This window comes from Dama dama, chromosome X (assembly GCF_033118175.1).
Source record: "Dama dama isolate Ldn47 chromosome X, ASM3311817v1, whole genome shotgun sequence".
Taxonomy (NCBI): Eukaryota; Metazoa; Chordata; class Mammalia; order Artiodactyla; family Cervidae; genus Dama; species Dama dama.
Genome location: NC_083714.1, coordinates 82,861,722 through 83,005,900, shown reverse-complemented (window position 1 = coordinate 83,005,900; position 144,179 = coordinate 82,861,722). Strand labels below are relative to the sequence as shown.

The 144,179-nt window shown below is 37.3% G+C and overlaps 1 protein-coding gene and 1 pseudogene across 1 annotated transcript; both read left to right on the top strand.

Annotated features, from left to right (window-relative positions):
• Positions 1–68,297: 68,297 nt before the first annotated feature.
• On the top strand, positions 68,298–126,291 carry LOC133052736 (tigger transposable element-derived protein 1-like; annotated as a pseudogene).
• Positions 126,292–132,064: 5,773 nt separating this feature from the next.
• TENT5D (terminal nucleotidyltransferase 5D) lies at positions 132,065–133,228 on the top strand. The gene has a single exon (XM_061136068.1). It carries the CDS (start codon positions 132,065–132,067, stop codon positions 133,226–133,228), a length of 1,164 nt encoding a protein of 387 aa, XP_060992051.1.
• Positions 133,229–144,179: the final 10,951 nt, after the last annotated feature.

Here is a 144,179-nt window from a genome sequence, read left to right as displayed (position 1 = left end):
CTGGCAAAGAGACGGGGAAGTCCCAGAGAATCTGACTTTGAAATCATCTAGAGATTTTAAATACTACCCAAGTATGCCCACTGACTTGATAATTTCTTTACAGCACATTTACCATGCATATCCTCTGGGCCTCAAAGTCCCCATCTGTTCCTTGAAGGGGTAAGAGGTCCAGACATTCATAGATAGCACAGCTTTCTGGGAATTCATAGGGAGGAAAGAAACCCTAGATGAAGAAGCCTGCCAATACAGCCTCCCTTTCTGTCCAGAAAGGGTAGCCTGAGGGCCACAGAAGAAATAATGACCCTCTGTAGGGGCCTGTATGGCAACCCACTCCAGTGTTCTTGTCTGGAAAATCCCATGGATGGAGGAGCCTGGTAGGCTGCATTCCATGGGGTCGTAAAGATTCAGACACGAATCTTCTTTCACTTTTCACTTTCATGCATTGGAGAAGGAAATGGCAGCCCACTCCAGTGTTCTTGCCTGGATAATCCCAGGGACAGGGGAGCCTGGTGGGCTCCCGTATATGAGGTCACACAGAGTGGGACACAACTGAAGCGACTTAGCAGCAGCAGCAGTACTCTGGAGAGAGGCCACATGGAGAATCCTGGGTGGCTCGCTGTGGCCTCCTACCAGTGAGCTGATTTCAGTGGAAGATTCACAAGTTCTAGACATTCCAGGGCAGTGAAACAGGTTCACACTGGCTCATGGCTCCAGGCAGTAAGTATGAAATGATTTCTCAATTAAAAGCAAATATTGCAAGGAATTGAAATTATCCAGAAACACTTTTCTTTGAATCATCCACTGGGTAAAAGAAGCAGCTCATTTACAGGACAGCCCTGCTGTATTTGCCCTGGTATCTACAGCCCTCAGCCTCCATGTCCTAGTACTGAATTAACTGAGTAGAGACTGTTTATACAAAATGTAAGAAAACAAAACTCTGTGTTCAACCTCAAAGGTCCTTACAGCTTACCATCGTCAGAAAAGCAGTGAGTCCTAGCTGGTCAGTTTCCATGGTTATCTAGCACAAATTGCTCCAGGTGAAAAAACAAAGTGCTGCCAAGAATAGATGATCATATCTGCATAAGGTGGGCATCAAGAGTAGTTCCACTGTTGAAACAGAGGTTAATTTAGGGAATGAGACTAGGCAAGTGGGCAACAGAGAACAGGTGCATGTATGCTCAGTCATTCCTGATTCTCTGTGATCCCATGGACTGTAGCCTGCCAGGCTCCTCAGTCCCTAGGATTCTCAAGGCAAGAATACTGGAGTAGGTTGCTGTTTCCTCCTCCAGGGGATCTTCTCCACCCAGGGACTGAACCAGCATCTTCTGTATTGGCAGACAGATTCTTTTACCACTGAGCCACCTGGGAAACCTGTAACAGAGAACCTGTTTCTAAAATGTTTATCTCCACCTAAGTAAGAGGAGGGATATTTCAGACAGTGATACCCTTAAAAACAGATGCATTCTATCTCCCACTGAAAAATATCTTCTTGTAAGCCTTGCAATCATACCTCAAATTCAATTGGCAGTACCTGAGTTAATCATTTCCCTCTTCCTAAGTCTGTAAAGGAGAAGGAAATGGCAAGCCACTCAAGTGTTCTTGCCTGGAAGATCGCATGGACAGAGGAACCTGGCAGGCTACAATCCATAGGGTCACAAAGAGTCAGACATGACTGAAGCGACTTAGCAAGGTCTTAAAATGGAAAGCAGTAATTAACAGTCAAGTTTCTAATTGGGACACAGCTATTTACAAAGTCTTCATCCTAGGCAAGTTGCTTAATTTCTCTAAAATTTAGTTTCCTCATGTTAAGAAAGAGTAAAGATTAGTACCTTCCTCAGAGGGCTGTTATGATGATTAAAGGATAACATTATTTTTTCACTGTTTCTAAAATTTAAATTTATTTATTTTTAATTGAAGGATAATTGCCTTACAATATTGTGCTGGTTTCTGCCAAATATCATCATGAATGAGCCATAGGTATACCTATGTACCATCCCTCTTGGGTCTCCCTCCCACAACAGATAACATTCTTAAGTACTTAGTAGAGTTCTTGGAACATATAAAGTGTTTCCTTTTAATGGCAGCTGTTATTATTACCTAAAATCCAAACTCTCTTGAAGGATATTTCCCAAAGTCTTCATGAGTGAGGTTGGCTGATGCCTCTTTTTCAGAGACAGTTTAGTAGAGTGTAAATTTTGGATTCAGATATTGGGTTATATCTGGGCTCTCTAGTTCCAGCTCCGAGACTCCTACTAAATTATTTACCTGTCTGAACCTCAGGTCCAACCTATTGTAAAATGAGGGTTAACATCTCATTTTATGGGACTGTTGTGAGAATTACAAGATATGTGTGACATGCCTGGTAAACAGTAAGTGCTTAACATATTAATTCCTTCTCAGGAAAGTAATGGTCTCTGACACATGATGAGAAGATGTGTGCTGAAAGTAGGGCAACATGTGTTAAAATGAAAGGCAGGAAACTGGAGACAAACTTATGCCTTCTGGGCCTGACCTAAGATTTTAGTACTCTACTATCAAGGTAATGGAAAAGATGTAAGGACCCAGTGACATAAAAATGTTATTACACTGTAATAAAAAAAAAAAATAGTTGCACGATATACATGCTATATCTATATATGGGTTTAGGGATCATTGTACAGGATAGGGCATTTAAAGTGTTTCCCATTCTCATTTCATCATTCTTGTCTTAAAACCCCCATAAACAGTATGAAAAATGCAAAAAGATATGACACTGGAAGATGAACTCCCCAGGTCGGTAGGTGCCAAATATGCCACTGGAGAAGAGTGGAGAAATAGCTCCAAAAGGACTGACAAGGATGAGCCAAAGTGGAAACAATGACCAGTTCTGGATTTGTCTGATGGTGAAAGTAAAATCAGATGCTGTAAGTAACAATATTGTATAGGAACACAGAATGTTAGGTCCATGAATCAAGGTAAATTGGAAGTGATCAAACAGGAGATGGCAAGAGTGAATAGTGACATTTTAAGAATCAGCAAGCTAAAATGGACTGGAATGGGTAAATTTTATGCAGATAACCATTATATCTACTACTGTGGGCAAGAATCCCTTAGAATAAATGGAGTAGAACTCATAATCAACAAAAGAATCCAAAATACATTACTTGTATACAATCTCAAAAACAACAGAATGATCTCTGTTCATTTCCAAGGTAAACCATTCAATACCAGAGTAATCCAAGTCTATGCCCCAACCAATAATGCCAAAGAAGCTGAAGTTGAACAGCTCTATGAAGACCTCTAACACATTCTAGAACTAACACCAAAAAAAAAAGTCATTTTCATTATAGGGGACTGGAATGCAACAATAGGAAATCAAGAAATACCTGGAGTAACAAGAAATCATGGCCTTGGAATAAAAAATGAAGTGGGGCAAAAGCTAAAAGTTTTGCTAAGAAAACACAATGGTCACAGAAAAAAAGAAAAAAAAAAACCTTCTTCCAACAACAAAAGACTCTACACGTGGACATCACCAGATGGTCAATACCAAAATGAGATTGTTTATGTTCTTTACAGCCAAAGATGGAGGAGCTCTATATAGTCAGCAAAAACAAGGCTGGGAATTGACTGTGGCTCAGATCATGAACCCCTTATTTCCATATTCATATTTAAATTGAAGAAAATAGGGAAAACCACTAGGCCATTCAGGTATGACCTGAATCAAATCCCTTATGATTACACAGTGGAGGCGATGAATAGATTCAAGGGATTAGATCTGATAGACTGAGGGCCTGAACAACTGTGGACAGAGGTTGATAACATTCTACAGGAGACAGCAATCAAAACCATCTCCAAGAAACAGAAATGTAAAAGGCAAGCATGTTTTCTGAGGAGGCCTTACAAATAGCTGAGGAAAGAAGAGAAGGAAAAGGAGGAAATGAAATGTATATCCATATGAATGCAGAGTTCCAAAGAACAGCAGGGAGAGACAAGAAAGCCTTCCTAAGTGACCAATGCAAAGAAATAGAGGAAAACAATAGAATGGGAAAGACTAGAGATCTTTTCAAGAAAATTGGACATACCAAGGGAACAATTGATGAAAAAATGAGCACAATAAAGGACAGAAACGGTATGGACCTAATAGAAGCAGGAGATATTAAGAAGAGGTGGCAAGAATGCACAGAAGAGCTATACAAAAAGGGTTTTAATGACCAAGATAACCACTATGATGTGATCACTCACCTAGAGCCAGACATCCTGAAGTGTGAAGACAAGTGAATCTTAGGGTGTATCACTACAAACAAAGCTAGTGGAGGTAATGGAATCCCAGCTGAGCCATTTCAAATCCTAAAAGATGATGCTGTGAAAGTGTTGCACTTGATATGCCAGCAAACTTGGAAAACTCAGCAGTGACCACAGGACTGGAAAAAGTCAGTTTTCATTCAAATCCCAAAGGAAGGCAATGCAAAGAATATTCAAACTAATGCATAATTGAACTCATTTCACATGCTAGCAAAGTAATGCTCAAAGTTCTCCAAGCCAGGCCTCAACAGTGCATGAACTGAGAACTTCCAGATGTTCAAGCTGAATTTAGAAAAGGCAGAGAACCAGAGATCAAATTGCCAACATCCGTTCTATCATAGAAAAAGCAATAGAATTCCAGAAATACATCTACTTCTACTTCATTGACCAGGCAAAACCTTTACCTGTGTGGATCACAACAAACTGGAAAATTCTTAAAGAGGTAGGAATACCAGACCACCTGACCTACCTGCTGAGAAACCTGTATGCAAATCAAGAAGCAACAGTTAGAACCTAATATGGAACAAAGGACTGATTTAAAATTTGGAAAGGAGTACATCAAGGCTGTATATTGTCTCCTCGCTTATTTAATTTATATGAAAAATACATCATGCGAAATGCCCACCTGGATGAAGCACAAGCTGAAATCAAGATTGCTGTGAGAAATATCAATAACGTCAGATATGCAGATGATACCACCCTTATGACAGAAAGAGAAGGGGAACTAAAGAGCCTCTTGATGAAGGTGAAAGAGGAGAGTGGAAAAGCTGACTTAAAACTCAATATTCACAAAACTAAGATCATGGCATCTGGTTCCATCACTTTATGGCACATAGATGGGGAAACAATGGAAACAATGACAAATTGTATTTTCTTGGGCTCCAAAATCACTGAAGATGGTGACTGCAGCCATGAAATTAAAAGACACTTGCTCCTTGGATGAAAAGATATGGCAAAACTAGGCAGCATATTAAAAAGCATAGACATTACTTTGCCAACAAACGTCCATATAGTCAAAGCTATGATTTTTCCAGTAGTCATTTATGGATGTGAGAGTTGGACCATAAGAAGGTCGCACCCCAAAGAGTTGATACTTTGAACTGTGATATTATAGAAGACTTTTGAGTGTCCCTTGGACTGCAGATCAAGCCAGTAAATCCTAAAGGAAATCAATCCTGAATATTCAATAGAGGGACTGATGCTAAGGCTGAAGCTCCAATATTTTGGCCAACTGACGGGAAGAGCCAACTCATTAACAAAGACCCTGATGCTGGGAAATTTTGAAGGCTGGTGGAAAACAGGTGACAGAGCTTGATATGGTTGGATGACATCACCAACTCAATGGACATGATTTTGAGCAAGCTCTGGGAGATGGGGAAGGACAGAGAAGCCTGTTGTACTGCTGTCCATGGGGTGACAAAGAGTCAGACACTACTGAGCAAATGAATAGCAAATTTCTCACTGTATCCTTCTCAGGGCTTCCTTATCCTTTGGTGACCATTCCATTCAGCAGCATATAAAGAGCTTTTTAATTTGAATGAGAACTTTGTTTGTTAGGGTGCCTAGTGAAATGATAACTGTCTGAGTCCATCATATCCTCTCTTAAATTTGGTAGCGATGGAGGAGGATTTGTTGTTTTCTAGTCACTAAGTCGTGTCTGACTCTTTGTAACCCCAAGGACTATAGCTGGCTCCTCTGTCCATGCAATTTCCCAGACAAGAATACTGGAGGGGATTGCTATTTCCTCTTCCAGGGTATCTTTCTGACCCCATGGTCAAAGTGGCATCTACTGCATTAACCGGTTAATTGTTTACCCCTAAGCCACCTTGGAAGTCTAGGAGGAGGATTAGGGACATGGAAAATATAAAGAAGATTGGTTATGGCAATAATGTGTCCTGATTGAAGCAGTAGAAACACATAAAATAAGCTGACAATGGTGATCATTACATCACCAAAGTGCTGTAACATTAGGGGGAGGAGAAACAAAACAGTTCTGAGGGGAACTTTTATTAGAGGCATTGATAATCCATTTTTCTTGTTAGATTGCTAGAGCTATATTGAAGATGTAAAGATTAAAGTTATATATGAGGCCTGGTTTACAGTCATCAAAATCATGTACTGACTTCTATCTCTGTACATATTTTTCAAAATAAATCCTCTTTAGTAGTCATGATCTAAGCTCATCTAGATTCTGAGAGAGTTAATTCTTAGGTAGGTTTATAAGGAGTCTGAGGTCCTTGAGGAAGAGAAATGGGTCTGGGGCCCTCGAGGCAGAGGGAGGGACAACGTTTTTTTCTGACATTTCTTTGCGTTAGTCACATAACACGTTTTTTTTTTTTTTTTTCCCTTAAACTCTGAGTTGTTATAGCAAATCTATTTTGCCTAAGACTAAATTTCTTCAAGCCCAGAACTAATGATTACACAACAAAATAACTCATCTTGCTCAAGGGTGTTTTTCCTTAAGCTCTGTACTAATGATTATATAACAACAATGTATCTTGTTTGAGGACAAGATTTCCTTGTTTGAGGACTTGTTTCTCCTTCTTAATAGGAACCTTCGGACTAATCTTGTTATTGTAAGATGTATGTTTTAGGAGTGGGTCTGATAAGACCTTTCTATTGTTAGTAACCAACTGTAAAAACATATAAGACTAGTGAGTGGGGCATTCTCTACCCTCTTCTGATGTTTATATCAGAAGCTTTCTCTATCCCTTTTTCACTGTAATAAAACTTTTCCCACAGAAAGCTCTGAGTGTTTGAAGCCTCATCTCTGCTTTAGAAGCTAAATTCTCTTCTTCAGAGATCAAGAATCCTGCACTGTTCACCATAAGCTATCAATTCCTTGCAGACTAAAAGAATTTAAGTATTTTGGTATGAATTCCAGCCCTGCCACTTACTAATTTCTTCATCTATAAAATGGAAGTGACTATTAAAAGTTGTTTCACAAACATTTAGAATAGCAAATGTTCAAAATGTATTAATTACTATCATCATTACTTTGGACAAGAACTAAATTTGTTTTCTTATCTGTAAAATTGGATTACATTCACCTCATGAGGATGTTTAGGGGATTAAATGAAGTAACAGTAAAATAATAATAGTTATATACCTGGAACTTAATACATATTGGTTATCATCTCCTTCCCCTCAAAAACAAAATCTCTAAATATTTTGAACCATCAAACATCTGTCTATGCAGTATAAGTGAAGACGGGTTTGACCCTTTTGCAGAGTCAGTGCTGAAAAAATAGTTATTTGCTGTGGAATTTTCCTATTTCATTGAGTGTTGCCATTTTGAACCTTAATCTCTAATCTATCACACAACATCAGAACTGTGGTGTCTCAGATATGGTTCTACTTGGAGATTTATAGCAACAGGAAGGCTTTTCCATAGGGTCCAGGCCTTCTTGGTCAGTTAAAAAGAAGCAAGATAGTTTCAAGTCCTTTACAAGTGGAGTGGTGTTGCTGTCTTCACCTGAGCTAATAATGCCTCCTCTTTATGAAGATTACAATGAGTGTAACATGAATGGGAATCATAAATTTGACTTTGAATTTAATTTTCTTTCTTCAGTAAATAGGCAATTCCACCTGGAGGGCCTCAAAAAGTCATATTGAGCTGGTAAATCTCTATAGATTTTGGTAATTGAAAATGTTTCTTTTCTTCTCATTATCTGGAAAAATATCCTCTATCATATCTTTCATTTAACCTCAGGATGGCTTAATGATTTAATCTAAAGAATTAACAAAATGCTATATAATTATTGTTACTTCAAAGTCAAATCCTTTTATGGAAATTAAAAAAAAATCACTGTGCAATATTTTCCAAAATTGTTAATATTTTTTCGCCCAATGATTTCATGTCATTTTGATAAAGCAAAAGTTAAACGTACTGTTGTTGTTGTTCAGTCCCTAAGTCATGTCTTACTCTTCGAGAACCCATGGAGTGTAGCACACCAGGCTTCGCTGTCCTTCACTATCTCCCAGAGTTTCCTCAAATCCATATCCATCTCATCCTCTGCTGCCCTCTTCTCCTTTTCTCTTCAATCTTCCCCAGCATCAGAGTCTTTTCCAATGAGTCAGATGTTCGCAGCAGACGGTCAAAGTATTGGAGCTTCAGTTTCAGCATCAAACCTTCCAATGAATATTCAGGGTTGATTTCCTTTAGGATTGACTGGTTTGATCTCCTTGCTGTTCAAGGGACCCTCAAGATTATTCTCCAGCACCACAATTGGAGACATCAATTCTTTGGTGCTCAGCCTTCTTTGTGGTCCAACTTGCACATACATACATGACTACTGGAAAAACCATACCTTTGACAATACGGACCTTTGTTGGCAAAATGATCTCTTTGCTTTTTAATACACTGTCTAGGCAAGTAGTACAGCTGGTCATTAAATATTCTTTGCCAAGGACCCTGGCCTTCCAGAGTAGATTCTTCTTTACAATCTTATGGCATTGCTGTCTGTCTACGCCATGATATGATCCTAACCTCCACTGAGCTAAAAGTTATTTGCATGGCTGGGCAAAATATTTTATTCTAATTTGTTTGTTTTCCACTTCATTTCTTTCAGTTTCACGAGTGGTTTAAGATAAAACAATGAACACATTCAACCAAGACTTAGAGTACAGTTGACATCTGAATAACACAGTTTTGAACTGTTTGGGTATAATTATAGAGATTATTTTCAATAAATATGGCAGTAATATACAACCCATTTGGTTGAATATGTGAATGTGGAAATGCAAATACAGAGGGTCACCCATGAAGTTTGAACTGTGGTGTTGGAGAAGACTCTTGAGAGTAACTTAGACCACAAAGAGATCCAAACAGTAAATCCTAAAGGAAATTAGGCCTGAATATTCATTGGAAGGACTGATGCTAAAGCTGAAGCTCCAATGTGGCCAACTGATACAAAGAACTGACTCATTTGAAAAGACCCTGATGCCAGGATTTTATTTAGGTCATACCTGAATAGTCTAGTGGTTTTCTCCACTTTCTTCAATTTCAGTCTGAATTTGGCAATAAGGAGTTCATGATCTGAGCCACAGTCAGCTCCTGGTTTTTGTTTTTGCTGACTGTATAGAGGTTCTCCATCTTTGGCTGCAAAGAACATAATCAACCTGACTTCAGTGTTGACCATCTGGTGATGTCCATGTGTAGAGTCTTCTCTTGTGTTGTTGAAAGAGGGTATTTGCTATGACCAGTGTGTTATCTTGGCAAAACTCTATTAGCCTTTGCCCTGCTTCATTCTGTAACGAGAGGCCAAATTTGCCTGTTACTCCAGGTGTTTCTTGACTTCCTACTTTTGCATTTCAGTCCCCTATAATGAAAAGAACATCTTTTTTGGGTGTTAGTTCTAGCAGGTCTTGTAGGTCTTCATAGAACTGTTCAACTTCAGCTTCTTCAGTGTTACTGGTCAGAGCATAGACTTGGATTACCGTGATATTGAATGGTTTGCCTTGGAAACGAACAGAGATCTTTCTGTAGTTTTTGAGATTGCATCCAAGTACTGCATTTCAGATTCTTTTGTTGACTATGATGGCTACTCCATTTCTTCTAAGGGATTCCTACCCACAGTAGTAGATATAATGGTCATCTGAGTTAAATTCTCCCATTCCAGTCCATCTTAGTTTGCTGACTCCTAGAATGTTGATGTACACTCTTGTCATCTCCTATTTGACCACTTCCAATTTGCCTTGATTCATGGACCAAACATTCAAGGTTCCTATGCAACATTGCTCTTTATAGCATCAAAACTTGCTTCTATCACCAGTCCCATCCACAACTGGGTGTTGTTTTTGCTTTGGCTCTATCCCTTCAATCTTTCCTGAGTTATTTCTCCACTGATCTCCAGTAGCATATTGAGCACCTACTGACCTGGGGAGCTCATCTTTCAGCATCCTATCTTTTTGCCTTTTCATACTGTTCATGGGGTTTTAAGGCAAGAATACTGAAGTGGTTTGCCATTCCCTTCTCCAGTGGACCACATTCTGTCAGACCTCTCCGCCATGACCCGTCCATCTTGGGTGGCCCCACAGGGCATGGCTTAGTTTCATTGAGTTAGACAGGGCTGTGGTCGATGTGATCAGATTGGCTAGTTGTCTGTGATTGTGGTTTCAGTCTATCTGCCCTCTGATGACCTCTCTCACTGCCTACCATCTTACTTGGGTTTCTCTCATCTTGGATGTGGGGTATCTCTTCAAGGCTGCTCCAGCAAAGTGCAGCCGCTACTCCTTACCTTGGAGGTGTGGTAGCTCCTCTCGGCCGCCGCCCCTGACCTTGGATGTGGGGTAGCTCCTCTTGACTGTGCTTCTCCGCTCCCGTCACAGGTGCTGCCATCAAATGCTTTGTGACTATACAGTGGAAGTGAGAATTAGATTTAAGGGACTAGATCTGATAGACAGAGTGCCTGATGAACTATGGGCGGAGGTTCGTGATACTGTACAGGAGACAGGGATTAAGACCATCCCCAAGAAAAAGAAATGCAAAAAAGCAAAATGGCTGTCTGAGGAGGCATTACAAATAGCTGTGAAAAGAAGGGAAGCGAAAAGCAAAGGATAAAAGAAAAAAAAAATACCCTTTTGAATGCAGAGTCCCAAAGAATACCAAGGAGAGATAAGAAAGCCTTCCTCAGTGATCAATGCAAATAAATAGAGGAAAACAATAGAATGGGAAAGACTAGAGATATCTTCAAGAAAATTAGAAATACCAAGGGAATATTTCATGCAAATGTGGGCTCAATAAAGGACAGAAATGGTAGGGACCTAATGGAAGCAGAAGATATTAAGAAGAGGTGGCAAGAATACAGAGAAAAACTCTACAAAAAAGATCTTTATGACCCAGATAATCACGATGGTGTGATCACTTACTTAGAGCCAGACATCCTGGAATGTAAAGTCAAATGGGCCTTAGGAAACATGACTAGGAACAAAGCTAATGGAGGTGATGGAATTCCAGTTGAGTTATTTCAAATCCTGAAAGATGATGCTGTGAATGTGCTGCACTCAATATGCCAGCAAATTTGGAAAACTCAGCAGTGTCCACAGGACTGGAAAAGGTCCGTTTTCATTCCAGTCCCAAAAGAAAGGCAGTGCCAAAGAATGCTCAAACTACTGCACAATTGCACTCATCTCACACGTTAGTAAAGTGATGATTTAAATTCTCCAAGCCAGGCTTCAGCAGTATATGAACCATGATCTTCCAGATGTTCAACCTGGTTTTAGAAAAGGCAGAGGAACCAGAGATCAAATTGCCAATATCTGCTGGATCATTGAAAAAGCAAGAGAGTTCCAGAAAAACATCTATTTCTGCTTTATTGACTATGCCAAAGCCTTTGACTGTGTGGATCACAATAAACTGTGGAAAATTCTGAAAGAGATGGGAATACCAGACCACCTGAACTGCCTCTTGAGAAACCTGTATGCAGGTCAGGAAGCAACAGTTAGAACTGGACATGGAACAACAGACTGGTTCCATATAGGAAAAGGAGTGCATCAAGGCTGTATATTGTCAACCTGCCAATTTAACTTATATGCAGAGTACATCATGAGAAATGCTGGGCTGGAAGAAGCTCAAGCTGGAATCAAGATTGCTGGGAGAAATATCAATAACCTCAGATATGCAGATGACACCACCCTTATGGCAGAAAGTGAAGAACTAAAGAGTCTCTTGATGAAAGTGAAAGACAGAGTGAAAATTTTGGCTTAAAGCTCAACATTCAGGAAACTAAGATCATGGCATCCGGTCCCATCACTTCATGGCCAATAAATGGGGATACAGTGGAAAGAGTGGCTGACTTTATTTTTTATTTTGGGGGGGGGGGGTCCAAAATCACTGCTGATGGTGATTGCCACCATAAAATTAAAAGACACTTATTCCTTGGAGTGAAAGTTATGACCAACCTAGACATTACATTGAAAAGCAGAGACGTTACTTTGTCAACAAAAGTCAGTCTAGTCAAGGCTATAGTTTTTCCAGTGGTCATGTATGGATGTGAGAGTTGGAATATAAAGAAAGCTGAGCACCAAAGAATTGATGCTTTTGAACTGTGGTGTTGGAGAAGACTCTTGAGAGTCCCTTGGACTGCAAGGAGATCCAACCAGTCCATCCTAAAGGAAATCAGTCCTGAATATTCATTGGAAGGACTGATGCTGAAGCCGAAACTCCAATGCTTTGGTCACCTGATGTGATGAACTGACTCATTTGAAAAGACCCTGATGCTGGGAAAGATTGAGGGCAGGAAAAGAAGGGGACAACAGAGGATGAGATGGCTGGATCACATCACCGACTCAATGGACATGGGTTTGCATGAACTCCGGGAGTTGGTGATGGACAGGGAGGCCTGGTGTGCTGCAGTTCATGAGGTCACAAAGAGTGGGACACAACCTAGCGACTGAACTGAACTGAACTGATGCTGGGAAAGATTGAAGGTGGAAGGAGAAGAGGACAATGGGTGATGAGATGGCTGGTTGGCATCACGAACTTGACGGACATGAGTTTGAGTAAGCTCTGGGAGTTGGTGATGGACAGGGAAACCTGGCGTGCTGAAGTCCATGGGGTCACAAAGAGTGTGACACGACTGAGCAACTGAACTGAACTGAACCTGTAAAGTTATATGCGGATTTTCAGTTGCATAGAAGGTTTGAAACCCAAAACTTCTGTGTTGTTCAAAGATCAGCTATAGTTGTAACTTGAGTTGGTTCAATTTTGTTTTGTTATTTTTTGTTAGTAGAGTTAAAAGCAGATACCAAGAATTTCAAACACCAATCAACAATTCTGTGAGAAATGTAAATGATACTATGGCCATGCAAATTAACCTATTTTTAAAATACAACCAAACAAAGGTTGATTGCAAACTGTAGAATCATTAAAAATCTGTTTCAATTTCACTTGGAAGCAAGAAAGAGTGAATTTCTCAAAGAGTATTAACAGTGATATTTAACAAAAAGCAAAATTTTTAGAACAACTTTTAATTTCTTTGATTTAATTTTGCAGGTTTTTTTTTAAATCAATGAGCAGTTATTTGTTTTAAGGAATTCAGTTAATAGTCATTAAATTATTAGGTAAAATTTTTTTATAGCAATCTAAATTTAAAAATGATGAACACAGATTAGAAGTCAACTGAATTTCTGCTTGAACAGCAAAAACAAACACAAACATAAAACACAAAAAAAATATAGCATTTTATAACACTAAATTAAGTGTTTTTGGTTATGTAAACATATTATGTAAACATGTTTTTGCTGCTTTAATTTTTATGTATCACATGTGAGTGAAGACAGATTTAAAACTACTTTGAATTAAAAAGAAGCCAAAACCTTTATTCTATACTTTATTCTATATAAAGTACTTTATTCTGTAGTACTTTGGTGCTAGATTTATTAAATGTAAATTTTGAAGCAAATGTTTCATATATTGGATTGGCCAAAAAGTTTCTGTAACATTTTGTGGAAAAACCCAAATGAAGTTTTTGGCCAACCCAGTATGACAAACTAATGCTAGCTCACTCAAAGACACTTACAAAAAAAAAAAAAGAAGAAGAAGATGTTTCTTATGCTTTTCAACATAATATACAAAACTGTAAAGCCTGTCAATGAAGAAACACTCTTGGACTTTCTTAAAGTACTGGAAAGTACAACAAGGCAAAAGAAAGCATTATACACAAATAGTGTTTAAGCATTCTTATCAGGAAGATCCCCTGGAGCAAGAAACGGCAACCCACTCCAGTATTCTTGCCTGGAAAATTCCATGGACAGAGGACCCTGATGGGCTACAGTCCATGGGGTTGCAAACAGCTGGACACAAATGAGTATACAAACACACAAGGAGTTAAAGGCTAATCATATATTGCTAATTTATGATAATGTCATATCATTAAAGAAAAAAAGTAGAATGTAAAAGATAAAAGGAGAATATAAAAGATAAAAGGAGAATATATTTACTTATATATAAATATACATATATTTAATTCATTCAGCAAGTTCATACAAATCAAGATAAAAACTAACTGCTACCTGTTTCATGGATGTAACACTTGTGCCAGCAGAACCTGTCTGACATTTTGGTAGCACCATATTGAGATCAAGGCCACAGTTTTAAAATAATTACGTAAGTAAATGTTAATATAAGCATTTTCTCATTATCTAATTATAATAACAAATAAAATATGCTTATTGTAAATTTCAGGGAAGCCTGTCATGCTGTAGTCCATGGGGTCGCAAAGAGTCGGACACGACTGAGTGACTGAACTGAACTAATTGCAAGTTTGAATATTCTACATAGCATTTACCATAATTTAAATAAACATAATATTGGTTCAGTTTTAAAAATGTAAATAGAACTTAAACATCTTCTGAATGTCCACCTTAGGATAAGTGACTTACTAATTTTAAAGAGTTTTTGTTGAGACATAGTGGCGACACATGTGTATGATAATCTTATGATAGAAACGTGAATACAATATAGGAAATGCTCTGGTCATCTTAACAAAAACAAAAGACCTAAACAACGGTTATCCAAGGTACTGAATTTCCTAGAGATTACTATATGACACCTACTGCAAAGAAAATTAATGTGCAAAAAAAAAAAAAAAAAAAGAACAGGCTAGATATAAGTAGCCTTAGGATCAATACCCATATCTAAGATTTGAGCTAACTTCAAGTTCAGTGGATAGCTCCTGATTTACCCTTGGTAGAAATCATTACTTGCATCTACCCATATAACTGAAGTTTAGAAAAGATAAGTACACTTGCCCAAGGACATTCTAGTGACAGAGTTCAAATCCAGGTCTGTCTCTCTCTAACGCCACAATTTAGATCTCCATTATAAATACTCCTCTAGAATATAAACCAGTTTTTCTGCCTGTCTCTGGATGAGTGTATGACAACTCCAGTTTGAAAACACTAGAGTAAATAAGTAATTTTGTCATTAGGAGAGTCTATATACAGATTTGTTATTTATAAGTCAAAAAATATATGCAACACAAAAATTTTACTATGCTAAAACAGAATTTTACTATGTTAAACACCTTTAAGAATGGGAATTTTTACATCAGTGGTGCTACCTATTTCTACTGTTCCAGTGACAAAATGCGGCCCAGTGGAGAAGGGAATGGCAGACCACCTCAACATACTTGCCTGGAATACAGCATGAAAAGGCAGAATGATATGACACTGAAAAATGAACTCCCCAGGTCAGTAGGCATCCAACATGCTACTAGAGAAGAGTGGAGGAATAGATCCAAAAAGAATAAAGAGGCTGAGCCAAAGTGGAAAAAAATGACCAGTTCTGGATGTGTCTGATGGTGAAAGTAAAGTCTGATGCTGTAAAGAACAATATTGCATAGAAACCTGGAATGTTAGGTCCATGAATCAAGGTAAATTGGAAGTGGTCAAACAAGAGATGGCAAGAGTAAACATTGACATTTTAGGAATAAGTGAATTAAAATGGACAGGAATGGGTAAACTTAATTCAGGTGACCATCATATCTTCTACTGTGAGCAAGAATCCCTTAGAAGAAATGGAGTAGCCCTCATAGTCAACAAAAGAGTCTGAAATGCAGTACTTGGATCAATCTCAAAAATGACAGAATGACCTCTGTTTGCTTCCAAGGCAAATCATTCAATATCACAGTAGCTCAATCCATGCACAATCACTAATGCTGGGAAAATGAAGTTGCATGGTTCTATAAATACCTACAAGACCTTTTAGAGATAACACCAAAAAAAGTCCTTTTCATCATAGGATGTTGGATTAGGAAGTCAAGAGATACCTGGAGAAACAGGTAAGTTTGGCCTTGGAGTACAAAATGAAGCAGGGCAAAGGCCAACAGAGTAGGCTAACAGAGTTTTGCCAAGAGAATGCACTGGTCATAGCAAACACTCTCTTCCAACAACACAAGAGATGAGACTACACATGGATGTCACTAGATGTTCAGTATTGAAATCAGACTGGTCATATTCTTTGCAGCTGAAGATGGAGAAGCTGTATACAGGCACAAAAAAAAAAAAAAAAAAAAACTGGGAACTGTCTGTGGCTCAGATCATGAACTTCTTATTGAAAAATTCATATTTAAATTGAAGAAAGCAGGGAAAACAACTAGACCATTCAGGTATGACCCACATCAAATCCCTATGATTATACAGTGAAGGGGACAAATAGATTTGAGGGATTGGATCTGATAGACTGAGGGCCTGAAGAACTATGGATGGAGGTTGGTAACATTGTATGTGAGGTGGTGATCAAAGCCATCCCCAAGAAACAGAAATGCAAAAAAGCAAAATGGTTGTCTGAGGATGCCTTACTAATAGATGAGAAAAGAAGAGAAGTGAAAGGTCAAGGAGCAAAGGAAAAATACACCCACTTGAATACAGAGTTCCAAAGATCAGCGAGGAGAGATAAGAAAGCCTTCTTAAGTGATCAATGCAAAGAAACAGAGGAAAACAGTACAATGGAAAACACTAAAAATCTTTTCAAGAAAATTTGAGATACCAAGGGAACATTTCATGCAAAGATGGGCACAATAAAGGACAGAAATGTTATGGACCTAACAGAAACAGAAGATACTAAGAGGGGGTGTCAAGAATACACAGAAAAACTGTACAAAAAAGATCTTAATGATCTGAATAAGTACGGTGGTGTGATCACAGACCTAAAGCCAGACATCCTGGAATGTGAAGTAAAGTGGGCCTTAGGAAGCATTACTACAAACAAAGCTAGTGGAACTTATGGAATTCTAGCTCAGCTATTTAAAATCCTGATGATGCCGTTAAAGAGCTGCACTCAATATGGCAGCAGATTTGGAAAACTCAGCAGTGACCACAGGACTGAAAAAGGTCAGTTTTCATTCCAATCTCAAAGAAGGAAAATGCAAAAAATGTTCAAACTAATGCACAATTGTGCTCATTTCACATGCTAGCAATGTAATGCTTAAAATCCTTCAATCTACACTTCAACAGTATGCTAACCAAGAAATTCCAGGTGTGCAAGCTGGTTGTAGAAAAGGCAGAGGAACCAGAGATCAAATTGCCAACATCCATTGGATCATAGAAAAAGCAAGGAAATTCTAGAAAAATATGTACCTCTGCTTCATTGACTACCCTAAACCCTGTGACTGTGTGGATCACAACAAACTGTGGAAAATTCTTAAAGAGATTGGAATACCAGAACACTTTACCTGCCTCCTGAGAAACATGTATGAAGGTCAGGAAGAAACATTCAGAACCAGACAAAACAACAGACTGATTCAAACTTGGGAAAGGAGTGTGTCAAGGCTGTACATTGTCATCCTGCTTATTTAACCTGTATGCCGAGTATAACATGCAAAGTGGTAGGCTGAGTGAAGCACAAGCTGGAATCAAGATTGCTGGGAGAAATATCAATAACATAAGATATGTAGATGACACCATCCTAATGGCAGAAAGCAAAGAGGAACTAAAGAGCCTCTTGATGAAAATAAAAGAGGAGAATGAAAAAGCTGGTTTAAAATCCAACATCCAAAAGATGAAGATCGTGGCATCCAGCCCCATCCCTTCATGGCAAATAAATGGTGAAAGAATGAGAACAGTGACAGACTTTACTTTCTTGTGCTCCAAAATCAGTGGGGACAATGACTACAGTCATGAAATTAAGAGACACTACCTCCATGGAAGAAAAGCTGTGACAAACCTAGACAGTGTATTAAACACAGAGACATCACTTTGCCGACAAAGGTCTATCTAAGTAAAGCTATGATTTTTCCAGTAGTCACGTATAAATGTGACAGTTGGACCATAAAGAGTGCTGAACACTGAAGAATTTATGCTTTCTGTGGTGCTGGAGAATACTCTTGAGAATCCAAACAAATTATCCTAAAGAAATCAGCCCTGAATATTCATTGGAAGGATTGATACTAAAGCTGAAGCTCCAATTCTTTGGCCACCTGATTCAAAGAGCCAACTCACTGGAAAAGACACTGATGCTGGGATGGATTGAGGGCAGGAGGAGAAGTGGGCAACAGGGGATGAGATGGTTGGATGGCATCACCGACTCAATGGACATGCATTTGAGCAAACTCTGGGAGAAGGGGAAGGACAGGGAATCCTGTCATGCTGCAGTCCATGGGGTTGCAAACAGTCAAACTGAATGACAAATCACCATCCATTATTGACAGAAGTAATAATCTCTCGATTTTGACTCCCTACTCCCAAAGAACAATTGGTATTGTCTGTAAGCATTTTTGGGTGTCACACGTTGGGGGGAAAGTTGATACTACTTTTGGGTATACACAAGGGATGCTACTAAACTTCCTGTGTGCTGTGCTGTGATTAGTTGCTCAGTCATTTCAGACTCTTTGCGACCCCATGGACTACAGCCTGTCATGCTCCTCTGTCCATGGTGATTCTCCAGGCATGAATACTGAAGTTGGTTGCCATGCCCTCCTCCATAGGATCTTTCCAACCCAGGGATCAAACTCAGGTTCTCACATATTGCAGGCAGATTCTTTAATGTCTGAGCCTTCAAAGAAACCCAAGAATACTGGAGTGGGTAGCCTATCCTTTCTCCAGGGTATCTTCCTGACCCAAGAATTGAATTTAGGTCTCCTGCATTGCAGGTGGATACTTTACCAGTTGAGCTACCAGGGAAGTCTACTTAACTTCATATATATATATATATATATATAAATTTTATATACTATATATTATTGCAATTATATACTGTGTATATATATTATTACATATATTATATATATATACATATATATTGTATATTTATATACAATAGGATTATTAAGCCAAAATGTCAACGGTGTTAAGGTTGAGAAATCCCACTTTAATATCAAATTTTAAAAATTATCTACTGAACTCGATTTCCACTGAGAGTCAATAAGGCTCTAATACGGCAGTATTTGTTTTTCAAGAACTCCCCTGCTATGTTTTCAAGAGCAATCTTATTCCACCTTTGGTATAAATAGAAACAAATCCTTACCTTCACATTATTCAAATAGAGTATTTTTATACGTAGCTTGGTCTCTTCTAGAATACTTAAATATCACCCTTCTTAACTACCTCCCTGTTGGTATATGGGCCATATTAGAATAGTAGCAAAGCCAAATAGTATACTACCTATTCTCCAGCCCTGTTCTCAAATATTGCAAACCTGATTTATTAACCTAGGTTTTAATTCAATAATGAGAGATACATTAGTGAATTTAAAGAGCTGATAAACTTTGAGTTCATTCTTTGACACTAGGATAATATTCATCAATTCTATTTTCCAGGTGTATTCAAGAACTCCTTTCAATCTTTTACTCTACCATTGAAGATAAAGCATAAAGTTTCAGTATTGCCCAGTTGTAACCTTTACCTTTGAAAAAAATATTTTTATTCTTTACTACAACCTTCTCTTGAAATAGGCAATATATGAGTGAATATTGATATAACTTCTGTATCATTGGAGAAGGGAACGGCTACCCATTCCAGTATTCTGGCCTGGAGAATTCCATGGACTGTATAGTCCATGGGGTTGCAAAGAGTCGGACACAACTGAAAGACTTTCACTTGCTGTATCAAAGATAATATTATGGTCAAGTCATTCCCTTCAAACATTAAGGGCCTAAAATAAATAGCCCATTAACAGATTGTCTGTTTCTAACAACTGTACCACAAAGGAAACTTAAAAAAAAAAAAAATAACCATCTGCAATTATGAAATGTTGCCATGTTATGAACTCCTTGGACATTTTGCACATATTTCTCCATTTGCAGGACTCAAACTGGGCTTAATACTTAATGGCCTGATCATTGTAGAATTCTTTTGGAAGGTCCTATTAAAAAATTAAACATTTGATTTATACTGAACACAGACGGTATTGAGGAAATTTTTAAAATACTCTTGTCTTTCTCAATCACTTTCCTTCATTTCTTTTGTTGTTGTTTTTGTTTGGTTTTTTTAATATAAAGTTATTGCTTTTAATTGGAGACTAATTACTTTACAGTACTGTAGTGGTTTTGCCATACATTGACATGAATCTCCCAAGGGTGTGCATGTGTTCCCCATCCTGAATCCCCCTCCCACCTCCCTCCCCATCCTATCCCTTTGGGTCATCCCAGTGCACCAGCCCCGAGCACCCTGTCTCATGCATTGAACCTGGACTGGCGATCCATTTCACATATGATAATATACATGTTTCAATGCCATTCTCCCAAATCATCCCACCCTCGCCCTCTCCCACAGAGTCCAAAAGACAGTTCTACACATCTGTGTCTCTTTTGCTATCTCACATAAACGGTTATCCTTACCATCTTTCTAAATTCCATATATATGCATTAGTATACTGTATTGGTGTTTTTCTTTCTGGCTTACTTCACTCTGTATAATAGGCTCCAGTTTCATCCACCTCATTAGAACTGATTCAAATGAATTATTTTTAATGGCTGAGTAAAGTTCCGTTGTGTTTCTGTACCACAGCTTTCTTATCCATTTGTCTGCTGATGGACATCTAGGTTGCTTCCATGTCCTGGCTATTATAAACAGTGCTGTGATGAATATTGAGGTACACATGTCTCTTTCAATTCTGTTTTCCTCAGTGTGTATGCTCAGCAGTGGGATTGCTGGGTCATATGGCAGTTCTATTTCCAGTTTTTCTTTTTTTTTTTTTTTTTTTTTTAAGGAATCTCCACACTGTTCTCCATAGTGGCTGTACTAGTTTGCATTCCCACCAACAATATAAGAGGGTTCCTTTTTCTCCACACCCTCTCCAGCATTTATTGCTTGTAGACTTTTTCATAGCAGCCATTCTGACTGGCGTGAAATAGTACCTCATTGTGGTTTTGGTTTGCATTTCCTTTCTTTCTTATCACACACTAGCTGAATCTATGTCCAGAAGTTTTTAAGAAAATACTAGGATGATTTGAACAAAGTCGCATTTTTATGAGTATGACTGAGCTGGATGTTCCAAAGGTTCTTGAAGCACTAAATTATAGGATCAAAACCCTAATTTTGGTGGTAAAGACAAATATTTTTATTTGCATTACATAATTGTAGGACTTATAGATATAAAGTCAAGATTATCCAAAAGCTCTGACTAAATTCTTACCCAGCTTCATCTGCCACTTCTTAAAGCAGCATATCCATGTGGTTCCAGAATTTTTTTTAATGACAATTTGTATTTAAATAGTATTTGAGTTTGGAGTAGTTTTTTTTTTTTTTTTTTTCTGATCTAGCTTTAAAAAAGGGAAACTGGTCAACAGTTGTTGTTTTTTTTGGGGGGGGGGTCTTTATTAAGGGTCAATTATTTTTTTCTTTTTTCCCATTTATTTTTATTAGTTGGAGGCTAATTACTTTACAATATTGTAGTCGTTTTGTCATACATTGACATGAATTAGCCATGGATTTACATGTGTTCCCCATCCCAATCCCCCCTCCCGCCTCCCTCCCCATCCCATCCCTCTGGGTCTTCCCAGTGCACCAGCCCTGAGCACTTGTCTCATGCATCCAACCTGGGCTGGTGATCTGTTTCACCCTTGATAGTATACTTGTTTCAATGCTATTCTCTTAGAACATCCCACCCTCGCCTTTTACCACAGAGTCCAAAATCTGTTCTGTACATCTGTGTCTCTTTTTCTGTTTTGCATATAAGGTTATCGTTATTACTCAGCCATTAAAAAGAATTCATTTGAATCAGTTCTAATGAGATGGATGAAACTGGAACCCATTATACAGAGTGAAGTAAGCCAGAAAGATAAAGACCAGTACAGTATACTAACACATATATATGGAATTTTAAAAGATGGTAATGAACCTATGATTCTTATCCTTCATTTTGTCAGTGTAGTGTGTCACCCTGATTTGTGGACATTGAACCACTCCTGGAATAAATTACATCTAATCAAGGTGTACTCAAAGGCCAAATTTGCCTGTCACTCCAGGTATCTCTTGATTTCCTACTTTTGCATTCCAGTCTAATATGATGAAAGAGGCATCTTTTGGGGGGTACTTCTAGAAAGTCTTGTAGGTCTTCATAGAACTGTTCAGCTTATTCAGCATTACTGGCAGGGGCATAGACTTGTATTACTGTGATATTGAATGGTTTGCCTTGGAAATGAACAGAGTACATTCTGTGACTTTTGAGATTGCACCCAACTACTGCATTTCAGACTCTTTTGTTGGCTATGAGGGATACTCCATTTCTTCTAAGGGATTCTTGCTCACAGTAGTAGATATAATGGTCATCTGAATTAAATTTGCCTGTTCCAGCCCATTTTAGTTCACTGATTCCTAAAATATCAATGTTCGTGCTTGCCATCTCCTGTTTGACCACTTCCCATTTACCTTGATTCATGGACCTAACATTCAAGGTTCCTGTGCAATATTGTTCTTTACAGCATCGAACTATATTTCCACCACCAGTCACATCTACAACTGAGTGTTGTTTTCCCTTTGGCTCCTTCTCTTCATTCTTTCTGGAGTTATTTCTCCAGTAGTATATTGGGCACCCACCGACCTGGGGAGTTCATCTTTCAGTGTCATATCTTTTTGCTCTTTCATACTGTTCATGGGGTTTTCAAGGCAAGAATACTGAGGTTATTTGCCATTCCCTTCTCCAGTGGACCATGTTTTGTCAGAACTCTCCACCATGACCCATCCATCTTGGGTTTCATTGAGTTAGACAAGGCTGTGGTCCAAGTGATCAGTTTGATTAGTTTTCTGTGATTGTGGTTTTCATTCTGTCTTCTCTATTATGCATAAGGATAAGAGGCTTATGGAAGCTTCCTGATGGGAGAGGCTGACTGTGGAAACTGGGTCTTGCTCTGATTGGTGGGGCCATGCTCAATAAATCTGTAATCCAATTTTCTGTTGATGGGCAGGGCTCTGTTCCCTCCCTGCTGTTTGACCTGAAATTAAACTATGGTGGGGGTAATGAAGATAATAGTGACCTCCTTCAAAAGGTCCCAGCAGGCACTTTCGCACTCAGTGACCCCGACCATGCAGCAGGCTACTGAGGATCCATGCCTCCACTGGAGATGCCTGGACACTCATAGGCAAGACTAGTCAGCCTCTTGTGGGGTTGCCGCTCCTATCTTCTGGGTCCTGGTGTGCACAAGGTTTTTTTTGTGCCCTACAAGAGACTGTTTACCCAGTCCTGTGTAAGTTCTGTAATGAAATCCCATTGGGCTCCAAAGTCAAATTCCCTGGGGGTTCTCAGTCCCTTTGCCAGATCCCCAGGTTGGGAAATCTGTTGGGGGTCCTAAATTTTTCTTAAAAGTGCAAGAATTTATTTGGTATAAATGTTCTGTAGTTTGTGGATCATCTGCTCAGTGGATCTATAGCAAACACTCTCTTCCAATGACACAAGAGAAGACTCTATACACAGATAGTCAATATCAAAATCAGATTGATTATATTTTGCAGCCAAAGTAGAGAAGCTCTATATATTCAACAAAAACAAGCCTGGGAGCAGGCTGTAGCTCAGATCATGAACTCCTTATTCCAAAATTCACACTTTAATTGAAGAAAGGAGGGAAAACCACTAGACCATTCAGGTATGACCTAAATCAAATCCCTTACAATTATACTGTTGGAGTGACAAATAGATTGAAGGGATAAGATCTAATAAACAGAATACCTTAAGAACTATGGATGGAGGTTCGCGACATTGTACAGGAGACAGGGATCAAGACCATCCCCTAGAAAAAGAAAGGCAAAAGGCAAAATGGTTGTCTGAGGAGGCCTTACAAATAGCTGATAAAAGAGGAGAAGCTAAAGGCAAAGGAGAAAAAGACAGATACACCCAATTGAATAGAGTTTGAAAGAAGAGCACGGAGACATAAGAAAGAATTCCTCGGTGATCAATGCAAAGAAATAGAGGAAAACAATAGAATGGGAAAGACTAGAGATCTCTTCAAGGAAATTGGAGATACCAAGGGAATATTTCATGCAAAGATGGACACAACAAAGGACAGAAACAGGATGAAACTAACAGAAGCAGAAGATATTGAGAAGAGGTGGCAAGAATATACAGAAGAATTGTACAAAAAAGATCTCCATGACCCAGATAATCATGATGGTGTGATCACTCACCTAGAACCAGACATCCTGGAATGTGAAGTCAAGTGGGCCATAGGAAGCATCACTATGAACAAAGCTAGTGGAGGTGATGGAATTCCAGTTCAGCTATTTCAAATCCTAAAAGATGATGCTGTGAAAGTGTTGCACTCAATATTCGAGCAAATTTGGAAACTCAGCAGTGGGTACAAAACTGGAAAAGTTCAGTTTTCATTCCAATCCCAAAGAAAAGCTATTCCAAAGAACCTTCAAGATACTGCCCAGTTGTAATCATCTCACATGCTAGCAAAGCAATGCTCAAAATTCTCCAAGCCAGGCTTCAACAGTATGGTAACCATGAACTTCCAAATGTTCAAGCTGGATTTAGAAAAGGCAGAGGAACCAGAGATCAAATTGCCAATATCTATTGGATCATCAAAAAAGCAAGCGAGTTCCAGAAAAATATCTACTTCTGCTGTACTGACCATGCTAAAGCCTTTGACTGTGTGGATCACAACAAACTGGAAAATTCTTAAAGAGATGTGAATGCTAAACCACCTGACCTGCCTCCTGAGAAATCTGTATGCAGGCCAAGAAGGAGCAGTTAGAACCAGACATGGAACAACAGACTGGTTCCAAATAGGGAAAGGAATACGTCAAGGGTGTATATTGTCACCCTGGTTATTTAACTTGAATTTAGTGTGCATCATGTGAAATGCCAGGCTGGGTAAAGCACAAGCTGGAATCAAGATTTTTGGGGGAAATATCAATATTTTCAGATATGCAGATGACACCACCCTTATGTCAGAAAGCAAAAAAAGAACTAAAGAGTGTCTTGAATGAAAGTGAAAGAGGAGAGTGAAAAAGCTGCCTTAAAACTTAACATTGAAGAAACTAAGATCATGGCAACTGGTCGATCACTTCATGGCAAATAAATGGGTAAACAATGGAAACAGTGGCAGACTTTTTTTTTTTCTTGGACTCCAAAATCACTGCAGATAGTGACTGCAGTCATGAAATTATACGACATCCTCCTTGGAAGAAACGCTATGACCAACCTAGACAGCATATTAAAAAGTAAAGGCATTACTTTTCAGACAAAGGTCCCTCTAGTCAAAGCTATGGTTTTTCCAATAGTCAGGTATGGATGTGAGAGATAGACCGTAAAGAAGACTAAGTGCCAAAGATTTTAACAATAAAGAATGCTGAGCTCCTAAGAATTGATGCTTTTCAACTGCGGTGTTGAAGGAGACTCTTGAGAGTCCCTGGGACTGTAAGGAGATGAAACAAGTCAATTCTAAAGGAAATCAGTCCGAATATTTATTGGAAGGACTGATGCTGAAGCTGAAGCTCCAGTGCTTTAGCCACCTGATGCAAAGAACTGACTCATTGATAAAGAACCTGATGCTGGGAAAGATTGAAAGCAGAAGGAGAAGTTGATGACAGAGGACGAGATGGCTGGATGGCATCACTGACTCAATGCACATGAGTTTGAGAAAGCTCTGGGAGTTGGTGATCGACAGGGAAGCCTGGCATGCTGACATCCATGGGGATGCAAAGAGTCAGACACAACTGAGAGACTGAACTGAACTGATTCAAGGTGTATGACCCTTTTAATGCATTCGCTTCCTACTTCTTTGTAGAGGATTTTTACATCTGTGTTTATCAGGGATATTGGCCTCTAATATTATTTTCTTACAGTGTCCTTTTCTGGGTTCTTTATGAGGGTTATGCTGACTTCATAAAGTGAATTTGGATGTATTCTCTCCTTTCATTTTTTGGATAAGTGAGTTTGAGGTTGATTGGTATTACAGTTGGCCCTTGAACAACACAGGTTTAGGGACACTAATCCCCTATATAGTCAAAAATCCATGTATAACTTTACAGGTGGCCTTCTGTATCTGCGAATTAAACCTACCAAAAGTACTGCAGTACTATAGTACATATATAGTATATATTTACTTACAAAATTTGTAGATAAGTGAACTTTCAAAGTTCAAATTTGTGTTGTTCAAAGATCAACTGTAATTCTTTACATTTGGTATAATTCACCTATAAAATCCTTTGATGCTGGACTTTGTTGGAAACTTAGACATTTTAATACTGCTTTGCCTGATTGAGATTTGAAAATGGAAAAGTTAATTTTAGATTATTTCTAATTTCCTCAAAATATAAAAATGTTAGACTCAAATATATTTTATGCATTCTCTTTCCTTGAACTAGTTAGGCTTATACTTTAAAAAATTACTAATACACCAGTTGCAAGTTTTTTTCTTCTAACTCAGCCTATTTCTATCTCCTTTTCTGAAAGGCTTTCCCTTAAATTTTTCTCTGTTAAGATTACAGACAAAATACCCAAAGTGATACAATTTGGGTAGAGTGTACACTATTACCAAAGATTCAATTTAATAAAATATTAAAAATAGAATATGTGAATACACATGGGCAGAAAAGAGTTAAAAGAGCAAGCCTGAACCTGCTGTCCTTAGAAAGGATACTTGGAAGTTTGGCATATGATTAGTCCATTGCAACTTGGATTTGTGGCAGGTTTTCATCTTTCCCAGAATTAAGAGAGGCTCACTGTACCTAAACTATTTATACAAAAAAATGTGGTTTATGTGAAACACTGAATTTCATTTTGGAAGACTGGAATTTTGGTGTGTGCTAAGCTACCACAAATAGATGGAGAAATATACCGTGTTCATGGATTGGAAGAACCAATACTGTGAAAATGAGTATACTACCCAAAGCAATCTATAGACCCAATGCAATCCCCATCAAGCTACCAACGATATTTTTCACAGAACTAGAACAAATAATTTCACAATTTGTATGGAAATACAAAAAACCTCGAATAGCCAAAGCAATCTTGAGAAAGAAGAATGGAACTGGAAGAATCAATCTGCCTGACTTCAGGCTCTACTACAAAGCCACAGTCATCAAGACAGTATGGTACTGGCACAAAGACAGAAATATAGATCAATGGAACAAAATAGAAAGTCCAGAGATAAATCCACATACCTACAGACACCTTATCTTTCACAAAGGAGGCAAGAATACACAATGGAAAAAAGACAACCTCTTTAACAAGTGGTGCTGGGAAAACTGGTCAGCCACGTGTAAAAGAATGAAATTAGAACACTTTCTAACACCATACACAAAAATAAACTCAAAATGGATTAAAGATCTAAATGTAAGACCAGAAACTATAAAACTCCTAGAGGAGAACATAGGCAAAACACTCTCCGACACACATAACAGCAAGATCCTCTATGACCCACCTTCCAGAATATTGGAAATAAAAGCAAAAATAAATGAATGGGACCTAATTAAACTTAAAAGCTTTTGCACAACAAAGGAAATTATATGCAACGTGAAAAGACAGCCTTCAGAATTGGAGAAATAACAGCAAATGAAGAAACAGACAAAGGATTAATCTCAAAAATATACAAGCAACTCCTGCAGCTCAATTCCAGAAAAATAAATGACCCAATCAAAAAATGGGCCAAAGAACTACACAGACACTTCTCCAAAGAAGACATATAGATGGCTAACAAACAAATGAAAAGATGCTCAAGATCACTCATTATCAGAGAAATGCAAATCAAAACCACAATGAGGTACCACTACATGCCAGTAGAATGGCTGCTATCCAAAATACTACAAGCAATAAATGCTGGAGAGGGTGTGGAGAATGCTGGTGGGAATGCAAACTAGTACAGCCGCTATGGAAAACAGTGTGGTGATTCCTTAAAAAACTGGAAATAGAACTGCCATATGACCCAACAATCCCATACCTGGGCATACGCACTGAGGAAACCAGAACTGAAAGTTATATGTGTACCCCAAAGTTCATCGCAGCACTGTTTATAATAGCCAGGACATGTAAGCAACCTAGATGTCCATCAGCAGATGAATGGATAAGAAGGCTATGGTACATATACACAATGGAATATTACTCAGTCATTAAAAAGAATATATTTGAATCAGTTCTAATGAGATGGATGAAACTGGAGCCCATTATACAGAGTGAAGTAAGCCAGAAAGATAAACACCAATACAGTATACTAACGCATATATATGGAATTTAGAAAGATGGTAATGATAACCCTATATGCAAGACAGAAAAAGAAACACAGATGTATAGAACAGACTTTTGGGCTTTATGGGAGAAGGCGAGGGTGGGATGATCTGAGAGAACAGCATCGAAACATGTATATTATCAAGTGTGAAACAGATCTCCAGTCCAGGTTGGGTGCACTGGGATGACCCAGAGGGAGGTGGGAGGGGTTTCAGGATGGGGAACACATGTAAATCCATGGCTGTTTCATGTCAATGTATGGCAAAAACCACTACAATATTGTAAAGTAATTAGCCTCCAACTAATAAAAGTAAATGAAAAAAAAAGAAAAGGCTTGGACTCCTAGTTACAGGAGAACTTCCTGAGTAGACAACATTTTACACATGTTGTCACAATTTGTTGCCGGAGGAATTAGGTTTGTCCTGTGTGAGTTCACTGAGAAAGAACTCTTGGAAGCTTAAGCCTGAATTCCACGACTTCACCCATGTGTTTTCCCTTTGTATACTTTAGTGTAATACATCCATGTATTATAAAGTTCATTATACTTTTAGAAAAGGATGATACTAATACATCAATTGCAAGTTTATTTGTTCTAACTCAGCCTATTTCTCTCTCCATTTTTGGAAGTTTTTCCCTTAAATTTTTCTCTATTAATATTACAGACAAAATACCCAATTTAAGGGTATACAATATTACCAAAGATAGTTGGACTTTAGCCATAAAGCTATTATTATGTCAGATAATAAATAGTTTAATTAGATATATATTTGGCTTAGAATACTAAAGCCAGTAATATTTCTTCATGAGTTCTTTAAAAAGGATGAAAATTTCCTTATTTTTTAAATCTTGGCCTTTTCAGATTTCTCCTCCTTATCACATTTCTTGGCATTCTTATTAAGTTCTTTTAGAGCAAATTTCAACATAAATAGGTGTTCTAAATATATATGGTAAGGGTTTTTTTTTTTCAGTCATTTCCCAACCTGACTACTTGAAAACAAAATTTTAAAATGATAATATTTTTCAGATAAGTTTATGCCATTTAAGCCAAATATTCACAAAGCTTTAGAGGAAACAGAACAATTTTTATTTCTTCTACATTTTTTCTATTAAAATTAACTTAATTTTTTAAAGAAATAAATCTATTAGAAAATAAATAAGAAAAAAGAAATAAAAAACAAAAATGGTACCTCATTGTTGTTTAGATTTGCATTTCTCTGATAATGAGTGATCTTGAGCATCTTTTCATTTGTTTGTTAGCCATCTATATGTCACTTTGGAGCAGTGTCTGTGTAGTTCTTTGGCCCACTTTTTGGGGGCCACTTTTTTTTCATTTATTTTTCTGGAATTCAGCTGCAGGAGTTGCTTGTATATTTTTGAGATTAATCCTTTGTCTGTTTCTTCATTTGCTATTATTTCTCCAATTCTGAAGGCTGTCTTTTCACGTTGCATATAATTTCCTTTGTTGTGCACTTTTTTTTCATTTATTTTTCTGGAATTCAGCTGCAGGAGTTGCTTGTATATTTTTGAGATTAATCCTTTGTCTGTTTCTTCATTTGCTATTATTTCTCCAATTCTGAAGGCTGTCTTTTCACGTTGCATATAATTTCCTTTGTTGTGCAAAAGCTCTTAAGTTTAATTAGGTCCCATTTGTTTATTTTTGCTTTTATTTCCAATATTCTGGAAGGTGGGTCATAGAGGATCTTGCTGTTATGTGTGTCGGAGAGTGTTTTGCCTATGTTCTCCTCTAGGAGTTTTATAGTTTCTGGTCTTACATTTAGATCTTTAATCCATTTTGAGTTTATTTTTGTGTATGGTGTTAGAAAGTGTTCTAGTTTCATTCTTTTACACATGGCTGACCAGTTTTCCCAGCACCACTTGTTAAAGAGGTTGTCTTTTTTCCATTGTGTATTCTTGCCTCCTTTGTGAAAGATAAGGTGTCTGTAGGTATGTGGATTTATCTCTGGACTTTCTATTTTGTTCCATTGATCTATATTTCTGTCTTTGTGCCAGTACCATGCTGTCTTGATGACTGTGGCTTTGTAGTAGAGCCTGAAGTCAGGCAGATTGATTCTTCCAGTTCCATTCTTCTTTCTCAAGATTGCTTTGGCTATGCGAGGTTTTTTGTATTTCCATACAAATTGTGAAATTATTTTTTCTAGTTCTGTGAAGAATACCGTTGGTAGCTTGATGGGGATTGCATTGGGTCTATAGATTGCTTCGGGTTGTATACTGATTTTCACTGTATTGATTCATCTGATCCATGAACATGGTATATTTCTCCATGTATTTGTGTCCTATTTGATTTCTTTCATCAACGTTTTATAGTTTTCTGTATATTGGTCTTTTGTTTATTTAGGTAGATATATTCCTAAGTATTTTATTCTTTCTGTTGCAATGGTGAATGATACTGTTTCCTTAATTTCTCTTTCTGTTTTCTCATTGTTAGTGTATAGGAATGCAAGGGATTTCTGTGTGTTAATTTTATATCCTGCAAATTTACTATACTCATTGATTAGCTCTAGTAGTTTTCTGGTAGTCTTTATTTAGGGTTTTCTATGTAGAGGATCATGACATCTGCAAACAGTGAGAGTTTTACTCTTCTTTTCCTATCTGGATTCGTTTTATTTCTTTTTCTGATCTGATTTCTGTGGCCAAAACTTCCAAAACTATGTTGAATAGTAGTGGTGAGAGTGGGCACCTTTGTCTTGTTCCTGACTTTAGGGGAAATGCTTTCAATTTTTCACCATTGAGGATAATGTTTACTGTGGATTTGTCACATATAGCTTTTATTATGTTGAGGTATGTTCCTTCTATTCCTGCTTTCTGTAGAGTTTTTATCATAAATGAATGTTGAATTTTGTCAAAGGCTTTTTCTGCATCTATTAAGATAATCATATATTTTTATCTTTGAATTTGTTAATGTGGTGTAACACATTGACTGATTTGCGGCTATTAAGGAATCCTTGCATTCCTGGGATAAAGCTCACTTGGTCATGATGCATGACCTTTTTCATATGTTGTTGGATTCTATTAGCTAGAATTTTGTTAAGGTTTTTTTGCCTCAATGTTCATCAGTGATATCGGCATATAGTTTTCATATTTTGTGGCATCTTTCTCTGGTTTTGGTATTAGGGTGATGGTGGCCTCATAAAATGTATTTGGAAGTTTACTTTCTTTTGCAATTTTCTGGAAGAGTTTGAGTAAGATAGGTGTTAGCTCTTCTCTAAATTTTTGGTAGAATTCAGCTATGAAGCCATATGGTTCTGGGTTTTTGTTTGCTGGAAGATTCCTGATGACAGTTTCGATTTTCGTGCTTGTGATGGGTCTGTTAAAATCTTCTATTTCTTCCTGGTTCAGTTTTGGAAAGTTATACTTTTCTAAGAATTTGTCCATTTCTTCCAAGTTGTCCATTTTATTGGCATAGAGCTGTTTGTAGTAGTCTCTTATGACCCTTTGTATTTCAGTGTTTTCTGTTTTGATCTCTCCATTTTCATTTCTAATTTTGTTAATTTGGTTCTTCTCCCTTTGTTTCTTGATGTGTCTGGCTAATAGTTTGTCAGTTTTATTTACCTTTTCAAAAAAACAGCTTTTAGCTTTGTTGATTTTTGCTAGGTCTCTTTTGTTTCTTTTGCATTTATTTCTGCCCTAATTTCTAAGATTTATTTTCTTCTACTAACCCTGGGGTTCTTCATTTTTTCCTTCTCTAGTTGCTTTAGGTGTAGAGTTAGGTTATTTATTTGACTTTTTCTTGTTTCTTGAGGTAAGCCTCTAAAGCTATGAACCTTCCCCTTAGCACTAATTTTACAGTGTCTCATAGGTTTTGGGTTCTTGTGTTTTCATTTTTATTCGTTTCTATTTATATTTTGATTTCTTTTTTGATTTCTTCTATGATTTGTTGGTTATTCAGAAGTGTGTTATTTAGCCTCCATATGTTTGAATTTTTAATAGTTTTTTTTTTCCCTGTAATTGAGATCTAATCTTACTGCACTGTGGTCAGAAAAGATGACTGGAATGATTTCTTTCTTTTTTTTTTTTTTTAATTTCCCAAGGCTAAATTTATGGCCCAGGATGTGATCTATTCTGGAGAAGATTCCCTGTGCACTTGAGAAAAAGGTGAAATTGATTGTTTTGGGGTGAAATATCCTATAGATATCAATTAGGTCCAGCTGGTCCATTGTGTCATTCAAAGTTTGTGTTTCCTTGTTAATTTTCTGTTTAGTTGATCTATCCATAGGTGTGAGTGGGATATTAAAGACTCCCACTATTATTGTGTTATTGTTTATTTTCCCTTTCATACTTGTTAGCAATTGCCTTATGTATTGTGGTGCTCCTATGTTGGGTGCATATATATTTATAATTGTTATATCTTCTTCTTGGATTGAACCTTTGATCATTATGTACTGTCCTTCTTTGTCTCTTTTCACAGCCTTTATTTTAAAGACTATTTTATCTGATATGAGTATTGTGATTCCTGCTTTCTTTTGGTCTCCGTTTGTGTGAAATATATTTTTCCAGCCCTTCACTTTCAGTCTGAATGTGTCCCTTGTTTTGAGGTGAGTCTCTTGTAGACAGTATATATAGGGGTCTTGCTTGTGTATCTGTTCCGCCAGTCTTTGTCTTTTGATTGGGGCATTCAACCTATTTACATTTAAAGTAGTTATTTATAAGTATGGTCCCATTGCCATTTGCTTTGTTGCTTTGGGTTCACATTCATACAACCTTTCTGTGTTTCCTATCTAGAGAAGATCCTTTAGCATTTGTTGGAGAGCTGGTTTGGTGGTGCTGCATTCTCTCAGCTTTTGCTTGTCTGTAAAGCTTTTGAATTCTCCTTCATATTTGAATGAGATCCTTGCTGGGTACAGTAATCTGAGTCGTAGGTTATTCTCTTTCATTACTTTAAGTATGTCCTGCCATTCCCTTCTGGCCTGAAGAGTTTCTATTGAAAGATCAGCTCTTACCCCTATGGGTATCCCCTTGTGTGTTATATGTTGTTTCTCCCTTGCTGCTTTTAATATTTGTTCTTTGTGTTTGATTTTTGTTAATTTGATTAATATGTGTCTTGGAGTGTTTCACCTTGGGTTAATCCTGTTTGGGACACTCTGGGTTTCTTGGACTTGTGTGACTATTTCCTTCTCCATTTTAGGGAAGTTTTCAGCTATTATCTCCTCGAGTATTTTCTCATGGCCTTTCTTTTTGTCTTCTTCTTCTGGGACTCCTATGATTTGAATGTTGGGGCCTTTCACATTGTCCCAGAGGTCCCTGAGGTTGTCCTCATTTCTTTTTATTCTTTTTTCTTTTTTCCTCTCTGCTTCATTTATTTCCACCATTTTATCTTCTACCTCACTTATCCTATCTTCTGCCTCCGTTATTCTACTCTTGGTTCCCTCCAGAGTGTTTTTGATCTCATTTATTGCATTATTCATTTTTCATTGACTCTTTTTTTATTTCTTCTATGTCCTTGTTAAACATTTCTTGCATCTTCTCAGTCCTTGTCTCCAGGCTATTTATCTGTAACTCGATTTTGTTTTCAAGATTTTGGATCATTTTCACTATCATTATTCTCAATTCTTTTTCACATAGATTCCCTATCTCCTCCTCTTTTGTTTGGCTTGGTAGGCATTTTTCATGTTCCTTTACTTGTTGGTTATTTCTCTACAATTTCATCTTATTTAGATTGCTGTGTTTGGGGTAGCCTTTCTGTATTCTGATAGTCTGTGGTTCCTTTTTATTGTGGAGGTTTCTCCCAGTGGGTGTGTTTGGACCATTGGCTTGTCAAGGTTTCCTGGCTAGGGAAGTTTGCGTCGGTGTTCTGGTGGGTGGAGCTGGATTTCTTCTCTCTGAAGTGCAATGGAGTGTCCAGTAGTGAGTTTTGAGATGGGGCTATGGGTTTGGTGTGACTTTGGGCAGCCTGTATATTGACATCAGGGCTATGTTCCTGCATTGCTAGAGAATTTGCGTGGTATGTCTTGCTCTGGAACTTATTGGCTCTTGGGTGGTGGTTGGTTTCAGTGTAGGTATGGAGGCTTTTGTATGATCTCTTATTAATTAATGTTTCCAGTAGTCAGGAATTCTTTGGTGTTCTCAGGTTTTGGGCTTAAGCCTCTTGTCTCTGGATTTCAGTCTTATTCTTCCAGTAGTCTCAAGACTTCTCCATCCATACAGCACTGATAATAAAACTTCTAGATTAATGGTGAAAAGATTCTCCACAGTGAGGGACACCCAGAGAGGTTCACAGAGTTACATGAAGCAGAGGAGAGGGAGGAAGGAGATAGAGGTGAGCAGGAGAAGAAAAGAAGGGATTCAAGAGAAGGGAGACAGACCTAGGCTGTACTCTGTACCCTAAGTGTTCTCCGCAGCCCAGAACACCCACAAAGATTCACAGAATTGGGTTGAAAAGAGAGGGGGGAGGGAGGAAATAGAGGTGATCTGGGGGAGAAAAAGGAGAGTCAAAAGGGAGAGAGAGTAATCAAACCAGTAATCACACTCCTGAGTAAAAATGGGTACTGAAGATTGGATTTTTAAATGTCCAAAATTGATATCAAATACTGAAAAACAACAATTAAAAATCTAGAGTAGAGGTTAGACTCTTAAAATTACAATATTAAAAAAATTAGGAAATATATACAAAGTTTGCTTTAAAAATAGGGTCTCCTTTTCTTTTTTTCTTTGCAAGGTTATAGTAGGTTATAAAAATGAAAATTAAGGAGTAATAGAGAAGTAATAGAGGACTTTAAAAAAAAGAAAGGGAAAAAAATTTTAATAAAAAATAATAATAATAGTAAAAAGATATCTAGGAATTTCTCTGGAGCTGTTGTGGGCAGTGTAAGTTCAGTTCAGTTTCAGATAGGTCCTTGTTCGAGCTTACACTTCTCAATATCTATAGGCCCCTTCCAGTGTAGTCGGTGTTAACTACAAGGATTTAATCTGTTGTGCCTGTCACTTCTAAAGCAGTTCCCTTCGTTTATTTGTCTTCTGTTTGCAGGTCTCTACAGTGTCTAATTTCCACCCTGACGCAAGTGGGTGGAGGTGGTCTCTTGTTTAGGTTCACTTGTTCAGTCGTGCTGTGGGGAGGGAGGGGCGCTTCAAACAAATGTCACTGGTGTGTGTGGGGAGTACTCGCAGTGTTCTGGTCATACTGGGTTTGCCCCCACTCACAGTGTGTGTCCTTTCCCCATCTATACTCCTCAGGATCCAGGCTGCTCTACAGGGAGCGGTCCCTGAGTTGCGTGTACTTCCCAGGCCCAAGCCTCTCAGGTTCAGGTTTTCGGGTACTCCACAAAGGCGCAGACTTGGTTGGGCCTGCATTTTGTGCCTTCCCCGGTCAGAGCAGCTCCGGGAATCAGGAGCTTGACGAGTGAACTCTCCCCAGGTGCAGCGCGACTTCTCCCCTCCCAGTCCCGACCTCAGTTTCCGGGTGTGCTGGGCCAGTGTGCCTTGTGTCTCTTTTGGGGAGCTGATCTCTGGCTGCGACCCTCCTGGGGGATGTCAACCATCCAGAATCTCAGGAAGTCTTTGGTTAGAAACTGGAAGCTTGTTTGCAGTTTGGTAGCGGATGCCGTCTCTGGGGCCGAGTTTGCCCCTTTCCCCTCATCCCTGCTTCCTGCCTCTGGAGGGAGATAGTCTGGTCCGCAGCCGGCTAGCTCTTCTCTGGAATTGCTCTGTCCTTCCTTTGTTCTGCAAACGGTCAGCAGTGCCTTCGGTTAGGGCCTGTTGCAGGTTAATTCTCTCTCTCTCTCTTGCACAGTTTAAGTTCTACCTCACATTAGCTCCCTCCAAGTACCCTCAGGGCATTCAGGCCCGGTCCTTACCCTAAGCAATGCCGCCCACTCTTCTCCGTTCAGGCCCCACTTGCTGGTGGTGGATGAGAGCATCTGGGGTACTTTTCTGCTGGGAGTTGCTTTTAGGCATGTAATCTGTGGGTTTTATTTTTCTTCCTGGTTAGGTTGCCCTCCAAGATTCAAAAACTTCCCCCAGACCCGTCCAGTGAGAGGGTTTGCTGGTGTTTGGAAACTTCCTCTATTACAACACCCTTCCTGGGATGGATCTCCATCCTTAACTCTTTTCTCTCTCTTTTCATCTTTTATATTTTGTCCTACCTCCTTTCAAAGACGATGGGCTGCTTTTCTGGGTGCCTGATGTCCTCTGCTAGCAATCAGAAGTTGTTTTGTGAAGCTTGCTCAGTGTTCAAATGATCTTTCGATGAATTTGTGGGCCAGAAAGTGGTCTCCCTGTCCTATTCCTCTGCCATCTTTGGGCCTTTTCCAATGAGTAGGCTCTCCACATCAGTTGGGCAAAGTATTGGAGTTTCAGCTTCAGCATCAGGCTTTCTGATGAGTATTCAGGAATGATTTTGGGGCGATCCTAAAATGGCGGAAGAATAAGATGGGGAGAGCACTTTCTCCCCCAGAAATTCATTGAAAGAACATTTGAACACTGAGCAAATTCCAGAAAACAACTTCTGAATGCTGACAGATGACATCAGGCACCCAGAAAGGCAGTCCATTGTCTTTGAAAGGAGGTAGGACAAAATATAAAAGATAAAAAGAGAGACAAATGAGGTAGGGACAGAGATCCATCCCGGGAAGGGAGTCTTAAAAAAGAGAGAAATTTCCAAACAACAGAAAACACTCTCATCAGCGGGTCTGTGGGGAGTCTTGGAATCTCAGAGGGCAACATAACTGGGAGGAAAAATAAAGAAAGAAAGAAAACCCACAGATTAAGTGTCTAACGGCAACTCCCAGCACTCATAGCTGCCACCAGCAAGTGGGGGCTGAACAGGGAGGTATGGGCGGCATTGCTTAGGGTAAGGACCATGACCCGAATGACCTGAGGGCGATCTGAGGGAACTAACATGACATAGCTACCAGACTGTGGGATAGCCAGAGAGAGAGAAAAAAATTAAAAAGAGAGGGAAAGAGAACTATCCTGCAAAAAGCCCTAACCTAAGACACTGCCAGGCCTGCTCACAGAACAAAGGACCCAGCAAATACCAGAGGAGAGCTAGCCGGCTGCAGACTGGCCCATCCCCTGCTGGAGACAAGCAGGCGGTGGGCAGCCAGAGCTGGAAAGGGGCAATTGTGGCCCCAGAGAGGCATCATCTACCAAAATGCAAGCAGGCTTCATTGCTAACCAAGACTTCCTGGGATTTCGGATGGTTGACATCTGCCGGGAGGGTCGCAGCCAGAGATCAGCTCCCCAGAGGAGACACAAGGCATATCTGAGAGGGCGCATCCATTGTACACCCAGAAAACCGAGCGGTTGGGATGGGGGAGGCAATAAGATACACACATACACCTGGGGGTGACTGCACTCACCAAGCACCTAGTCACCTGAGCTGCTTGGACCTGGGAAGGGCACAAAATGCAGACCCAACCGAGTCTGTGCCTTTGTGGAGTACCCAAGAACCTGAACCTGAGTGGCTTAGACCTGGAAAGTGCATGCAACCCAGGGCCCACCTCAGACAGTTCCCAGCAGAGCAACCTAGAGCCTGAGAAGTGTAGGCCATGAAAGCACACATGCTGTGAGCAGGGGCAAACCCAATGCAGCTGAAACACTGCAAACACTCCCCCGCCCACACCAGTGATATTTGTTTGCAGTGTTCCTCCTTCCCTGCAGAACAACTGAACAAGTGACCCTAAAACAGTGACCACCATCGCCCCCTTGTGTTAGGGTGGAAATTAGACACTAAAGAGACCAGCAAACAGAAGAGGCTAAGGTAAACAGAGGGAACCACTTTGGAAGTGTCAGGTGCAACAGATTAAAACACTGTAGTTAGCACGAACTACATTGGAAGGAGCCTATAGATCTTGAGAAGTATAGGTTGGATCAAGGAACTATCTGAAAATGAACTGACCCCACACTGTCCGCAACACCTCCAGAGAAATTCCTAGATATATTTTTAATAATATCATTTTTTATTAAAAAATAATATTTTAAGTCCTCTATTACTCCTATAATCTTCATTTTTATAACCTATGATTACCTTGCAAAAAAAAAAGACCCTATTTTTAAGCAAACTTCATATATATACTTTATAATTTGGGGGACTTGGTTCTGTTTTTTTAATATTGTATTTTTTTACAAATTTTTTAAAAATCTACTCTAGATTTTTAATCTTTGCTTTTTGGTATTTGTTATCAATTTTGTACCTTTAAGAACCCTATCTTCAGTACCCATTTTTACTTGGGAGTGTGATTACTGGCTTGATTGCTCTCTCCCCCTTTTGACTCTCCTTTTTCTCCACCAGGTCACCTCTATCTCCTCCCTCCCCCTTCTCTTCTCTACCCAACTCTCTGAATCTCTTTGTGTGTTCCAGGGTGTGGAGAACACTTAGGGAACTGATTACTGGCTGGATCTGTCTCTCTCCTTTTGATTCCCCCTTTTCTCCTCCTGGCCACCTCTGTCTCCTTCCTCCCTCTTCTCTTTTCTTTGTAAATCCATGAACAACTATGATGGGTCCAGACTGTGGACAGCACACAGGGAAGTGATTACTGGCTAGCTTGGCCTCTCCCCTTTTGATTCACTCTCTTCTCCTCCTGGTCACTTGTATCTCCCTCCTCCCTCTTCTCTTCTCCATGTGACTTTGTGAATGCTTCCGGGTGTCCCTCACTGTGGAGAAATTTTTCATCATTAACCTGGATGTTTTACCATCGGTGCTGCATAGATGGAGAAGTCTTGAGGCTACTGTAAGAATAAGACTGAAAAGCAGAGGAAGGAGGCTTAAGTCCAAAACCTGAGAACACCAGATAACTCCTGACTCCAGGGAACATTAATCAATAAGAGCTCATTCAAAAGCCTCCATACCTACACTGAAACCAATCACCACCCAAGAGCTAACAAGTTCCAGAGCAAGACATACCATGCAAATTCTCCAGCAACACAGGAAGATAGCCCTGAGCTTCAATATACAGGCTGTGCAAAGTTGGGCCAAACCCACTGACATCTCAAAACTCACTACTGAACACTTCATTGCACTCCAGAAAGAAGAAATCCAGCTCCACCCACCAGAACACTGACACAAGCTTCCCTAACCAGGAAACCTTGACAAGCCACCCATCCAACACCACCCACAGTGAGGAACCTCCACAAACTGTTTATACAGTTTGTTTATACAGGAACGACAAACTGCCAGAATACAGAAAAGTATATACACCCCAAACACAGCAATATAAACAACATGAAAAGGCAGAAAAATACTCAGCAGGTAAAGGAACAGGATAAATGTCCACCAAACCAAACAAAAGAGGAAGAGATAGGGAATCTACCTGATAAAGAATTGAGAATAATGATAGTGAAAATGATCCAAAATCTTGAAAACAAAATGGAGTTACAGATAAATAGCCTGGAGACAAGGATTGAGAAGACGCAAGAACTGTTTAACAAGGACTTAAAAGAAATTTTTTAAAAAGTCAATCATTAATTAATAATGCAATAAATGAGATCAAAAACACTCTGGAGGGAACCAGCAGTAGAATAATGGAGGCAGAAGATAGGATAAGTAAGGAAGAAGATAGAATGGTAGAAATAAATGAAGCAGAGAGGAAAACAGAAAAAAGAATTAAAAGAAATGAGGAAAACCTCAGAGACGTCTGGGACAATGTTAAATGCCCCCACATTCAAATCATAGGAGTCCTGGAAGAAGAGGACAAAAATAAAGACCATGAGAAAATATTTGAGGAGATAATAGTTGAAAACTTCCCTAAAATAGGGAAGGAAATAGTCACCCAAGTCCAAGAAAACCAGAGAGTCCCAAACAGGATAAACCCAAGGTGAAACACCCCAAAACACATATTAATCAAATTAACAAAGATCAAACACAAAGAACAAACATTAAAAGCAGCAAGGGAGAAACAATATATAACAAACAAGGGGATTCTCATAAGGATAAGAGCTGATCTTTCAATAGAAACTCTTCAGGACAGAAGGGAATGGCAGGACATAGTTAAAGTGATGAAAGAAAAACCGACAGCCCAGATTACTGTACCCAGCAAGGATCTCATTCAAATATGAAGGAGAAATCAAAACCTTTACAGACAAGCAAAAGCTGAGAGAATTCAGCACCAACAAACCAGCTTTTCATCAAATGCTAAAAGATCTTCTTTAGAAAGGAAACATACAAAGAGTTTATAACCTTGAACCCAAAACAACAAAGTAAATGGTAACGGGATCATATTTATCAATAATAACCTTAAATGTAAATGGGTTGAATGCCCCAACCAAAAGACAAAGACTGGATAAATGGATACAAAAACAAGACCCTTATATGTTCTCTACAAGAGACCCACCTCAAAACAAGGGACACATACAGACTGAAAGTGAAGGGCTGGAAAAAGTTATTCCATGTAAATAGAGACCAAAAAGAAAAAAGAAAAAAAGCAGGAGTAGCAATACTCATATCAGATAAAATAGACTTTAAAATAAAGGCTGTGAAAAGAGACAAAGAAGGACACTACCTAATGATCAAAGGATCAATCCAAGAAGAAGATATAAAAATTATAAATATACATGCATCCAACATAGGAGCACCTCAACATGTAAGGCAAATGCCAACAAGTATGAACGGGGAAATTAACAAAAAGACAATAATAGTGTGAGACTTTAATATGCCACTCAAACTGATGGATTGATCAACTAAACAGAAAATTAACAAGGAAACACAAACTTTAAATGATACAATAGACCAGTTCAACTGAAAAAAAAAAAAAAAACTGAAATAATTCCAAGCATCTTTTCTGACCACAATACAGTAAGATTAGATCTCAATTACATGAGAAAAGCTATTAAAAATTCCAGCATATGGAGGCTGAACAACATGCTGCTGAATAATCAACAAATCACAGAAGAAATCAAAAAAGAAATCAAAATATACATAGAAATGAATGAAAATGAAAACAAAGCAACTGAAAACCTATGGGACACTGCAAAAGCAGTGCTAAGTGGAAAGCTCATAGCAATACAGGCTTACCTCAAGAAACAAGAAAAAAGTCAAATAAATAACCTAACTCTATACCTAAAGCAACAAGAAAAGGAAGAAATTAAGAATCCCAGGGTTAGTAGAGGGAAAGAAATTATAAAAATTAGGGCAGAAATAAATTCTAAATAAACAACAGAGACCATAGCAAAAATCAACAAAGCTAAAAGCTGATATCTTGAAAGGATGAAAAAAATTGACAAACTATTAGCCAGACTCATCAAGAAACAAAGGGAGAAGAATCAAATCAACAAAATTAGAAATGACAATGGAGAAATTACAACAGACAGCACAGAAATACAAAGGATCATAAGAGACTACTATCAGCAACTATATGCCAATAAAATTGACAACTTGGAAGAAATTGACAAATTCTTAGAAAAGTATAACTTTCCAAAACTGAACCAGGAAGAAGTGGAAAATCTTAACAAATGCATCACAAGCATGGAAATTAAAACTGTAATCAGAAATCTCCCAGCAAACAAAAGCCCAGGACTAGACGGCTTCACAGGTGAATTCTATCAAAAATTTAGAGGAAAGCTAACATCTATCCTACTCAAACTCTTCCAGAAAACTGCAGAGGAAGACAAACATCCAAACTCATTCTATGAGGCCACCATCACCCTAATACCAAAACCAGACAAAGATGCCACAAAAGAAAACTACAGGCCAATAACACTGATGAACATAGATGCAGAAATCCTTAACAAAATTCTAGCAAACAGAATCTAAGAACATATTAAGAAGATTATACATCATGACCAAGTGGGCTTTATCCCTGGGATCCAAGGATTCTTCAATACCCACAATTCAGACAATGTAATACATCATATTAACAAATTTAAGAATAAAAACCATATGATTATCTCAATATATGCAGAGAAAGCCTTTGACAAAACTCAACATCCATTTATGATTAAAACCCTCCAGAAAGCAGGCATAGAAGGAACATATCTCAACACAATAAAAGCCATATGTGACAAACCCACAGCAAACATTACCCTCAATGGTGAAAAATTGAAAGCATTTCTCCTAAAATCAGGAACAAGGCAAAGGTGCCCACTCTCACCACTACTATTCAACACAGTTTTGTAAGTGTTGGCCACAGCAATCAGAGCAGAAAAAGAAATAAAAGGAATCCAGACTGGAAAAGAAGACATAAAACTCTCACTGTTTGCAGATGACATAATCCTCTACATAGAAAACCATAAAGACTCTACGAGAAAATTACTAGAGCTAGTCAATGTATAGAGTATGTTGCAGGATATAAAATTAACACACAGAAATCCCTTGCATTCCTATACACTAACAATGAGAAAACAGAAAGATAAATTAAGGAAACAATTCCATTCACCATTGCAATGAAAAGAATAAAATACTTAGGAATATATCTACCTACATAAACAAAAGATCAATATATAGAAAACTATAAAACACTGATGAAAAAAATCAAAGAGGACACAAATACATGGAGAAATATACCATGTTCATGGATCAGATGAAGCATTAGAGTGAAAATGAGTGCACAACCCGAAGCAATCTATAGATTCAATGCAATCCCTATCAAGCTACCAACGGTATTCGTCACAGAACTAGAACAAATAATTTCACAATCTGTATTGAAATACAAAAAACCTCGAATAGCCAAAGCAATCTTAAGAAAGAAGAATGGAACTGGAGGAATCAATCTGCCTGACTTCAGACTCTACTACAAAGCTACCATCATCAAGACAGTATGGTACTGTCACAAAGACAGAAATATAGATCAATGGAACAAAACAGAAAGCCCAGAGATAAATCCACACACCTAAAGACATCTTATCTTTGAAAAAGGAGGCAAGAATATACAATGGAGAGAAGACAATCTCTTTAACAAATGTTGCTGGGAAAACTGGTCAACCACTTTAAAAGAGTAAAACTAGAGTACTTTCTAACACCATACACAAAAATAAACTCAAAATGGATTAAAGGTCTAAATGTAAGACCAGAAACTATAAATCTCCTAGAGGAAAACATAGGCAAAACACTCTCCAACATAAATCACAGCAGAATCTTCTATGACCTACCTCCCAGAGAAATGGAAATAAAAGCAAAGATAAACAAATGGGAAGTAATTGAACTTAAAAGCTTTTGCACAATGAAGGAAACTATAAGCAAGGTGAAAAGACAGCCATCAGAATGGGAGAAAGTAATAGAAAATGAAGCAACTGACAAAGAATCAATATCAAAAATATACAAGCAACTCCTGAAGCTCAATTCCAGAAAAATAAATGACCCAATCAAAAAAATGGGCCAAAGAACTAAACAGGCATTTCTCCAAAGAAGACATACAGATGGCTAACAAACACATGAAAAGAAGCATAGCATCACACATTATCAGAGAAATACAAATCAAAACCACAATGAGCTACCATTTCATGCCAGTCAGAATGGCTGCTATCCAAAAGTCTACATCAATAAATGCTGGAGAGAGTGTGGAGTAAAGGGAACCCTCTTACACTGTTGGTGGGAATGTGCGGGGAGCCGGCCTGACTGCTCAGGCCCCTTCTCGGCCCTGAGAGAGATCAAAAGGTCCCTCTCTGTCCCGCCACCCCTGATATGTTAAAGTGCAAATTGGCCTTTCTCACCTCCCTCAAGGAAATCGCTGCAGCCACCATTTGCCCATTTTCCTGACTCTGATAAGATTATCGGGCTCCTGTGAATGGCTTATGTCTAGGTAGTCTTTACCTGATTGTAAGACACTGGTGCCATGCTCTGCTGGAGTTAAGATAAAACTCCTGAGCTAAAACTAGTGTCTGCAGTCCTGCACGTATGCAAGTCTTTGATCTAAAATTTGGTGAATCCTGTTAGTATATATATGTATGTTACCCCTCAATAAAGTCGTCGGAATCAGTCACAAGCTGACTCCGTCCCTCTCAACCCCATTTTTCCTAGTCTTTTATTTCTCAGGTGCTGTGGTGATTGTGTCCTCGACCTGTTCATCTAGCCGGCAGGCCCGGCAGGAATGCAAACCATTACAGCTATTATGGAGAACAGTGTGGAGTTTCCTTAAAAAAACTGGAAATAGAACTACCATACGACTCAGCAATCCCACTGCTGAGCATACACACCGACAAAACCAGAACTGAAAGAGACACGTGTATCCCAACATTCATCACAGCACTGTTTATAATAGCCAGGAAATGGAAAAAACCTAGATGTCCATCAGCAGACAAATGGATAAGAAAGCTGTGGTACATATAGACAATGGCACTTTACTTAGCCATTAAAAAGAATTCACTTGAATCAGTTCTAATGAGGTGGATGAAACTGGAGCCTATTATACAGAGTGAAGTAAGCAAGAAAGAAAAACACCAATACAGTATACTAACACATACATATGGAATTTAGAAAGATGGTAATGATAAATCCATATGCAAGACAGCAAAAGAGACACAGATATATAGAACAGTTTTTTGGACTCTGTGGGAGAGGGCGAGGGTGGGATGATATGGGAGAATGGCATTGAAACATGTATATTATCATATGTGAAATGGATTGCCAGTCCAGGTACAATGCATGAGACAGGGTGCTCAGGGCTGGTGCACCGGGATGACCCAGAGGGATAGGGTGGGGAGGGAGGTGGGAGGGGGATTCAGGATGGGGAACACATGTACACCCTTGGTGTATTCATGTCAATGTATGGCAAAACCACTACTATATTGTAAAGTAATTAGCCTCCAATTAAAATAAATAAATTTATTTTTTAAAAGGAATGGTTTCTTTAACATTGACTGGATTGATCTCCTTGTAGTCACAGGACTGTGAAAAGAAGCTCAAGAGCCTTATCCGAGACAATAGCTCAAAAGCATCAGTTCTTTGCCATTCAGCCCTCTTTATGGTCCAGCTCATTGAGTATGGCAAACCATTCAATATCATGGTAATCCAAGTCTATGCCCCAACCAATAATGCTGAAAAAGCTTATGATGAATGGTTCTATGAAGACCTACAAGACCTTCTAGAACTAACACCCCAAAAATATGTCCTTTTCTTTATAGGGGATGGGAATGCAAAAGTAGGAAGTCAGGAGACACCTAGAGTAACAGGCAAATTTGGCCTTGCAGTACAGAGTGAAGCAGGGCAAAGACTAATAGAGTTTTTGCAAGAGAACACACTGATCCTAGCAAACACCCTCTTCCAACAACACAAGAGAAGACTCTACACATGGACATCACCAGATGGTCAACAACAAAATCAGATTGATTGTATTCTTTACAGCCAAAGATGGAGAAGCTCTATACAGTCAGCAAAAACAAGAAGTGGTCTGTCTGTGGCTGAGATCATGAACTGCTTATTGTCAAATTCAGACTTAAATTGAAGAAATTAGGGAAAATCAGTAGGCATTCAGGTATGACCTAAATCAAATCCTTAATACAGTAGAAATGAGAAATAGATTTAAGGGACTAGATCTGGTACACAGAGTGCCTCATGAAATATAGACAGAGGTTCATGACATTGTATAGGAGACAGGGAGGAAGACCATCCCCAAGAAAAAGAAATGCAAAAAAGCAAAATGACTGTCTGAGGATGCCTTACAAATAGCTGTGAAAAGAAGAGAAGCAAAAAGTAAAGGAGAAAAGGAAAGATATACCCATTTGAATGCAGAGTTCCAAAGAATAACAAGGAGAGATAAGAAAGCCTTCCTCAGTGATTAATGCAAAGAAATAGAGGAAAACAATACAATGGGAAAGACTAGCGATCTCTTCAAGAAACTTAGAGATAGCAAGGGAACATTTCATGCAAAGATGGGCTCAATAAAGGACAGAAATGATATGGAGCTAACAGAAGCAGAAGATATTAAGAAGGGGTGGCAAGAATACACAGAAGAACTGTACAAAAAAGATCTTCACGACCCAGATAATCACAATGGTGTGATCACTCACCTAGAGCCAGACATCCTGGAATGTGAAGTCAAATGGGCCTTAGGAAGTATTACTATGAACAAAGCTAGTGGAGGTGATGGAATTCCAGTTGAGCTATTTCAAATCCTAAAAGATGATGGTTAAAGAGTTTCACTCAATATGCCAGCAAATTTGGAAAACTCAGTAGTGGCCATGGGACTGGAAAATGTAAGTTGTCATTCCAGTCCCAAAGAAAGGCAGTGCCAAAAACTGTTCAAACAACCTCACAATTGCACTCATCTCACACGATAGTAAAGTAATTCTCAAAATTCTCCAAGCCAGGCTTCAACAATGCATGAACCGTGATCTTCCAGATGTTGAAGCTTGTTTTAGAAAAGGCAGAGGAACTGGAGATCAAATTGCCAACATCCACTAGATCATCAAAAAAGCAAGAGAGTTCCAAAAAAAAAATCTATTTCTGCTTTATTGACTATACCAAAGCTTTTGACTCTGTGGATCATAGCAAACTGTGGAACATTCTTAGAGGTTGGAATACCATGCCACCTGACCTGCCCCTTGAGAAACCTGTATGCAGGTCAGGAAGCAATAGTTAGAACTGGACATGGAACAACAGACTGGTTCCAAATAGGAAAAGGAGTGTATCAAGGCTGTATATTGTCACCCTGCTTATTTAACTTATATGAAGAGTACATCATGAGAAACACTGGGCTGAATGAAGCACAAGCTGGAATCAAGATTGCTGGGAGAAATATCAGTAACCTCAGATATGCAGAGGACACCACTCTTATGGCAGAAAGCAAAGAAGAACTAAAGAGCCTCTTGATGAAAGTGAAAAAGAGAGTGAAAAAGTTGGCTTAAAGCTCAACATTCAGAAAACAAATATCATGGCATCTGGTCTCATCACTTCATGGTAAATAGATTGAGAAACAGTGGAAACAGTGGAAGACTTTATTTTTTTCGGCTCCAAAATCACTGCAGATGGTGACTGCAGTCATGAATTAAAAGATGGTTACTCCTTAGAAGGAAAGTTATGACCAACCTAGACTGCATGTTCAAAAGCAGAGACATTACATTGTCAACAAAGGTCCGTCTAGTCAAGGCCATGGTTTTTCCAGTAGTCACTTATGGATGTGAGAGCTGGACTATAAAGAAAACTGAGTGGCAGAGAATTGATGCTTTTGAACTGTGGTGTTGGAGAAGACTCTTGGCTGTCCCTTGGACTGTAAGGAGATCCAAACAGCCCATCATAAAGGAAGTCAGTCCTGAGTATTCACTGGAAGGACTGGTGTTGAAGCTGAAACTCCAATACTTTAGGCACCTGATGGGAAGAGCTGACTCATTGGAAAAGACCCTGATGCTGGGAAAGATTGAAGGTGGGAGGAGAAGAGAACAACAGAGGATGAGATGGTTGGATGACATCACCGACTCAATGGAAATGAGTTTGCGTAAACTCTAGGAGTTGGTGATGGACAAGGAAGCCTGGCATGCTGCAGTCCATGGGGTTGCAGAGAGTCGGACAGAATTAAGCAATTGAACTGAACTGAACTGATGGTCCAATTTTCATATCCATACATGACTACTGGAAAACTGTAACAGACTACACAGACCTTTCTTGGAAAAGCAGTGCTTTTTAATATACTATCTAGGTTTGTCCTAGCTTTTCTTCCAAGGAGCTAACTTCTTTTACTTTTGTTGCTGCAGTCAACATCTGCAGTGATTTGGGAGCCCAAGAAAACTGTCTGTCATGGTTTCCATTGTTTCTCCATCTATTTGACATGAAGTGATGGGACCAGATGCCATGATCTTAGTTTTTTGAATGTTGAGGTTTAAGCCAGTTTTTTCACTCTCCTCTTTCATCTTCATCAAGAGGCTCTTTAGTTCCTGTATGCTTTCTGCAATTAAGGTGTCATCATCTGCATGTCTGAGGTTATTGATATTTCTCCCAGAGATCTTGATTTCAGCTTATGCTTCATCCAGCCTGGTATTTCACATGACTTGCTCTGCATACAAGTTAAATAAGCACTTGTGGCTGATTCTTGTTAATGTATGGCAAAAAAAAAAAAAAAAAAAAAAAACCCACAATATTTTTAAGTAATTAGCCTTCAACTAAAATAAGTTAATTAGTTAAAAAATAAGCAGTGTGACAATATATGACCTTGATATACTCCTTTCCCAATTTGGAACCAGCCCGTTGTTCAATGTTCAATTCTAACTATTGCTTCCTGACCTGCATATAGGTTCCTTATGGGGCAGGTAAGGTAGTCTGGTATTCCTATTTCATTAAGAATTTTCCAAATAAGAAAAAAAAAGAATTTTCTGTAGTTCGTTGTGATTTACACAGTCAAAGGCTTTATTGTAGTCAATGAAACAATAGATGTTTTTCTGAATTTCCCTTGCTTTTTCTATGATCAAACGGATTTGGCAATTTCATCTCTGCCTCAAATCCAGCTTGAACATCTGGAAGTTCTAGGTTCACTTAGTGTTGAAGCCTGACTTGGAGAATTTTGAGCATTACTTTGCTTGCATGTGAAATGAGAGCAATTGTGAAGTAGCTTGAATATTTTTTGGCAGGGCCTTTCTTTGGGATTGGAATGAAAAGTGACATTTTCTAGTTCTGTGGCCACTGCTGAGTTTTCCAAATTTGCTGGCATATTGAGTGAAACTCTTTAATACCATCATCTCTTAGGATTTGAAATAGCTCAACTGGAATTCCATCACCTCCACTAGCATTGTTTGTAGTGATGCTTCCTAAGATCCACTTGACTTCCCACTCCAAGATATCTGGCTCTAGGTGAGTGATCACACCATCTTGGTTATCTGGGTCATTAAGATCTTTTTTTGTATAGTTCTTTTGTGTGTATTCTTGCCACCTCTTCTTAATAACCTCTGTTTCTGTTAGGTCCATACTGTTTCTGTCCTTTATCATGCCCATCTTTGCTTGGAATGTTTCCTTTGTATCTCTAATTTTTTTTTTTTTTTTTTTTTTTTTAGATCTCTAGTCTTTAGAATTTTATCGTTTCCCTCTACTTTGCATTATTCACTTGGGAAGGCTTTCTTATCTCTTCTTGCTATTCTTTGGGATTCTGCATTCAAATGGGTGTATTTTTCCTTTTCTCCTTTGCCTTTAGCTTCTCTTCTTTTCTCAGCTAAATAGCTAAGCCCTCCTCAGACAACCATTTTGCCTTTTGGCACATCTTGTTCTTGGGGATGCTTTTGATCACTGCCTCCTGTACAATGTCACGAACCTCCATCCATAGTTCTTCAGGCACTCTATCATGTCTAATCTCTTGAATGTTTTTGTCACTTCCACTGTATAATCATAAGGGATTTGATTTAGGTCATATCTGAATGGTCTGGTGGTTTTCTCTACTTTCTTCAATTTAAGCCTGAATTTTGCCATAAGGAGTTCATGATGTGAGCCACAGTCAGCACCAGGTCTTGTTTTTGCTGATTGTATAGAGCTTCTCCATCTTCAGCTGCAAAGAATATCATCAATCTGATTTCAGTATCGACCATCTGGTGATGTCCATGTGTAGAGTTTTCTCTTGTGTTCTACCGTTTAGTAAAAGGTAAAATATACTGTAAGAAAAAGATCCTCAATTTTAAATTTATATTTTTTTAAAAAGGTGTGTTTGTGTGTGTTTGCAGTGGTGGGGTGGGGTGGGGGGGACTTCCCTAGAGGCTCAATGGTAAAGAATCCACCCGCCAGTGCAGGAGACGTGGGTACAATTCCTGGTCCAGAGAGACCCCACATACCAGGGAGCAACTAAGTTTGTGAGCCGTGACTATTGAGCCTGTGCTCCAGAGCCTGAGAGCCACAACCACTGAGGGCCGTGTGCCCTAGCGCCAGGGCTCCACAATAAGAAAAGCCACCACAAAGAGAAGCCCATGCACTGCAACTGGAGAACAGACTCCGCTCACTGTAACTTGAGAAAAGCCTATGTATCCGTGAAGGCTCAGAACAGCCAAAAATAAATAAAATTATTTTTTTTAATATGTAGGGTTTTTTAGAAAAATATACATACACTATACAGTTTAAAGGGCTGATTTTTGGCTTGATTATATCATTATAAGAAAGTAAGAATTTTTTGATTATTTACCAAAGCTAAACCATAAATTTAATCTTGTTCGTCTCTCAGTAGCTTCAGGATTTTAACACCTTACATTTATAGATAATAAGAGGAATGGCTTTGCTACATTGAGTATTTTTCGCAACAACAGATGTGCCTAGAATTGCTAACAAAATAAGTTTATGTGAGTGAAATCTCAGTAGTTGTAATGTATCATATACTTTATGTTTTAAAATAAGATTTATCAAATTTAGCTAGATGACTGATGAAATTATAGCTCCCTTTATGAATAGGGTTTTTCAACCTAAGCACTATTGATATTTTGGGCTAGGTCATACTTTTTTGTGGGGGATGTCCTGTATATTCCAGGAAGTTTATCAGCATTCTCTGCCTTTACCCACTAGAGAACACAAGCAATCCCCTCCCCATCCCTTGAATTGCAACAAATAAAAATGTCTTCAGACATTGTCAAATGTCACCTGAGGTGGGGGGGGGGGTAGGCAAAATCAAACCCTGCTGAGAATCTGAATCACTGATATAGATGAAAATAAAGAAAGAAAATGAAATGAGTTTCACATTTCTCAAATCATCTCCCAAATAGAATTGCTGTCTCTGTAGAAAAAGTCACTATAGTTAAAAGCTGAATTAAGAAGCCAAATATTTCAGATGAATCCACATAATTCATATATTCATTGCTGTTTCTAAAGAATGATTTAATTTTCCCTTTAAACTGAAATTTACTATAAACTGCAAATACTAAGAACTGACTTTGTTGCTATTATTCAGTCACTAAGTCATGTCTGACTCTTTGCAATGTACTGCAGCACACCAGGCTTCCCTGTCCTTCACTATCTCCAGGAGTTTGCTCAAACTCATGTCCATTGAGTCAGTGATGTTAATCTAAACATATCATCCTCTGCTGCCCTCTTCTCTTGCCCTTAATCTTTCCCAGCATCAAGGTCGTTTCCGGTGAGTTGGCTCTTGGCATCAGGTGGACAAAGTGTTCGAGTTTCAGCTTCAGCATTAGTCATTCCAATGAATACTCAGGGTTGATTTCTTTTAGGATTGATTGGTGTGATCTCTAGGCAGTCCAAGGGACTCACAAGAATCTTCTGCAACACCACAGTTCAAACGCATTATTTCTTTTGCACTCAGCCTTCTTTATGGGCCAACTCTCACATCCATACACGACTACTGAATAAACCATAGCTTTGACTGTATGGACTTTGTGGGCAAAATGATATCTCTGCTTTTTAATATGCTGTCTAGGTTTTGTTATAGCTTTACTTCCAAGGAGCAAGTGTCTTTTAATTTTGTGGCTGCAGTTGAGAGGGTTAACAGGTAGGAAGGCCAGAGATCCCCAAGTTGCAGGAGGAAATAAACTGCAAGTGGAAGATTTTGTTGTTCCTTTTCTATACAAAATTAAAAGAGGCTTGCTTCTTTTAATTTTTTGTTGAGGAAGCCTTGTTCAGCCTGAACTTTTCTCAAACCTTGGGCTAATCAATGCGTTTTTTCCTTATGGAAATGTTTTCTTAAGCTATGCTAACAAAACTATTTATTTGTTTTGGAATCTGCCTTTCTCCAAATCTGTTCTGCCTAAGACTAATTTTTTTTTTTCTTTTCTCAAACCTTGGGCTGATAATCACTCAACAAAACAGTATTCATGCCAATTGTTTTATGATCCTGGATGACACATCTTGTGCCCTTCTATCTCAAAAATGCATATTGTGGGAGAAAGGACCTCGTGAAACTCCCTCAGCCTTGAGGTGTCTCTCTTATTATTGATTATCATATTTGCTTGCTCCTTGGAAGAAGAGCTATGACCAACCAAAACAGCATATAAAAAGCAGAGATATTACTTTACTGACAAAGGTCCATCTAGTCAAAGCTATGGCTTTCCAGTAGTCATGTATGAACGTGAGATTTGGACCATAAAGAAAGCTGAGTGCCAAAGAATTGATGGTTTTGAACTGTGGTGTTGGAGAAGACTCTTGAGAGTCCCTTGGACTGCAAGGAGACCCAACCAGTCCATCCTAAAGGAAATCAGTCCTGAATATTCACTGGAAGGACTGATGCTGAAGCTGAAACTTCAACACTCTGGCCACCTAATGCGAAGAGCTGACCCATTGGAAAAGACCATGATGCTGGGAAAGATTAAGGGCAAGAGAAGAGGGCAGCAGGGGATGATATGGTTAGATTAGCATCACTGACTCAATGGACATGAGTTTGAGCAAGCTCCGGGAGTTGGTGATGGACAGGGAAGCCTGGCATACTGCAGTCCATGGTGTCAAAAAGAGTTAAGACAAGACTGAGCAACTCAACTGAACAGACATAAAATGCCTTCCTAAAAACTAACAAGGAAAAAAAAAATTAAAAAAAAAAAAAACTAACAAGGGGGCATTCTTTCTGTGCCCTTCTGATGCCTATGTCAGAAGCTTTCTCTCTTTTATAATTTAATAAAATTCTCATACACAAAAAGGTCCACATGATCAAGTCTTGTCTCTGGCCCTGGATCAAAATCCTCTCCTCCAGAAGTCACGAATCCTGGCATAGCACATGGCTCACAGCTGGAACCTTTCACAGTCACATCCACAGTGATTTTGGAGTTCAGGAAAATAAAATCTCACTGTGTCCACTTTTTGACCATCTATTTGCCATGAAATGATGGGACGGGATACCACGATCATAGTTTTTTGAACATTGAGTTTTAAGCCAGCTTTTTCACTCTCCTCTTTCACCCCCCTCAAGAGGCTCTTTAGTTTCTTTTCACATTCTGCCATTAGAGTGGTATCATGTGCATATCTGAGGTTGCTGATATTTCTGCCAGCAGTCTTGATTCTAGCCTGTAATTCATCCAGCCCAGCATTTCACATGATGTACTCTGCATAAAGTTAAGGGTGACAATATACAGCCTTGACGTACTCCTGTCTCAATTTCGAAACAGTCAGCTGTTCCATGTAAGGTTCTAACTGTTTCTTCTTGACCAGCATAGAGGTTTATTAGGAGACAGGTAAGGTAGTCTGGTATCCCCATGTCTTTTAAGAGTTTTCTACAGTTTGTTGTGATCCAAGAAGTCAAAAGCTTTAGTGTAGTCAGTGAAGCAGAAGTAGATGTATCTCTGGAATTCCCTTGCTTTCTCTATGATTCAACAGATGTTGGCAATTTGATCTCTGGTTCCTCTGACTTTTCTAAATCCAGTTCATGTATCTGGAAGTTCTCAGTTCACATACTGCTAAAGCATAGCATGAAGGGTTTTGAGCATTACCTTCCTAGTGTGTGAAATTAACACAATTGTACAGTACTCTGAACATTCTTTGGCATTACCTTTCTTTGGGATTGGAATAAAAACTGACCTTTTCCAGTCCTGTGGCCACTGCTGAGTTTTCCAAATTTGCTAACATATTGAGTGCAACACTTTAACAGCATCATAGTTTAGGATTTGAAATAGCTCAGCTGGAATTCCATCACTTCCACTAGCTTTGCTTGCAGTACTGCTTCTTAAAGCTCACTTGTTTTCACACTCCAGGATGTCTGGCTCTAGGTGAGTGACCACACCATCGTTAGCCAGGTGATTAAGATATTTTTTGTATTGTCCTTCTCTATGTTCTTTCTATTTCTTCGTCTCTTCTGTTTCTGTTAGGTTCTTATTGTTTCTATCCTTTATTGTGCCCATCCTTAAGTGTTGTTTCCACTTTGGCCCAGACATTTCAGTCTTTTTGGAGCTAGTAGTAATTGCCCTCTGCTCTTTCCCAGTAGCATATTGGACACCTTCCTATCGGGGGGTGGAGGGGTGCTCATTTCTGGTGTCTTTTTGTCTTTCCATAGTGTTCATGGGGTTCTTGCAGTAGGAATGTTGGAGTAGTTTGCCATTCCCTCCTCTAGTGGACAATGGTTTGTCAGAACACCTCACTATGAACCACCCATGCCATGGTTCATAGCTTCACTGAGTTACACAAATCCCTTCACCACAACAAGGCTGTGACCCATGAAGGAGGAGGACTGACTACTGAATGCCTATTACAGTTATCAACTAAGAAAAAAAAAAAATCACAACCTAATAGTTGAGTTATGTTTTATTTGGCATGAATTTTTAGGACTCAAAGCCTGGGGGATAGCACCTCAAGTAACCATGAGAGAACCATTCCAAGGAAGTGAGGGGGATCCAGGATATACAGAAGTTTTACAACAAAGGGCAGGTAGTCAGAACATTAAAACATTGCTGTTAATTAAAGAAAACCAGATATCCCAAGATAATGAATTTGACACTTTTCTATGTATGGGAAGATGCAAGAGTCTGGCTCACTGAAATCATTCCTTTGATACACACCTCAATTATCGGGGGCCAGTATCCCATGTTTTTATCTTGAGTTTCCTCACAGCTAACCTTGGGAATGGATATAGTCTTATGTCTGCCAGATGTCAGATATTATTTTCTTCCTGAGTTCTCTTAGGGCTTATCAGCTTACAATTGGCAATGGCTGTAATCGCTGATGACTGTGACATCCTTTGTTTCCTGATATGGCAGGCAATATTCCATTTATGAAAATCAACTCTAATTTAATATTAATAGTTGAGATTGATCATGGTATAAAATATTAGTCAAAAAATTAATAGGAGATCCATTACAAAAGTCCATTTAATACCATCAAGCTTTCCCTCCCTTTATCCTAAAAAGTCTTGAACCACTTCCATTATAACGGAGGCCTAGACATTTATAAAAACACATTGAAATACTGAATAAACTACAACAAATGCCCTTTTAAACACAGGGCTTAGATGGCAAAAGTGAAAGGAAGATCCTCAGGAGACAAAAAGAAAGAGGAGAAGTAAATATCAGTAGTAGGTAAGCAATGAAGCCACTGAAGACAAAGCCCCTATGGAGCTCAAACAAGATGAGATGCTGGAACTGAATTTTCTTAATAAGGCTAGAAGGCTAAAATATATTAGCATAAGGGTACAACAGAAAAATAAAAGTCTTATCAGCTGGTAAAGAAAGATGAGTTGACATGGTTAACTGTCATTTTGGGCCTTGGTTCACACCTAGAGGTGGAGCAAACTAAATAAAAAGAAAATTAGACAAAGCTGATGAGAAAATTAGCAAACTGACTATCAGTTCAGTTCAGTCGCTCAGTCATGTCTGACTCTTTGCGACCCCATGAATCACAGCACGCCAGGCCTCCCTGACCATCACCAACTCCTAGAGTTTACTCAAACTCATGTCCATCAAGTCAGTGATGCCATCCAGCCATCTCATCCTCTGTTGTCCCCTTCTCCTCCTGCCCCCAATCCCTCCCAGCATCAGGGTCTTTTCCAATGAGCCAACTCTTCGCATGAGGTGGCCAAAGTATTGGAATTTCAGCTTCAGCATCCGTCCTTCCAATGAACACCCAGGACTGATAGCCTTTAGGATGGACTGGTTGGATCACTCTGCAATCCAAGGGACTCTCAAGAGTCTTCTCCAACACCGCAGTTCAAAAGCATCAATTCTTCGGCACTCAGCTTTCTTCACAGTCCAACTCTCACATCCATACATGACCACTTGGAAAACCATAGCCTTGACTAGACGGACTTTTGTAGGCAAAGTAATGTCTCTGCTTTTTAATATGCTATCTAGGTTGGTCATAACTTTCCTTCCAAGGAGTAAGCGTCTTTTAATTTCATGGCTCCAATCACCATCTGCAGTGATTTTGGAGCCCAAAAAAATAAAGTCAGGCACTGTTTCCCCATCTATTTCACAGGAAGTGATGGGACCAGATGCCATGATATTTGTTTTCTGAATGTTGAGCTTTCAGCCAACTTTTTCACTGTCCTCTTTCACTTTCATCAAGAGGCTTTTTAATTTCTCTTCACTTTCTGCCCTAAGGGTGGTGTCATCTGCATATGTGAGGTTATTGATATTTCCCCCGGCAATCTTGATTCCAGCTTGTGCTTCCTTGAGCCCAGCATTTCTCATGATGTATTCTGCATATAAGTTAAATAAGCAGGGTGACAATATACAGCCTTGACGTACTCCTTTTCCTCTTTGGAACCAGTCTGTTGTTCCATGTCCAGTTCCAACTGTTGCTTCCTGACCTGCATACAGGTTTTTCAAGAGGCAGGTCAGGTGGTCTGATATGCCCATCTCTTTCAGAATTTTCCACAGTTTATTGTGATCCACACAGTCAAAGGCTTTGGCATAGTCAAAAAAGCAGAAATAGATGTTTTTCTGGAACTCTCTTGCTTTCTCGATGATCCAGTGGATGTTGGCAATTTGATCTCTGGTTCCTCTGCCTTTTCTAAAACCAGCTTATACATATGCATAAAGATTAGAGTGGAAAAAGGTTAATATGGAAGAGAAGATAAGAAAAAAGAAAATAGAATAAAAAGGTCTAATGTCTGGAAATTGTATGTTAGTTGCTCAGTTGTGACTGACTCTGTGATTCCATGATAGGCCAACAGGTTCCTCTGTCCATGGAATTCTCCAGGCAAGAATACTGGAGTGGTTGTCATTTCCTACTCCAGGGAGTCTTCCTGACTCAGGGATTGAACCCAGGTCTCCTGCATTGCAGGCAGATTCTTTACTATCTAAGCCACCTGCGGAGAATGTCTGGAATACCACAGACATAATAACAGAATGTATATAATGATACATTCAAAGAGATAATACTTGAGAGTCTGCCTTAACTGATGAGAGGAAGGAAATCTTTAGATTGAAGAAGCTGCCAACTTAAAAATCCGCACAACATGAGAGTTGTGAGTTAAGTTTCATTTGGGACAAAGTGAAGACTATAGTCCAGGAGACAGCATCTCAATACTCCTGAGAAACTGCTCCAAAGAGGTGGGGGAGGGGAGATCGTTATATATGTCATTTTGGTAAAGGGGGAGTGCATGCAATCATGCACATTTTTTTTTTCAGAAGGTTTCTGCTAGTTTCATGAAGGTTACTTCTAGTCACAAGGAGCAGACATCACCATGAAGGACTTTAGTGCTTTTCTAGATAGGAGAAGATACAAGAATCAGGCTTATAAAATCATCCACTGAAGATAACTAGCTACCTGAGGACCTGTTCTGCCAGTTTTTTTCTGAGCATAGAAGGCCTCATTTCTGATCTCCACCCTGAACTCATTTCAGGGGCTGTTGGAAGGGCATCAGCTGCAGCAGTTCATGATTTAATCGTTATAGAGATAGATGGCAAGTGTCAATGGCAAGTGCCAATTTATAGTCGACAAAGCACAAAAAACAAACAAACAAACAAAAAACAATCTCAAGCAGGAAATATAAAAATCAATCTATACTTAAATACATAACAGTACACCTCAGAATATCAAATACTAAATATCTAAGACAGCCATAATGAAAATTCAGATTATTTATAAGAGTTAAAGATCAGACTGAGCAGAATTTCAAATGAAATGCTAATGTAACTTTCAAAGAATGTATAGTAGGTTCACAATATTCATAGTAGTTATGTTACATAAAATCACTGCAAACAGGGAATTAATGAGACCAGAAACACTGCTCCTAAGGAAAATACAGGGTTAAGTTCCTGTGAGTCTCTGGTGAAAACACTTCTGTCAACCTATGAATACATAACTTTGTTTTCTTGTATTTTTCTTTTAACACATCTTACATAATATATATTGCTGACCCATTAACACTGAATTCATGGCAAACAGCATTGTAACTCATGCATGAAAGAAGTAACAAACTAACAAACATATACTCTCCATTAAGCACATCATAGCCCTGCACTTCAGAACATTACACAGCTCTTCAACATTACACTTGTAGATTCCTTATTGTTCAGTCACTCAGCTGTGTTGGACTCTGTGACCCCATGGACTGAAACACACCAGGCTCCCTTGCCCTTCACTATCTCTCATAGTTTGCTCAAACTCATGTACATTGAGTCGGTAATGCCATCCAACCATCTCATCCTCTGTTGTCCCCATCCTCCTGCCTTCAATCTTTCTGAGCATCAGGGTCTTTTCCAATGAGTCACTTCTCCCGATCAGGTGGCCAAAGTATTAGAGTTTCAGCTTCAGTATCAGTCCTTCCAATGAATATTCAGGGTTGATTTCCTTTAAGATCAACTGGTATGATCTTGCTGTCCAATAGGACTCTCAAGAGTCTTCTCCAGCATTACAGTTTGAAAGCATCAATTCTCTGGTGCTCAGCCTTCTTCACAGTCTAATTCTCACAGCTTCCCATGACTACTGGAAAAACCATACCTTTAACTCAGTGGATTTTTGTTGACAAAGGGCTGTCTCTGCTTTTTAATAATCTGTCTAGGTTTGTCATAGTGTTTCTTCCAAGGAGCAAACTTCTTTTAATTTCATGACTGCAGTCACTGTCCACAGTGATTTTGGAGCCCCCCAAAATAAAGTCTGTCACTGCCGGCATCTTTTCCCATCTATTTGCCATGAAGTGATAGAACAAGATGCCATGATCTACCTTTCTGAATGTTGAGTTTTAAGCCAGCTTTCTCACTCTCCTATTTCACTTTCATCATGAGGATCTTTAGTTCCTCTTCGTTTTCTGCCATAAGGGTGGTGTCATCTGTGTATCTGAGGTTATTGGTATTTCTCCCTGCAATCTTGATTCCAGCTTGTGCATCATCCAACCTGGCATTTCACATGATATGTGCTCTGCACATAAGTTAAATAAGCAGAGTGACAATATACAGCCTTGACATACTCCTTTCCCAAATGTGAACCAGTCCGTTGTTCCATGTCTGGTTCTAGATGTTGTTTCTTGACCTGCATACAGGTTTCTCAGGAGGCAGCTAAAGTGGTCTGGTATTCCCATTACTTTAAGAATACTCCACAGTTTGTTTTGATCCACACAGTCAAAGGCTTTAGCATAGTCAGTGAAGTAGATTTTTAATTCTCTTGCTTTTTCTATGATCCAGCAGATTTTGGCAATTTGATCTCTGCTTCCTCTATCTTTTCTAAATCTAGAAGTCTCAGTCCACATACTATTCAAGACTAGCTTGAATGATTTTGAGCATTACCTTGCTAGCAGGTGAAATGAGCACAATTGTGCAGTAGCTTAAACATTCTTTTTCATTGCCCTTCTTTGTGATTGGAATGAAAACTGACCTTTTCCAGTCCTGTGGCCACTGCTGAGTCTTCCAAATTTGTTGGCATATTGAGTGAAGCACTTTAACAGCATCTTCTTTAGGATTTGAAATAGTTCAGCTAGAATTCCATCACCTCCACTAGCTTTGTTTGTAGTAGTGCTTTCTAAGGCCCACTTGACTTCACACTCCAGGATGTCTGGCTCTAGCTGAGTGATCACACCATCGCTGTTGTTTGGGTCATTAAGACCTTTTTCATAGTTTTTCTGTGCATTCTTGCCCTCTCTTCTTAATATTTTCTGTTTCTGTTAGGTCCATACCATTTCTGTCCCTTGTTGTGCCCAACATTGAATGAAATGTTCCCTTGGTATTTATAATTTTCTTCAATAGAACTAGTCTTTCCCATTCTATTGCTTTCCTGTTTCTTTGCATTGTTCACTTAAGACAGCTTCCTTATCTCTCCTTTCTATTTTTGGAACTCTGCATTCAGATGGGTATCTTTTTTGCTTCTCTTCTTTTCTTAGTTATTTTTAAGGCATTCTCGGACTACCATTTTGCCTTTTTGCAGTTATTTTTCTTTGGGATGGTTTTGATCACTCCCTCCTGTACAACACAAACCTCTGTCCATAGTTCTTTAGGCCCTCTATCAGATCTAATCCCTTGAATCTATTTGTCATTTCCACCATATAATCCTAACGGATTTGATTTAGGCCATATTTTAATGGCCTAACGGTGTTCTCTACTTTATTCCATTTAAATTTGAATTTTGTAATAAGGAGTTCATGATCTGAGCCACAGTCAGCACCCACTATTGTTTTTGCTGACTGAGTAGAGCTTCCCCATCTTCAGCTGCAAAGAATATAATCAATCTTATTTCTTTATTGGAGATTAGTGAAATCACCAACAAAAAGCACAAAAAATATGCAAAAAAAAAAGCGGCACTTGATGAAGTGAAAATAAAGTTTGTTTACATTACTAGAGCTAAAATAAGAAGGAAGAGCATCACACTGTTTACCCTCAATTGTGAACATGCTCCTTTGACCATACAAATTTTTCACTGCCAGAGCATGTCCATGAATAACATTGAAAACACAGCAAGGACTAATTTAAGGCTAAAAACAGATTTCAGTATGTGAATTTGTAAATACATAGTCTGTGAATAATGATGACCAAATGTACCTCGTAAGAAACAAAATTAGGTCTCACATAATGAAAGACTTAGTGAGCACAGAGGCTGGTAAACACAGGCAAATTCAGAGAAGTGCTGAGTATAAGATAATCATAAGGTCTAATTTTGGAGGTGAAAAAGGGAGAACAAATAAAATTTATACAATAAACATCATACAAGATAGAGGATGGGGTGGCAAGTTATATGTTTAAAAATCTAAGAAAAGATTTTCTATTTAGACATTAAATTAACTATGCATGTAAAAATGTGAAGGATACTACTAAGGAAATAGTATGTATCTTCTAAAATAATAAAGGAAAAAATGGGGTAAACCACTTAATAAATCCAAAGAAGTTAGCAAAATTGAATCACTGAGAAAACAGGATAAACAGAAATCATAAAATAAAAATAAACATCCCCCAAATATCAGGATATATTAAAAAATAATGAAACAAATTAAAAATATGTACTTTAGACAGGATTTTAAATCGTTAACAACTGGTTGGATGTTAAAAGTCAGAAAAAGTGATACCAGCCAAATTGTTGTTGTTTACTTGGTAGGTCTTGTCCAACTCTTTTTGTGAACCCATGGACTGTAGCCTGCCAGGCTTCTCTGTCCATAAAACACGAACCTAAGAAAAGAGTTGTAGATTTATCAGTCAAAGCATACTATCTAAAAGCATTAGAAAATCTTCAAAAGTGTGGGTCAGCATAAAATGATAGAAAGTAAATTCACAAACTGAAATAATTCTAAACTTCCATGTTCCTCTGTGCTGTACTTAGTTGCTCAGTCATATATGACTCTTTATGAACCTATGGACTGTAACCTACCAGGCTCCTCTGTCTATGGGGATTCTCCAGGCAAGAATACTGGAGTGGGTTGCCATGCCCTCCTCTAGGGGATCTTCCCAACCCAGGAGTCAAACTGGGGTCTCCTGCATTGGAGGTGATTCCTTACCAGCTGAGCTACCAGGGACACACTCATGTTTCTCCATATAGCCTTAAAGTGTGTTTGTATGGATATATATAAAACTGACAGAGGAAATGATTAACCTTGGTGGTTTTCATAAAATTCTCTCAGTACCTGACAAAACTAAAACTAAAGTCACAAAAGACCTGATTAAGAATCTTAATTTAAAAATTAACATATAGACAATTACAGTGAAACCTGTGCCCATTAATTTGTAAATACACATCATTTATAAGCACACGACACATTAAAACTGATCATACTCAGCGCCATAAAGCAGATATAACACATATCAGACAAACCTACTACTTAACCACACTTCAATAATGAATTACTATGAGAATTTGCTTCAGATTTTTTTTAAGAATCTAAAACTGTTCTAAGAGTTAAAGTTTATTTAAAATACATATATAGGCATACATATATTTGGAAAAGACTATGTGTATGAACTTAAGATACTTTTTTTTAAATTTAAAAACAGTTACAACTGAAAGACAAAGAAATAAGTGGAATGTGGCTTGTGGGATGTAAAGCTAATGTCATACTTTGAATTTTCTACCCTTAAAAACTCACTTTAAAAGGAAGGTAAGCTAATAATTAACTCAATAAGCATTCATCTCATAAAGTCAGGAAAAACAGAGAATAAATCTGAAGGAGGTATAAGAAAATAAACTCAGAGGTAAAACAATAGAAATAGACAGGATCAAAAAGTTTGAAGTTGAGTTCTCTGTAAAGACTAATAACATACCTCTACAGAAAGCGATAAGGGAAAAAGACAAGGCATAAACAAAGTGCAGAAATAAAACTAGAAAAATAGCTGCAGATGAAATTACTTTAAAATGATAAATTATGAACAGTATGACAATAAATTGGAATTAGAAAAAAATGGACATATCATAGGACAATATTTCTGAAATAAACTAAAAACAGTTAAATAGTATTCTAAATTTTGATTAAATATGTTAAAACATATAAACAAATTAATTAACAACAGATACAGTACCAAATGGTTTTACTGGTATATTACTTCAATCATTTGAGAAAAGACCAATTCCTATCTTAAACAAACTCTTTCAAAGAATAGAAAATATAAAGAACACTCCCCAAATTTTGATACCCAAAACACAAAAAGAATATTACTATAAATGAATGGATAATTATAGACTAAACTCACTTAAAAACAGAGAGGCAAAAATATTATACAAAAGATTAGCAATGAAGCAATAGTCCTCCTATTGCCCTGTGGAATTTTTTCATACATTATTAATGAATGAACATAAGCCTGATCAATTAATTACTCCAGTAGCTGCCAAGACTCTAAAAACATCATGGAACAATACCTTAAAAACAGTTTCTTTCATCATTCAGAATCATAGTGTGGGGAATGAGAAAAAAATTATTCAAGCAATGTATCAAAAATACTTCATGATGGGTTTAGCCTAGAAATGTAAGCATAGTTTAATATTTGAAAAATGGATATATGCATTTTAACCATATTGCTAGGTTAAAAAAAAAAAACACAAATGATAATCTCAACATAAAGAGAAAAAACATTAGATAAAATCCAAAACTTGGTGCATTCAACAAACCAACTTTCAGATGAATGGTTCATGACCTAACATCTAGTAAACTAGGAACGGGAAAACAAAACATCCATGAAAACTGAGGGTCAACTAACAGATTTGCATATTCACAGATATAGATAGATATATAGATGTGACATTGTACAGGAGACACGGACCAAGACCATCCCCATGGAAAATAAATGCAAAAAGGCAAAATGGTTGTCTAACGAGGCCTTACAAATAGCTGTGAAAAGAAGAGAAGTGAAAAGTAAAGAACAAAAGGAAAGATATTCCCATTTGAATGCAGAGTTCCAAAGAATAGCAAGAAGAGATAAGAAAGCCTTCCTCATCGATCAATGCAAAGAAATAGAGGAAAACAACAGAATGGGAAAGACTAGAGATCTCTTAAAGAAAATTACAGATACCAAGGGAATATTTCATGCAAAGATGGGTTCGATAAAGGACAGAAATGGTATGGACCTAACAGAAGCAGAAGATATTAAGAAGAGGTGGCAAGAATACACAGAAGAACTGTACAAAAAAGATCTTCACGATCCAGATAATCACAGTGGTGTGCTCACTCACCTAGAGTCAGACATCCTGGAATGTGAAGTCAAGTGGGCCTTAGAAAGCATCACTACAAACAAAGCAAGTGGAGGTGATGGAATTCCAGTTGAACTATTTCAAATCCTGAAAGTTGATGCTGTGAAAGTGCTGCACTCAATATGCCAGCAAATTTGGAAAACTCAGCAGTGGCCACAGGACTGGAAAAGATCAGTTTTCATTCCAATCCCTAAGAAAGCCAATCCCAAAGAATGCTCAAACTACTGCACAATTGCACTCATCTCACATGCTAGTAAAGTAATGCTCAAAATTCTCCAAGCTAGGCTTCAGCAATATGTGAACCATGAACTTCCAGATGTTCAAGCTGGTTTTGGAAAAGGCAGAAGAACCAGAGATCAAATTGCCAACATCCACTGGATCATTGAAAAAGCAAGAGAGTTCCAGAAAAACATCTATTTCTGCTTTATTGACTACGTCAAAGCCTTCAACTGTGTGGATCACAATAAACTGTGGAAAATACTGAAAGAGATGGGAATACAAGACCACCTGACCTGCCTCTTGAAAAACCTGTATGCAGGTCAGGAAGCAACAGTTGGAACTGGACATGGAAAAACAGACTGGTTCCAAATAGGAAAAGGAGAGTACGTCAAGGCTGTATATTGTCACCCTGCTTATTTAACTTATATGCAGAGTACATCATGAGGAACGCTGGGCTGGAAGAAGCACAAGCTGGTATCAAGATTTCCAGGAGAAATATCAATAACCTCAGATATGCAGATGTTACCACCCTTATGGCAGAAAATGAAGAGGAACTAAAGAGCCTCTTGATGAAAATGAAAGATGAGAGTGAAAATGTTGGCTTAAAGCTTAACATTCAGAAAACTAAGATCATGGCATCTGGTCCCATCACCTTATGGGTAATAGATGGGAAGACAGTGGAAACAGTGTCAGAGTTTATTTTTTCGGGCTCCAAAATCACTGCAGATGGTGATTGCAGTCATGAAATTAAAAGACACTTACTCCTTGGAAGGAAAGTTATGACCAACCTAGATAGCATATTAAAAAGCAGAGACATTGCTTTGCCAACAAAGGTCCATCTGGCCAAGGCTATGGTTTTACCAGTGGTCATGTATGGATGTGAGAGTTGGACTGTGAAGAAAGCTGAGTGCCAAAAAATTGATGCTTCTGAACTGTGGTGTTGGAGAAGACTCTTGAGAGTCCCTTGGACTGCAAGGGGTTCCAACCAGTCCATCCTAAGGGGAGATCAGTCCTGGGTGTTCCCTGGAAGGACTGATGCTGAAGCTGAAACTCCAATACTTTGGCCACCTCATGTGAACAGTTGACTCATTGGAAAGGACCCTGGTGCTGGGAGGGATTGGGGGCAGGAGGAGAAGGGGACGACAGAGGATGAGATGGCTGGATGGCATCACCTACTCGATGGACATGAGTTTGAGTAAACTCCAGGACTTGGTGATGGACAGGGAGGCCTGGCGTGCTGCAATTCATGGGGTCGCAGAGTCGGACATGACTAAGCGACTGAACTGAACTGAACTGATAGATATAGATATGAAATTAAGCATTGTTCTGGATTCCTAGTAAATGTAAGAAAAATAAAAGGTATATAGATAGATTACAATGGAAATCAACATAGACTCATTACTTGAAAATACCTATAGTCTCTAACCTAGCAACCCCACTCAGGTATATTCTCTAGAGAAACTGTCCGCATCTGTCAGGAAATATATACAAGAATGACCATAGAACTATTGTTTCTAATGACAGAAAACTATGGAAATAGCATAAATTTACATCAATAAATAGAATGGATAAATTGTGTGATATTTCTATAATACAAAACTATACTGAGGTGAAAGTGAAAATGACACAATGGCTCAGAAGAGTCATCTTAAATAAAAAAGAAAGCAACATGATACCATACATATAAAATTGGAAAATATACAACATAATTGTACCTTTTTTAACTTATATTTAACTGGAGGATAATTGCTTTACAATGTTGTGTTGGTTTCTGCCACACATCAACATGAATTAGTCATAGGTATACATATTTCCTCTCCCTCTTGAACCTCTCTTCCACCTCTCACCCCATCCCATCCCTCTAGGTCATCACAAAGCACCAGGCTGAGCTCCCTGTGTTATACAACAATTTCCCACTAGCCGACAGTTTTACACATGGTAATGTATGTATTTCAATGCTACTCCCAATTCATTCTACCTTCTCCTTCCCCTGCTATGTCCACAAATCCCCCCTCTCTGTCTGTGTTTTTATGCCTTCCCTGCAAATAAGTTAATCGGTACCATTTTTCTTTCTTTCATATATATGCATTAACATACTATATTTTTCTTTTTCTGACTTACTTCACTCTGTATAATAGGCTCTAGGTTCGTCCATCTCAGTTCAACTGACTCACATTAGCTCCTTTTTATGGCTGAGTAATATTCCCCAGCAAAGAGTTAACTCATGGTTTCTTCACTCAAAAAGTTCTGAGTTTTAGTGTGGAGAGCTGGGAAGAAAAACAAGACAACCAAATAATAACAACAACAAAAATAACAACAACAATTGTCATAAAAAATTAAAGGATGAATGAATTGGTTTTAGGTAAGCACACCACACATGGTATGAAGTGATATGGGGTGGGAGGATCATTGGTTCTGATTCATCTTCACCTAGAGAAAATAAAACCTCATTTTGAAACTGGTTCACACATCCTTAATATAGTTAAAGATCTTATATACCTCAACCTTTCTCCTTTCATATGCAAAGATATTGCTTTTCATCAAGAACGCATAGCTTCCTTTGAAGACTGGGCAGGTGGATTTTGGCCACCAGAATTTGGTGAGGAAGTGGAGGGGGTAGGGGGTTCATGTTGTGGGCACAAATCTACAGACAGAGGAGTCCTGAGTCCCAGGAGGTCTAAGGCACTGAGGTTGTGGAGTCCTGGGGTCTGACTGGAGGACAGGCCGCTGAGCACAGTCCAGCTATAGTATGACCAGTTTCTTGTCACTGCTGGCAGCTAAAGTGAGGGGTGTCTACTGACTGCATACAATGCTCAAGAAAGAAAATCCACCTCTGTGTGCCCACCCCAACTCTATGCTGGGGCGAGATGTAGCAGGAACCAGCCCAGCAATGCATCCGAGGCTGCCACTCGCAATAATCACTGTTGATTTAGGCTTTATTTAGGCTTCATCTGTACCCTTGTAGTTCATAAGGTTTTGCCACATTTTATTAGTGAGGTTGAGAGATGTATCATTTGTTTGTTGTTCTGTCCCCTCTCCCAATATTAAACTATAAAATTTGTGATTTGTTTAAACTCAGTGAATCATAGCTTAGTTTGCATGCCCAGTGAAGTGAAGTGAAGTCGCTCAGTCATGTCTGACTCTTTGTGACCCCACAGACTGTAGCCTACCAGGCTCCTCTGTCCATGGAATTTCCCAGGCAACAGTACTGGAGTGGGTTGCCATTTCCTTCTCCATGCATGCCCAGGGGCTCAGGCAATTCAGAAACTAGAGATAAGGTGTTTATCTTCAAGCACCAAATCCAGATTACAGGATGGTAAACACACACTATTTTTCCTCTTCAGTCTCACATTACCAGTAGTAGAATTTCCTCACTCTGCAAAGGACAGGAGTGCAGGTAGGTGAGGCCAGGGCTGGGTTTGGCAGGAAGACTTGGTGAGCGACAGGTATTGCTGCCTGGGTTTCTCAGAAACCCCAGCACCCACCTAGCCTCCTCTAACCTCCCAGCTGCCCCCAGGCCCCTGAGTGGGTGGAGGACCACATGACCCCTGCTGGGTTCTTCAGTCACAGAAGAGAGGCTTGTCTAAGTACAGCAGAAGAGCTGCCATCTGAGGGAGACAAGGAAAATCTGTGGGCAGACACTCCAAAGGAGACCCCGGTGGGGGTGGCTCAGATCTCCCAGGACAAATATTGCCCATTTGTTTCTGCTGACTGCAGAGACCATCAAATTGAAGACCTACAAATAATAATAATGTATAAACCAAAAAGGGGGTGGGATCAGATATATGACATCTATGCATGTTTTCCATCTGTTCAGTTGCCAAGGGATTCTTCTCTGTCTGGAAACTGCAACAGTAATGGCATGTCTAACACTGAGAGAGTGGAAACACTTAAAAGGTCAAAGCTAGAGTCTTTCCTGGTTCTGGCTTGAACCAAATTAGAAACCTTCATCAACCACATCCTACAATACACTGAGGACTGACCAAATTACAGCTCCACCATGTAGCAAACAGAATAAGACAGAAAAGTGTATTTGAGAAATGATCATCTTTTCCACATATCCTCTGGGAATTTACATGAAATTCACATCACTTTGTTCCAGTTATTGGCCATAGGTATCCAAGGGCATTTTTTTTTCCTCTTGTTTCCAGCTCAAGAACAAACACTACTATCACAGATTCGCAAAAGCAAGCTCACACACACCAAGATAGAAGGTAAGGTTAATTCTTAAATGAAAAGGTCCTCTCCAAATAATTTATTAAAATATATCTTTTGTTTTTCAAAAAGTCATTTTGAGAACACACAACATCCAGGACAACTCCAACGGGCTGGTAAGTAATTAAGGCACTCGAATCGCATGTGCACCACCTCCACACAGTCGGTAAGGCTATGGCACAGAGGAGGCGGCTGCCTTTCCAGGCCATCATTCCAGGCCCAGGAGAAAGGTGCCGTAGGCAGCAGCCAGGAAAGGGTGGGCGGGCCTCTGGCTGGACAGCTCTAGCACATCCTGCATAAGGGGAGCTGGGCTCTCCTGGCCAGGGTCACCCTGACATGCCAGCTCCTAGGGGCTGCCCACAGTGGTGGCCCTGGGAGCACTTCTGCCAGCCTTGGCCTGGCCAGTGATGGCTGTCCAATTCCCTGCCCTCTCCTCATGGTGGCCATCCTCTCCTGGCTCTGGGTGACCACCATGTGGTTGCTGGCAAGCAGGCCCAAGTCCATCTTGCTCTCTGACATGTGGGTGATGCCACTGTGGTTAAACTCATTCTTGCCGTCCTCCCTGGCCTCCCTTTCACTGTCCTTGTTGTGGTGCTCGGTGTGCTGGGCCTTCTGGTGGACCCCTGGTGGCGCACCATGCTGTGCTTCAAGGAAAAGGTCCACTTGCAGGTCTGGGACTTGTGCAGCCTCTCTCCTGTGTGCAACCTCATGTACCACGTCAGGTCCTGCAGGGAATAGAACCTCTTGCAACACACGCTGCACATCTTCTTCCTCTTGTCCGCCTTGCTGGCTGTGCTCCTGGGGGAGCCTGTCTTTGGTTTCTTCTTGTTGTCACTCTTCTCCAGGACTTCTCTGCAGCGCCCCCTACTCCACTCCTCCCCCCACATGGTCAGAGGGCCCTTTGACCTCCTCGCTCTGCTTATCTTCCAGGGCTTCAGGTCTGGCCTCCACCTTGGCCAGGGGCTCCAGGGTCTGGGGCTCAGCTAGCCTGGGCAGTGGCTCAGTGGTAGTCCCTTGGGCCCCCAGGAGACAGTGCTCTTGCCCCAGGTTCCTTGGGGCCCTGGACCTTACAGAGGTGGCTGAGGGTCCCAAGGAACTTGAAGCTCTTCCCACACATGTGGTAGGCAGGCTTGTGGTCCTGTGCACCTGCTCCCACCTTGTCCTTGGCCAGCTTGAAGCCCATCAGCTTGTTGGCAAGGTTGAGGTCCAGGCTCTTGTTGCTGACTGTGCCCTCCTCAGAGCCATCAGCATCCTCATCCCACTACTCCCCAGTGTGGTCCTCCTCTTCCTCAGCCACCACTTGCTTCACCATGTCCTGTGCTGCCACTTGGGGTTCCTCCAGGAAGGGGATGGGGACCAGGCTGGGCTTGGCAGCTCCTGCTCCCCGGCGATGAGGTCCAGCACTTCGCTGCTGGCCAATGAGGCCTCCATGTCCAACTGGCTGTCAGTGTGGGTCAGCATGTGCCTCTGTAGTAGCTCCCAGCATCTTAATCATCCTTTGTATATGTATGGATGGTAGAGTTTGGAAACACAGAAACTCAAGATCTTCAGAATTGAAAGAAAACTTACAGATCACTTGTCAACTTCCCTCATTCTACAAATGTGAAAACTGAAGCTCAGAGATGGATAATCGAGTGATGAATAGAAGAACAGGAGGAAGGAAGAATTCAAAGCCAGCTCAACTATTATTTCTCTCTTTGCATTCTAACTTTCATAGTGACTTTGAGTTGAGCTGGCATTGAATTCCTCCTTCCTCCTTGTTCTTCTATTCAGCAGTTAATTATCCATCTCTAGGCTTCAGTTTTCACATCTGTAAAATGAAAGAAATTGATAAGTTCATCAAATGATGAACCATAAGCAATCCTTACATGCAATACTTCTTATAAGATACATCTTCTACTAGTTAGCTAAGACATAAATCATAAGACTACTTTCAGGTGATATTGAAAAACAAAATTTGAAATATTAATAATATTGTAGTCAAAAAATGCATCTGTCAATAATAGCAAAGCCTCAGAGACAATAATAGCAAAGCCGAAGAGACTCTGATATGTAATTCTGCTTTAGCATGTAAAGCCATTCACAATGGAGAGCATTTGTAAGGTAGCTGGCAACGTTTGCCTATAACACAGTCTCATCTTTTTAGGTGGCTACAAAAGGAGACAATGATACCAGTCCAGTTCACAACATCCCTTTCTTTAGTCTTATGTCTACAGTACCTATTATCTACTTCATTGATTCTCAGCCTTTTCCAGAGTCCCTTGGAGAAACAGATGTCAACAATAGACATTTTCCCCAGGAAAAGGCACATACCAATATACAAAATTTTACATACAATTTCAAGCTTAGTAAGTCCACACATAGGATTAAGAATTGCTGCACATTCATTTTCTTATGTGTCCTGGTTCAGTTAAATCAAAAGTTGCTTGAAATTGGGACTGGGTCCTATAAACCTCTGTACTGACATCCTAGATGCACTGCTAAGCCCACAGTAGAGACTCAATAAGTGTTAATTCTTAGCTGAAGGTCATCTGCTCATTTTTTTTTTGCTCACTCTGGGCCAAGTGCTGTGTCAGAAAATGAAGATTCAAAAAAAAGGTAAGAACCCCATCCTCAAGGAACTCAGTCTAATGAAAGAGAGAGATAAGTAAACATATGATTATAAAGGTTAAAAAAAGGGTGGGGCTCTAAAATGGAGAGGAAATAGATGGGGAAAGGAGGAAAGAATAGGGATTTGTGGGAAATTGTGCTTTAAGATTTGGTTTGTTGGGATAATGGGTTAGGAGATTAGGTAAATAACCTGGAAGGCTTCCTGGAAACGAATATGTTTTAAGTAAGTCCAACAACAACAACAACAACAAAATGTCAGAACATTTTCCTAACCTCAACCTCATTGCTTAAGGGATAACACAGTAGAGGGGTAGAAACTGAGAGAAGCAAGAAAGGAAAAAAAAAAAAAGAGCATTGGGGTAGGGAAGTATCCTTCAATTCTTTCCTTGTTTTATCAAGTACTACTCTACAAACAATGTTCATATTGCACACATATTGCTATTAACTGTATACTTGTAAAACATCTGCATGAACACATTACAAAAAATAAATCTGGCTATTCCATCAAACTATTTAAAATGAGACTGGATCTAATCTAACATAATTATTTCAGTGTATTTAACTGCCTAAAGACAGAATTCACAATTACCATGCTAATTCAATTGTGGTAGCACATTTGTTCTTTTTGCATACTACAACAATGAGATTTCTGCATTTTATATAGGTGACAAATAAATGTTACTCAAGTTTCAGTTCAAGTTATTTATTTATGAAAGATAGGTCTGAGTCCACGTCATTTTCTTCTTCCTCTACTCAAAGGAAAAGCTCCATTTCTAAAAAAAAAAAAAAAAATCAAGAGAACTAATCACTATCAGATGGTATGATTCAAGTTAAACCTCTTCACTTCCTTTGATGGATTGAAGAGTTGTTTAGCAGTTCATTTTTGTTAGGTAATAAACTACTGATAAATTAATGACACTGAATTATTTAAACCATTAATTTTTACTTCACAGTGAAAGAAAATTAGTAAACTATCTTATTAATGGAAGTCACATAGCGTAGGCTTTTAGGTAGAGCAAAACTAACCTGTACTAGTAAAGTAGAAAACAAAAGCAGTGTTAGAGCTATTACCTTAAATTCTTCCAAAAGATCTGGGGAAAGAGACAGCAATTTGTACTCTACTTCTTAATGCTTAACATGTTTCAAAACTTTACAATTTAGTGAGCCCTTATATTTCATCTTCACAAAAGCTTTAAAAGGTTGGCAGGTCAAAATGTTTACAGATGAGTAAACATTACATGACAAAGACTATATGACATGTCTCAACACATGTTTCTTAAAAGGCAGAAATGAGATTGGAAATTGACTTTCTGACCCATAGTCCAGCACTTTCTTTTATGATGGTACTTTAAAAAAATTATCTAACACAACTACACTTCTATAAATTATATCCTTTAAACTGAGCCTTTCAGTTATCTACTCTGTTCATGAAATGACCTATTTCTGCACCTCCACAAAGGTTCACATTTTATTCTTGGTTTATCTTGACCAGTTCAGCACAAAACGTTACTAATATTCTCAGTATGGTTTACATTATTTAATCCTCTCACCAAATGTCTTTCTATATTTCAGATTTACAAATTAATAAATGCAAAATAATTTTAATATGAGCTATCAAAGAATTACTATGATCTATATTTTGTTATTTCGCCAAGTTTCATTCAATAGCAAGATACCAAACTACTCTATTTCTGTAATAGTAATTTCTGGAAGAAGAACAGCCACATGGAAATTCTGTGATGGCATTTCAGTTGTGAAAAACAATCTCATACTTCTTCAATTCAGGGCTCCCCACAGGCTCATTCCTAATCTCAACCTCATTGCTTAAAAGGTAACACAGGTGGCACTGATGAATTTTTGTAGCTTTAGGAACTGTGAGTTTCTTCATGTGTTAAATCAGGTTATTAAAAAGCAAGCACTCAACTTAGTTCAGAGGACTGGTGTTAAGAACTTTAACTCATTACCAGTCACCTCCATCCAGAAAAAGGAAGAAGTTCTACAAAAACTAAGTTCAGTTCACTCAATCGTGTTTGACTCTTTGTGACCCCATGGGCTGCAACACGCCAGGCTACACTGTCCACAAAAACTATTTGCCCTCATTATCCATTCAAAACCTATACCTTTGCCCCAAACCTCTGGCAAACTTCGGTCACCTGTTTCCACACCACCCTACTTCGATTTCTCAGGAGTGGATAAATTCACAGAAAAAACAGGTAACAGTAGTCCTCAAAAAGCGAGGGTTCACGTTCAGGAAGCTTCTCAAACCAGTCCCGCAACTCCTGACTCTTGCCAAAGCAGTCCCATGTCTCCTGATTCTAGGATGGATGCAGCTAACAGGAAAACAATAACAAACAAAACAAACTGCCAGCACTGTCAGAGCCCTCACACCCCCTTAACTAGACCTGAAAAGGTCTCCGCTAGCCACTTTCAGGGCTCCCAGCCCTCCCCTTCCCCGCTTCCTTAAGCCATAGCAGCAGCTTTTCAAACAGGAAAGAATACTCTCCATATTCAATACGGGCCCATGACTTTCATGGACTGTGACAGCCAGTGGCAGCAGCAAGGATTTGAAGGCGCTCAGAGAGCACGGTTCTAGTCCAGAGCTGCTACTCGCCCTGCTCCAAGGTTCGCAATTCGACTGTTTCTGCGCAGGTTGGGGGAGGAGCCGTCTGCGTCGGAGGGGCGTGGCTAGGGCAAAGTCAAAATGGTTGCCGTTCGGAGAAGCCGTTAGAGTGTGCTGCAGTCGCTTGGGGGCGTTATGGGGCTCGAGTGCAAGAGGTCACGCCCCTCCGCCTCGTGTCTTTAGCGTGCCCAGCGCCTAACGGTGTATCTCACCCAGCGGACATAGTTCTTTCTCTCGTCCTACTCCGTACTCTCTTTAACCGTCCGCCACACTTCTTTCTTCAGATTTGATACGATCCTTGACGCCTCACTTCTGTTCTCAGAGCTTAAGTCTTACGGATGACGGAAAAAGGTATAGGGATTTTAAAGTACTTTTAAAAAATTATACTTGTATGAAATAAGGACCCGAGGGATTCGGGGCTGGTGATTTTCATTTGTTGGGTTAGACGGGGAGGACAAAAACGTAAGCCTAGGAGTTTAAGAGATGAAGTTACTGTGAAATATATCTTAGGAATAGATTGTTTTTTATAATGGTGTAAAATATGAAAGCTACTACGAAATCTATAGTGAGCGGGAGGTTAGTAGAAATGCTAAATAATGATTAGCATTTATATGTGATTTATTAATATGCCCAGAGGTAATTTACTAGACGCTAAATCTCTAGATTTATGAGAAGAATCTTTGGCATTGGCGTCGTGTTTCAATTCAAAACTTAGAAATTCCAGGAAAGCGCTAATATATATTACTTTAGGGGAAAAAGTAGCCATAATAATATTTTTAGTGGGGAATTTTATGTGTGATGTTAACGTTTTTCTTATCTTTAACTATGTGGGGAAAATAACAAATAATTTGGTAAGCCTGTTTTTATCTTAAGGATCATTTCCTATTGAACCAAAATGGTTCAAAACGATACTGTTTATTCTTTTGTGTTGATGATTATTAGGCTTCAGACTGTTAACTAATTATAAACCCATAATGCTGGAAAAAAAATCCTTTTTGTGTATAGTTCTGAGGAAGAATAATCTGTAAACCACTTCCCTAGGTGAAACTGTATAAATATTTTTATTTATATCTCTCCACATGTATGTATTTGGGATGCAAGATTTACCTCTCTGGAGACAAAACTTGGCAGATTTCATTATTGTTGTATCACTTTACTTGTTAGATAAACAATTGTATTTCACAGTTTGAGTACTTTTTTGGTGAAAAGGTAAAAAGAATGTTTCTAAAAATTCTTCCCTATGTGTTTAATATGTATTTATACACTTCTTAAAGTAATCCACATGTAGACCAGAACAATGCACCAAAGCTTAAGCATTTCTAAATTTTATGTAAAGTACTTTAGTTATGGGGCTTCCCTTGTGGCTCAGCTAGTAAAGAAAATGCCTGCAATGCAGGAGACATGGATTTGATCCCTGGGTTGGGATGATCCCCTGGAAAAGGGAAAGGCTACCCACTCCAATATTTTGGCTTGGAGAATTCCATGAACTGTATAGTCCATGGGGTTGCAGAGTTGGACACGAGTGACTTTCACTTTCACTTTAGTTATGTTCTTCTGAAAAAGAGCAAGTCTTTTTAAAAAAGTATTTTAAAAGTGTTTTTGTATATTGTGGATCTTATTAAGAGAGAGATATTAGGATAGGATCGGGTTTTTGGTAAAATTAAGATCTGAAGATATTTGTCCAGTTAGTAAATTTGTTACTGTTGTCCATCTTAAGTTAAAACAGAGTTCTAAACTAATTTTTATTCCAAAATTTGCCCTCCTATTATCCTTGAACTTCTTTTTTTTCTTAAAGTTAGATATAGTATTTTTTTTTAATCTTAGGCACAGTAATAGAACTATTAAATAGTAAAAATACTATACCTAACTGGATGCATGAGACAGGTGCTCAGGCCAGGTGCACTGGGAGGACCCAGGGGAATCGGGTGGGGGGGGAGGTGGTAGGGGGGATCGGGATGGGGAATACATGTAACTCCATGGCTGATTCATGTCAATGTATGACAAAATCCACTGCAATATTGCGAAGTAATTAGCCTCTAACTAATAAAAATAATTGAAAAAAAAATAAAGTAAATGCATGTGTTAGTCACTCAGTCATTTCTGACTCTGTGACTCCATGGATTGTAAGCTGCCAGGCTCCTTTGTCCATGGAACTCTCCATGCAAGAATACTGGAGTGTGTAGCCATTCCCTTCTCCAGGGGATCTTCCTGACCAAGGGATTGGACCCAGGTCTCCTGCATTGATGGCAGATTCTTTACCATCTGAGCCACCAGCATATTTAGTTATAACTGCTGCTGTTGAAAACAAAGAACTGAAATCTGTTAATCATATACTTGTTTTATGGCAGAGTAGATATATTACAGAGAAAAGAAATACATGAAATTTTAATTGTTTTTAAACATCGACTGCCTGTAAAATAATATTTGTAAAACATGAGTACTGAACAACAAACTCCTGTGACTGAGTATCCATTATGAGAAAAGAAAATTACCATTCCCCATAAATTCTCTTGTGTAATCCTTTCCTAATCACATTCCTTTCCTTCCTTCTTTAGAGACAACTATTGTCTCAACTTTATATATAATTTCCCTGTTTTTTTAAAATAGTTTTACCATAGTATTTGCATTCCTAAGCAGTATGTTCTTTAGTGTTATGTGTGTTTGAACTTTATGTTGATGAAATCATAACTACTTTTCCTTCTTCTTTGACTTGCTTTTGTAACTCATCATAATGTTCCTTATTTATGTTACTACATGTAACCCTAGTTCATTCATTTTCACTGCAATAGGGTATTCTTCTGTATAAATATATCATGATTTATTCATGTACTGTCCTGAGGATGTTTATTTAGGTTGTTTCCAAATTAATATAGTCTCTAAAAATATATTAATATTATATTAACACATAATCCAATTAAACACTTAAGATCACTGAACTTACTGTATTCTCTTAAACATGTTAGTAGGAAATGTTTAGTTTATCAACGTTAGTGTTTTTTAAAAGCTAGATGTAGTCTTCAAAAGTATAATTTTACACTCTAGGCACACTCTAGGCACAATTATTCATTTATTATTCATTGTATTTAGTAATATTTCTTTTTGTTTTGGGTTATCTTAGATATTGCTTTTGTTTCTTCCACTCTACCAGATTTAGTAATACCTCCTACCTTGTCTAACCTAAATAGGCAACTGTGTTTTTCTTTTTTCACCCTTAGAACATGGCTAAAGTGATAAAGGTGATATGTATAATGCCTCCCAAACTGTTCTTTTGGGACTTTAAATAAGAAGGTTTAACTGAAACAACATAAGTCACATATTGATAAACTCAGATATGGCAAATTTCACCTACGAAACTTAGATGTGTTTTGAGATCTTGAATTTTTACTGGAGTAATTGAGATGTAAAGAACCAATATAGTCTCTTAACTCAGGAACTGTTGAATGTGTTAAACTCTGGCATGAATAAAGCTAATGTGGTAATTATAATTCCCCCAGGATATTATTTTCATAATTCTTCATTTTTAGTTCTCTATTTTTCAATCCATTGTAATACAAAGAACAAGCTTTCCTTTTTAAAGTTAAAAGCATTTATCAGACAATTTCAGTTGAAATCTAAGTTACTTAATTTTTAAAATTTAATTGAGATTTTTTTTTGTGACAACACAACAGCATTTTTGTTGTATTTTGGCAAACAACTTAAAGATGATAAGAAAATTGAGTGGTACATAACAGTTAAACTTTCCTTGAAGTAGAAAGAAAGGAGTATGCCAGAAAAGAGAATGATGTACTATTATATGTGTGTTAGTAGCTCAACCGTGACTGACTCCTTGCGACCTCATTGACTGTAGCTTGCCAGGCTCCTCTGTCCATGTGATTTGCCAGGCAAGAATACTGGAGTGGGTAGTACCTCTCAAATGTTAGAGTTCTTGCTAAAAATACAGATGGTTGGGACTTGCCTCTATTGATTCTGATAGAATAAGTTTGGAGCAGGCCTCAGAAGTCTGTATTTTGCCTCTGGTGTGTAATGAAAGTGAAAGTTCTAATATAGAGGAATATAAATCTCTTTATACTGCCTAAAATAACTGAATTTGGATGGAAGTTTATAGTTTACAAAGTGCTGCTTGTATATCATTTTGTTTGATACTTAGTAATCTGAGGCAAACTGGCAGGTATTATCATCCTCTTTTTACCAATTAAAAATAAAGAAAAACAATCTCAGAAAGATTATATGATTTGCCCACAAGTTTTGAGCAAATGGAGGACTCTGATGCAACTCAGGATTCTGATTCCTCATTCAGTACTTTCAAATGCACATAGCAGTTTGTCAAGGAGGAATCATAAATAAGACCACTTCTGCTTCTTGTTTCTGTAGTTCAGTTACCCATTTATCAGGTTAAAATGAAGAATTATTCCAGCTTGCACGCAGTCTTTCTAATTTCTATAAGAAGAATATTTGGTTTCCTGGAAATTGTAGTATGGTATAAATGAGGGTCTTTCCTGTTTGTAATGGAAAAATATTTTCCCTAGGCAGACAGAGAACACCTTGCTGGTTTCATTGTTCTGCTGTTTTTTGTTTGATTTTCAAAAATTTGTACAAGTGACAGGTGATAGAGATTAGAGCCACAGATGAGGTAAAGCTCTTTTAGCTGAGGCAGATAGAAGATTAAGTGGGATTAGAAGTTTAAAGACAAAAAGAATGGGTTTAAGTGGCTGCAATAGGTGACTGAAAAATTTATCCAATTTATACTGATAATTAGAAAGTGAGAGATGAGTAAAAGGAGACAAGATGAGAATCTGGATGCGAGATTTAAGTGAAACCAAAAAATAATGAAAAAATAGTCTTGAATAGTTAGGAAAAATACATCTACATATTTACCATTTCTATATGTGATGTTTCTAATATTTCATTATTACTTTCATAAGAAGTGGTAATATTTGGTGATTAAAATATATAGTTATCCAAAAGACCATTTCTCTAGAAACCTTTACTATGACAGAGCACTCAACACTTTAAAATTTCTCTTTGCCAGGAAACCTTTTTAAAACTTGAATAATCAGGTGAGTTGATTGAGTCTTAAAGGATGACATTGTGAGAAAGAACAAAGCATTTGCTACTGTTAGAAATACTTCCACTTCAGATGATACCAAGTTTTGAGAGTTGTATGAGTCAAAAATTCTTTAATATAAGTGTAAGTATTCATACAGAAACTTTTCAGTTTTCTTTTTTATTGAAGTTTAGGTGATAGTTTCAGAAGTACAACATAAGTGATTAAACATCTTTATATATTGTACTTTATTTAAAGTTATAAAATATTAGCTATATTCCATGTTCCATACATTACACCCTTGTAGCTTATTTTATACATAGTAGTTTTACATCTTAATCCGCTACCCCATCCCTCTCCCCAGTGATAACCAATGCTTTGTTCTGCATATCTGTGAGACTTTTTATGTTTTGAAGATTCCATTCATTCATTGATGGATACTTAGTCTGCCTCCATATCATGGCTGTTGTAAATAATGTCTCTATGAACATTGGTGTACATATGTCTTTTTTGAATTGGTGTTCCTTTTTTTTTTTCAAATATTTACTCTGGACTGAAATAGATGGATCATGTGGTAGTTCTATTTTTAGTTTTTTGTGCATCCTTCATATCATTTTCCATAGTGGCTGTAAGCAATTTACATTCCTATCAACAGTGTTATCAGTAGTCCCTTTTCTCTATATCCTCTTGAACATTTGTTATTTGTTGTCTTTTTTATGACAGTCATTCTGACAGATGTGAGGTCATATTTCATTGTTGTTTTGATTTGCATTTCCCTGATGATTAGAGATGTGGAATATCTTTTCTTGTGCCTATTGGACATTTGTATGAGTTTTTAAAAATATCTATTTAGGTGTTCTCACTTTAATTTTTGATATTAAGTTGTATGAGCTGTTTATATATTTTGGATATAAATAATTTATTAGACATTATCATTTACAAGTATTTTCTCCCAATTCAGTAAGTTGTATTTTCTTTTTGTTCATGGTTTCCTTTGCTGTGTAAAAGCTTTTAAGTTTGATTAGGTCTTATTTGTTTCTTTTTGTTTCTGTGTCCCTTGCTTTAGGAGACAGATTGCTAAGACTTTTGTCAAAGAGTGTACTGCCTGGTTTCTTCTAGGAGTTTTATGGTTTCCAGCCTTACATTTAAACCTTAAATCTATTTTGAGTTTATTTTTATATGATATGAGAAAAATTTCTAATTCCATTCTTTTACATACAGCTATCTAGTTCTCCCGGCACCACTTACTGAAGAGATTGTCTTTTCTCCAGTGTGTTCTCCAACATATTCTTGCCTCCTTGGTTGTTAATAATTGACCAAAATGGATGAGTTTACTTCTAGATATTCTATTTTGTTCCATTGATCTATATGTTTGCTTTTGTGCTAGTTTCATGCTGTTTTGACTACTGTAGTTTTGTTGTATAGAGTGAATGCAGGAGCATTATCCTTCTAGCTTTATTCATTTTTTTCCCTCAAGATTGCTTTGGCAGTTCAGGTTCTTTGTGGTTCTTTGTGAATTTTAGGATTACCTGTTCTAGTTCTGTGAAAAATACCATGGGTGTTTTGATAGGAATTACTTAAATCTGTAGATTGATTTGAGTAGTATGGACATTTTAATAATAACAATTCTTCCAATCATGAACACAGGATATCTTTCCATTTCTTCTTATATCCATATCATCTTCAATTTCCTTCAGTGTCTTATAGTTTTTAGAGTGTAGGTCTCTCACCTTCTTGGTTAAGTTTATTCCTAGGTGTATATATATATATTTCTTTTTCCAATGCAATTTTAGATGGGATTATTTTATTGCTTTCTCTTTCTTATAGTTCATTATTATTGTACATAAAAGCAATGGATTTCTGTATAAAAATCATGTATCCTGCATCTTTACTGAATGCATTTATTAGTTCTACTATATTTTTGGAGACTTCAGTTTTTCTGTGTATATTATATCATCTGCAAAAAGTGACAGGTTTACTTATTCCCTTCTGTTTTGGATGCCCTTTATTTATTTTTCTTTTCTGATTGCTATAACTAGGACTTCCAGTACTATGTTAAATAGATATGTTGAGACTGGACATCCTTGTCTTATTCATGATTTTAGAGGAAAACCTAAGAAGCTAATTTTTAATAAACCATTTCCTTATCTCTCTTATTTTAGCATATAGGAGCTATTTGAAGAAAACCCTTAAAAGAAGGAAAAGCAAAAAGAAAATAAGAGACTTATCATAAAAACAGATGAATGCGAGGCAAAAAGCAAACAAACAAAATACTTGCTCTCTTAAAACAAAAACAAAAACAAAACTATCCTCTACTCCTATTCCCTATTTTACTGGCCACAGAACCTATACACTTAGCTCCAGATACTGCTTATTTAGTATTACTTTCTTACTACTCTTCATCCCACATCAATTTTGGAATCTCAAGTCAAAATTCTGTCAAAGTCCTTCCCCTGGTTTTAGAAATTTCAGTAAGTTCAGTAGCTCAGTCGTGTCCAACTCTTTGTGAACCCTTGGACTACAGCACACCAGGCTCCCCTGTCCATCACCAACTCCTGGAGCTTGCTCAACCTTGTGTCCATCAAGTCAGTGATGTCATCCAACCATCTCATCCTCTGTTATCCCCTTCTTCTACTGCCTTCAGTCTTTCCCAGCATCAGGGTCTTTTCCAATGAGTCAGTTTTTCACATCAGGTGGCCAAGTTATTGGAGTTTCAGCTTCAGTATCAGTCCTTCCAATGAATATTCAGGACTCATTTATTTTAGGATGGACTGGTTGGATCTCCTTGCAGTCCAAGGGACTCTCAAGAGTCTTCTCCAACACCACAGTTCAAAAGCATCAATTCTTCAGCTCTCAGCTTTCTTTATGGTCCATCTCTCACATCCATAAATGACTACTGGAAAAACCATAGCTTTGACTAGACACACCTTTGTTGGCAAAGTAATATCTCTGCTTTTTAATATGCTGTCTAGGTTTCTCATAGCTTTTCTTCCAAAGATCAAATTAATTTCATGGCTGCAGTCACAATCTTCAGTGATTTTGGAGCCCCCCAAAATAAAGTCTGTCACTGTTTCCATTGTTTCCCCATCTATTTGCCATGAAGTGTTGGAACTGGATGCCATGATCTTAGTTTTTTGAATGTTGAGTTTGAATGTAAAGTTTAGAACTTTAGTGATTTGTTAAAACTGAAATAGCATGCTTTGTAAATTTTTTCAAGTCCTCTATATTTTAATACATATATTCTTTGTTTTTTTTAATATTGTTTTCTTCAAATTCAGCTATAATTGTGGTATGCATTTCTTACCTCTAGATCAGGGTTTCTCAACCAGCATTGTAGACATTTTGGGATGCTCAATTATTTGAATTGGACACTGTTCTATAAGTTATAGGATGTTTAGTGGTATCCTTGACCTCTCTACTCTGGATACCTGTAACCCTCCTGCAACTTGTGATAACCACAAATATCTCCAGAGATTGCTAAATATCCTGTAGAGGCTAAGATCACCTCCAGTTACAAACTACCACTGTAGCTCTAGAATTATCTAACACTACCTTTATATTAAACTGATAAAGACACAACAGTAGCAACAAAAATAAGCTTACTCTTTTTCAGGAACAACCATAGTAAGATAAAAACAACAATATCTCTTAAGTTTTGAACCATTTTACTCTTAATATAATTAGTAAAAATTAATGCCCAGTCAAGGGTTTTGAAATTATTGCAACATTTTCACTTTGCAGGCAGTGGAAAGGGCAAGGCATTTGGAATCATTCAGAGCTAGGTTCAACTTTCAGATTCTTATACTGAATGGCTGCTTTTCTTGGACAAGTTATTTAACTTCTTTACATGTCAGTTTCCTCATTTGCAAAAACAGATAATAGCGTTGATTTCCTAAGTTTATTGTGAGATTATCTCAAAAGTTATAATAGTTAAAATAGAGGCACTGAGACAATCAGACATAGTAGTTAAGTAATGTCTTCTCTCGCCAAAAAAAGATACCCTCCAAAAAACCCCAAAGACAGAAATGAAAACAAAACAAACAAAAAATACTTCAATGAAAAGGTAAATATCATCTAGAAATGTACTTGGAACAAAAGAGAAAACTACAGTGTTGAGGTAATAACATGCCCTTGATACTTGGAAAAATTGGGGCATTTATGATAACTACTCCTTGAGAAAGAATTAATGTCAAAATAGAGGTTAGAGAAGACAGTTACAAATACCAGAGGGACTTTTATAAGAATATATTGTTTAATATTCTTCTGTATAGAAAGAATGGGTAAATGTTGATTTAATCAGTTTGTAAAATCAAAGAGTGTATAGGTAGAGTAGAGCTTCCAAGGAGGTGCTGTGCTGTGCTTAGTTGCTCAGTCCTGTCTGACTCTTTGCGACCCCATGGGCTATAGCCCACCAGGCTCCTCTCCATGGGGATTCTTCAGGGTCAAGAATACTGAAGTAGGTTGCCATGCGCTCCTCCAGGGGAATCTTCTCAACCCAGGGGTTGAACTGAGGTCTCCCACATTGCAAGTGGATTCTTTACCATCTGAGCGACCAGGGAAGCCCAAGAGTACTGGAATGGGTAGCCTATCCGTTCTCCAGGGAATCTTCCTAATCCAGGAGTTGAACTGGAGTCTCCTGCATTGCAAGTGGATTCTTTACAAGCTGAGCTACCTGTTTGTAAAATCACAGAGTATATAGGTAGAGTAGGGCTTCCCAGGTGGCACTAGTGGTAAAGAATCCACCTGCCAATGTAGGAGATACAAAAGATACGGGTTTGATCTCTGGGTTGGGAAGATTCCCTAGAGTAGAAAATGGCATCCTAATCCAGTATTCTTGCCTGGAAAATTCCATAGACAGAGGAAACTAGCAGTCTACATTCCATGGGACCATAGAAATTTGGACATGTTTGAGCACATGCGTGCACACACACACGTAGAGTAAATGTAAATTTGCTTCTAGAATCTTTTTTTACTTAATCTTTTAAAATTGGAGAATACTTTGCAATATTGTGATAGTTTTTGGTATACATCAACATGAATCAGCCACAGGTGTATGCGTCCCCCCATCCTAAAACCCTCCCTCCTCCTTCCCCACACTATTCTTCTGGGTTGTCCCAGAGCACTGGATTTGAGGTGCCCTGATTCATGCATCAAACTTGCGCTGGTCATCTGTTTTACATATGGTAATATACATGCTTCAATGCTATTTTCTCAAATCATCCCACCCTTGCCTCCTCCCAGTTAGTCCAAAAGGCTGTTCTTTACATCTATGTCTCCTTCGTTGCCCTGCATGTATGATCATTGGTACTGTCTTTCTAAATTACATATATATGCATTAATATACAGTATTTGTCTTTCTCTTTCTGACTTATTTCACTCTGTATAATAGGTTCCAGGTTCATCCACCTCATTAAAACTGATTCAAATGTGTTCCTTTTTATACCTGAGTAATATTCCATTGTGCATATGTATCACAACTTCTTATTCCATTCATATGCTGATGGAAATCTGGGTTGCTTCCATGTCCTATCTGTTGTAAATAGTTCTGCAATGAACATCAGGGTACATGTGTCTCTTTCAATTCTGATTTCTGCAGGGTGTACACCCAGCAGTAGGATTTCTGGGTCATATAGCAGTATCAGATGATACCTCATTGTAGTTTTGATTTCCATTTCTCTAATAATGAGTAATATTGAGCATCTTTTCATATGTTTAGTAGACATGTGTATGTCTTCTTTGGAGAAATATCTGTTTAGGTATTTTGCCCATTTTGTGATTGGGTTGTTCATTTTCCTGGTATTGAGCTTCATGAGCTGCTTGTATATTTTGGTGATTAATTCTTTGTCAGTTGTTTCATTTGCTATTATTTTCCCATTCTGAGGGCTTTCTTTTCACATTGCTTATAGTTTCCTTCATTGCATAAAACTTTTAAGTTTAATTAGGTCCCATTTGTTTATTTTTGTCTTTATTTCCATTACTCTGGGAGGTGGGTCATAGAGGATCTTGCTGTGATTAATGTCAGAGTGTTCTGCCTATGTTTTCCTCTAAGGGTTTTATAGTTTCTCATTTTATATTTAGGTCTTTAATCCATTTTGAGTTTATTTTAGTGTGTGGTGTTACAAAGTTATTCTAGTTTCATTCTCTTAAACGTGGTTGACCAGTTTTCCCAGCATTTGTTGAGGAGACTGTCATTTCTCCATTGTATATTTTTGCTTCTTTTGTTGAAATAAATTGTTTATAGTTGCATGGATTTATCTCTGGGCTTTCTATTTTGTTTCACTGATCTATGTTTCTGCCTTTGTGCCATTACCATACTGTCTTGATGACTTTATCTTTGTGGTATAGTCTAAAGTCAGAAAGATTATAATTACTTCAGTTCCATTCTTCTTTCTCAAGATTGCTTTGACTATTCAGGTCTTTTGTGTTTCCACAGAAATTGTTAAATTATTTCTTCTAGTTCTGTGAAAAATACCATAGGTAGTTTGATAGGGATTGCATTGCATATAGACTACTTTGGGTAGTATACTCATTTTCACTATATTGGTTATTCCAATACAATAACATGATGTATTTCTCCATCTATTTGTGTCATCTCTGATTTCTTTCATCAGTGTTTTATAGTTTTCTGTATACAGATCTTTTTTCTTTAGGTAAATTTGTTCCTAAGTATTTTATTCTTTTTGTGGTAATGGTAAATGGGATTGTTTGCTTAATTTCTCTTTCTTATTTTTCATTGTCAGTGTATATAAATGCAAGGGATTTATGTGTATTGATTTTATATCTTGCAGTTTTACTATATTCATTGATTAACTCTAGTAATTTTCCAGTGGCATCTTTAGGGTTTTCTATGTAGAGGATATAGAAGAAGTTGAGGTATCCCTTGACCGCACTAATCTTATTCTTTATACTCCCTCCTGAAAACAACTACTTTCATGAGGTACTGTGTATCCTTTTACATGCATAAATATACATTCATGGGTAATATACAATATTTTGTATGTATTCTTAATTTATATAAATAGTACACCTAGTATATGTCCAAGTTCTATTCTTTTTCCTCAACTTTGTTTTTGAGACCTGTCTGTGCTGACATATCTACATTAGTATATATAATAACCCACCTTATCAATATGCCACATTTTATTTATCTATTCCCATCTTGATGCACATTTATAAACTGCTTTCATTTTTTCAGTTATAGGCAGTGCTACTGTGACTCATTGTGTCTCACTGTACACATTTGCAAGAGTTCTCTAAGATATATACTGGAAGTGGAACTACTGGGACATTAGGGTAGAAATAGCTATTTTGAAATAAATAAGGGAAGTACCATTTTATATGTTAAAAGGTTTTATATACTGAAAAAATGAAGATTCAGAAAGGAGTTAACTTTGAATGCATTTTATGGAAGAGCTAGCTTTTCTTTGGGAATTGGTGCCTTAGAAATCACATGTGCCTGCTTATTTCAAGAACAGTACAATGAAATAAGTTTGCCTACTGTGTGCTCAGTACTATAAAACTGACATTATCAGTAACAGATTACTGAGCTGGATGGACTCGAAATCTGATCCAGAGTGGCTTTTATTATGCTTTATTCAATTAGAAGGAAAAATTATCTACAGAACAAGATCAGTGTATCAGAGTGTATCAGGCAAAAGTCTACAAAGAGTAAATATATCAGGTTAATTGCATATTTGATTTGCAAAGCTCTGGTGTAGAATGTTTGTCAGGCACTTCCATCCTCTCTGAACTTCATGATTTTAAAGACTATTGTTAGTTGTAGTTGAGCTATACTAAAAATTAATGTTTCCATGTATATATTAATAACTCCTTCCTAAAATGGGGTATTGGGTAAGGCATGTGAAGATATATAGGAAAATATATGTCACTTGATTCACAATAAAATTAGAATAAAAGAGGCAGCCAGTTAAAAAAAAATTCTCATAAGAATGTAAAAAAAAAAATAAGAATTTATGAAAAAACAATGTCAAACTATAAAAAAGCCAATCCTATGGACACTCAAGACAGTAACTTGTTCAAATGGTATTAATCAGACTTTTCATAGAACTTTTCATTGAGATAACCACTCTGGTTAAAATAAGTTTCAAATTTTGTATTAGGTTAAAAAAGAAGAAAATCCAAACAAAAAAACTCTTATTATTCCAGACTTTGCGTATCTCAGTTGCCTGAAAACAAAACAGTGACTTTCAATGGCAACCAAATTCATCTGACCCACTTCCATGTCAGGTGCTATGCCAGAGTTTAATCAGAACTGGCAGTTGTCCAGATTACACAAAAATTAATTACTGTCTGTTTCTGTTTTTCAGATTTAATTCTTTGTGAAAAAGAGATCATCTGATATTTGACATCTATCTAACTGAAGTTTCACTAACTGAAGGTAAGATAGAAAGTTTAGAGAGATGCAAGTTTATAAATTAGAGGAAAAAAGAGGGGTTATATATAACTTTATAAAGACTGTATATCAGTTTGGTATGAATTAAGCATTTCATTCTTTATTTTGCCCTTCAGATCACACATCATTTAAGATCCTTTTATGAACAGGGTAGAGGATCATCTTGAAAATTCCCTTTGATAATAATAGTAAATAAAGTATGATTTTCATAAATAGTTGTTCAACTTTGGATAGAAGAAAGATTATAGATATACACTTGACAAGCATATGCTCCATTATGTTATTCTTTTGCATTTCTTTTTTGTTTAAACTTATATTTTTGTATTAGTATCCCTTTCTCCTTTGTTATTAACTTTCTCTATTTTTTTTTTGCTAATTTTCATATTCACCCACAGTACAACTCTTTTTGATAATTAAAAAATTATGCTTGACCAAGGAATCTCAAGCTCAACCTAGCTTTTTATGCTTTAGCCCCGAAGGAATTTACTGGAACTCATAGGATGCAGTGCACTTAAAGATTTAGTTCATAGTCTAATGCCAAATGCATGAGTGTATAAGTGTTCTAGAAGCCTATCAACTTCTGGAAAGATGTCATTAAAATTTAATATAAAACATTCAGAGTGATGTGGATTTCCCAGGTGGTGCTAGTGATAAAGAACGTGCCTGCCATTGCAGAAGACAAGAGAAACACAGTTCAATCCCTAGGTCAAGAAGATCCCCTGGAGGAGGACATGGCAACCTACACCAGTATTCTTGCCTGGAGAATCCCCGTGGACAGAGGAGCCTGGCAGGCTACAGTCCATAGGGTCGCAAAAAATAAGACATGACTGAAGCAACTTAACACACATGCATTCACAGTGATATAATTACGGTTGTAATCACACTGGTAAACAAGTTGTGTTACTACCTAATTTTTTATTATTATTATCATTTGTGTGTGTGCCTTTTTATTGTTTTTTTTGTCGCTAAGTTATGTGCGATTGTTTTGCAAACCCATGGATTGTAGCCTTCCAGGCTCTTCTGTCCATGGGATTTCCCAGGCAAGAATACTGGAGTGGGTTGCCATTTCCTTCTCCAGGGAATCTTCCCAACCCATGGATCAAACCTGCACCTCTTGCATTGGCAGGCATATTCTTTACCACTGAACCACTTGGGAAGACCTATGTGTGCATTACCTCTTCAATTAATTTATAATCTTCCTTAGGACCAGGTCATTTTATTCCTTATGTGACTTTGACTACTGGAACCAACTGATTTACTTGCACATAGTTGAAATTTAGTACACTTTTAATGTTGATGAAGTTTTATTATAACTTTTAAAAATAGAATTGTTTTATTCAGAGAGCTATCTTCATATCCCATTGCATTTCTTTTATTGAAAGAAATATGCAGATGTTTGAGAAATAAGATATTTATAACAGATTGACTGCTGAAAAGAAAAGAGAAACTCTTAGGCTATTTTCAATAGCTAAAAATGTCTGTTAAAATCATCTTTCTCCTTAAGTGAACAGTATATCTAGAGTTGAGAACTGCTTGTTTAATACAAATAGCAGATTCTTCATATCTTAACATATTAGTTACTTTTGATACCAGTCAGTAACTGAGCATGAATCAAATTTCCACAGAATTAGCAGTGGAAAATACTCTCTTAACAAACCTTGGATGTCTTTGGGCTGATAGTGATAAAACAACATAATTTTGGTGCTAGCAAAGCTGATCATGATTTTATGAATGATACAATTATAACTTAATTGACTGATGATCCTGCAACTTTATAGTTATTAAGTTCAGTCACTCAGTCATGTACAACTCTTGGCAACTCCATGGGCTGCAGCATGCCAGGCCTCCCTGTCCATCACCAACTCCTGGAGTTTACTCAAACTTATGTCCATTGAGTCAGTGATACCATCAAACCATCTCATCCTCTGTCGCCCCCTTCTCCTCCCACCTTCAATCTTTTCCAGCATTAGGGTTTTTTTTCAAATAAGTCAGCTCTTCGCATCAGGTGGCCAAAGTATTGGAGTTTCAGCTTTAACATCAGTCCTTCAAATGAATATTCAGGACTAATTTCCTTTAGGATGGACTGGTTGGATCTCCTTGCAGTCCAAGGGGCTCTTGAGAGTCTTCTCCAACACCACAGTTCAAAAGCATCAGTTCTTCAGTGCTCAGCTTTCTTTATAGTCCAACTCTCACATCCATACATGACTACTGGAAAAACCATATTCCATTATATTCCATATTCCATAAACCATATTCCAAATAAACAATATTCCAAAACCATTATAGTTATTAAATATCATATATTAAAATGTCCTTCTGGTTACAATTCCTTTCAAGAGAAATGTGTCCTCCCCCATCACAAAAGACAATATTCATTATGAGTAGCTAAAAAAGAAGACCCTTTCAAAATACCATGTAGTTACGTGTTACAGCAAGCAAGCCAGCAAGTCCTGTTTTATTATTATCTTAAACTGTATATGAAGCATTTTACTGATATTTAATAGAAAGAAATGTAGTAAGAACTTTTAAATACTGTCCCTTTCTAAAATGAAATAGATAAAGAGCTGTCTTCCAGCTTGTAATCATAAGAAAAATTGAGATCACAGACTTCACAGAGAACACACCGATTTTATCAGAACCAATAGTTTTCTCCATGAAGAAGACTATGGTTTTAATTACTTTTAGGAATTTTTTCTTGGTAGATAGGCTTTCCCTATAAAGTCTTTATACTAATGACATAATAGGGAATGTCTTTGCTGAATCTAATTAATCAATTAGTACACATTGATGGATACCTTCTATTTCTCCATACTCTGGATGAAAAAGAAATGTAAGACATGAATTATGTCCTCAGGGAAGTTACAACTCAGTTGTAGGGATCAAGCCAGCATATATTACACAGTTAGATAGTATCAAATGTCAGCTTCACAGCTCTGGCATAGAAGGGATCAATGATCAAGGCTTTATGCAAGACCTTATACTTAAAGCTTTATTAGGATAGGCCAAGGGGAAAAGGAAAGTAATTCCAGATTGGTAGAATGACAATAATAAAAACAGAGAGGTAAGAATTAATACCTGTTTCCACTCCAGGGGTATGCCTGTGTTGGTTTGGTCAGTAACTCCACCTTATATCCTAACTGGGAGACTATGAAACTCTAAGTTTTGTATAATATCTTAGTAACATTTCCTCAGTTAATTATGTTCTAAGTAGTAGAGGTTAAAGATGGAAATCTTTAAAATATAGCTCAGAGCTGTATATTAAAATAGTTTTACAGGTTTCAGAACCAGATGGGTGAGACTGAGAAATCAGTTGTCCCTTTTTTATCAGTTGATATTTATGACATCATTACACTTGTATGCTTAGTCACTCAGTTATGTCTGACTATTTGCTACCCATTGGATTGTAACTCAACAGGCTCTTCTGCCCATGGGATTTCCCAGGCAAGAATACTGGAATGGGTTGCTATTTCTTTCTCCAGGGAATGTTCCCAACCCATGGATCAAACCCATGTCTCCTGCATTGGCAGGCAGAGTCTTTACTACTGAGCCACCATAGAAGTCCATTTTACAGATCAACAAACACAAATTGTTAGAGATTTTACTGTATTACCTATAGTTACATTAACTTTTTTTTTTTTTACTTTGCAGTTAATATAACAGAAAACAGTGATACCACAGTAAGGTCCCATTATTACTAAAGAACTCAATGGTGTAAAAATAATGAGACAGGTTACTAGTTGTGAATAAAACAACAAACACAAATTGTTAGAGATTTTACTGTATTACCTATAGTTACATCAACTTTTTTTTTTTTACTTTGCAGTTAATATAACAGAAAACAGTGATACCACAGTAAGGTCCCATTATTACTAAATAACTCAATGGTGTAAAAATAATGAGACAGGTTACTAGTTGTGAATAAAACTGAGGTTGTTAGTATTGAGAGATGCATTCTTTTTATCTGTTCTCTTGAATAAATTTCAAATTAATACTACCTTACTAGATGGGATATCAACTACCACACAGTTCTAATAGAAGAATAAAGATGAACCCAATTTCGGCATTTGAAGCAAAAGAAGTACCATTTGGTTCAGGTATATTTGGAAAATATTTTGATAGTTTGAATCATTTATTTTAAAAATTGATAGCCTTGGTTCCTGTTCAGACTGATTAACTGTACAGATTTAAAGCAGAATTTTGGTGTAAACAAAATTAATTTTAGATTTGGTAAACTGGAACTAAAAACTGGTTTTAGTAAATCATGATCTTTCCCCCTTAAGTACAGAATAAAGTTCAACACAATTTCTTGGTCTTTGGAGGTCTAGGAGGATTGCAGATTGTTGGTTGCACGTGATAATTGGAGAAGAGTGGTGTGTGACATTTGATAGCTTGTGATCAGAGAGGTTACAGAGCAGTAGCTCAACTTCTCGGATTTTTGAGATAAAGGTATGTATATTAGAAGAACCACTGATAATACTACATATTGAAGTATAATTGAACATTTTAATAGCTCCAAGTCAAGCAAAGTAGTTTTGTAGAGTGTCCTTCTTATTGCTGACCTGTATATGTAGAATATGCTGTGTTTAGTCACTCAGTCATGTCCCAACTCTTTGTGACCCCATGGGCTGTAGCCCACCAGGCTGCTCTGTTCATGGGGATTCTCCAGGCAAGAATACTGGAGTGGGTTGCCATGCCCTCCTCCAGGGGATCTTCCTAACCCAGGGATCGGACCCGGGTCTCCCACATTGCAGGTGGATTCTTTATCATCTGAGCCACCAGGGAAGCCCAAGAATACTGGCGTGGGTAGCCTATCTCTTCTCCAGGGGAACTTCCCAACCTAGGAATCAAACCAGGGTCTCCTGCATTGCAAGCAGATTCTTTACTAACTGAGCTACTTGGGAAGCCCATATGTAGAATAGAACTATATAAAGTTTAAGATGCTAAGGCTTTTAATGATCTAGTTCAACCCTTTCATTTTACGGAGGAGGAGACTGAGGTGCAAAGTGATGAGGTGATTACTAAGTCTCACACACAGTTTTAGGGTCAATATTAAAATATAGATATCCTCCCTTCCAATCTAGTCTTTTTTGTTTGTTCTATAACATATTACGTATATGAAATACAGTATGATTGAAAGGTTGTTGTTAAAGATACTAACCTCAGTAAATCCCATCATTGTTCTTCTCATACACCAGAAAATTTCAGTATCAGTAATCCTGTTTTAATATTCCCTAAAGAAAATAACTCTTCCCTGGTAGGTCAGATGGAAAAAAACATCTGCCTGTAATGCAGGAGATCCAAATTCAGTCCCTGGGTTGGGAAGCTCCCCTGGAGAGGGATGTGTCTACTCACTCCTGTATTCGTGGATGGAGAGTTTCATAGGCAGAGAAGCCGGGCAGGCTATAATCCATCAAGTCTCAAAGAGTAGGACACGACTGAGTGACTAGCATACTTTTCAGAGAATAACATATAGCTAGCAACCACTGATCAAAGACTTTTAGGAATCAAATCCTTTTTTCCCCCTAGGAATAATGATTCATTACTTGCTAATTCAGTGTTTAGGAAATGAAACATAATTAATGCAAATAATGAGAATCAACTGTATGTATTCTTAACTGTGTTTGTAGTGCTTTCAAATTCTGACAGGAAATGGGTCTTCTTTTCTGTACGGTTTTAAATTATTTCTTCCTGGCCGATTGATAACATATACTTTCTCTGAATCTTTAGTACATCTGTTGAGTTATTTCTCCATTTTTTATTTTATATTCTCATTTAACAAATTTTTGATGATCACTTTATTCAGTATGTGTTTATTGTGGAATTAAATATAAATTGTCCAAAAATATTTTAATTTATAATGTTATGTGACCATGTAAGTGAGCTGAGTTGTGTCAGACGTTTTTATTATTTCAGTGTCATATAATGTAAATATAACCTTTGAGCATGTGTCTAAAGCAGTAACAAAGCTCAGTCATATTTTTAAAGTAAGCATTCTAGTTCTCTTCTACTCTCTTCCTAGTAGCAGGCTTCCAGCATTCCAAGAGTTTTGTCTTGGCCTTCTTGATTCCCACACATTAGCTCTCTTTTGACAGTTTTCTACATCTAACTAGCTCTTTGTCAACTGAGCCTATCCCTCCTAGCTCTGCCTTAGAAGAAAAAAAATAATAATATAGCTCTTTTTGGTCCAGGAGCTCCTTATTTCTTTCATTCAATCAAGAAATTCAAGCAGCATTTGTTAAGGGATTATGAAATAAAACATAAATCAGCCAAATGCCTTAAACAATCCTTACTTGCAGTTAATAAGTGTCAGTGTCCTCTTGTATTCATTGTCAGAAAAAAGATAGCACTTCTAGATAAAGGTAATTATAAAAAGATAAACCTGAATGAAAATTTCAAACCTGTCTCAAGATGGATAGCATATGGATAAATACCATATATTGTTATGTGAGCCAGTCTAGTCATGCAGTGAGATTTTCATTTTGCTTAAGCTGTTATTTAATAGAAGACATGTAATTTTGATCAGGAATTTTAGAGGTGTTAATAGTACTAAATCAATGGTAATATGGAGGAAAATATGGGTCTTTAAGATTCTTGTTTTAATTTTTTTAAATTTTATCGGAGTATGGTTGATTGGCAATTTTGTGTTAGTTTCAGGTGAATAGCATAGTAATTCAGTTATACCTACATATATGTATTCATCCTTTTTCAGATTCTTTTCCCATATATGTTATCATAGAATATTGAGTAGAGTTCCTTGTGCTACAGACTAGGTCCTTCTTGGTTATCAGACTTAAATTGAAGAAAGTGGGGAAAACCAGTAGACCATTTAAGCATGACTTAAATCAAATCCCTTATGACTATACAGTGGAAGTGAGAAATAGATTTAAGGGACTAGATCTGAGAGACAGAGTACCTGATGAACTATGGACGGAGGTTCGTGACATTGTACAGCAGACAGGAATCAAGACAATCCCCAAGAAAAAGAAATGCAAAAAACCAAAATGGCTGTCTGATAAGGACTTACAAATAGCCGTGAAAAGAAGAGAAGCAAAAAGCAAAGGAGAAAAGGAAAGATATACTCATTTGAATGCAGAGTTCCAAAGAATAGCAAGGAGAGATAAGAAAGCCTTCCTCAGCGATCAATGCAAAAAAAAATAGAGGAAAAAAGTAGAATGGGAAAGACTAGAGATCTCTTCAAGAAAATTAGAAATACCAAGTGAACATTTCATGCAAAGATGGGCTCAATAAAGGACAAAAATGGCATGGACCTAACAGAAACAGAAGATATTAAGAAGAGGTGGCAAGAATACACAGAAGAACTGTACAAAAAAAAGATTTTCATGACTCAGATAATCATGATGGTGTGATTGCTCACACTCACCTAAAGCTGGACATCCTGGAATGTGAAGTCAAGTGGGCCTTAGGAACCATCACTACGAACAAAACTAGTGGAGGTGATGAAATTCTAGTTGAGCTATTTCAAATCCTGAAAGATTATGCTGTGAAAGTGCTGCACTCAATATGCCAGCAAATTTGGAAAACTCAGTAGTGGCCACAGGACTGGGAAAGGTCAGTTTTCATTCCAATCCCAAAGAAAGGGAATGCCAAAGAATGCTCAAACTACTGCACAGATGCACTCATCTCACACTCTAGTAAAGTAATGCTTAAAATTCTCCAAGCCAGGCTTCAGCAATACATGAACCATGAATTTCCCAAGACCAGATTTATGGCCCAGGATGTGATCTATTCTGGAGAAGGTTCCGTGTGCACTTGAGAAAAAGGTGAAGTTGATTGTTTTGGGGTGAAATGTCCTATAGATATCAATTAGGTCTACCTGGTCCATTGTGTCATTTAAGGTTTGTGTTTTCTTGTTAATTTTCTGTTTAGTTGATCTATCCATAGTTGTGAGTGGGGTATTAAAGTCTCCCGCTATTATTGTGTTACTATTCATTTCCTCTTTCATATTCGTTAGTGTTTGCCGTACATAATGCGGTGCTCCTATGTTGGGTGCATATATATTTATAATTGTTATATCAAAGGATTGATCCTTTGATCATTATGTAGTGTCCTTCTTTGTCTCTTTTCACAGCCTTTATTTGAAAGTCTATTTTATCTGAAATGAGTATTCCGACTCCTGCTTTCTTTGGTCTCCATTTGCGTGAAATATTTTTTTTCCAGCCCTTCACTTTTATTCTGTATGTGTCTCTTGTATTGAGGTGGGTCTCTTGTAGACAGCATATATAGGGGTCTTGTTTTTGTATCCATTCAGCCAATCTTTGTCTTTTGGTTGGGGCATTCAACCCATTTACATTTAAGGTAATTATTGATAGGTGTGGTCCTGTTGCCATTTACTTTGTTGTTTTGGGTTCACGTTTATACAACCTTTCTGCATTTCCTGTCTAGAGAAGATCCTTCAGCATTTGTTGAAGAGATGGTTTGGTGGTGCTGAATTCTCTCAGCTTTTGCTTGTCTGTAAAGCTTTTGAATTCTCCTTCATATCTGAATGAGATCCTTGCTGGGTACACTAATCTAGGTTGTAGGTTATTCTCTTTCATTACTTTCATTTTTCAGTATGTCCTGCCATTCCCTTCTGGCCTGGAGGGTTTCTATTGATAGATCAGCTCTTATCCTTATGGGAATCCCTTTGTGTGTTATTTGTTGTTTCTCCCTTGCTGCTTTTAGTATTTGTTCTTTGTGTTTGATCTTTGTTAATTTGATTAATATGTGTCTTGGGGTGTTTCACCTTGGGTTTATCCTGTTTGGGACTCTCTGGGTTTCTTGGACTTGGGTGGCTATTTCCTTCCCCATTTTAGGGAAATTTTCAGCTATTATCTCCTCGAGGATTTTCTCATGGCCTTTCTTTTTGTCTTCTTCTTCTGGGACTCCTATGATTCGAATGTTGGGGCGTTTCACATTGTCCCAGAGGTCCCTGAGGTTGTCCTCATTTCTTTGGATCCTTTTTTCTTTTTTCCTCTCTGCTTCATTTATTTCCACCATTTTATCTTCTACCTCACTTATCCTATCTTCTGTCTCCGTTATTCTACTCTTGGTTCCCTCCAGAGTGTTTTTGATCTCATTTATTGCATTATTCATTTTTAATTGACTCTTTTTTATTTCTTCTAGGTCTTTATTAAACATTTCTTGCATCTTTTCAATCTTTGTCTCCAGGCTATTCATCTGTAACTCCATTTTGTTTTCAAGATTTTGGATCATTTTTATTATCATTATTCTAAATTCTTTTTCAGGTAGATTCCCTATCTCCTCCTCTTTTGTTTGACTTGGTGGGCATTTTTCATGTTCCTTTACCTGTTGGGTATTTCTTTGCCTTTTCCTCTTGTTTAGACTGCTGTGTCTGGAGTGGGCTTTCTGTATTCTGGTGGTCTGTGATTCCTTTTTATTGTGGAGGTTTTACCCTGTGGGTGGGGTTAGACGATTGACTTGTCAAGGTTTCCTGGTTAAGGAAGCTTGTGTCGGTGTTCTGGTGCATGGAACTTGATTTCTTCTCTTTGGAGAGCAATGGAGTGCCCAGTAATGAGTTTTGAGATGGGTCTATGTGTTAGGTGTGACCTTGGGCAGCCTGAATGTTGACGTTCAGGGCTATGTTCCTGCATTGCTGGAGAATTTTCGTGGTATGTCTTGCTCTAAAACTTATTGGCTCTTGGGTGGTGGTTGGTTTCAGTGTAGGTATGGAGGCTTTTGGACGGTCACTTATTACTTAAAGTTCCATGTAGTCAGGAGTTTTCTGGTGTTCTCAGGTTTTGGGCTTAAGTCTCCTGCCTCTGGATTTAAGTTTTATTTTTCCTGTAGTCTCAGGACTTCTCCAACTATACAGTAGTGATAATAAAACTTCTAGGTTAATGGCAAAAAGATTCTCCCCCGTTAGGGATACCCAGAGTGGTTCACAGAGTTACATGAAGAAGAGGAGAGGGAGGAGGGAGATAGAGATGAGCAGGAGGAGAAAAAGGGGGACTCAAGAGGAGAGAGACAGATCTACGCAGTTGTCTGTTCCCAGAGTGTTCTCTGTAGCCCAGACACCCACAAAGATTCACAGAATTGGATTGGGAAGAGAAGGGGAAAGGAGGAAATAGAGGTGTTCTGAGGTAGAAAACAGAGAGTCAAGATTGGGACAGAATAATTAACACACTCTTGAATAAAAATGGGAACTGAATATTGGATTCTTAAATGTCCACAATTTATATCATATACTGAAAAACAAAAATTAAAAATCTAGAGTAGAGGTTAGACTCTTAAAAATACTATATTAAAAACAAAAACCAAAACACACAAAAAAATTTTAGAAATATATATGAAGTTCAGTTTAAAAATAGGGCTTCTCTTCTTTTTTTTTTGTAAGGTTATAGTGTATTGAAAATGAAAATTAAGGAGTAGTAGAGGAGTACTAGAGGACTTTAAAAGAAATAAGAGAAAAAGAAAAATAGAAAATAGAAGAGAAAATCTACGTGTAAATCTATGGCTGATTCATATCAATGTATGACAAAACCCACTGAAATGTTGTGAAGTAATTAGCCTCCAACTAATAAAAAAAATAAAATAAAAATATAAATATATAAAAAAAATAAAAAGCACTATTAAAATGTTAAAAAAAAAAGAAAAAAATTTTCCTAATTAAAAAAATCATAAAAATCTATGAAAATGAAAGTTAAGGAGTAATGGGGGAGTAATGGGGAATTTTAAAGGAAAATAAAAGAGAAAAAATAAAAAAGAAAAAATAAAAAAAAATTTTTTTTTCTTACTTAAGAAAAAAAGTAAAAATATATCTAGGAATTTCTCTGGAGCTGTTGTGGTCAGTGTGGGTTCGGCTCAGTTTCAGATAGCTCCTCATTCCAGCTTACACTTCTCGATATCTACAGGCCCCTTCCGGTGTAGTCAGTGTTTTCTACAGGGATTTTAATTTGTTGCACCAGTCCCTTCTGAAGCGGTTCCCTTTGTTTATTTGGCTTCTGTTTGCCAGTCTCTTCAGAGCCTCATTTCCGCCCTGACACAGACGGGCGGAGGTGGACTCTTATTCAGGTAGCTAGGTCCATCGTGCTGCGGGGAGGGGCTGGCGCTGCGGGGAGGGGCTGGCGCTGCGGGGAGGGGCTGGCGCTGCGGGGAGGGGCTGGCGCTGCTTTCTCAGTCTGCGCTGCTCAGGCTCCCGGCTGCTCTATATGGAGCACACCCCGTGCTGCACGCGGTTCCAGCCTTCCGGTGTTCCACAAGAGCCCGGAACAAAAAGCTGCGCCTGCTTTTTGTGCTTTCCCCATCAGAGCGGTCCAGGCAGCCAGGGGCTTGACGGGCGCGCTCTCCCCAGGTGCGGTGCACCCACTCCCTTCTGCAGCCCCAGTCTCAGTTTTCGCCGGCTTCTGTCAGGTGCGTGCGCTTTCTTCCCTCCGCGTCCCCAGCCCCAGTCCCTGCCCGCGCCGGTCGGGTGTCTGCGCCCTGTGTCTCGCCGCGACCCTCCCGGCGGATGTCGACCATCCAGAATCTCAGGAGGTCTTTGATTAGAAACTGGAGGCCTGTTTGCAGTGCGGCAGGGGATGCAGTCCTTGGGGCCGAGCCTGCCCCCTTCCCCTCCCCCCTGCCTCCTGCCTCCGGCGGGGCTGGGCCGGTCCGCAGCCTGCGAGCTCTTCTCTGGACTTTCTCGGTCCCTTTGTTCTGTGAACGGCCGGCAGTGTGTTCGGGCCGGTTAGTTTTCTCTCTCTCTTTTGCTCTCCCACAGTTCAAGTTGGCAACTCACAAACGCTCCCTCCAATTGTCCTCAGGGCACTCAGGCCGGACCCTACCCCAAGCAATGCCCCCCCCCCCCCACTCCTCTCTGTTCCGCCCCCACTTGCTGGTGGCGGATGCAGGTGTCTGGGGTACTTTTCTGCTGGGAGTTGCTTTTAGGCTCGTAATCTGTGGGTTTTATTTATTGTTTCCCTCCCAGTCAGGTTGCCCTCCGAGATTCAAACACTTCCCCCAGGCCCGCCAGTGCGAGGGTTTCCCAGTGTCTGGAAACGTCCTCTATTAAGACTCCCTTCCCGGACGGATCTCCATCCTTAGCTCTTTTGTCTCACTTTTTATCTTTTATATTTTGTCCTACCTCCTTTCGAAGACAATGGGCTGCTTTTCTGGGCGCCTGATGACCTCAGCTAGCGATCAGAAGTTGTTTTGTGACGTTTGCTCTGTGTTCAGTTATTCTTTTGATGAATTTGTAGGAGAGAAAGTGGTCTCCCTGTCTTACTCCTCTGCCATCTTCTCATTTATATCATATTTTTAGATTCCACATATACGTTATATCAGATGCTATTTGTCTTTCTCTGTCTGACTTATTTCACTTAGGATGATAATATCTAGGTTCATCCATGTTGCTGCAAATGGCATTATTGCTTCCTTTTTACAACTGAGTAATACCCCATTGTATATATGTACCACATCTGTTTTCAAATTAATTTTTATTGGAGTATAATTGATTTACAATATTGCCTTAGTTTCTGCTATACAACAAATTAAATCAGTTATAGATATAAATATATCCACTCTTTTTGGATTCTTTTCCTATATAGATCATTACAGTGTACTGAGTTCTCTGTGCTATACAATATGTCCCCATTAGTCATCTATTATATATATAGTAGTGTGTATGTGTCAGTCCAAATCTCCCAGTTTACTCCTCCCTTCTCTCTCCCTTGGTAACCATAAGTTTGTTTTCTACATCTGTGACTCTATTTCTGTTTTGTAAAGAAGTTCATTTGTATAATTTTTTAAAGATTCCACATATAAGTGATATCAAATGATACTTGCCTTTGTCTGACTGACTGCAGACAGTGTGAGAATCTCTAGGTCTATCCTCCTGCTGCTGCTAAGTTGCTTCAGTCGTGTCTGACTCTGTGCAACCCCATAGACGGCAGCCCACCAGGCTCCCCTGTCTCAGGGATTCTCCAGGCAAGAATACTGGAGTGGGTTGCCATTTCCTTCTCCAATGCATGAAAGTGAAAAGTGAAAGTGAAGTCGCTCAGTCATTTCCGACTCTCAGCAACCCCATGGTCTGCAGCCTACCAGGCTCCTCTGTCCATGGGATTTTCCAGGCAAGAGTACTGGAGCGGGGTGCCATTGCCTTCTCTGTCCTTCTCTACTAGGTCTATCCATATTGCTGCAAATAGCATTATTTCATTATTTTTAATGGCTGAGTAATATTCCATTGTATGTATGTACCTCATTTATCCATTCCTTTGTCAGTTGACATTTAGGTTGCTTCCATGTCTTGGTTATTGCAAATAGTGCTTCATTGAACATTGGGGTGCATGTATCTTGTCAATTATGATTGGCTCTGGATATATGCTCAGGAGTGGGATTACTGTATCATATTTACTGTTTAACCAGCTTTAGCCTTGCTTTTCTGTTCCTGACAGACTTAGAATAGGTACTTTATTAATTGAATATTTTAAAATATCATGACATTTTAACATAATTATTGACTTCATGGTGCTGTGTATTCCTAACTTCCAGCATTAACTTTGAATGCCTTGAATATAAAGTCAGAGTTTCTTGTTGTATTCATATCCTTAACACAGAATGGAGCATGATGGCCAGAGTTTGTTTGCTTCCTTTTTTTGTGTGTGGAGTTCGTGGCAAGTTCCTCACTTTTTGTGGCTACTTTTCTTTATTAGGAAGTCTTTGGTGTCTTCCTTCAGCCTGGCCCCACTTACCCTATCAAACAAAAAATTCCTCAAAATTTATTTCTGATATGTAGGTATCATTCCAAAATTTCCAGAGTTAGACCTGGTTTTTATACCCTGACACTGCCACCTGTGACTTTTGGAAAGTTAATTTCCTCATCTATAAAATGAAGATAGTTATATTTTCTTCTTATAGTTGTAAAGATTAAATGAGATAGTATACTTTATAATATTTAACAGACCACAAAACACATAGTTAAAAATTCAATAAAAATCTAACATTTTATTGTCAAGAGCAGCAGCAGTAGAACAATTTTAACAGTAGTAATTGTTGTTCTTTTTACTATACTACTTTTTGTCATAGCAATATGTTGTATCATAGCAAATGTGCGCATTTAGTTCACTGATTAATCCATGCCTCAAAATTAATTCTTAGGTCTGTGCTGTTTGATAGTTTATCATGATATTTTAAGAAAAGTTGAAAGTATTTTGACTTTTATTATTTATAAAACTTAAATAGGTTGCTCTAGTGATAGGTGAGAGAGAAAGAGAGTGTGTGTGTGTGTGTGTGTGTATTCTTTTATGGAACTTATTCCACAACTTTAATAATGAAACAGTGTCATTTTTGAGAAAATAATACAACTGTTTTGTTTTTCCTGTCACTTAATCTTTAATATAGATCTTATGTTGTTTACTTTATAAACTAACTTTAAGATTTTGCTCTTTTATTACAGTGTACTTAAAGTAGTAATATTTTCACAAAAAAGTTAAACATGGTATTGTGGGCTATAGTTTATTATTTTATTTTTTTGAATAAGGACTTTCTCAGTTATCCTTTGTCTTATAGAAGACACAAGAACTAATTATTTTTATAGTGTCATACCAGATACATACTTTTCTAAAAGTTATAGATTCCATTTGATTTTTAAGAAAGGTTAAGAGAATGGATATTTTACTGAAGGCTCACTGTGTATTTTCTCATTTAATCATCAAATAAATATATGAAGCTTATTATCATCATTACTCCAATTTCATAGATAAGAGAACTAAAGTATAAATATCAAGTAACTTATTTATCATCATGTATTTTATAAGTTATAGATGCAGATTTAAGCCCTGGCATGTTAGGATTCTGAGACTGTCATATTCTTTTTCTACTATATCATGCTGATTTTGTTATTTACTGAAGAATCTATAATTTTTGAAGTACCATGCTGGGTACTTTCATAGTGCATTCCCTCATCTTAATTTTCATAGCATCCATGTGGAGATAAAGGTTATATATTTTATAGATGAGAGACTTAAGAATTTAAGTAATTTACTCGTGATTCCAAAAGGGAGGGGGTATCTGTACACCTATGACTGATTCATGTTGAAGTTTGACAGAAAACAGCAAAATTCTGTAAAGCAATTATCCTTCAATAAAAAATAAATAAGTTTTAAAAAACATAAAAGAAGAATTTAAGTAATGTACTCATGATTCCATAGCTATTAAGTAGCAGAGCTAGAATTTGAATTTATATCAGTTTAGCAATTCCAGAGCCTAAAATCTATCATATGCTTCAAACTAGATAGCTAATGAGAAATCATCACAATCCAGTAATCTTTGTGTTGCTAATCATAATGTAGCATGACCATTTTGTTGCAAATTTTATAATTTCTCTCATATTAACAATTCAAATCTGGTTAGAATTCTGATTTTATATTTCTTAGTTCATTTGACACAAGTACAGAGATTAATAATACTTTTGGAAGTTCCTCAGCTCTTGTCTCTTCTAATATTTATTCTACTCCTATCGTTTTTTCCTTCTGGGTTTGCAATTACATGTTTTGTTAAACCATTTGATATAGTCCCACAGCTTTTGGATGCACTGTTCTCTATAATAGTCTTTCTCCCTCTCCTCGTCCTTCTCCCCATCTTTCTCTCCTCCCTTCCCTCCATCCCATTTTGTTTTAGTTTCGATAATTTCTATTTATTTGTCTCCAAGTTCATTGGTTCTTTTGTCAACTGTGTCTAGCCTACAAATAGGCCTACTGAAGACATTCTTTATCTCTGTTGTCTTGTTTTTATTACTAATATTTTAACTTGATTTCTTGTAGTTTCCACCTTTCTACTGAAATTCCCCATCTGCTAATGAATGTTTTCCACTTTTTCTACTATTTAATCATAGTACTTTTAAGTTCTCTGATAATTTCACCATATACATTATTTATATTTGAATATCTGTTCTACTGTTTTCTCTTTCTTTTTTGTAACTAATAACTATTTACTTTATAATTGAACAGAATGTGTAGGACAGAGAAGACTAGTATGTGTATATATATATACTTGGAAATGGGCATGTTTCTTCTGTTAGGCCTTTAATGTTGGATATTTGAGATAATCTAAACAGAAATTGAAGTGGGTGTAGATTTTGCTCTTGCTGTGATTATTCTCAGTGTACCACCTACTTCAACTTCCTCTAGTTCCCTTGTGCTTGTAGGATGAGCACAAGGTCATCAATCTATATTGCTGGAGGATTTATCCAGTGTTTGTATCACACCCTCAGCTTTAGCCTTTCTTTGTGATCCTGTGCTTCAGAGAAGGTACTTGAAAAATGACTCTGTTGATGTGGGGGGCGGGGGTCAGGTGAGGATATTCTCTATGGTCTTGTAGCTTCTGTCCTACACAGGCCCTGTGCCCCTGGTTCTCTTGAAAAAGGACTTTCTCAATGTTCTTGCCCTTATTCCTGTGGTCGAGATTGTTTTTGTTTTGTTTTATATTACTTTGCTCTAGCCACAGTGGGTCTTCGACTGTGCCCTGAGAATGACAAGGTTTGCTGTCCTTCCCGTAGAAGCTTAGGCTTTTGTTCCATAAGGTAGAGTGTTCTGAACAGAGATTCGTGTTTTTCCCATATTGGTAACCACTCCTTTCGCCCAGGTTTATACAGTGTGCTCTGGCCTCCTGTCCAGTCCTCAGTGTTTCATTTTGTTTTTTTGTTTATTGTTGTTTTCTGTGGGCAGCCAGAGAGGTTTGTGGAGAAGAACCTGCAAGTAGTTAGAATTCTCCATGGTCTACAGATTTCAAGGGCTCTATACTGTCATGCTAACTCACATACAGCCTTAAGCAGTTTTATACACACACACACACACACACACACACACACACACTTTGTAGGTAACCTATTACCCTCCCATGTTTTTCTGCAAATTAACCAATTCTCATGTTCCATTCTTGGAAGCACTTGTCTTTCCTTAGATTTCAGGCCAGCTTGTTGCCCTGCAACCTTGCCTCTCTGATAGATTCATGGAAATTTATGATTTTGTATATTATCTAGTTTATCTTATTGTTATAGTGAGAATGATATGCTTTCCAACTATCTGCATACCAAATGGAAGTCATAATAACCCCTACAATGTTTTTATTAGAATAGTAAGATCTAGCAATATGTAAAAGTTGTTGAAAGAATGTAAGAATCACAGAAAGTAGAACAAATATAGCTATAAGACAGACCACATTTGGACAGTTATTAGGCAATTAGAAGTAAAAGAAGATAGATAAATTAAGACCATTTTGGTTATAAGGTGCAAATGCTTTGCATCTTAGTGATATAAAAATGATGACATAGCTAATAACAATCATGAGTGAGATGAAATGTCAGTATGCCGATTTCATTATCTTTCATAGCTTGGAATAAGTATATTTCAACAAGTTAAAATAGGTAACTAATACCATGTATGTGTGCATGCTCAATCACTAAGTCATGTCCAACCCTTTGCAACCCCATGTACTGTAGCCTGTCAGGCTCTTCTGTCCATAGAATTTCCTAGGCAAGAATACTGGAGTGGGTTGCCTTTTCCTCCTCCAGGGAATCTTTCCTACCCAGGAATCGAACCCACATACCATATGACTCAACAGCTCTGCTACTGGGCATATACCTGGAGAAAAACATAATTCAAAAAGACACATGAACCCCGTTGTTCATTGCAGCAGCCAGGATATGGAAGTAACCTCAATGTGCGTCAACAGAGGAGTGAATAAAGAACATGTGGTACATATATACAATGGAATATTACTCAGCCATAAAAAGGAAGGAAATTAAGTCATTTGTAGAGACGTGGATGGAACTAGAGACTGTCATATAGAGTGAAGTAAGTGAGAAAGAGAAAAACAAATCTCATATATTAACACATATATGTGGAATCTAGAAAAATGGTATAGATGATCTTATTTGCAAAGGAGAAATAGAGACATGAATGTAGAGAATAACTGTATGGATACCAAGGGGGAAATAGGAAGTGGGATGAATTGAAAGATTCAGATATATTCACTATTGATACTATTTATAAAATAAATAACTAATGAGAACCTACTGTTAGCACAGGAAACTACTCAGTGCTCTGTGATGACCTAAATAGGAAGGAAATCAAAAAATGAGATATATGGATATATATAGCTGATTTACTTTGCTCTACAGTAGAAACTGATACAACATTGTAAAGCTGCTATATTCCAATAAATATTAATTTGAAATAGGTAGTTAAAAATTAAAAAAAATACTTTAATATCAGTATAGTTGAGTTGTTTTACTTTAATTTTTTAAAAGCTAATCTACCTTGTTGTAGAGTCATTTATCTGATATTCAACCATTTCTTCAGTTTAACTTTAGTTTGTCTACTAAATTAAGTAAAATTGATATAATATTTTATTTAAAGTAATATACGATCCTTTTGTAGTAAAATCATTTATTTCTAACCCTCCATATGATATATGCACAGAGGGAACAAAGTGTTCCAGAGTGTGTTTCTTCAAATTTTAGCAGTAGTATGATTCAAGGTAATTTTTTTTCTATCCTAGTTGTATTTTTTTACTGTTGCTTAAATATTTAAATGAACATGTGTCAATTTTACTAAAGTGAAATCACTGTGCTAAAAAATCAATTAAATGCATTCTAATCTGATTAATTCTTAGACTTAAAAAAGTTGAATCTACCACAAAAATCAGTAAGAAAACAATGTGAAATACTCTTAATAGACTCTTAATTACTGACTAACATGCTATTATTTTCCTTTCTTAAACCAGAAATTTCTGAGAGCTTTACAAAACAGAATCTTAAGTTTTAGAGACCTTGGTATCCTTTACTAGCAATACTTCTCATTGAATTCATTGAATCTAAGTAAACGTCTATGTGCTTCCTAAAAGCAAACAGTTTCTCAACCTTGGCACTATTGATATTTAGACTGGATAATTCATTTTTGTGGGAAGCTGCCTTGTGCTTTGTAAGATATTTAGATTCCTAGCCTCTATCCACTAGGTACCAGTAATAAATCCCTGTCCACAGTTGTGACAACCAAATAAATCTCCAGAAATTGCCAGATATATTCTGAGGGTGGGGGAAATTATTCTTCATTGAGGACCACTGTGATAATAGCACTTTGGAGGAACAATTTATTTTTCCATGAATTTTAACAATTGAAGAAAAGTTATTGTATTTTATCTCACTGACTCTCATTAGCCATAACTGAGGGATAACTTCAATAAATTCTTGCCCATAATCTTCCTCTGACATTATCATATGACCATATTATATCACATTATGCTTTCAATTTACCATCATATATCTTGCTATTTTCATGCTTAATTTACCCCCAATAGATTATAAAAACTCAGAAGTTAAGAATGGTCATCTGCTTCATATATACATAACTTAGTTTTGTACCTTACACATTATATAACTTCACCAAATGTTTATAGGTTCAGATCAACATTTTCTTATTGAGAAAAGCATCATGTTAGTCCTGAGAATTCCATGGACAGAGAAGCCTGGCAGGCTACAGTCCATGGGGTCGCAAAGAGTTGGACACTACTGAGCGACTTTCACATTCACTTTCAGACCTTGAAGAGTATACATATATGGGAAAGACTAGTCTATTCCTTCACAAAGCATATTAGTATCAGAAGTAAAATAAATATGTCAAAAATAATAGGAATAATATTCTGAAAGCCATAAAATACAAGCAAATGTCAAAGGTAAGAGAGATCAGGAAAGGCTTCAAGGATGAAATGGTTTTGAAACGTGCCCAAAGGATGGCGCCTAACGGTTTAAGGAGACTAGAGAGTAGAGAAAGACTTTTATAGGCATAGTTTAAGGGAAGTGTTAAGGAGTAAGGAACAAATTATTGGAGATTAAAAAGCTTTAAAAGTATGTTTTGGAAATAGAAAAAAGTGATGATGTAAATACCATTAAATCTTGTTTGATTAAAGTCATGTTCTATTTTTGTTATTTCTGCCAAACATAAAACTTTCTGCCATCAAAGAAGTCATGATGTTTTATGTAAAGGATTTGTATTAATTTGCTAGAAGTTTTATTAGTATAGTGAACCTTTGGAATAATATTAAAGCAAAGGAGTTCTCGTGCAGCTTTATTTTTTATCTAACTTTTTAAAAAGTTATTTAAAATCATCCTTTATGAGTTTTATATAGTTTTTCTTTCCACTTATTTATTTCATTTAAAATTATTAATATACACAATGAACCATGATTTTGTTTACGAAATATTTTCTGTTCATTTTTCTCTTGCATTTAATGTGAGTTTGTTCATCCAAGTGGCAGTAGAGAATAACACAGCTCTGGTGTATATATGAATTTGGAAATAGAAAATAGCTATTAAATTGTAGTTCCCCTTTTCCCATAGGAAAAACAACAAAAATATTTCTGTTCAACAAAAGTATTTAAAATGTCATTATATAAAGCACACAGGAACCTAAACTAAGCTTTGGGTGTAAATAAAAGCCAATGAGAAACTCATGCTTTTAGTTATAGTGCTTTTGAGTTGCTTTCAAAGTGTAGGCCAAGGATGCCTGAGTCCCAAAGATACTTCTGGAAATCCATGAAGTCAAACTGTTTTCATAGTACTAAAACACCATTTGTATTATGTACTATGTTGACATTTGCACAATGATGCAAGAACAATAAGTAAAACTACTAGTGCCTTAGCATGAATCAAAGCACTAATACTAAACTGTAGTAGTAATTTGTATTATTCATCACAATGCACTCAGAGGAGGAAGAAAAGCCAGTTTTGCTTAATGTCTTTCATTAAGCAGTAAAAATATTAATTTTATTAGGTTTAGACCCTTGAGTATGCAGCTCTCTAATAATTTGTACAACAGGATGGAAAGTAGGCAGAAAACACTTCTTTCTTTTACCAGGTATATGGTGGTTATCTCCAGAAAAAAACAGTTATAAGATTGAATTGTGAAACTTTCTTAACTGCCTTTTTCGTGGAACACCATCTTTACTTGGAAGAACTGGTGACAAACAATGGTCGTTTTGATTTAGTTATTTGAGAGATTTCTTTATTCAAAAATGAATGATTTGAATTTTTCACTTCAAGGAAGACAGCTGATGATGTTCATTGCCAGTGACAAAATGTAAGCCTTTAAGCGAAAACTGGAATTTTGGAATTTTAAAAAAATGTCTCAGTTTTCAGGTTTACAATATTATATTAGCTTCAAGATATACAGGAAAGTGACTCAGTTATACATATATATTTTCAAGTTATTTTTTATTATAGGTGATTGCAAACTATTAAATATAATACCCAGTGCTATGTGATTAATCCGTGTTGCTTATCTATTTTATGTATAGCAGTTTGTTAAGCCTATACTCCTAATTTATCCCTTCCCCCTCCTTTTCCTCTTTGATAACTATAACTTTGGTTTCTATGTCTATGAGTCTGTTTTGTATAATTTATACATTCATTTGCATTATTTTTTAGATTCTACATATAAGTGATACTACATAATATTCATCTTTGTCTGATTTTCCTCACTTAGTATGATATCATCTAGGTCCATCCATGCTGCTTCAAATGGCAATATTTCATTCTTTTCATGGCTGAATAATATTCCATTGTGCATATATACCACATCTTCTTAAACCAATATTCTGTTGATGGGCACCTGGGTTGTTTACATCTCTTGGCTATTGTAAATAGTGATGCTATGAACATTGAAGTGCACGTATCTTTTCGAACTAGAGTTTTTCTCTTTTTCAGATAAATGCCCAGGATTGGGATTGCTAGACCATATGGTAACTCTATTTTTAGTTTTTTTTTTTTTTCAATGAGCCTCAATACCATTGTCCATAAGGGCTGCACCAGTTTACATTCTCACCAACAGTACACAAGGGTTCCCTCTTCCACACAACCTGCTCAACATTTATTGTTTGTAGACTTTTTGATGATACCATGTGAACAAAAGATGCTTATTCCTTGGAAGAAAAATTATGACCAACCTAGACAGCATATTAAAAAACAGAGACATTACTTTGTCAACAAACGTCCATCTAGTCAGAGCTACGGTTTTTCCAGTAGTCATGTATGGATGTGAGAGTTGGACTATAAAGAAAGCTGAGCACGGAAGAATTGATGCTTTTGAACTGTGGTGTTGGAGAAGACTCTTTAGAGTCCCTTGGACTGCAAGGAGATCCAACCAGTCCATCCCAAAGGAGATCAGTCCTGAATATTCACTGGAAGGACTGATGTTGAAACTGAAACTCCAATAACTTTGGCCACCTGATGCGAAGAGCTGACTCATTGGAAATGACCCTGAGGCTGGGAAAGATTGAAGGTGGGAGGAGAAGGGGACGACAGAGGATGAGATGATTGGATGGCATCACCAACTCAATGGACATGAGTTTGAGTAAACTCTGGGAGTTGGTGATGGACAGGGAGGCCTGGTGTGCTGCAGTCCATGGGGACACAAAGAGTCGGACATGACTGAGTGACTGAACTGAACTGATTGTGAACAGTGTGAGGTGATACCTCATTGTGGTTTTGATTTGCATTTCTCTAAGAATTACCAGTGTTAAGCATCTTTTTATGTGCTTTTTGGCCATCTGTATGTATTCTTTGGAGAAATGTCTATTAAAGTTTTCTGCCCATTTTTTGATTTTTTTTATATTGAGTTATATGAGCTCTTTATATATTTTGGATATTAACCTCTTGTCAGTCGCATCATTTTAAAGTATTTTCTCCCATTCTAAGTGTTGTCTTTTTGTTTCATTGATGGCTTCCTTTGTTGTGCAAAAGCTTTTAGGTTTGATTAGGTCCACATGTTTATTTTTCCTTCTATTTATTTTGCCTTGGGATATTGATCTAATCTAATTATATTGCTACAATTTATACTGGAGAATGTTTTGCCTATTTCATGTATCATATTTAAGTCTTTAAACCATTTTAAGTTTATTTTTGTATATGGTGTGAGGAAATATTCTAATTTCATTGAATTACATGTAGCTGTCTGACTTCCTAACATAGCTTATTGAAGAGACTCTTCAATAACATCCACTGTATGTTCTTGCCTTCTTTGTTGTAGATTAATTGGCTGTAGGTATGTAGGTTTATTTCTGGGATTCGATTCTGTTTCATTGATCTACATGTCTGCTTTTATGCCAGCATTATGCTGCTTTTATTACTGCAACTTTGTAGTATAGTCTGAAGTCTGGAAGGGTTGTGCCTCCAGCTTTATTATTTTTCCCTTATGATTAATTTCATAATTCTGGGTCATTTGTGATTCCATACAAACATTTTTGGATTCTTTGTTATAGTTCTGTGAAAAAATGTCATGAATATTTTATAAGAGTTGTGCTAAATCTATAGATTGCTTATGGTAGTATGGCCATTTTGACATTACAAATTCTTCCAATTCAAGAGCATGGGATATATTTCCATTTCTTTGAATTATTTTCAGTTTCCTTGATCACTGTCTCATAATTTTCAGTATATAGATCTTTCATCTCTATGGTTAAGTTTACTCCTAGATATATTTTAAAGTGATTTTAAGTGGGATTGCTTTTTATTTTCTCTTTCTGGTATGTCATTGTTAGTGTAAAGAAATGCAACAGATTTCTATATATTAATCTTGTATTTTGCCATCTTGCTGAATTAATTAGTTCCAAGTCTTTGTGTGGAACTCAGTTTTCATTTCTAACGGGTAAACCTGGATAAATGTAATCCATGTAAACAAAATCCTTCAGTTTCTCAATTCTTTAGCATGCATAAACCTCCTAAAGCCAAACTGCTTTGAGTATTGCTGGTCTATTGCATTAACTACCTTAGAGATACCAAGGGAAAATTTCATGAAGAGATGGGCACAATGAAGAACAGAAAGAGTATGGACATAACATAAACAGAAGATATTAAGAAGAGATGGCAAGAACACACAGAAAAACTGTACAAAAAAGATCTTAATGACACGGATAACTACAATGGTGTGATCACTCACCAAGAGCCAGACATCCTGGAGTGGGGAATCAAGCGGGCTTTAGGGAGCATCACTACAAACAAAGCTAGTGGAGGTGATGGAATTCCGTTTGAGCTATTTCAAATCCTAAAAGATGATGCTTTGAAAGTACTGCACTCATATGCCAGCAAATTTGGAAAACTCAGCAGTGGCCATAGGACTGGAAAACATCAGTTTACATTCTAATGCCAAAGAATGTTCAAACTAGTGCACAATTTTGCTCATCTCACATGTTAGCAAGGTAATTTTCAAAATCCTTAAAGCTATGCTTCAACAGTATGTGAACTGAGAACTTACAGATGTATAAACTGGATTTAGAAGAGGCAGAGGAACCAGAAATCAAATTGCCAGCATCTGTTGGATCATAGAAAAGCAAGGGAATTCTAGAAAAACATCGACTTTTGCCTCATTGACTACACCAAAACCTTTGACTGTGTGGATCACAGCGAACTAAAAAAGTTATTAAAGAGGTGAGAATACCAGACCACCTTACCTGCCTCCAGAGAAACCTGTATGCAGGTCAGGAAGCAACAGGTAGAACCAGACTCCTTTCACATTTGGGAAAGGAGTACACCAAGGCTGTATATTGTCACTCTGATTATCTAACTAGTATGCAGAGTACAGCATGCAAAATGCCAGGCTCAGTAAATCAGAAGCTGGGATCAAGATTGCCAGGAGAAATATCAACAACCTCATATATGCAGATGATACCACTTTAATGGTAGTAATTGAAGAGGAACTAAAGTGCCTCTTGATGAGGGTGAAAGAGGAGAGTGAAAAAGCTGGCTTAAAACTCGGCATTCAAAGAACTAAGACCGGTCCCATCACCGGTGTCATCCGGTCCCATCACTTCATGGCAAATAGATGGAGAAGAAACAGAAAGTGACAGATTTCATTTTCTTGGCCTCCAAAATCACTGCAGAAGTTGACTACAGTCATGAAACTAAAAGACACTAGCTCCTTGGAAGAAAAGCTATGACAAGAGTATATTAAAAAGAAGAGATATCACTTTGCCAACAAAGGTACATATACTTTGGTTTTTCCAGTAGTCATGTATGGATGTGAGTTGGACCATAAAGAAGGCTGAGTACCAAAGAATAGATGCTTTCGAATGGTGCTATAGTAGATTCTTGAGAGTCCCTTGGACAGCAAGGAGATCACACCAGTCAGTCTAAAAGGAAACCAACCCTGAATGTGCATTGGAAGGACTGACACTAAAACTGAAGCTCCAATACTTAGGCAACCTGATGTGAAGAGCCAACTCATTGGAAAAGACCCTGATACTGGCAAAGATTGAGGGCAAGAGGAGAAGGGGGTAACAGAGAATAAGATGGTTGGATGGCATTACTGACTCAATAGACATGAGTTTGAGCAAACTCAGGACATAATGAAGTACAGGAAAGCCTGGCGTGCTACAGTTCATGGGGTTGCAGAGTCACACACAAATTTGCGACTGAACAACAACAACAAATTCATCTGTATATGTTATTTATTTATTTTTTTTACTATTTTTATTGAAGTCAAAATAACTTGAGAAATGTTTTTAACCCTTAATATGTCCAATGTAGCATTGTTTTATTTGCGACTTGGAAATCATAATTCTCATATAAAATGCTCATTTGAAAATACTCAACTATAATAGTGGTAATGATGCAACAGTAATATTCTTGGTCTCCTGGCAACAGTATCCATGTGATTGTTGCAAGTGAGGTGCAGAGAATGTGAGGAGATCAGTTTATGGGGAACTCTCGAGAAGAAAGTTAGTCTTCAGAGAAGGTGGTGTTAAATTCAACAAAGTGTGCTAACAAAAGACCTGGTAGGAAATCTCATAGAAAGGAAATTTTATTACTTTTAGTTTCAGCTGTGTGTAAACATTGAAATTATGTTTTATTCAAAAACATTTTATTCAACTAAAGCATATATACTGAATATCTTAGAAAATTAGCTCTTTTATTAATAATTGTGTCTATATGGCTCTGGTAAAATTGAACACAGTTAATGTGCTGAAAAAAGCATCAGTGATTATTTTAATGTTTCATTTTCTGTGCTAAGTCAACAGTAATAAATGGGAGATGTAACATGTGTTCATGTAGTATCAATAATTATGTTTATTTGCAACTCCAAGGTAAAGGAAGTACAAAACCCCCAGATTAATTGACTAACACATTGACATCTTGATAACCTGATAGTGAATGTTTTTCAAAATTTAATTTCATAGATTTCTAAAATGAAGTATTAAAGTTCTGTACTTAATTTTTTCTTTTGATATCAAGTATGTTTAAGTACTACATATCAGTGAATGAAAGTTAAAACTAAGGTGATCAATAATCAAGTATGTTTACATGTGTGTGTGTGTGTGTGTGTGTGTTAATCGCTGAGCCATGTCTGACTCTTTGCAACTCCATGGATTGGGACCTGCCAGGCTCCTTTGTCCATAGGATTTCCCAGGCAAGAATACTGGAGTGTGTTGCCATTCCTTTCTCCAGAGGATCTTCCCAAGGCAGGGATAGAACCCGGGTCTCCCACATTGCACTCTTTACTGCCTGAGCCACTAGGGAAGACTCATTTTTCTTCCTATAAAGCACTCATTAGTTACCTCTTTTGCACAGTCTTTCAGTACCTTGAAAGTGAACTCTTATTTTGTGCTAATAAATCAATTAAATAATTTGTTAAATAATTGTTAATAACCTTTATTACAAGCAAAGGTCAGAAACAATAGTCAGGTTAATGGATTTAATATTACTAATCATACCTTAGTATGTTTCATTAGTGTTCAGTTCACTTCAGTCGCTCAGTCATGTCTGACTCTTTGTGACCCCTTGGATTGCAGCACATCAGGCTTCCCTGTCCATCACCAACTCTCAGAGCTTACTCAAACTCATGTCCATTGAGTTGGTGATGCTGTCCAACCATCTCATTCTCTGTTGTCCCATTCTTCTGGCTTCAAACTTTCCCAGGGTCTTTTCAAATGAGTCAGTTCTTTGCATCAGGTGGTATTGGAGTTTCAGCTTCAGCATCAGTCCTTCCAATGAATATTCAGGACTGATTTCCTTTAGGATGGACTGGTTGGATCTCCTTGTTGTCCAAGGGACACTCAAGAGTCTTCCCCAACACCACAATACAAAAGTATCAATTCTTCGGCACTCAGCTTTCTTTATAGTCCAACTCTCACATCCATACATGACTAATGGAAAAACCATAGCTTTGACTAGATGGACGTTTGTTGGCAAAGTAATGTCTCTGCTTTTTAATATGCTGTCTAGATTGGTCATAACTTTTCTTCCAAGAAGCAAGAGTCTTTAAATTTCATGGCTACAATCACCATCTGCAGTGATTTTGAAAAAAAAATAAATAAATAAAGTCTGTCACTGTTTCCATTGTTTCCCCATCTATTTGCCATGAAGTGATGGGACCAGATGCCATGATCTTAGTTTTCTTTTTCTTCCATTTATTTTTATTAGTTGGAGGCTAATTACTTTACAATATTGTAGTGGTTTTTGCCATACTTAAGCCAACTTTTTCACTCTCCTCTTTCACTTTCATCAAGAGGCTCTTTAGTTCTTCTTCGCTTTCTGCCATAAAGATGGTGTCATCTGCATATCTAAGTTTATTGATATTTCTCCCAGCAATCTTGACTCCAGCTTGTGCTTCATCCATTCCAGCATTTCTCATGATGTACTCTGTATATAAGTAAAATAAGCAGGGTGACATATACAGCCCTGATGTACTCCTGTCCCTATTTGGAACCAGTCTGTTGTTCTATGTCCAGTTCTAACTGTTGCTTCCTGACCTACATACAGATTTCTCAGGAGGCAGGTCAGGTGGTCTGGTATTCCCATCTCTTGAAGAATTTTCCACAGTTTGTTGTGACCCACACAGTCAAAGGCTTTAGCATAGTTAATGAAGCAAAAGTAGGTGCATTTCTTGAATTCTCTAGCTTTTTCTATGAGCCAGTGGATGTTGGCAATTTGATCTCTGGTTCGTCTGCCTTTTCTTTCCAGCTTGAACATCTGGAAGTTCACAGTTCATGTATTGTTGAAGCCTGGCTTGGGGAATTTTTAGCATTATTTTACTAGCGTGTGAGATGAGTGCAATTATGCAGTAGTTTGAGCATTCCTTGACTGCCTTTGTTTGGGATTGGAATGAAAACTGACCTTTCCCAGTCCCGTGGCCACTGCTGAGTTTTCCAAATTTCCTGGCATTTTGAGTGCAGCACTTTCACAGCATCATCTTTTAGGTTTTGAAATAGCTCAACTGGGATTCTATCACCTCCACTAGCTTTGTTCATAGTGATGCTTCCTAAGGCCCATTTGACTTCACATTCCAGGATGTCTGGCTCTAGGTGACTGATCCCACCATCTTAGTTATCTGGGTCATGAGGATCTTTTTTGTATAGTTCTTCTGTGTATTCTTACCCCTCTTCTTAATATCCTCTGCTTCTGTTAGGTCTGTACCATTTTTGTCCTTTATTGTGCCCATCTTTGCATGAAATGTTCCCTTGGTATCTCTAATTTTCTTGAGGAGATCTCTAGTCTTTCCCTAGAATTTCTATTGCTTTCCTCTTTCTTTGCATTGAACACTGAAGAAGGCTTTCTTATCTCTCCTTGCTGTTCTTTGGAACTCTGCATTCAAATGTGTAAATCTTCCCTTTTCTCCATTGCCTTTCACTTCTCTTCTTTACACAGCTACTTGCAAGGCCTCCTCAGACAACAATTAAAGTAATTTTACTTTAACCATTCATTAAAGTAGTTCTACTTTAAACTGTCAAAGATAGAATTTTGAAATTGTGTCTTTAAGGAATGCCATCCACCTGTTTTAACTTATGAGAAGTGGCTAAAGATATAGAGAAAAACATAAGGACTTAAAATATTTCTAGCAAAACAAAGATGGTGTTAAAGTAAGGGAGGGAACTTATGATAAAGAGAGTTTAAAAAGCCACTTTTTTTCCCAGAAATACTGCCTTCTGAATTTAAGTTTGTGTTTGTGTTGACAAAGATTGAAGTGGTCAAGTTACTCATTTGTGTGTCATAGGAGGAGTTGGATGAGTGTAAGGTAGGAAGACAGAAGCAATATACTATGGGAATGAGAAGAAATCTCCCTTCTCTTTATGGGAAGGAAGAAAAGGAGTATTATTCCACTGGAGAAAGTTCAGCACTAAAGAAAAAAGGAAAGTAGTGGAGAGATCACCATCCTGGTGTAAGAGGTATTCATGACTCAATATTACAGATCACCTTTTGTGTGGCTACAGATTACCATGGAAATGTTAAGCCTAGCAGGAAGAGAATCTGTGGAGTGAGTGAATGGGACTAGAAGAGTGTATTTGGGGAAGTAATTTCAGCACCCATTTGCCTTTGAACAGCAGCGGTTTAGCAGCCCTGGAAGTTGCTGCAAGTGCTTGCTCTCTTTGTTCTCCTTCCTTTCTTCCTTAATTTCTTTTCTTTTTCTTTCCTTCTCCCCTTATTTATTTATTTTTGTTTTAGTTTCTGCATTTTTATTTCTCTCTATTTGACACCCCTCCCATTCTCCTGTGCGATTACCAGCAGGCCCCTCCAGAGCCTTACTCTAGTGCCACATCCCTGCCTGCTTCAGTTGCTCCTTGCCTGGAAGAAACTGAACAGGGCAGCAGTTGGTGAAGTGAGTTCTTGCAGCCTGCCAGAGGGTTCAGTGAGGGGAGAGGTGGGGAGAGATGCAAAGAGAATTTTTTTTCTTCTTAGTTGTGTCTTTTTCCTTGAACATTCTGGTGAGTTCCTAATATCCTGCTTCTTCAGATAGTGTTCCTGAGTCATGTGGAAGGTGTATATGTCATTGACTATAATTCTGAGGCCCTTCATTTTCTGGAGAATCCTTGATCCCTTCAGTGTTGGCAGTGTTATCCACAAAGGGATATGAAATCTGGAATGATGAAGGGAATGCTTACCTGGTTACTTTATTTATTATGATAATAAATTTATTATTTATTATCATGATGAGCTGAACAGGGTCCAGTGCAGAAAGGATGGCACTTTGGAATCACTAGGTAGCTTTAGCCCACAGCTTTCCCAGAAACCCATTGCACTTTAGAGTCTTCTCAGTGATATCCCCACCCAGTCACTCCCTCCAAAGAAAACTAGAGTTCTCTCTGGCCAGCTCCCTTCACTGAGGTTAATGACAGTTTGGAGAGTCAGCAAGTTTTTTCATTAGGTACGTCAGAAGTCAAAGAGGCCTGATTTGGTGGCCCATAGAATTTGCATAGCTATCAACCTCTGTCAACCAAATAAGGAAATATGGGAAAGAAGGAGGAGGCAGTGACTCCAGCCCCCATACTTCCCACTGTAAGGGATTGGCACTAAAATTGAAAGGAGTTGGGAGACAATTCCTTTAGAATAGTACATGCTTTTAAAACTTAGAAGCAACAAACAATATCCATAACAACACAAAAAAATAAAAGTGAACGCAAAAGAGTGTATGCATGTGGATTGGGACAGAATTGGAAGAAAGTGATAAGATTTCTCAGGGATCGGGGCAGAGGTTTAACCAGGGAGAAGGCAGTTCATTTTCAGGTTCTATAAATCATGCCTTTAAATTTAGAGCTGCTTCTCTTTGGGACCTTTGTGTTCTTTTCTCTAGGTGCCTGCCATGTTTATCTTTATTGTCCCAACGCACTTTTCACCTGAGCTTTTCCACTCAAAAGACCATCTTTTAGCATGGTGCCACCCATATATAAGAATTTTATGAACAAGTTATTTACCTTTCATCTATGGCAAAAACTGAAAATTCATGTAAATTTTCAGTCGGTAAGAACACTGAATTTTAGAATGTGAAATGGAGTTAAGCATAGTATTTGAAAAAAGATGGTCATAAAATGGAGACAATGACAGATCAGGATGTGAATAACACTGAAATAGAAACTATATGTGTGCCTTGTTCTAGGTCTGAATGAAAGCTTGCACACTTCCACTATTTTCTGGTACAAGAGAAATGGATGTTCTCTTTTCTTTCCCTCCATGGGTCAAGCATAATTACAATAAGCACAGCAACATCTCTTAGCATTTTATCACTTCTAGTAGTTGAAAATTTTTATTAAATATGTTTTAAAATTGGCTTAAGATGTCATTTTAAAAATAATGAAAATTTAAAAAAGACTTTTTCTAAAGCTTCATAATCATCTGAGGTACATTTGTAAGAAGTTATACATTTGGAAAATGAAAGTGAATCTTTGCAAATGCAATAGTTTTGTGAATTGACTTAAACTGTAACTGTTTTAGCATTAGAAATAATGTGACTCATTCTTCAGAACCAAATTTGAAAATAACTAATGCTAAAAATGAACAGGTATTGAGAACTCCCTCCTGAATCTTTAAATGCTATAAACTTGTAAACTAAACACTGTCTTATGGCATAAGTGGTACATGTTGTAGGACTCAAGTACTGAGATCAATTACAAATCTGCTAAAATAGCACAGATCAATGTTGCAATTCTAAATTCAATAATATATAAATTAAATATCAGAATGTTATTTAATTAAAAACTTTGAAAATGTGCAGTTTTACTTTTAAAGGTTCACATTTTCACTTAAAACATTTGTATGTTGCCACATTTAAACCTGAAATATGTTTTAAGATTGCTTTGTAGCTAATCTTTTGAATGTAATTGGCCGAAAAGTCCACAAGGAGGAACGAATGCTTTATCTTAAACAATAATTTTTAGTCAAGATATTTATTTTGAACAGATTTTAAAATAACTGTCTATTAGAGCAACTGATAAACGCATTTTGATTATGGTGTTTATAAAAAGAATTTCATAGATTGCCCACAGAGCTTAATGTTAGTACTAGTTTTCATAGAAAATGTCATTTGTCTACAATTTGACTCAAAACTCAGGTTTATTTTTATCCTTATGTGTAAAACCTACTCCAATTTTAGTGGAACAAGTAACTAATGAATCTCATTGAAAGGAAAAACAAGTTCTTTGGAATTGTCTAACTTCAGTTTTACTTTATGCACACTTTTGAAACTTCAGCCATCACATTTTAAAAACTTCAGTTATCACATTTATAAAAATTAGTATGACAGCCAAAGAGAAAGAGTCTACTTCAAGGTGCTGCAGCTAAGAATTTTTATTTAAAGATGCATTAAACTGCATGAGGTCAACCTTAAGTACATCTATCTTTATTTTCTTACATCCTGCAACTAGTTTCATCTGTCATGTACAGGCCTATCTCATTTTATTGTGCATTACTTTATTACACTTAAGAAATACTGTATTTGTTTTACTACAAATTGAAGGTTTGTGACAACCATGCTTTTTAAAAATTTATTTATTTTTTAATTGAAGGATAATTGCTTTACAGAATTTTGTTGATTTCTGTCAAACCAACATGAATCAGCCATAGGTATACATATGTCCCCTCTCTCTTGAACCTCCCTCCCATCTCCCTCCCCGTCCCACCCCTCTAAGGCTGATACAGAGCTCCTGTTTGAGTTCCCTGAGACATACAGCAAATTCCCGAAGGCTATCTATTTTACATACGGTGATGTAAGTTTCCATGTTACTCTCTGTATACACTTCACCTTCTCTTCCCCTCTCCCTGTGTCCATAAGTCTGTTCTCTATGTCTGTGTCTCCATTGCTGCCCTGCAAATAAGTTATTCAGTACCATCTTTCTAGATTCATTAGTATATATGCATTAGTATACAATGTTTATCTTTCTCTTTCTTACTTACTTCACTCTGTATAATAGGCTCTAGGTTCATCAACCTCATTAGAACTGACTCAAATGTGTTCCTTTTTATTGCTGAGTAATATTCCATTGTGTATATGTACCAGAACTTCTTTATCCATTCTTCTGCCATGGACATCTAGGTTACTTCCACATTCTAGCTATTGTATTGTAAGTAGTGTTTCAATAAACAATGGGGTACATGTGTCTTTTTGAATGTTGGTTTCCTAAGGGTATATGCCTAGGGCCCATATATTGCTGGGTCATATGGTGGTTTTATGCCTAGTTTTTTAAGCAATCGCCATACCGTCTTCCATAGTGGCTGTGTCAATTTACATTCCCATCAATGGTGCAAGAAGATTCCCTTTCTCCACACCCTCTCAAGCATTTATTGTCTGTAGACTTTTTGATGGTGGCCATTCTCACTGGTGTGAGGTGATATCTCACTGTAGTTTTGATTTGCTTTTCTCTAATAATGAGCCATGTTGAGCATCTTTTCATGTGTTTGTTAGCCATCTGTGTGTCTTCTTTGGAGAAATTTCTGTTTAGGTCTTTTTTCCCACTTTTTGATTGGGTTGTTTATTTTTCTGGTATTGAGTTATATGAGCTGCTTGTATATTTTTGAAATTAATCCTTTGTCAGTTGTTTCATTTGCTATTATCTCCTCCCATTCTGAAGGTTGTCTTTTCACCTTGCTTATAGCTTCCTTTGCTGTGCCAAAGCTTTTAAGTTTAATCAGGCCACACTTGTCTACTTTTGTTTTTATTTCCATTACCCTCGGAGGTGGGTCATAGAGGATCTTGCTTTATGTCTTCAAGTGTCCTGCCTATGTAACCATTCTTAAATAAGTATATTGGCATCATTTTTCCAACAGCAGTTTCTCACTTTGTGCACCTTTCACGTTTTGTCAATTCTTGCAGTATTCAGACTTTTCATTGTTATTATATTTGTTATGGTATACTGTGATTGGTGATCTTTGATGTTACTGTTATAACTGTCTTGGAGCACCAAGAACAATGACCATATAAGGCTGTGAACTTAATTGATAAATGTTGTGTGTGTTCTGAGTGCTCCACTGAACAGCCTTTCCCCCATATCTCTCCCCTCCTCAGGCCTTCCTATTCCCTGAGACATAACAATATTGAAATTAGGCCAATTAATAACCCTACAATGACTTCTCTAAGTGTTCACTTGAAAAAGTCACACATCTCTCACTTTAAATCAAAAGCTAGAAATGAGTAAGCATAGTGAGGAAGGCAGGTAGAAAGTCCAGTTTAATTGAAAGTTAAGCTTCTTACACCAACCAATTCATGAACGCAAAGGTAAAGTTCTTGAAATTTAAAATGCTGCTCCAGTGAAGAAGTAGATTATAATAAAGCAAAACAGCCTTGTTGCTGGTATGGAGAAATGTTTAGTGGTCTGGATGTATTAAACAACTGATTTGCAATGTAGATGAAGCAGTTTTTGTATTGGAAGAAAATGCCATCAAGGTCTTTCATAGCTGGAGAGAATCACTGCTTGACTTCAAAGGTTCAAAGGGCAAAGTGACTCTCTTGTTTAGGGGCTGGTGCATATGGTGACTTTAACCTGAAGCCAATGCTGATTTACCATTCTGAAAATCCTAGGACCCTTAAGAGTTATGCTAAATCTATTATGCTTGCACCTATAAATGGAACAACAAAACCTGGATGACAGTATACCTGTTTACAGAACGGTTTGCTGAATATCTTAAGCCCATTGTTGAAACTTACCATTAAGAAAAAAAAAGTTTCCTTTCAAAATATTACTACTCATTTGCAATGTGCCTGGTCACCAAAGAGCTCTGATGGAGATGTACAAGATTAATACTGTTTTCATGCCTGTTAACACAACATCCATCCTGTAGCCCATGGACTTATTTTGACTTCATGTTTTGTTATTTAAGAAATATCTTTTGTAAGGCTGTAGCCACCATAGTGGTTCCTTTGATGGATCTGGGCAAAGTAAATATAAAACCTTCTGGAAAGGAGTCACCATTCTAGATGCTATTAAGGACATTAGTGATTCATGGGAAGAAGTCACAATATTAACATTTAATAGGAGTTTGAAATAACCAACCCTCATGGGTGACTTTGAAGGATTCAAGATTTCAGTGAAGAAAGTAACTGCAGTTATGGTGGAAATAGCAATAGCCTTTGAATTAGAAGTGGATCCTAGAGATGTGACTGAATTGCTGCAGTCTCATGATAAAACTTTAGTGGATGAAGAGATAATTCTTATGGATGAGCAAAGAAGGTGATTTCCTCAGATGAAAGCTACCCCTGAGGTAGATACTGTGAAGATTGTTGCAATGACAACAAAGGATTTTAGAATATACATAAACTAAGTTGATAAAGCAGTGGCAGGGTTTCAGAGGATTGACTCCAATTTTGAAAGAAGTTCTATAGTGAGTAAAATGCTATCAATCAGAATTGCATGCTACAGAAAAATCATTCATGAAAGGAAGAATCAATTGATATGCCAAAACTTCATTGTCTTAAGAAATTGCCATAGGCACCCCAACCTTCAGCAGTCACCACCTTTATCAGTCAGTAGCCATCAACATTGGGGCAAAATCCTCCACCAGCAAAAGATTATGATTCACTGAAGGCTCAGGCAATGGTTAGTCATTTTTAGCAGTAAAGTATTTTTAATGTATTCACATTTTTTAGGCAATGCCATTGTACACTTTAATAAATTACATGCATGCATACTAAATCGCTACAGTCTTGTCCTACTCTTTGCGACCCTATAGACTGTAGCCTGCCAGGCTCCTTAGTCTATGAGATTCTCCAGGCAAGAATACTGGAGTGGGTTTCCATTTCCTACTCCATTAATAAACTACAGACCAGTGTAAATACAAATTTCATATGTACTGAAAACCAAAAAATATATGACTTGCTTTATTACAATATTTGCTTTATTTAGTAAGACAGACCTAGCTTCTCATTTGACCTAAGGTCTTTATTAATCTCACCCTGCATGGCTGTCTCTATTTTTCTAGCTCTAAGAGTTCAGAATGAAGGAGGAGTGGCTCCAACATGCCCCACACTACGAGGCTTGTGGGATCTTAGTTCCCTGACCAGGGAATGAACCTGGGCCCTTAATGGTGAGAACCCAGAGTCCTAACCATGGGGCTGCCAATGAATTCCCAATATTTGCTTTATTCTGGTTGTCTGGAACCAAACCCACACTGTCTTTGAAGTATGCCTGTAATCTGAAACATTCTATGGAATCATCCCTATCTCTGTAAAGGAATATCTGTTCTGATTTGGTGACCATTCTAAGCATTGCCTTAAGATCATATAGGTGGATGCTGTAGGAATTCAGAAAAAGAAATATGCATTATTACTGTTGACTCAAAGTAGTTGAGATATATAGGTAAGTTGTTGATATGTAGTGATAACTGCAAAATACTCATGTCTTTCAAGGCAAAGTGAGTTAAAAGTACATTAATCTTCAATCTCAGTCCTATCAATATTATGCATATTAGAAACAGACTTCCACTTTTAATTTGCATTCACTGTAATCAGGCAACTAAATCACTGGAGCTCTCTGCTGTCACAGAGATCACTTTTATCCCATTTAAAGCAACTCACTTACATTGCCTTTCACTGCTTTTATTTTTTTATTTTATTTTTTAATTGGAGAATAATTACAATATTTTCGTGATTTTTGCCATGCATAGACATGAATCGGCCATGGGTATATGTGTGTCCTCCAATCGTGAACCCCCATCCCATCTCATTCTCCACCCTGTCCCTCTGGGTTGTCCCAGAACACTGTCTTTTGGTACTCTGCTTCATGCATCAAACTTGTGCTGGTCATCTGTTTTACATATGGTAATATACATGTTTCAATGCTTTTTTATCAAATCATCCCACCCTCGCCTCCTCCCACAGAGTCCAAAAGTCTGGCCTTTTTTTTCATTTATTTTTATTAGTTGGAGGCTAATTACTTTATATCTGTGTCTCTTTTGATTCCCTTTCATGTAGGATCATTGTTACCATCTTTCTAAATTCCATATGTATGTGTTAATATGTAGTATTTTTGTTTCTCTTTCTGACTTACTTCACTCTGTATAATAGGCTTCAGTTTCATCCACCTCATTAGAACTGACTCAGATATTTTTATTATCTCTAACTGGTATCACATGCTATGGGTTACCACAACAATCAAGCAAAAAAATGTTTTCTGCTGGGAATTTTTTTTTAATTAATTTCTATTGGAGTATAGTTGTCTTATAATGTTGTGTTAATTTCTGCTGTTCAGCAAAATAAGTCAGCTATGCATATACAAATACCCCCTCCCTTTTGGACTTCCTTCCCATTCAGGTCACCATAGTGCATTAAATAGAGTCCCCTGTACTATACCGTATGTTCTTATTAGTTATCTATTTTATAAATAGTATCAATGGTATATATGTGTCAATCCAAATTTCCAAATAAAAAAACCAAACCTGTTAAGATACTGATAGCTTACAGTGTTTAGTGAATGGTGCTGCCAGAGTCGTGGTCTCTGAAGAAGATGTAACTCTGGGACCAAAGACATGGTCTCAATCACTCAGAGCTTTTGTGTAGCAGACACAACTGGCTTGGTGGGCTAGGGGCATGGTTTTCACCTTAGTCATGAGAGGTCCCAGGTTCAGATCCTGGATGAGCCCCCAAGATGATAGTTTAGCATATGGTGAACAATGGTCAGTACCAAATTTGTGGTCTCCAAAGGAGAAGATTTATTTCTGGGACAAAAGATGCAGTCTCAATCACTCAAGAGCTTTTGTGTAGCAGGGATTTTATTAAAGTGAAAGTGATAGACAAAGCTTTTGACATAGGTATAAGAAGGGGGTAGAAAGAGTACCTGCCTCACTAGTTTAAGCAGAGCATTCTATACTTTTCTGTTAGCTGTTGCAAATAGATAAATGGAATGCCTCAAGGTTGTGAAAATTTTTCTCAGACCCTTTCCTGTAACATACATTCTGAGATGATGTCATCATGAGATTAGCCAGAAGGAATGGGTTAACCCAGAGCTCAAGGTTGTGAAAGTTTTACCCAGACCTTTTTTCGTAGCATACATTTTGAGATAACATTGGTTCAAGACTAGCCAGGGAGAGTTTGATCTGAGCAGCATGTCCCTGGGTGAGAAATATCGTTTGTAATCATTAGCTCTTGGCCTAAAAAAAGCTAGTTTTTAGGCGAGATAGATTGTTGTCATAGTAACACAGAGCTTAAGAAACAACATGTCCTATGTGAAATGGGCAAAAGAATGTATGGATAAAAGAAAATGTTTGCTGCCTCCTCCTTCTTGGGGGTCCCTAGACTCTCTGAGACTCCCTGTCAACCTGCTGTCTCACTCCCTGCTTTTTCTTTTAGGAGAATATTTCTGCTGAAGGGAAAGGGGCGAAGGAATCTGTCTATAACTGCTTCCTGCTGGTGAGTGGTGCTGACCCTAAGTTATTGAAGCAACATATTCTCCTTGCCCTTTTATTTAGGGTCTCTGATCTAAGGGCCCCAAGTAATAACTAGAGGGGCATGAACAATCATTTGTAATTTAAAAGCTTTCAAACGGTTAGAAACAAATCCCGTTATACAGATACAAATCTAAGGAGCAAACAGCAAGAATAAGATGATTACAATTATTATGGTTAAGATAGTTTTTCACCAAGGAGAGCTTGTAAACCAAGATTGTATCTGTGACCAGAGTGGAACATCAGGGGAGTCCATTTTGAAGAGTGACCAGAATCCCTGTATCACCATTATTTTGTCTGGGAAGTTCTTGTATCCTTTAGAAAGTGAAAAGGCTGAGACCAAAAATCAGTAAAAAAATTATTGTAATCAGTGGTCCAAACAAGAATAAGAATCAGGTTACATTTGGTAGTAATTTTGATCCTGGTCTAGATAGAGTCAACACTTGGGTTGCCCTGTTTATAAGAATGGAACAAACCCAGTTAGAAGTAGTTGAAAGAGTGACAACCTGAACTTTAACAGACAAATCTTGTAACAATTTTAGTGTTTTTTTAGGTATGAGAAGATGTAAGAACCTGGGCTCAAGAAAAATTGTTTTCCTGAAAATATCTGACTGTCTGAAGGCCAATTTTGTCCATTTTTCCCAGAGCACAGAGTGAGTGCCTAATTTCTGATTTCCACCTGAATTCCTTTCAGGGGATATTGCCATGTTTTAATCTTCGTAGAGGCAGATAGCAAGTGCCAGTTTTCAATCACAGAGCCCCTTCGTGGCTATGAATTTGACCATGGTTTGGGGGCATTTTATGACCATCTTGTAGGAAGGTTCATTTCCAGGTCTGTTGAAGATTTCACTGATAGGCCACTCAGTGTGCTGTTACTGGACTAGGCCTTTGAGTAGCAAAAGTTTCTGGACCACACCTGTCTTACTAGCCTCTTGGTCTAGGAAAATATTCTCTCTTGTGGCTTCTTCTTATATATAGAGTCACTCTATTACAATCATTGTCACACACTTGATAATGTAAGGGACAACATTTTTGAAACAGGCAACATTATAAGTAAGAACTTAAGTCAAGAACTTCCATTAGGTATATAGCCCAGTGATATCTCCAGGTTATCTGATTTAGTTTGTTAAATGAATATAGCCTGTTGTTAAAATCTTCTGGTTGTAGATCTTGGAGCATCTGATCTTTATTTAAAGATTGGTTACTGAGATAAGCTTTAAAAGTGTCTTAATTAATAACTTAATTAAACCTCTTGGCAATATAACATATCAAAAACCATATTCTAAGAAGACTTTGTTCTTTTAATAGGGAGAGAAAACCAAGTTCCAGTTTGGTACCAGCTTATATTCACTGTGAAACAAGAGTTATTTACTTAGCCCAAGTAATAGTAAAATATTTCGAAGGCAGTTTAATATCTTAAGGTACTTGTGCCATGCACAAAACTCTTTTCCACTTGTCACATACTTGTATACTTGCTACAAAACTTTTTTACACTTTCTGAATTCATCATTTTATTTGCCCATAACAATCACCTATAAGTTCAGACTTAACTTCCTTTCCCTTTAATAGAATGTAATTCCACCCCTTATATATGTTTATTAAAAACACACATCTTACTTTCCTTCAGCAACTATGGCAAATTAACCTCAGCAATATTATCCAAAGACGAAGACCACCAAGACATATATAAATCTGGACCAAAAGAGATCTCACAGTTTTTCGCTTGAGATTTAAAATGTCTTTTTGTCCTTTTTTCCCCCTTGACTTGAAGTTCTGCTAATTTGTTCACGGCTGGAGTTTCAGACAAGGTAGGCTGCATCTCTCAAGGACATGGAAAGAGTTAACTTCAGGATTTTTCTAGGCATGTTTTTGCTTCTCAGACAGGATCATAGTTCCAAATATATATATTGACAAGCCAGCTTTGTCCTAATTGTACATGTAAAAAGAGCCAGTTTTGCAATTTTAAAAAGATTTTATTTTAACCAATTTTCCCCAGATCCTAAAGAATATCATGGCCATCCAGTGTCAAAAATGTCATCTCTCCTTCATAGCTAAAATTTAAACCAGAGAGTGTTCAGATTGGCTCTGATGACAGGGGCAAACTGACTGATAAGATGTTGTTCCAGCAGGGATTGTCTCTCTGAGGAGATGAGGTCTTCTCTTAAATCAAAGAATGCCTGTATATAAGGGACTTTTTAGGCTCTGGGAATCAAACTTATCCCAGTTTTTCAAGATACAATCTAAAGGGGTAGTACTGGAAATATGTGAAGCTCCCATCTATAAGAGAGAAAAAGCAGCATCCAGCACTTTTGCTTCTCTCTACCAGAGGCATCCCTCTCTGCTCTAAATTAGGAAGAGGTAGACTCTCCACCAAAAGCTTCCTCTTTCTGACCATCTGGTTGGACTTAGTCTACCTTGCTGACACAGGTGCATTGTTTGTTTCATCTGACCCTCCTCGTTTTACCACTGAGCAGGGGTGGAGATGTGCCAGGGGGTAGACCCTGCAGCATCCCAAAATGTATTTGTTTATGTCCACCCTTCCTCTTTCCACAAATGGGGGGGTGGGGGTGGAGATGCACCCAGGGGTGGAACTAAGGCATCCCAAACTGTCTTAGTTGTCTGCCTTCCTTGTCTCACAACAAGGATGGGAGGAGATGCTCCAGGGGTGGACCTGGGAGCATCCCAAATTGATGTCCAGTCCTTTATCATCAAAATTTTCATTTGATTTCCCCTTTTTCCCCTGATGCCACCTGGGGTGTAACAGAGTAACCTTTTGGAGTGCTTTCCATGTACCCAAATCTTGGATTCCATGATTTGTATTCTCAGAAATCTCATGTTTGCTAGCATTGCCTCTATCCATACAGTCCAGAGGCACGATCATGACAGGGACTCATCTCTGGGTTTCTGGGATCTCATGCAGGCTGCCAGGAGAGTGATTTCTTGCCAAGGAGATGTTCCTAGAGCTAGAGCTCCACCTAGCGCCCTAAAGTGTTCCTGCCTGCAGTTTATAAGAAAACAGTTGTCCAGGTTGGATGCATGAGACAAGTGCTCAGGGCTGATGCACTGGGATGACCCAGAGGGATGGGATGGAGAGGGAGGTGGGAGGGGGGTTCAGAATGGGGAACACATGTAAATCCATGGCTGATTCATGTCAATGTATGGCAAAAACCACTACAATATTGTAAAGTAATTAGCCTCCAACTAATAAAAATAAATGGGAAAAAAAAGATTAACAAAAAAAGAAAAAGAAAACAGCTGAGATGTAACTTTTGATCTCTAATAAGGTTAGGTACTATAGTACTAGCAAAACTTGAGATGTGAGTCTAGCTAGAAGAACACAACAGCGTGGATTGAAAAACCTCCAAAATCTCCAAAATCTCCAAAAACCTCCAAAATCTACAATACAAGGTTAGTAGCTTCAATTCCCTAAGCTGTTATAGAATGGTCAAAGAGCCCAGGAAAAGTTGACCGGAAAGGAAAGTTCGGACGATATGTTCATCCACTTTTGGCTGCTCCCCTCATGGGGACAAAGGACGCCTCTTGACATTGGTGGGACTGTATAAACCCCATGTCAGAATCCCCCTTCGGGTCTGCCTTAAGCAATATGAGGCACATCCATGGAACCGCAGAACCAGACAGAGCTATCACTCTGTGTTCAGTTGTACATCTTAGGCTCAGGGCACTCACACAAACAGGACACCTTAGTGTTACTAAACTGGAGGTTTTACAGTAAAAGAGCACTGGTTTCCTATCCAGGCTGTAACAAATTGCTTATTTTTGGTTGGTTTTATTTACATATAAAGGTCCTGGAAACTTTTGTATGGAAACAAATTTGATAACTTCAGTAATGTCAGTATAACAATGTGAATGATCTTTATTTTCAGATCATTGGTGATTAAAAGTAGGGATTAAATGAGGATTATAAGCCTGGGGTTAGGCCATTGATTTATTTTTCCTTTTTGCCACATTGCGTTTCTTGTGGGATCTTAGTTCCCTGACCAAGGATTGAACCCAGGCCCTCAGCAGTGAGTGTACATAATCATAACCAGTGGGTCACCAGGCAATTCCCTCGGACATTGAGTTTTTAACTTTTACCTAATATTGAACAGGAAATTTGCCATTACATAAAGAAAATTTTCCGTTTATAAAATAAATTTGCATTTTAAAAAGGATTTGGGGAACTTATTTGTATATAAGTTAAAATGGCATAATTTACTTGTGGTATTGCTAAAATATGTATTAAGTAGATGATTGAATTCCCTAAAGTCTTTACATGAAACCAGCCAATGTCATTAACTATTAGTTTTCCAGATTGAGAATTTGAGGATAACAAACTTCTTTAGCTTCAAATAATTCAGTGATAATTTCAAGAAAATTAATTAGAAAATAAACACACCAGTTCTTATTGAATATTCTGTCCTTCATATAGCATTTTGTTCTTTCCATTGTCCTAAAGATATAAAGTTAGTTTATACTACAAAGATAATTTCACTTGACAGATGAATGACCATCATCCAACAGCCCAATGTGTAGTCAGTTCATTTATCTTTAAGGATTGATTTGGATATTGATATAGCTGATAAAATTGTATGAACATTGGCAATTACTGTGGTTTAAAATAAATCACACACACGTTATGTGGACCATTTCATCACATATACTCTTTAATTACTCTTTAATACTCTTTAATTCATTTATTACTCTTTAATTAATTTAATACTCTTTAATTCATATTCATGGGGATACCATATAAAGAAACTTCTCACTAACACAGATCTGCCATTGCTTAACTAGCCTTTTGCAACATGCTTGGGCTGTCAAAGTTGGTTCTACAGATGTGAAATGTTGTTTTTTCTTCAGTCGCTAAGTTGCGTCTGACTCTTTGCAACCCCATGGATTATAGCACACCAGGCTTCTCTGACCTTCTCTATCTTGAAGTTTTCTCAAACTCATGTCCATTGAGTTGGTGATGCCATCCAACCCTCTCATCCTCTGTCACCTCCTTCTAATCCTGCCCTCAGTCTTTCCCAGCATCAGGGTCTTTTCCAGTGAGTCATCTCTTCACATCAAGTGGCACAAGTATTGTAGCTTCAGCTTCAGCATCAGTACTTCCAATGAATATTCAGGGTTGATTTCCTTTAGAATTGACTGGTTTGATCTCCTTGCAGTCCACAGGGACTCTCAAGAGTCTTCTCCAGCACCACAATTTGAAAGCATAAATTCTTTGGTGCTCAGTCTTCTTTATGGTCCAACTCTTACATCCATCCATGACTACTGGAAAAAAACATAGCTTTGACTATGTGGACCTTTGTTGGTAAAATAATGTCTCTGCTTTTTAATATGCTGTCTAGGTTTGTCATAGCTTTTCTTCCAAGGAGCAAGCATCTTTTAATTTCATGGCTGCAGTCACCATCCACAAAGATTTTGGAGCCCAAGAAAATAGTCTGTCCCTGTTTCCATTTTTCCTCCCTCTATTTGCCATGAAGTGATGGGATCAGATGCCATGATCTTAGTTTTTTAAATGTTGTCTTTTAAGCCTGCTTGAAAAAGTGAAAAACTCTCCTCTTTCACCCTCATCAAGAGGCTCTTCATTTCCTCTATTTCTGCCATTAAAATGGTGTCATCTGCATATTTGAGGTTGTTGATATTTCTCCTGGTAGTCTTGACTCCAGCTTGTGATTCAAGCAGCCCAGCATTTTGTATGATGTACTCTGTATATAGTTAAATAAGCAGGGGGACAATATATAATTTTGACATACTCCTTTCCCAATTTTGAACCAGTCATATACATATACAGTTCTAACTGGTGCTTCTTGACCTGCATACAGGTCTCTCAGGAGACGGGTAAGGTGGTCTGGTATTCCCATCTCTATAAGAATTATCTACAGTTTATTGTGATCCACACAGTCAAAGGCTTTAGTGTAGTCAGTGATTCAGTAGATTTTAAATAAGATGATTCTATTTGCTATAGTTTTACTGGGGAAATATACAACATAAAAGGCTAAATATTTAAACTCTGTTCTAATTGCTCCCTAGTTAAGCCAAATATGAATACTGTCTATATAAATCTGTCTTAAGCTCTGTGTAATTTTTATTTCTGGAATTCTGGAAAGAATGCGTAAACCCAAATCTATGTCTATAATGAAATTCATTTACTAGGTTTATTGTTTAAATAGCTTTAATAAAGTATTTGAAAATCCATGTAATAACTATAAATAACTATAAATGTACCTAATTAGATCATAATATAATTAAATTTAATTATATTTATAATGTTTATAATTTTAACTTCCTAATATTCCCCCAAGTATAAAATTTTCTGAGCATGTCATATTACACATCTGCAGAAAACAAAATTAGGAATCTTATGCTTTTGTATATAATTGTTCTCATTTTGGAGATAAATGTAGTAGTAGCATTTGTTTTTTTGTTTTGTTTTGTTTTTAAATGACATTCTTTATTTTCTTCAACCAGCATTTCTTTAAGAGCTACCAGGAACATAGAAGAGGTTTTGCATTAGGTACTCTCCTTACTCTCAAGCAATTCAAGGAGTTCATACTATAATAACGGACTTCAGTAATTTTCTTAAAAATGAAAGTAACAATACATATATGAAACAATAATAGAATGATGCTTTTGGTTTAAAAATTCTATATATTGCTTTTAAATATTATGCTGTTCAGTCAGTTGTGTCTAACATACACAGACATGCTATCTGATCTCACTTTAAATTCATGACAGTTAACCTCTATTATATACTATGGTTGTCATGTGAACAACATTTATACCACCAAAAAAATATACTCATTATAGTGTTTATGAAGAACGATTGAGAAAGCCCACAATTTCACATCAAAAATAATTACAACTCTAACAAATCTGTGAGAATGTTTGTTTACATGAACCAATCAATCTAACAATTTTGACACAATCATAGTGGCCTTTATTTCACTTATAGATTTGAACACAATTAGATGCACTGATAATTTACTGTCTAGTATTAGTTTGGTTTATGTTGAAGGTAAGTCTATACTTAACTTTTCATATGCTTTAGCTAAACATTGATTTCAAGATGCTAAATTTCTTCTCAATATTTTGCTTACTTTCTAGTTGATCTACTGACCTCATAATGTCTGAAATCAGATTCAGCAATCTCACTTGGGACCAAGTTATAACACTGGATAAAGTGTTAGATGAAGTAATTCCAGTTCATGGAAGGGGAAATTTCCCCACATTGGCAGTAAAACCAAAAGATATTATTCATGTTGTGAAAGATCAACTGATAGAGCAAGGAATTATTGTTAAAGATACTCGATTGAATGGCTCCACAGCAAGTTACATACTTGCAAGCCACAATGGAATCAGCTATAAGGATCTGGATGTCATTTTTGGTGTTGAACTACCAAGTGATCAAGAATTTCAGGTTGTTAAGGATGTAGTTCTAGGTTGTCTATTCGACTTTTTACCAAAAGGTGTAAAAAAGGATAAGATCACCCTGAATATTATGAAAGAGGCTTATGTGCAGAAGATGGTTAAAGTTTGCAATAAGCATGATCGTTGGAGTCTCATCTCTCTGTCAAATAACACTGGGAAGAATGTCGAGCTAAAATTTGTTAATTCACTCAGACGACAATTTGAATTTAGTGTAGATTCCTTTCAAATTGTCTTGGATCCCATGTTAGATTTCTACAGTGACAAAAATGGTAACCTAACCAATGAATGCTATCCTGTTGTGGTAGCTGAAAGCATGTATGGAGATTTCCAAGAAGCAATGACACATTTACAGTACAAGCTTATATCTACCAGAAAACCTGAAGAAATTAGAGGTGGTGGCCTTCTGAAATACAGCAACTTGCTGGTTCGTGACTTTAAACCAGCTTGTGAAGCAGAAATCAAGACCCTGGAACGTTATATGTGTTCTAGATTCTTCATTGATTTTCCTGATGTAGCAGAACAGCAAAAGAAGATTGAATCATACCTCCGCAACCATTTCATAGGTGAAGAAAAGAGCAAGTATGACTACCTCATGACCTTGCATGGAGTTGTGAATGAGAGCACAGTTTGCCTCATGGGACATGAAAGAAGGCAGACCCTCAATATGATTGCCCTTATGGCTTTAAAAGTACTTGGAGAACAGAATATCCTACCTAATACTGACAACGTAACTTGCTTTTATCAGCCTGCTCCGTACTTTGTTGCTGAGGGAGGGTACCCTACTTATTATGTAACATCTGGACAACCACCTGTACTCTTTCAGCCATACCACTTTCATGTTCCAAATGGTATGATTTAAAAACACACACACCCACACACAATAGAAACTTTGCTTTAATTAAACACCTTCTAGAAGCAAGTTTCCAAATTTATGCAGTTATCAACTATTTTTATCATTTATAGCTTAAACCATCATAGTAAATACAATATCATCTATGAACTGACCTTTTTAAATGATTTTCAAATGTTACTGTTTAGATATGGCAACTTTCAAATATTGTAGACCACTTAAAATGATTTTCAAATCTGACTGACTACTTATGACTCAAATTTGCTATGACAGATACATTGGAGATGACTGAATGAATATTTGATTAAAATATAAAAGAACAGGCTCATGTTTTAAAATCCAGAGGTACAGAAAAGACCAGTGCCAACAATTCTGTATTCAGTCAGTTCCTTTGCTACCTTTACTTCATTTCTTTTTCTAGTGAATAGTACCATCAATGAATTTTCAATGCCTAACAAAAATGCCTAATTTCAAAGACAACAGATTCAGAAGACATTAAAATCCTGGACTTTGCAAGCATATACTTTGTTTCCTAATTGAATTCATTTAGGTACAAACTCTTACTATAATTTTAAGGAACACTGAAAAAAGCAATTCTGTATAACACTGGACGTTAGTAATTTATCAACTATCAGGTTGATTTGTGGATCTGAAGAAGAATACACCCAGCTGGACAGCCAATACTGTGACCATTTATACAGATTTATTTTTTTCCCCCAAACAGTTGAAAAGAATTAAAATGACCAACTCTGAATGTGAAGTTTTCTATCATCATCTGGTAAAAAAAAAAAAAAAAGACTCTAAATGTGAAAAAGCAAAAACCTGACAGAGGCTTTTATCCATGGCATTTACCATTTTTATGACCAATATGACCAACATCTTAATATGTGGAGATTTTACTGTTAATGAGTAAGTGAATATATTTTCATTATTACTCACTGAAGCTTTTTTCCATTTTGCCCTTACCAAAGATGTTTCTAACATGACATTCAAGTGCCTCCTCATGTGAGATTTTGCATAGTGCTGGAATTTATTCAGCAATTTTATATGTTCATCAAGAATTTGAATATCTACTCACTGCATCACATATTCTGCTAGCAATATGCCAGTGGGAATAAAGCAATATTTTCTTCCTACAATGAAGAAAAAGATCCATGACCAATATTACCTGGGATGACAGGAGGAGCTATCCTGAATGAATATAAATAAGACCCTCAGATAACTTCACTATTTTTACTTGCTTCTGAATTTTTATTGTTTCCATCTCAGTTTTCATTGGCCATTACAAGTTTTTCCATCGCAGCATGGTCCAACAGGCATAGTCTGAGAATTTGGCACTTAAATGACTGTGCTGAATCCATCTTCTCCGTATTACGTTATTGGACTCGAGAAGTACACCAAAGATGGCGTTTTCAAATAACCAATATTGAGATGTTTTTTACCACAGTAGCTTTGACCATTAGTATATTTTTAAAGAGTTATATTAAAATATATATATTCATATATATGAATATATATAAATACTATATATATCTCACAAGCATGAAGCTTTAAAACATTGTAGTATTCAGTTCCTTGCTTGGGACAAATAAAGAATTTACAAATACTATATTAAAAAGAAAATTCAGTAGTCTATTGGCGATGTAATGTATTGGCTAAAAATGGCTGATCTTTCTGTCTTAATATACTCTTTAGTTTTTAGTTAATGAGTGTGCTTGTGTGTAAAATTGATGGATTATATGCTATATTAACAGTACCCCCCCCAAAAAAAAAACAATTACAAGATGTATAGGAAAAGTATTTAAGAATAAAAGAACTATGATAGTGATGAGTCATGGCTAAAGATTCAGTATATTCCAGAGTAACATTTTATGATGAATAACAGAATTTTGAAGCTATTTGGAAGCACATCTTATCATCCATGTGCTTCCTTAACTTCCTTTGGTCCTACTGAGTTTAAATCCCTTCCCTAAAAAGTGAATTCCCTATGGTATTCTCCTAAAGCTTTAAATAATGCTGGAAGAATGACCTGAGAGCTTCATGTTTCCTCCTAACGTGGAAAGCATGTGTTTCCATTATAGAAGAAAAGCTTCAGAACTGGCATTTTAAAAGTTCATTTTTTTATTGAGAGGGAGCCCATATTTGTTGAAGGAAATGGTATCACTAAAGAGAAAGCTACAGCTTTATCTCTCATGGTTTCCTTTATAGACACCACCGTCAAGCTATGCTGTGTTCTTTGCTCCCAACTGAGCAGAAAAACATATATTTTCATTAGTGTGTGAGCATCTCTCCAAGATTAGGCTAGTTGCCTTGAAAAGCAGTTTTATTTCATTCTGTTTATTAGGATAATAAATGGAAAAGCTTTTTATAAAGAAATGAATGCCAGCCTCATGGCCTAAAGGAGTTAATAGAAGTTACTTTAAATATAACTCTGTAGCATGTCATCCCATTACAAGAGAGAAATGGTGTTGTCTTTTCCTATTTAATTTTACATAAATTCAAGGCTGAGTCTTGGCTCAGAAGTTGTTTTTTCCCCCTCCAGAATATTAACCAGAACCAAAAAAAGAAAACTTTCTGATATACTTCTAGTATCCATATCAGTGGGACACATTTGGTGTCAGTTAATGGTACATATTTTTGAAACTAAAATATTCTTGCATTTCACAAATATTTACACAAAGTTCTATTAGTAGAGTATTTGTAACTTTTAAATTCAGAGATATTCTAATGGTGACTGATGTCCAGTTTAGTCGAAGAAAACTGAAAAGAAATATTAATTATTGTTTTAAATGAGAGCCCAGCAAAATAAAAGAATATCAGAGCTAGAAAAGTTGTGAATTTCTTTAAGAAATTGGGGAAACTCCTGGACCCAAATCCCATTTTTTAATATTACCTCAGAAAGACTCTGTTAAAATGCATCCAAACTAAAGAGATTTTAAAATTTGTCTTTAGCTACATTTTAGTTTTAGCCATTGATAAAGATATCAATATGCAAAATGCCTGAGATCTGATTAAAATTCCTTTCATTCCATGGATCTATTATCTGAAAATATTCATCCAAGTTACGATATATAATGAGAAGATTTTTGAAGTTTAAAATTCATAATGCTTTTCAAAATTATATCAATATATGCATATAGCAGTTCCATTTATTGAGGATTTTTTAAAAATTAACTGTAAGTTAACATTAAAACAGGATTGAGAGATATGTGGGACTACAATTTGGTAAATATTCTTATGAAGTCTATTGTGGCAAGGCATAAAACCCAACATTTTAACCCGCTTGGCAATTTATTTTCTTTACCATTATAGAAGAAATACATTAATGTTTTGTTTTGAGTTCTGCTGTTGTTTTAGGAGTTATATTTTATATGTTATAATGATAAAATTTAGGTAATAAGTATTGGAAATTTTATTGCTAATCCACTGCTTCATTTATTAACATATTTCCAGCATGTGTAGTTTGTTGTGATGTCAGCTTTTAAGAGAACAGTTTTCCTTGAATTTTTTTAAGTTTGAGCAGAAATACACTATTTTGAATATATGCTATCTGGAATATAACAATGCATCAGGTGATCTTTAAGCTCTATACATTGTACGTTTTGTTTTGCTTTGCTTTAATATGGAGAAATGTAAGGTTATTTTTCACACAGTTATTGTGTCTGCATCAATTATATTAATGTTTGAAACAGCAACAGAAACCCCTATTTGTTTAGATTTAGCCCTTAAAAGAGCAACTGACAATTTCTATATGATTTTGCTGTACATGTTCTTTTTATGACCCTTCAAAAAAATAAAACAAACTTTCTATTCTAAAAAAATGAATACCATATTGATATACCTCTCAGTGCTTTATGACCAAGATGTTAACTGCTGTAAATGCATAAGTGACTCTTCCAAGAGAAAAATGTCTTGAGAGGGCCCTCTTGACAAAATTATTTATCTCTTATAACTCCAAATCAAAAGTGATGGATTGATTAACCCTGTTAAGTCCAATTCAAATACTTTCATGATGACTTATGAAAATCTACATTTTATACATTCTAGACTGGTGATAGAATTTGACCCATTCTTTAAAATTCTAATAAGTAGTCCATTTTCCTTGTAAAGTATAACAAGTCATGCTGGCCCTTCGGCTCGACAAGAGAACCTAAAGTTGAATCTTGTTTTAGCATTGGTGCAGCTTTGGAGATATCAGTGGGGTAGATTAGTCAGCATGAAAATAACAGTAGAGAGTGGTATGTGGTTCAAGTGCATGTGTGCTAAGTTGCTTCAGTCATTTCTGACTCTTTGTGACCCTGTGGCCTGCAGCCTGCCAGGCTCCTCTCTCTGTGGGATTCTCCAGGCAAGAATACTGGAGTAGACTGCCATGCCCTCCTCCAGGTATGATGGTTCATACTACTATCTTATTCAGCAATTTCATTTTATCATAGGACAGTATTTTTTAAAAGCATGTCTCTATATAGAATGTGACTTCAATCCCAAATTAAAAAATAATAAAGATATTGTAACATATTCAGCTATAAAAAAAAATTACATACATGTGTGTGTGTTAATCACTCAGTTGTGTCCAACTCTTTGTGACCACTGTGGACTGTAGCCTGTGAAGCTCCTCTGTCCACGGGATTTCTCAGGCAAGAATACTGGAGTGGACTGCTATTCCCTTTTCCAGGGGATCTTCCCAACCCAGGAATTGAACCTGGGTCTCCTGCATTGCAGGCAGATTCTTTACTGGCTTAACCACCAGGGGTAGTAGTCACTTCTAAATGATTCTGTAAAATAACTGGTATTAGATAGCCATTGACATTTAAAATTTGTTTAAAAAAAATTTTACCAGTGTTCACCTTCCTCCAATAAAATTCAGTAGTCAACCCAAACATATTATGGATATTTGAATAAAGAGGATTGAAAATAATGTTTTTTACACCTTACATGTGAACTCCTCGAACAAAATAATTTCTACAATAATTATTTTCTTTATGATTTCCAAAGTTTTCTAGGGTAGCTTTGGGGAACTTATTAATTACATGCCTTCAAAAAGCAATGATCACTCAGGCAGTGAACACCAAATAACTGTCTCACTGCAACTCCTCCAGATTTATTATCAAGTAAAATGCTTTCGGACAGTGCCCGCAGGTAAAAGTGTAAGTTAGCAGTTTTTAAGGTGAAAAATCTGCTTCTTTTAAAAGCACCTAAATACATTTTAAAAATAAAAAACCATCATCCTCTTCTAGGTAAATAATATATATACTGAAATAGAAATCATGCCAGGGAGGTTATCTGCTTTAGAAATGTAGAAAACTATATTTAATATGTTGTAATAGACATATGAAATTCAGTAACTGTTTAGTCAAGAAGGCTTTCTCTGTGTAAGGGATATGCAAATAGTAATCCTGACAGTTTTTAAAAAGGGGGCACATTTCCTGATGAGCAAATTTTTAATTCCTGAAGTTTTTCTTCTGTCTTTTCCTCGTTTACTAAAATGGCATCCTTCTGTACTCACAGTGATAAGATGTAAAAAAAAAAATGAAGTCTAGGGGGAATTTATTACTGTTTCTATTACCAAAAGATAAAATGGCACAACTTCAAGTTTAGTTCTATTGACTCAGATAGGATTTTGATGGTAGATGGCCACATTCTAGAGAATAAGATTTTCCTAAGTGCTTTATGGGGAATCCAATTTTAAGATTTCTTGTTCTTCAAGATGTCTCTTAACTAGAATATATTAACATTTTGACTCAAAGGCCATGATTCTAGAGATGAGCATTGACTTTTCAGTTCTTTAAGAACCCAGGATTTCCAAGCAACTGTGTGTGGAGAAATCACTTACATGGCTTACTATATCATTCAGAGTTGAGATTGGAATAAATTATAAGCATTTTTTTTAGTAAGAAATAGTCAATATTATTTTAAACATTGTTATGTGCTCCTGTATAATTATTGGAAATTTTTTAAAGTTAGATAAGTTGCATTTTAATTAGTACATATAAAAATTTTGTCAAACCAATCAAACTTTTAAAATCAAAATCCACACATCAATTTAGATTCAATGCATAAAACTATATTTTAAAGTATACAAATTTATTTCAAACCCTATAATTAGCCTCCAACTAATAAAAAGAAAAAAATAGATAAAATAAAATATAAAACCCTATAGAATTAATGCTATGTTGAAACTTCATTAATTATAATGCAGTACCACTTTTATTGAAAAAAAATAGTATATTTCATGTATTTCACTCAGAAATCTTAACCATTTTCCAATAAATATTGGAGATAACCTGTTGGATTGTCTTAATCTCCCAGATCTGAACCCATTATGATTTGATAATATTGTTCTATGACTATCTTTTCCAATTTGTCTTTACATTCCCAGTTTACAAATGATATGCTAAAACATAGCAAATTCTTACTTTTTAAATAAATGCATTCTGCCATTTTAAAACAAATCCCATATATCTACTTTTTTATATAAATCTACTTTAATCCATACAGTGCTACTAGATTTAATTGAAAAGTAGAGTTCCCTTTGACAGTTTGTGGCTATTTGTTTCATCTCACATAGTTCCTGTTTAGACAGTAAAATTGATATTAGTAACTTCTAGTTTGAAAAGCATGAGCAAGTAGAAAACTTCTTCCATAACGTTCTCCTGGATATTAAATGAGTGTGTCAACCTACAAAACAAATAAGTAATCACCCAGATAATTCAGACAAGAAACATGTCATTAAGTAATGAACATGGAAGAGTTAACCTAAATTATTTTTGATCCAAGTTATTAATAACTGCATTTATCTCATATAGACCAGACCAAAAGTAACTACTGGATGTGAAAAAATCCTGAGATCTATTACAAGGTGTAGAACAATTCATGCAACAAAGAACACATTAAAATCAGAAGAAAACTTTGACAGCTTAGCAAACAAACTGAACCAAAAAAATATCTATGTTAAAGACGTGTTTCAGGTTTCAATTAATTCAAATCCAACTGTTCAGCATTAAAGAAAATATCAATGAAGAACTGTAATCACTAAGTGGGAAATGAAATAGAAACTTCTAAATGTAAGTACCCAGCCCCTAGGAAAATTGTTGATATGATTTCTTACACTACTTCAAGACAGACCTACATTTTAACATTAAATAATTGAACATTTTATAAAAGCAGTAAATATAAATATAGCTTTATAAATACAAATGTTTTTGGTGACTTTCTAGCATTTTAGTTCATATCACTAATTTTAATATTTTACTGCAAAATTTTGAAGTGTTCTTAAAAATTTACTCTGTGTATGTGAAAATTTCAAGGGTATCAATGGAGTGTCTAAGGGATACCTGAAATGTCTAGAATCGAGTGAAATATGCACCTTTGCTTTCATGTTGATGATATGTTAACTCAGATAAGTTAACCATGTTAGTACTCATTATATAGTTCTAAGACATGTATATTCTACCATGGAAAATGTATTTTACTGTTGACAAAATATTTAATGTTATATGAACAGCACAGGGATTTTTGGTGGAAACTATTTTTATATCAATTCAGTCGCTCAGTCCTGTCTGACTCTTTGCGACCCCGTGGATTTCAGCACACCAGGCTTTCCTGTTCTATCACAACTCCCAGAGCTTATTCAAACTCATGTCCATTGAGTCGGTGAGAGTCAGTGAGGCCATCCAACCATCTCATCCTCTGACATCCCCTTCTCCTCCCATCTTCAATCTTTCCCAGTGTTGGAGTCTTTTTCTAATGAGTCACTTCTTCGCATCAGGTGGCCAAAGTATTGGAGTTTCAGCTACAGCATCAGTCCTTACAATGAATATTAAGGACTTATTTCCTTTAGGATTGACTGGTTTGATCTTGCTGTCCAAGGGACTCTCAAGAGTCTTCTCCAACACCATAGTTCAAAAGCATCAATCCTTTGGTGCTCAGCCTTCTTTATGGTCCAACTTGCACATCCATACCTGACTACTGGAAAAACTATAGCTCTGACTAGACGGACCTTTGTTGGCAAAGTAATGTCTCTGCTTTTTAATATGCTGTCTAGGTTTTCGTCCAAGGAGCAAGCGTCTTTTAATTTCATAGGTGTAGTCACCATCTGAAGTGATTTTGGAGCCCAAGAAAATAAAGTCTGTCACTGTTTCCATTGTTTCCCCATCTATTTGCCATGAAGTGATAGAACTAGATGCCATGATCTTAGTTTTCTGAATGTTGAGTTTTAAGCTAGCTTTTTTGCTCTCCTCTTTCACTTTCATCAAGAGGTTCTTTAGTTCCTCTTTGCTTTCTGCCATAACGGTGGTGTCATCTGCATATCTGAGGTTATTGATTTCTCCCAGCAATCTTGATTCCAGCTTGAGCTGCTTCCAGCCCAGCATTTCTCATGATGTACTCTGCATATAAGTTAAATTGGCAGGTTGACAATATACAGCCTTGACATACTCCTTTCCCAATTTGGAACCAGTCCTTTGTTCCATGTCCAGTTCTAACTGTTGCTTCTTGACCTGCATACAGATTTCTCAGGAGACAGGTCAGGTGGTCTGGTATTCCCATCTCTTGAAGAATTTTCCACAGTTTGTTGTGATCCACACAGTCAAAGGCTTTGGCATAGTGGAGAAGCAAAAGTAGATTTTTTCTGGAACTCTCTTGCTTTTTCAATGATCCAACTTATGTTGGCAATTTGATATCTGGTTCCTCTTCCTTTTCTAAATCCAGCTTGAATTATACCATGATAATTTTATCGTTTTATTTACCTAATAGTTCTTATATCTGTTTCCTTTGCTTTGTCTTGTGCTTTTACACGCTTTGTGGAAAAAGCACTGTAGAGATTATTAGATGACATTTGGAAATAAAATCACTGTGAAACTTGCAGCAATGTGCCAACTAAAATAATGGGTAAATGTTTATTATTTCATTACCACAAAATTAATTGTTTGCAGTGTGTTTACAAAATATGCTTAGAAATTAACCTTACCCTGGAATTTGTACATAATCCCCATTTGTAATGGGAATTAACTGACCTTCAGTATATTATGGCTCTATATAATTGACTTTAACATTTATAATAGGTTAACCAACAGATAATCCCATTTGTTTAGCCTAATTATATAAAAATTAAGAGTGTGTATTCATTCATTTCCAAAATTTCATTTTAGTTTATATTGGTAAAATGTACTACCTTCTCCTCTCTCTCAGGTAGATGATATCTACAGTATATTGAATAAGAATATAACTGGTGGAGAAGTGAATAAAATGGCAATATCACTCAAGGAAATGAGTCAAATGATATCATGTTGTATTGAATATACCCCCCCCACACACACACACGCACATATCAGCATTATACAGTTAGCAGAGCTAGATGGTATCTCAGTTCAGATCTGTATGCTGACCACATATCTAAACAGTGATCTTAGTGATTACTCTATGGAGTGACAAATAGGTTAGAATACAACAAGTATTAGAAGAATAAAGAACTATGGTAAAAGTGATCAGAGAGCTGAAATAACACTTGATATGGTTTGCTAAGTTTCTACAGCCTTAGCAACAGCTCAGCATCTCTGCAGGATTAAGTATCCTATGTGAAACATAGAGTAATACATCAGTAAATACCCTTATGCTAAAATTTGCATTTTTTCTCTACATATCATATGGCTAAACCTTAACCTAAAATAGATAATTACAAGAGATGAACAAAATGACCTACTGACACAACCAAGATAACTTTTTAATCTTTTAATATGCAAAGATAAGTTGTGCCTTGTCTGGTACTTCAAGCTTTACCAGAAAGCATAGATACTATCCACACATAACAGTAGTCAACTTTAAATTTAGTAACAAATGGAGGTTAAAAAAAAATGCAAGACAAAAATTTTCCTATTTTTGCCTCCCACAATGTTTTGCTTGTAAATGTGCCAGTTAAATCATAGGAAATAAAAGCCACCATTATATTAACATAGTATATTTCATTAATCATTGTAACACTATTCCATGATTAAGTATAGAAATGAGATTGGTAGACGTGAGATTCATTTATTTTGAGGTCCCTGCAAATGATACCATTAAAGCACATGCATATTACAAAATTCCTTATTGAACTTGGTGATTTCTGTACTTGTCTTCTCTGAACATTATTTTCCAATAGTAAAACAAAATGAGACACGCAATTAGTCTATCTGCTCTGATACCTGCCTAAATCAGTCCCTGTCTTTAGTAGGAATATCTAAAATTATCTACTTGCATAATTTCTTCAAAGGTATACTTTGTTCATTTTTCTGAAAACATTAACAATGTTGTCATATATTTAAAAATAAAATTGTAAAGACATAGAAAGGGGATGAGTCATATTATACTTCCCATCACTGCTCATATTATATATAATCCATCCCAGCTGCTTCCCTATTCATCTCTCATATTCTGTATTATTACAGCATCTTCATTTCTAAAATCATAATTAGTTGCATGGGAAGAACTGGAGCATTAAAATATAATTTGAATAATGTGATCAAACAACCATTTGAGTCTCCCAGTAGAGTAAACATATAACTGTGAAATGGATTCCACATTTCTTTTAGCTCCATAACCAACTCCTTCCCCCCACATACACACAATGTAGGATATGAAAAAGTAACAGGTCCTTCTGATATACATGTCATGGAGGAAAATCACCTCTTCACCTTCGAAAGGAGACTGAAAACTGGTATATGTGAGAATGGTCTTGCTTGCTTATGCTAAGTCGCTTCAGTCATGTCCGACTCTGTGAGACCCTATGGACTGTAGCCCGCCAGGCTCCTCTGTCCTTGGGATTCTCCAGGCAAGAATATTGGAGTGGGTTGCCATGCCCTCCTCCAGGGGAATCTTCCTGACCCAGGAATTGAACCCGCATCTCTACCATCTCCTGCAATGGCAGGCTTTTTTTTTTTTTTTTCCCACATCTAGTGCCACCTGGGGTGGAGGTAGCTTCCCTGGT

Bases quoted from the DNA above. Each gene is read 5' to 3' on its own strand.
- TENT5D (XM_061136068.1), top strand. From the start codon at position 132,065: ATGTCTGAAATCAGATTCAGCAATCTCACTTGGGACCAAGTTATAACA.